The 144,179-nt window shown below is 42.0% G+C and overlaps 1 protein-coding gene and 1 long non-coding RNA gene across 2 annotated transcripts; both read right to left on the reverse strand.

Moving 5' to 3' along the window:
• Nucleotides 1–21,846: 21,846 nt before the first annotated feature.
• NRIP1 (nuclear receptor interacting protein 1) lies at nucleotides 21,847–26,046 on the reverse strand (the record flags this gene model as incomplete). The annotated part of the gene is made up of 1 exon (XM_084263268.1): nucleotides 21,847–26,046. One exon carries the CDS (start codon nucleotides 26,044–26,046, stop codon nucleotides 22,558–22,560), a length of 3,489 nt encoding a protein of 1,162 aa, XP_084119394.1. The 3' UTR covers nucleotides 21,847–22,557.
• A 335-nt stretch (nucleotides 26,047–26,381) lies between these two features.
• On the reverse strand, nucleotides 26,382–87,700 carry LOC311196076. Its single transcript, XR_014617553.1, has 3 exons — nucleotides 87,631–87,700; nucleotides 41,579–41,627; nucleotides 26,382–26,413 (listed from the first exon to the last, which is right to left on the reverse strand). It is a non-coding gene; the product is annotated as an uncharacterized lncRNA (long non-coding RNA).
• Between the last annotated feature and the right edge of the window lie 56,479 nt (nucleotides 87,701–144,179).

Raw genomic sequence — 144,179 nt, forward strand, 5'->3', positions numbered from 1 at the left:
CAGTAATTGGCCAATGCTACTGCTCTCTCCCAGTAACAAGTTAACATTAACTCTATTTTTACTACTAGCATTGGACCCGTGTGAGGAACCAGTGATCCTGCTGCATGCTTTTCTAATGGCGCTCCTGATAGCACTGTCCCAGCCTGACGCATTTCTGGGTGCTTGGCTGGCATCTCAGAGAGCCATTGCCTCCGTGGTACCAACCTATGTTGCCCACGGAAAGTCAAAAACTTGCTACCTTTTCTTCTCCACACTCTTAACACTGAATCAACCTTGCCACGTGCAGAGAGGTTTTTCCGTAGCCCCAGCTGTAGGTAGGCTCTGCCCTTGCATGTAGCTGCTGGTGGCAGGTAGGACTGAGCCAGAGGGAAGTATTGCAGCACCACACAAACCCCAAGGCGAGGTGTAATGGTATGGGTATGACTCAAAAGGCCAATGCCAAGCTTCACTCCTTGCTTGCTCTCACAGAGATGTATTCATACCCCTGCTCCTAATAAGCTCATATGAGAAGTAGGGCGTATGTCAGCTGAAGCTTAACCCTTTCAAATTTTTTCCCTGACTGAACACTTCTTAAAAGAGGATGATGATTTAGTCTCATTTTCCATGTTATTGCAGCATTGAAAGGTCTTGGATCAGACTTTTGGATGTTCAGTCGACTTCTGGATCTGCTGCAAAGCAATGGCTTTAGGCAGTGCCTATGTTTTGAAAAATATGCAGATAGTTTCTGTGAGTTATTCAAACTGCAGTGCTAGGTCTAAACTTGCTGACCTACTTTAACTTGCTTTTTGAGTGGCTGAGTTTCAGACTTATCTTCATTTTATCTGAATGTTAAATATTGCTTGGTTTTCAGAATTATTGTGCATTGCTCTGTCTGTAGTCAATCTATTTGGGTAGGTGGTTTCCTGTCCTAAATTTCCATTACTAATTGTAGTAATTCCTAACGCACACAAAAAGCACCGTCCCAGGCTACAATATCACCAATGCATGATCTCATCCCCAAGAGGCTTTCAGACATCTGGGGCATTATGCAGTTAAGTACTTCTACATCTGAATGTATTAAGACAAGCACATGCAAAAAAAAGAATAATTGCAAAGCGTTTGTTTCCTTAAAATCCAAACAGTTGGCAGGCTATCAGAGCACCCAGTCAGTTTGCAGCACGGGAAACCAAATGGATGGGGAAATTTTAGCCATCAGGAGTATTACACATGATTGGGCTGTCAAATTGCAGGAGGAGAGATGCAAATCTTTGAACGCTCCACATTCAAAGGCAGCTGCCCAACTCTGTCAGTTCGTCTCAGTTGTTGGAAAACGTGGCCCCACCGTTTCGTTCCTGGTGGGCAGATGTTCATATTCTCATGCGGTGCTCCCATTCACATCCTGAGAGCTGTCTGTCGGCAGCTCTGCTCTGCGAAGCACGCCAACTGTTAGCACAAGCTTTTTCTTGCAAGGAATCTTCACGCTTCTCTGCAGACGTAGTTGTGCAGACTTGAGTTTCACCAACGTGAAAAAAAGAACAGCGGCTTCAGACACAGGAACTTCCCCTCCCTTCACTGGGTGCATTTCAGTTTCGGTTACTCGCTTGGTTTGTGGAGTGGCTGAGATTCCACCTCAGCTGGTGACACCAATGACTGGGTCTATTGCTGTTTCTCTATACACAGTGGATCTTGCTCTTGGAGAGAAAAGTGCTGTGAAACCTTTGGTCAGGAGGCCCATATCAGCTTGGGCCCTGCCTCCCATATTCTGCTAAGGTCTTACTCCAAATTTCTCCATGACAGCTGTAACGGTCACATGTCCTCAGACTACCTCAACTCTGTTAAATAGCTTGTAGACCTGGGCACAGAGACATGTCATACTAGCTGCAGTGTTCGACTTTGCCCTAGCAAGACTTTAAGCCCTACCCCTCCTTTCTGAGCAATCCCCAAGTGCCCCTCTGACTTGTGCTTCCCCAAAGCCCACTCTTATGGGGTGGCACAATGAACCTCTCTCTTGCTCCCAGGACATGAGGCCTTGGGAGGAAACATAGGCTGCAGGACATTCCCACGCCAGGCACCTGTTGAGTTTTATGTCTGCATCATACCTGACCTGGTCAGAGCAGTACAGCAGTACATTTGGTGCCAGGATAAGAGGGTGCGAACGGGTTTGACATGATCCAGACGAGCCCAAAATAATCTCAGCTCTTGGCAGAGCTGACAATTTGTATCAGGAGACTTCAGGCTAGTCAGTACTCGTCATAAGACAAAATAGATCTGCTGCATTTTTTTAAAAAAGCATTTGAAGAAAGGTTTAAAAAGATCCTTTTCTTCATCTTGGGGTTGTTGTTCCCCACCCCCCACCCCATTGGAAATTTACAAGAGAAAGTCAGTGGATGGTGCATGTCTTGTAAGAAAATCCTATATATCTCCCAGCATTCTCAGATAGCACCACCAGATGCATTGCCTGGGCCCCTGCCCTGGGCTCCTTCCGAACAGGGGAAAGTGTCTCACCTGATAGTTCAGTGGACCTGTTTCCCTGCTCCCGCCATGGCATAGGGCTGCTGGGGACATGGTCTGGGCCACCTGCTGAGGCAGGGAATGGCAAGGGCTCCATAGACAAGCCCACCCCACAGCCTCTGCAGGGAACAGGGGTGGCTCGGAGGCAACCCCTACCTCTATGGCTGCTGTGGGGTGGGACAAGCCCGGCCATGGGGTAGACGGGCAGTGACAGGCCCGCCATGGTGCTGGCACCTGCAGCCTAACCCAGCAGGGTTGGTATAGTGGGGCTGGCAGGGCTCTGCTCCTGGGAAGTGGCCATGCATATCAGAAATGGTTTCTCACATTTATATGTATTTTTGTAAATGAACAACTTCCCAGAAGAAAATACTGGAAATTTAGTGTCAGCAGGAACTCATCGAGGTGTATAACCTGATGTTCAAGACAAATCGTACAGAACAACAGAGGCAGCTCCTGTGCTTCAAGCTACACCCATGTGCTTGCAGATGTAGGAGTTAATATGTTTTCTTCACTTAAAAACCTCCTCTTGGTAAAATGCTTGTCAGCTCTGGTGTGTCAGCCACCAAAAGCCCCTTACACCATCACAAGTTGCAAACCTTTCCTGCACAGCTCCCCTGATTTATTTAGTTATTTTAAATAGGAGCATAAACAGAAGTTTCTTAATCAAACTGCAAGGTTTTGAAAATATGCATGTTAGAAATATTTGCCCACTGCTGCCTCAGACAGCTGGTTTCCCAAAAGGGCTGCACAGGGCATGGGGCTGGCTGGCTGCGAGCTCTCCCCCACAAGGAGACAGACCCCAGTGTTGTTCCTGCCTCTAGGTCTTGCCTCCTGCACTGGAACCAATTGCTTGCCTGTAAAAAAAGATGATGGTCTGGTAAAATGCAAGTGTTGTTCAGATTTGGAGTAAAGATTGGCGTATGTCCCATGTGTCAGCTTAATTGTAACCTCAGAGGGTGAGTTTCTCTCCTGTAGTAGATACCCAGAGGAGAGGATAAGAGTATTTGTACTGGAATTAACTCACACTGCTGGGTGGGGAAAAAAAAATTAAAATCAATTGTTTAAAATTTGTGATAGCATCTCTAAATCACATTGACAAGAAATGTAAAACTATAAAAAGAAATATTACCCCTGCTTCACAATGCTTGCACGCTCTCTACGTTCCCCAGTGCAGATGCTCTAAACATTGCTTTAAAATAATCTTCTCCCAAATGGTATATGACGCAGATCTGTTGGAAACGTACCGGATTTAGATATGCAGATTCAAAAGCCCACAGTTTCTTTTGCAAGAGACCTCTGTGTCTCACTGGAATGGAGACGTGGGCTCAGGCAGCTGCCCAGGCAAAGCCACACACAAGCGCCAGGAGCTACTCACAAGCATGCCTGATCTAAATTCATCTAAATTTCATAGACTTCATACTGGCAGCACAGTTGCATGCCTGACATCTTTTAAGTTGCTAAGAATCAATAACAATAGAGTTTAAACTGAACGAGGGTAGAGTTAGGTTAGACATCAGGAAGAAATTCTTCCCTGTGAGGATGGCGAGGTGCTGGCACAGGCTGCCCAGAGAGGCTGTGGCTGCCCCCTCCCTGGCAGTGTTCAAGGCCAGGCTGGATGGGGCTTTGGGCAATCTGGGCCAGTGAGGGTGTCCCTGCCCATGGCAGGGGGGTTGGGTGGAAGTACATGGTCTTTGATGCCCCTTCCAACCCAAACCTTCCTATGATTCTATGATTATCAAATAATTTCTTGTTTACAGAGGCATAATTTACTTAGGTATAAAATTGTGAGATCCAAAAGTGTTTGCAAGTTGAAAGCTAAGTGTGCTTTCCTCTGTTTAAGTTGGGGCAGTAGCAACTTGCATTAAAATCTGTAGAAGCAACTCAGGCTGTCACTGTACCATTAAAAAAACAAACCAAACCAACCAACCAAAAAATAAACCCAAACCAAAACCAAACCACTGAAATTATAAAAGATGGGGCTGGCTCTAGGGGTTGAGATTTTGAACAATGGTGAATGGCAGTACCATTGGATCACACTCTGGAAAGCAGTGGTTTTGCCTGCGTGCAAATTGAGCAAAACCTTGGAACAGGCTGTTCTGTACCTTTAAGGAACTCCACATTCACTCTGATCTAGCAGTCTGGATTCAAAGTTTAAAATGTGGTGAGATTTTGGCTAAATTGTTGATTTTCTGCAAGCTAGGCTGGGCTCCATGCTGCTGTGGTTATTATAGAGTTGCAACTCTGCAACTTGACACCTCAGCTCTTCTCACAGTGTTGGCCCTCACATGATGCTGAAGAAACATGCAGCTTGCTTAGGCAACAGTACCTTGTCCATGTCAATAACAGAAACCAGCAAAGTCCCTGTCTGTAATCCATGCTTTTATTACTGTCAGCCTCCTTGTGCTCTGCTTGGAACCACGTGCACCGATAATCTATCACCACCTTGTTAAACTTATTTTGCAAAATTTTCCTGAATATGCTGGCTAAGGTTTGCTCCCTTTATTGCTACGCTCCTACTAATAGTGTGCAGCCAAGTGTAAAAGATCTTCTGTCTTCTCAATTAACAGACTATTAAGCTTTCCCCTAAGAGTAATAAACTCCTGTAATCTGGCAGGGGCAGCAGTCCAGAGATATGTTTCCGCCCCCCTCCCCTCCCAAATGCGGGTTTGTGTTTCCAGATCTGAGCTGGTTGTTCTAAACAGATTTTGCTGAGAAGATGCACAGAACGTATAGTCACATTAACTAACATGCTAAATAGGTGAAAAGTCATCCGGCATACAATTAAATCTAAATTATTTCAAATTATTTAATGTCATTGACTATTCCTGCCTCTTTTACTCATCATAAATGAATAATCTTCAGAAACTATTTCTCAACAGCATTTTTCTACTTAGGGCCACAGGGACTCTGAGCATCCCCGGAAAATATCTAAGAAGCCTATAAAGGACAGCTGGAAAAAGCAGAATTTCTTTTGTTGGGATGGTTGAATTACTGACTTAAAAATGTCTGCACTATTATGAAATAAATGCAGGAGCCCATGAATTCCAGAATCCCTGCTCCTAATCAAGGAGTTGAGGAATATAGAAACTGAACGTAATGGCAAATCCCCCATAATGCATGGTGGGTGGTTATCTGGGGAACAACATGCAGATTACCCAAATTGTATCTACGCACTGTTGTTTAGGTCTCAGTGTTTTCCATAAGAAAGGTAAGTAAGGTCAGTCTGCAGAGGTGAGGTGTTACCAACACTCATTAAGTTACATCATTAAGTTACACCAAAGGGGAGCCAAAGATCACACCCAAAAGAAACAAGCCTGCTTTGTTTTCACAGTGGAAAAGCAAAAGCTCGGCATTCATAGTTTCGCAGATCCGAGGCCAGAAGATGTTCTCTAGTAATTTAAAAAAAAAAAAAAAAGAATTCCTTCCTGAAATTTATGATCTGAAGACACGAAGAAAGACTACGTGTCCCCTTCTCTCTGCAGTTTGCTGTAGAGAACAACCAGGCTCATCTGTTACCTGCAGCTGCTTGGCTGCACTGGATGTGTGCGGTCCCAGCGACCACGAAATATTATTATGGCACAAGAGAAGGGGTGGGTAGGCGCTTCTACAATTTATAGAGTAGGTACGATCATCTACTTCATCAAACTGTATAAAAGCGTGGCTGGTTTGAAACCCTCCCAGTGGTGCTACATCAGCTGTGGTTTATTATTTCCCTCTCCCTTGAAACCAGAAATCAGGAAAATTCCCTAAAATTAACTGCTAGGAAGTCCCACTACATTTTTTTTCAGCTTGCGGTGATAAGATGGTGTTGTCAGCGCTAACCTTTGACTAAGCAAAGGCTAGCCTTGGGTTGCAGTGCAGGGACCACCCACACACCAGATTGCACTTCAGTGCCAGTCAAAAGCAACTAGGTATAAACAAAGGGAGCACCAGGGACTTGGAGCCAGCTCTCTCCTCGTAGCACTTCCTGGTTTTACCCCACTACTGCTCATTTTTCAGATCCGGATGACACTTCACTTCTCTGCTGAAATCCCAAGGCCGGTCTCATGCCTGCATAGCCCAGCTCTGCTCTGGCGCTGCGGCTGTGCAGACAGGACATACCCACACGAGCTGTGAATGAGCTGGCGTGGGCACCAGCAGCATTTCCAAGAACATCAGAGCTTTTAGCCAAACATATCAATGCATATTTTAGATTTCTTACTGCGTTAAGCAAGGGGGTTTTTTTTTCTCTCTCTCTCTCTAGGCAGTTTAGTAAGTAACTCCTTTCTCATCCCAGTTTTGATCTGCATGTTTTTCCCCATAATGATTTCTGTATTCATAGAGCTTTTTTTAAGCAATCGCTGGGGAAACCCACAGTGACAGGTCCCTTTTCTGATCACCTCTGTGACACAATCCATAGATAATCATTTGCGTTTCAAGTTAAGAGACAGCACACTTCCCCACCCCCAAATACGGAATACCAATGCCAAGGTAGTAAATGTATCAGTTAAGTATATCTTTATTCTCCTTTACTCATGCTTTATTTACCATTTTTCTAAATTTTGTAAGATATTGAATGCTCTGGCTTGACTCAACATCTGACAATCAGCTCAGTACCACTGGTAACCAACATTCCTTGACTAGCTCCAAATAAAGCCGAGTTGTTATTTTGTAGTTGCATACATCCAAATTCTTCCCTCTTTACCTTCCTGCTCTCATCTTCCCCTCGTTGCCTTCAAAAGGTGCCCTCAAGTCCCACCATAAAACCTTTCGCTCCAGTTCAACCTGCTTCCCTTTTCTCCTCCCCTCCCCGATGGCCTCTTCAAATGGGAAGTCATCTTTCCCCAGCGTCAAGGATAAAATCCACCCCACGCAGAGGAGCCGGTGCCAGGTCCACTTAAGTCTTCCAAAGAATTTCACCTCAGATGACTTTCCCCTCTCCTCCTCCTCCAGACTTATTCTTTTCACAATACTTTTCAACAATGACCTCAGCCAGATTCCTTCACCACTGCTAACTTGTACCAGCACTTAATGTACTTTATGTGCCTGCAGTGTTTTTTCTGAGTTTGTAATAGGCTGCAAATTCCTTGAAGCATGTCTCATTATATTTTTGTATAGCTCCACTCACTCTGTCTCTACTTAATAAATAATGGCTACTCTACAAGAATGCTCACTGTACACCCCTACTGTTTAAAATACCAGCCCTTGCATTGTCAGCTTTCTTAATTTTTCTTTTGTCTGCATGAGTCGTTGCACCCATCTTCTGCACGCGCTTGTGTACACACGCTCGTTGACATTTTCCTCCACAGATAAAAAAGGCTGAAATAACCCCCCTCACCACATTTTCCTATTATTTTGCACATAAATCCCAACATTCTGGATTAGCTGGAGACACGGGCAGCTTTAAAGATTTTCCACTTTCTTATTCTTCGTAGAGAAGCCCCCCATCCTTACCTCCCTCCAAAAAACCTAATCAGGGAGTGTAAAAGCCCTGTTTGTGCTGTTTTTCAACAAAAGCTATTTTAAACATGAGCCCCACATCTAGCTTGCCCTGCTGTCGATGCAAGAAATATATGGCAGATGATAAACAAGCAACAAGCTAAAAATACACCGAAATCTTGAACACTGGAACTAAGCCCAAGTGAAAGAGCTTTATGTTGAGCAAAACACAGCGAGGTGTAGCCTGCCTGAGAAAAAAGCCATTGTCATCAGGCTCCCTCAAGTCTAGTCGCAGTAGGGCACTTTCACTGCTGCAAGGTCTTATTTACTTGTCCGAGACTATTAGGGGTTAGACCTGCTATACAGTCACAAGCCTGGGGTCAGCTTTCACAGGTTTTAGGTATAAATCATAGCCAATGCCCTACTTCTAGTTAGGTTACTCTCTGGCTTTAGACACCTTTCTTCCATTGTCTTTACCCTCACTGCCTTTTTATTCATTTAATGCATTGAAATTCAGTTGTATTTCCAAACTATTTCTCTTGCTGGTACGTTTTAACCTAGCTTTACTCAAAGGTTCCAGGTGAGATGACCAAAGCAGGGGCAGGGTTACTGAATGTGATTTAAATAATCAATGCAGATAGGAAGCAAAAAAGACTAGAGGTGCGGAGTTTACCTTCTACTTTGTGGTCTGTCACTTGCAGAGACATTTCTGACTGACAGGTTTCTGGATCGTAGCAGTCCCATCATCTCCAGGAATTTTCCACTCTGATTGGAATCTTCTCATTTAAGTGCTCTAAATAGGAAGGCCAAACCATGCTATGGCTTAAAAACTGATACAGGGTTGTCTATCTCAGGTGCATGAAGAGTTGATATTCTACTAGCATTGAAGCCTCCCTTGAACAAGGAGAAGCTTTTTTTTGTCTAATTAACACAGAAATCCTAACACATGGTATGGCCATATGCCCCTGCTGAAATGTCACGAAACCCCAGAGTCAACCACAGTGCAAATCTGGGGTTTCTCAGTTATAATTTGGGGGCAATCCCTCTTCTGGTGAGGATAGTCATTGGAAATACAACCAGTCATGACAGGCTGGAGGCACCACCTGATCTTACATCTGCTGTGTATTTCCAAATCCTGTGGCAGGAGCAATCCTTGCTCATGGCAGGAAGACTGCAGGGATTGCTGCTGAACCTGAGTCAACAGTGATGTTGCAGCAGCTGTGACTTCTGCTATGGAAAAACAGCAAACAGGGACTTCTTCTTTTACAGGACCCTTATCATTTTGATCTGTAATGTGACCATGTTGTCTCAGATGCTAAAGCAAGGCATCCTAGTACGACAATACTCCTCCTGAGGTCCTTTTCTGCATATCCCTCTTATGCTGAACTCTTTCAGCAAGCCCAACCCAGTTGTCATTCCCTCCAGGCTAAGGATGCCACCATCTGCCCAGCTGGCCACTGTGCATCCCCCACCCCAGTGAGCAGCAGAAGCAGCTGTGGCCAGCAGGGACCCTTTCTGGTGCCTCTTTTAATCCATGCCAGGTCCCAGATAATGCCAGGGATTTGCATACAAGAAAGAAAAGACATAGGACATCTTTCTAAGAACTCCTCCTTTGACCAATCCACCTCTCTAACTGTCTCCTGGCCTTGATACCTTTCTGGACGGAGGTCTCTGTGCTTTACTGCTTTCTGGTCTGATTCCGCACTCTATGGACTGGATTTAGCCCTGAGTGCTGTCATCTTTCATCTAACTCTTCCCCTTCTGTTTCCTGGACCAGAAAAATAGGTGCAACAGTGCATCAAGCAGACTAGGGGAACAAACTCCAAGCATCTAGCATGACTCCTCAGAGAAAAAAGCCCCAAAAAACCCAAGCACTACCCCAACCTACAGGTGTTTCTACAGTTGTCAAGAACTGAATCCTCTATCTTTCCACAAAGCACACGCCTCCACGCCACAGGCAGCCACATTTCACATCAAAACCCCCTCAGCGCCAGTATAACCATGTCTGCTTTAGGCCAACTGGGCACACGTTCAAAGGGTGACAGGGGCGCAGCTGCACCATTGATGTAGGGCAGCAGCAACAGAGTAGATGCCTGGAAACTGGCTGCTACTTCTGCAGCCCATGCTCTAAGTACTGCCAAAAGTATCCGTACCCCCTTGATCCAAACGGGGAGACACAAAAAAACTGAACTGGGCAGACATTGGTGCACTGCTCAGTATCTCATGCAGGCAATGTTACCATGTTCCGCTCCAGGCAGCCTAGCAGGGAGGCACAACAGCTTGGCCGGGGTCAGAGGAGACTTCTGTTCCACGCAGGAGGTTCCCGGGGCTGTCAGGAGACGTTTCGCAGGCGGGATCGCACTGTGTCACAGGCACAGTTGCGAAATCCAGGAAGGGATAGCAAGCCATATTTCTCTGGTGGAGGCACAACACAAATGTTTGTGTAAAAGGAGAGAAAGTTGACAGGAAAACTGGAATAGCACCTCTCTTATTGAAGTGCACCAAGCTTTCAAGTGCTAAGCAGATGTGGGGAGACAATGAAAAAAGATCTGTTGAAGCCACCGAATATTAAAAAAAGTCATGGTTTTATGTAACTAGCTTTGTCCTTGGACCTTCTGTGTAAGTTTTAAGGAGTGGGATGCATTCAGTACAATAGCTGCTGTCTGTTTCTAGACAATTATTCCTTTTAGTCCTTCCGCTTCTAAATTAATAACTGCAAATCTACGCCACTCAAAAATATGGGATGATTCTTCAGGCTGTTAACATTTTTCAGCGGTGCATTTCAGCGCCTTCTCTTCCTCTATCAGCAGCTGCCACTGTTTTGTTAGCAGTGGGAGCAGTCACCACCAGCTCCCAGTTCTCTGCGTCAGATCTCATGCAAATGGCAGCAAATTTATCCCCCTGGGAAGCAACCACTGCCTGCACTGCCGTTGTGTGTTCCCTCTGGGAAACAGGTGGTGGGACAGAATGAGAGCAGGCAACAGGCTGCCAGCTGGACCACGCTGAGGATGCTTTAAAATGAAAAATAAAAAAAATCATTTTCCTTCTCTTACTCTGTCCTTGGACTTGCACCTTCTATTCTATTCTATTTTAAAAAACTCTTAAATAGCATTTCTTTTCGGGGGGGGGCGGGGGGGGAGGTGACATACCCTTTCCTTCTTTCTGCAACAGTAAGCAGCATTCTAAAATAGATACTGGGGGTAGGTGCTGTTAGAGGTCATCACCCCTCTCCTCAGTATGCAGGCACTATACCTGGTGTGAATACTTTAAGGAGGAGACCAAGATAGAGCATCCAATACAGTCAACACATAATGTTGTACCTTAGGCAAATCCTTCTTTCAAAGAAGGGGTTTTTTGTCTAAAAATACATACTTTCTTTTGGCTCTTCTGTCCATCGTGGGTGATGTGTTTAGAAAGGAGACAAAAAGGCTCCAAATAATAGGGAAGAGGAAGGGGGGAAATGGTACAAGAGTTACCAGTTGCTCGCATGAGAGATAGGCACATCACTAACATGCAAGGATTAGCTAAACTAATTCCTTTCAGATTTTCAAGCACATTTACAGGCGGACAAACCAGCTATCAGTACTTCTGTGTAATGAAATATAAGTCTTCTTTTGATTTTGGGCTAGGAAGCAAGTAAACTTGCATCAGTAGTATTCTGAGATAAAAGCAGAGTGATACTTAACTATGGTGAGTTAGTACATTATCTATGGCACAAACAGCTGCACAAGGTTTTTGTTTCCTGGATGTCTCTGACCCTTGCTCTAGACGTTAATGAAGACTTCCTCCCCCTGCCCATGTTGACAGAGGAAAATGAGGTGGAATTAGAAAGTAAAAGGCACTGGAGAATAACATCTTTCTAGCTTGCTACCCTAAAATTGTTCTTCACTCGCCTTCCTCCTCCTCCTCTTAAATTCATAGCCGCCCAAGAGGTGAGTAACATCCCCGAGACATTGGTTTGCCACAGCAGACACACAGGGCGGGCACACAGATACACACAAGCATGGGGGCAGCACGTAGCAACTGAAGAAACCCAGCTTCCTGCATGGCCAAAGGCAAGTCACAGGCCAAACCACGGGTACAGCATGTGACAGTCACACTGGTTTCTTTAAAAAACAAACAAACAAGGGTTTCTTTCAGAGCCAAATGTGAATGACACATTTTAAAAAAAAATAAATCTGTAGAGTCGTAACAGCTAACATATAGCCTGCTTTGGCAGGGGGCTTGGACCTGATGATCTCTTGAGGTCCCTTCCAACCCCTATGATTCTATGATTCTATGATATAGATGGCCTTGTGACTGGGGGTTGGACTCGACCATGGACACGGTTGCAGAGGTTACGCACGAATGTGAAACATGGTACAAACAAGCCCAAGCGGTTAACGCCCCTGTGGTATGGAGTCTGATGGCTGAAATATGGGGAGGCCTGGCAGAATGACTACCTCACACTCCCACAAACCCGCCAAGGCAAGTGCTGTGTGCTTATAGTGGTGGATGCCACCACCAGATAACTGGAAACATATCCTGTGTCCCATGCCACTGCCCAGAATACTATCCTAGGCCCTGAAAAACAAGTCATGTGGTGACATGGCACCTCAGAAAGCACTGAGTCAGACAATAGGCCTCATTTAAAAACATATCATAGCCACCTGGGCCAGAGAGCATGGCATCGAGAGGGTGTGTCACATCCCCATCATGCACCAGCCTCTGGGAAAACTGAAGGATATAATGGACTGCTAAAGACTACACTGAGAGCAATGGGTGGTGGGACCTTCAAACGTTGGGATATGCATTTAGCAAAGGCCACCTGGTTAATTAACTTCAGAGGGTCTACCAGTCAAGCTGGCCCTGCCCAGTCAAAACTCCTATGTACTGTACAAGGGGCTAAAGGGCCTGCAGTGCATACAAAGAATATGTTAGGGAAGACAGTCTGGGTTATTCCTGCTTCAGGCAAGGTAAACCCACCCAGGGGACTGCTTTTGCTCAAGGACCTGGGTGCACTTGGTGGGCAATGTGGAAGGATGGGGAAGCTTAATGTATCCCCCAAGGGGATCTGGTTTTGAGTGAAAATAGCCAGTTATTTTAATTTTATGCTGTTAATTGCTGCATAATATTGTATGTCATCACTACTGTGATTGCTATATACCATATTAAAAGTGTCACCCAGATTAATGAAGAGTGAATTTTGATGAAATTGAGCTAAGTGCACAATAGAACCAGACAAGCAGTGATGGATCCAGAACTGGCTTCTGCTTGGAACAATCCAACACCACTCACCATCTCTCTTGCCCTGAAGGACTGTAATGGGAGATGGAGCCCAAAGCCATGGACTAAACGAAGTCAGAGAACATTTTATAGGGATGACCCATAGACTAAGGGAATTATATCTGTGTGTGTATGTCAAAAAGCAGGAAAAGAGATGGTGATTATTTGGAATGTACTGGGAAGTGTGGGACCTGGGTATGACGTAAATGGCATGGAATAAGGGGCGGAATCTGTCCGGGTTTTGCCCGGGATAGTTAATTTTCTTCCTAGCAGTTGGTATAGTGCTGTGCTCTGTATTTAGTATGAGAATGATGTTGATAACTCCCTGATGTTTTAGTTGTTGCTAAACAGTGCTTACACTAAGTCAAGGACTTTTCAGCTTCTCCTGCGCTAGCAGGCTGGGAGAGCACAAGAAGCTGGGAGGGGCCACAGCCAGGACAGCTGACCCAAACTGGCCGAAGGGATATTCCATACCATATGACGTCATGCTCAGTATATAAACTAGGAGACTCGGCTAGGGGGGTGGGGTGGGGAAAGACTGCTCAAGAACTGGTTTAGCATCAGTTGATGGGTGGTGAGCAACTGCATTGTGCATTATTTGTTTTGTATACTCTATTATACTATTATCCCTTTCTCTGCTGTTAAACTGCCTTTACCTTAACCCGTGAGCTTTCTGTTTTTTCCCCTGATCTCTTCCTCACCTCACCGTGGGTGGGGGTGTGAGCAATTGGCTTTATGGCCTTTAGCTACTTGCCAGGTTACACTGCCAGACTGAGGTATTAGAGAAACTTTCTTCATCTTTGACAGAACCCCTAGTAGAGCCTTTCCCCAAGTTATGGCATTGAAGAGAGTGAGTGTCAGGGCATCCAATTGCAGAATGTGCTTGAATGCCATCTCTTGCCTAGAGAGACAGTACCAGTGGGTAAGATTTGGGCATGGGTTCTAGTCAAGCAGAACTTGGAAAACTATGACATTTGCTGGAGTTACAAAGGTGCAGGCTATTAAGAGATAACATCAACAGATCAGACGTATCTATATCCTAGTGGCTACCCACAACTCAGTTACGGAAGTCATCTTTGAGGTCTGAGCACGCAAAAGGGTGTGACTTGAAAAGTCATCTCCAGCTTCGGTAAAGACTGGTGCCAGCGAGACCCCACTCCCTCACTGAATAGCTTACTGTCTGACTGGGCGGCAAGCTATCTCCACCTCCCCAAACTAGACCGGGCAAAGAGAACCAAGATCATCTAATACTATGAAAGGAAATGGAGTTATTTCTCCATCTCTTCCCAACACACCAAGATGCACTGAAGGCACATCCTGGGTTTAACTGGGGTGGCAGGCACCAGGCTTATCTAACTGGCACAGTTGCAAGTCAATAACGTTCATTTTGCATTCAGTCAAATTCTGAGTAGTTTAATCAGAAAAGTAATCTGGAAATAGTGACAAATCTCTTTACTCATTAAGAGCAAGCAGCCCTTAAAAAAGGCAAATCAAAGTAGGCTGCTGCGAGCTTGGATCAGCGTATGCTTTCATTAGCGGCACTGGTATTTACCAGCAGAAAGGATTTTCATGCCCCAAGTTTGTGCCGTGCTCCCTTTGAGTCACTCCAGCAATCGAAAGGTAATAAAAGTGTTATCAACAATGACTACCTGCCTGTCCTGGCCATTGCTCAAGGCTCCTATCAAGCCCCTAGAGACACTCCTCTGGGTGTGTTACACATCTGATGTGTCAAGCAGCATCGTATGTCAGAGCACTGCCATCACAGTCCCTTTCAGAATCATGTTTTTCTTGACAAAGTTTACAGTCAGTGGAAAATAATTTGCTTCAATTTTCTTATGTGTGGATGGGTTTGTATTACTGCAGACTGTTTTTCTACTCTGGGAAAGGGTTCCACGATGCACAGCCCTGCCAAGGATCCATCAGAATCCACATCTGTCCTTGATGCCCACAAGGCCAGTTAAATTCATTGAGGAGCACAAGGTTGGGCTGCTGAGTGCTGTGAACACAGTTGCTGGTTTCCCCCCTCCAGCCCATCCCCCTGCCCCCATTTAGAAATCTCTGAAGCAGAAACCTTCATTTCTTTATCCAGCAGCTGTTTTGCAAAAAGTTATCAACCTCGCACGCCTCTTTCAGTTAGCGAGGAACAACTTGAAGATAGAAGATTGTACACGACCACAGGTCTGCCTGTGAAGAGTTCACTGGCAGTTTGAGGCATTTTTCAGCGTGTTTATTCTGAATCACTACGCAAATGTTGTTAATGTTCACTCAGAGTGAAATGTTTCTCAGAATATCTACACCCGCTCGACAACCTTGTCGCTCCACAGGCTGTTTGGCATACCATACGCTCAGCTCCCCAGGCCTGTTTGTTCTGGTAGACACAAAGCAAGTTCTACTCAGTGTTAACAGCACAATAAACTGAATAAATATAGCAAAGCCACAAAAGCCTGAGCTCTCCCTTGCCAGGGAATGAAATAAAAAGCCGTGATGTTCAGGTGCTCCAAGGAACTGTGCTAGGGTACCATCGCTTGAGAAATGAAGGCGTGCCATTGGTTTCGCTTGGTAGGTGGAATCAAAACCAGAGGAAATAAGTCAGTGCAGAAGCGTGAATTTCTCAGGAACTATTTCCAAGCTACACCACCATTAGAAGGCTACCCTGGCTCCTTAGGTATACTGCTTTTTCATGGGGCTGTGTTTTGGCTTAGCCATTCATGACTCAAATCATGGACAGTCCCACACACACAGAGAAGAGCCTGTGTAGAAGATGAGTCGTGGGTCTTTCCCTCTGAACTACAGCTGAGTGTCACTGACGGCATTACACACGTGCTGTAAGACAGCCACTATGCTGATCCTACTCCATTCAGGATACCAAGCAATCAAAATGCTCAGCTATGCACTTCACGAAGCCCTAGCTGAGACCTATGGAGTTGGAATTACTGTTTAAATTAACTTGAATTATGCTTTCCAGAAAGCTCCCAAAGAACTTAATGGATGCATAGTTATTGCTATAAGAGATCAAAAAACATAGGTTGATTCATGAAAATAGCTGTTACTGCTACCCAAAGGAGTCATGACCCAAGTGCTTGCTTGCAACTGTACAGCTCCAGACATGGCACGTCTATACGTCTTGGAACAAGTTATCTGGAGGAACATCACATGCACGGACGTTGCAATCCACCATTTACTGTGTCCAGCTTTGGAGCCCTCAACACAAGAAGGACATGGACCTGTTGGAGCATGTCCAGAGGAGGGCCACAAAAATGACCAAAGGGCTGGAGCACCTCACCTGTGAAGACAGGCTGAGAGAGTTAGGCTTGTTCATCTTGGAGAAGAGAAGGCTCCACCGGGACCAGTACCTGAAAGGTGCCTCTAAGAAAGCTGGGGAAGAACTGTTCATGAGGGCATGTAGCAATAGGATGAGGGTTTTAAACTAGAAAAGGGGAGATTTAGATTGGATATTAGGAAAAAAGTCTACAGTATGAGGGTGGTTGATCACTGCCACAGGTTGCCCAGAGAGGTAGTGGAGGCCCCATCCCTGGAGATATTCAAGGTCAGGCTTGATCAAGTGAAGATGACCCTGCGTACTGCAGAGGGGTTGGACTAGATGACCTCTAAAGGTCCCTTCTAACCTTATACATTCTATGATTCTATTTGCACTAATGCCGTAAGCTAACTTAAAAGCTGCAAAATAGGATGTTAAGGGCACAATTGCAACTTTGTACAGGCCTCCCGGGCAAATTGTGTTCACTCTTCTACACCTTAAGAACTTAAATTCAAATACAACTAAATACAATTGAAACGTCCTCTTTGTGATAAGAACCAAAGCAGGTTTCAGGGGGAAAACACCTTCCCTGCCCTACACAGGGGAACTGAAAAATGTTTCCATGTTTGTTTAAAGTGATTTCCAACATGAAATTCCACATTTAGAGGCTTCCAGTTTATGGCCACTGATTTAGAGCTAAAAAGCAGAAGGGCATTTAAACGAAGTGTTAATACTGTGCTTTGGAAAGCGAAGCTGCTAATCTGACGTAGATTATTTCATTTCCAGTCCCACAGCTCCCCATTTCCAGCCAGCAGCCTTGGAGGCTGTGTCCCCCTAGGTTCCTGGAGGTATTTTTATTGTCAGGAATTTGTATGAATGCCACTGCTGCAAAGAGTCCTCTGGAACTCCAACAACGGAAAGCACACAGGAAATAAAGCCGATTTAAAAGCCATCGAGACAATGCATTTTTCTCATTTATTCAAATCTTCTGCAGGAAGTAAACACTGAAAGATTTTAAAAAAACTTCACACTGCAGTATGTACAGTTTTGTGACATCACATGAGGAAATTAATTTCTAATAAAAAAAATGAGACCAGTTAGATAAATTACCGAAGACACATCACAATAAAATTGGTTGTGGTAAAATCCCGCATTCTTATGTATGGCAATGAAAATCAATATTCCTTTGCTTTACAGGGATGTAGTAGTCCTGGTACAATTATTTCAGTTATGCAAAATGGAGCCCTGAACTTACATGACCGATTCTAGATGCACGAGTACTTCATGTTTTAAAAGAAGTTTTGCGGTTTTTGTTTATATTTTTTTTCTTTTTCCCCCAGACCCTTTTGATTTGAAGCACATTCTTTCACAAAGCTAAAATACCACAGCAGAAGTCATGTCCAGAAGTGGAATACTGTTGTGTTTTGAACTGACCTGACTTGTTAAGACATTTTATTAATTTCTTTTTTTTTTTTTGCCAACGCACAGATGCACAGGGTCCCCCATGCATGTTTCATGCAGCAGGTAATCACAACTTTAAATGAAAGTATTTTTTTCTATACATTCTTCCAGACTTGCAACTGTATACATACATGCAAAAGTTTTTAAACCTATGTGATCATATTTACACTTATACATGGAATATACATAACAAAAAAAGATTAAAAGGTTGTTTTTTCTCCTTTGCATTAGAACAATACAAAATATGTATTTTTCATTAAGGAAACCACTATTTACATCACCTTTTAAAAACCAATTTCAACATATTATAGGTGTAACAAGTCAATATATTTACATTATATATAAATATATATAATATATACTTACCAGTTTACTCCTCTGTAAGATGTGGCAGAGAACAAACTGGTAATATCATGTCACTGACGTCAATGAGAGCTGTAATACTTTCACCAACATTTAACAGGGAAAATTTAAACCATTCATTTCTTTCTTTTAAAAACATTTGTAAATTAAAAATTTAAAAACATTAATAAGAGTAAATTGCTAAGAAAAGTGAAAGTTATGGCTGAATTCCCTTTTGATCTCATAACGTGTATAAGCTTCTCAAACCGAGCCACACGGCTGGGCGGTATCGGTAGAGAGAAGCCCTCCAGCAAAACACCTTTGATTCTGTGGTCATGCGTTGCCCCCCATCACTTCCTCAAACTTTGGCAGAGGAGACGCTAGAAATCTGGTTATCTCAGTTCCATACGCTTTCTTCTGGAACGAAAAAGGCATTATCTGCGTGGCAATTACAAGTCAATCCCCAAACCTAGCTAGCGCGAGCACTACACCACCACCGTGGGTGAAGCGTCGCCAGCCTGTAGACGCCCCCTCGAGCGAGGCATTGGGCACTTAGCAACGCGACTGCGGCTGCTGCAGCCGCTCCCAGTTTGGTAAGGTTAAAGTTAATTCAGGTCCGAGTCCCAAGGGGCTGCAATTACAGTTTTAAGCCTGGTAAAGACACATCCCTAACTCGCTTCCCTGCTCTGTGAGCTGGAGGCAGCTTTCTCCCAGCAGTCTCACCCAGCTTCTACTGGGATGCGTTCTCCCCTCCCTCTCTTCTGGCAGCAAGATCCAACAAGAGCGCCCATCAGTCCTGCACCTCTTTGCCTACACAGCTACTCCTGCCATTATCTGACAAGGCCCTGATTTTCTTCAAGACTATAGTCTCACAGGCCCAGCCGAAACTTCAGTCTCCTGAGTTTGTGGAGCTGTCTCTGAAGCTTCCACTCACACAGGCTGAGGAAGCATACGAGGGACAGCCAAATGCATGCCCTAGCAGTAAATGACTACTGAACTAAGGAGACGGGAATTGCTGAGAATACCAAGCATAACTCAACAGAGGACCTTGGCTTGTCATTCACCTACAGGGACCAGTGGAAATCAAGGATCTTTGAGGTGCTTGGGAACACGAGGCCAGCCGTACCAATCCTGCTGCTGGTGCAGCAAACCCAGCTCTGATAGAACAACTGAGAGGGAAAAGTCCCCAGGGAGAACAGTGGTGACTTCTTTCTATCACCCCAAGCTACACTATAAATGATGGGAAAGCCTTAGGTCCTCAGGTTTAAAGACTGTAAATGTGGATGGGGTAGATTTTAAAGACGACCTCTCTTCTCTAAGGAGAGGTGTAACATCAGTGATGCTGGAGATTTTGACATAGCAGACTGTTGCCCTGTAGCAGCTGTCTGAGAAGCTTTCAGGCAGCTCGGCATGCCCTGGCCTGTCTCGAGGGCCTCATCGTTGCGTCACGTGCTGCCTGAGACTGAAACATCTGCAAGAGGTAAGGTTCTTCCATGAACAGCATGTCCTGAACTTAGATTCCTGTCTATTACAGTTTACTGACATCTGTGTGAGTGGCAATACCCTTTCATTACCATCACTTACAAAGAAAGCTAAATGATTAAACTGGTCAAACTGTTAACATTTTAACTTAAATGTTTTATAAACCTTTAAAAACTAAATATTCAAAAGTATATATTATAGCAATAGACTACCAGAGAATAAATACACAGGTAAGCACACTGCTAGACTCCAATAGTACTTTTTGTTAGGGTTAGACTTTCCTCCCCAATTTTCATCTCAACTTTGTTTTGACTGTTTCACTTCCCTTCAAGCTGCATTTATCTGCGGAGCCCTTCAAGTAGATTATAGCCCTGTATTTACTCTGGGGACCATCTATTATTCTATATTGTATATATTTCCTAGCTATATACATGTTGTTTCAAGAAAAATAATCAATTAAGACTTTAAGAGACATTTAATGGATGGACCAAATACCATCTTTTTAATATTTCTGCTGGGTTGACTCATATAAAATGAATTCAGTTCCACTGTCAATCCAAAATATACTTTATCTCGCTAATGATTATACTATGAGACATTTGAATTGTCACCGGGCCACTTATAAATGCAATATTAAAGACCAAAAAAAATTATTTTTATATTATACTTCAGACAATGACATTTAAAATGATATTAGATTTGTGTGAAGGTTTTAAAATATAAATCTTCTTTGTACAGCCCATTAATATATTACGCTTCACCCAAATAACATAAAAATATATCTTTAAATCACTCTGATATTTCTCATATAAACCAGGGGGAATGTTTTATGTCTGGTACTGCCGAATATTTGTGTTCCCTACAAGAAGGCATCCCCCAGGGGGTAAAACTGAATAGTGGTGCATCTTCCAGCTGGCAGGCAGGAGAAGTCCTTACCAGCCGGGACTGCGCTGGAAAGAAGGGAATCCGATCCCAGGCAGAGCGCGGAGGACGCGAGGGGGATGAGAGCTGGCTCTGTCTCGGCAAGCCAGCAGTCTGGGAAAAGTGTCTCTGAAGCCAAACCAGAAAGGAAAGAGCAAAAATGCCTCATCACTCCTCTCTCCAATGCCAACATGAGGTGAACAGAAACAGCCGTTTTGTCACGTCATCAGCTCTCAGTAGTGGAAAAGGATCAAAATTAAAACAGAGTGTAGCTTTCCTTAGCTGCGCAAGCCAACTCCACGGCTGCCTGCTGATAGCACAGGGGATTATCAGTGAAATTAGAAGCCACCCAGAACTCTTTTTTTTTTTCCCCCAGGGGAGTGAAGACTTCTGCAGACCTTAGAACTGCCAATACCGTGTATAATTTAGAGGAACGAGACTTGGTCTTCCTCCTCCCTGAGAAATCAGGGCTGCAAGTGGCGTTACCGCTGACAGCGTTAACAGGCAAGCCCAGCCACACGGCTCTTCCCCAGCCGGCAGTTCTTTTAAGGTGTCGCAGCTCTGACCGCAGTTTTCAGCTGCTCCCATCTCAGGCTGACACTGCCAGATGTTACAAATCACAGCACAGGTGGGGACCGAGGAAAAGGGCAGGGGAGGATCTCAGACGAAGCCTCACTACCCATTACCGAACATGACAAAACTGTGGTTTTTATTCTCAGCGCAACTGGACAAAAATGATTCCCAAACCCGTGCTTTCTGCAGAGCAAGGGTAGCGCACCAAACCGTGCATGTGGAGAGAGCAGTGAGTACTGCCAGAATATGGATTCTTTTCCCTGGTTGTAGGGAGAGACCAACACATTTTTCATCAAAATCCTGTTCCACCTCTCAGCAGAAGCCTGACGTGCCGCTCCAGCACAGCGGGCATCCTTCTGCAGAAGAAGTGGGACGGTGCCGAACAGACCGTTGCCCTCACCCTCTTCACAGGCTTCCCACTGCTTTCCTCACCAAATGTATACACTAAGCTTTCTTAATCATACTACTCCAAGAGGCATTTCCACTTTTCCCTTTTCGGGGGGGGGGAGGGAAGTGACAGGATGTGCTGACAAAAAGGCTGGTGCAGTTCTCGCACAGCCTGTGAAACTCTGCCTTTTGTATGAAACCCTAGAAAAATCTCTTAATTGTAGCTACTAACTCATAACTATGGTGAAGGATTCTGAGGAAGGCAGTTGTTGAGAGTGGGGCAGGGAAAAAAATAGATTTTACACCACTATTCTGGCAGGACCACAAACAAGATTTAAAAATTTTGGAAGCACTAAAAAGTACATTTCAGTGCGTTTCAATTATTAACACTGACACAGGTTTTCCAATGTGACAAGCTAATACCTTGGACGGACTGCTCCATTTCTTTAAAGTTAATTCTTAGAATTTCACAAAACATATTAAACATTAAAAAAAAAGTACACTGTCTCTATGCTCAGGCTTCTAAAAAAAAAAAAAGAAAAAAGGATTATTTTACAGGGAGAGAGGGAAACGCAGCATTACCACCACCTAGGCTGTACGCTCACACTTTATGCTATACCAAAAACTTGCAGATCCAAGTAAGACTCTGATCAAAGAGTACTCATAACTTAATCTGATACATACAGAAATGTCTTGTACAAATTACCACCTTTCTAGTTTCCTTGTGACAATCTACTGTAAAGCAAATTTTATCTACATGTATTTTAAATAACATCACCAGAAAAATAAAAAGTTTATCAAATGAAAACATGTTTCAATTAGACCATGCTTTTCTAAAATCATGCTCGATTTATACAGTAGTCAAGTTCGTACTCTTTTTTTTTTTTCTTTTTTTTTCCTTTTTTTTTTAAACAAAGATTCAAAACCACTGATTGTAAACTCACTGAGGAGGCTGGAGTTTATTCTGGTTCTTTTTTGATTGTTAGCACTTTTTCCAGAAGTCCATGCACTTCTCCATTCACACCATGTTGGTGAGAGGTCTTACTCCCCATATGGCTGCTGTAAGGGCTTCTTAAGTTACTAAAAGGAGTTTTAAGCTCTGCATCAGATGTGAACTCCTCTTTGATTGTAACGTGGTTTGAGCTATCAGTAAATGAAGGTTCATTCCAGATCTCTTTGTCATGTGCTTCTTGGCCGCCAACAGAGTTGCTGCCTTTCTGTAACATGTAGTACAATATTGGATTGGTTTTGGTCAGTCTTGGGGAGTCTTTTTCATAGTCATTCTTGTCCATACCTGTGATGACCCATCTGATGGGCCCCTTCTCACTGGGCATGGGACACATGCTAAACTGGTCGGACTCGAGTCTAGACACTGTACTCCCCAAGTGTTCAGGGAAGGGGGAACTGGCAGGACTTTTTACCGCTACAGGATACTGAAATGTTCTATGATCTACACAATTGTTCTGTTGCCCAGGGCTTGCCATTAACGCACTTACTGAAGAAATGCTGAATTCAGGTTTATTAATTGTCGCACTGGCTTTGTTTCCTTTTTTCTTGCCCTCCGTTAGTATGTTATTCCTATGTTGTGACAGATCTCTCTCACAGTTTTCCGAGAGAAGCAGCTGTTTCAACACATTAAAGCCTTTACTGTCTCTAGACCAACTCCTATTTTCGCTTTCGTTACTCGAACCGTGACTTACAGCGTATTTAAATTCAGCATCGCCTCTGCTGAATTTCAGTTCTTGCTGGTTAAGCAAAGGCCCGTACAGTGCCTCTGTAGGAGAAGGGTGATTGTTTACAGCATCAGACACGTTACTTTTCATCTTCTTTAACGGGCTTTCCAAAGGCTCTGTGTGAAGCTTCCTCTTCTTCGGTACTGTGCAAAGACTCTTTGATTCGAGGTGTGTCAGCTCACTGTTTCGGTGACTTCTGTCCAGCTCATCTGCAGGGTAACCATCTTGATTCTGTCTCAGCAACCTACTTAGCAGGCCATTTTTGGAAAAAGAGAAATCTTGAGGTGAAAGAGGCTCAGACTTCAACTCCTCAGATGCTGGAGAAGCAGCTGTGTTTCTCTGCATCGAATGAACAAATCCTTGAAATTTGTTACCCTTGCACTCAATTACTTGTTGTGCATTTGAATTATAAGGAACATTTGATTCTTCAGATGGCTCAGTTTTTATTTTCACCGTCAATATTTGCTCATTCAAAGCCTTATCTGTCTGTTCTTGAGAACTTTCATCTCTTAAAAGCATCCTCTCTTTCTTCTCACTTTTACCTTTACTGGGAGTTCCCAGAAGCAGCTGAAGGACAGTGCGCCTCTCAAGGAGATTTTCTATTTCCGACCCTGGAAGTCCTTGTTCAGTGGGTGCAGGCTGACAGCCGAATATTTTGTTATTTTCTTCATGTGCACTCAATTTATTCGTAAGCAGAGGGCTGCTCAGTCTATCCATCAGGCCTACAGGTTTATCTGCGTTCCCTGCCAGCAGCTGTTTGCTCGCTCTTTGTTCTTCGCTCGACATGGACGTCTGCATGCCGCACTGAGCGAGGTTCTGCAACAGCTTGCTGGCACTGAAAGCCGAAGAGTTCTGGGGACTATCGTTCCTGCTCAGCTTGGCTCCTTGGATCTCTTTGCTCTTAGAAAGGTCTATCAGATGTTTAGATGCGGGATTCACCAGCCTGTCCGGCTGGATGCTGCAGGCATACGGTGGGGAGCTACGCTTGATGGCTAAGGACTGGTGCGAGAGATTGATAGGAGAGTCTGCTTTCATAGAAGCCAGCAGAGGCGGAGTGCTTAGCGGAGTCATTCGATTTGCACCGGGACTGTCAGTAACAGGAGTCCTTTTACCAGTCTGTACAGTGAATTTTGCCACATCAGCTGCACTGTGTGGTCCCTGAGGGTCGTTACTCTTGTCCACCTTTTCTTCGCTCTTATGCCCGAGTAAGAGCTGAAGTAGTGTTACTTTCTGATGAGGATTCAGCTTAGAAGCTTTCGGAGTGTCTTTGTCTTCCTTGTTCTCCGGACTGGAAGCTTTTGGATCCCAGTTATGAAGCAAGGACTGAGTCAGGTTGTCTAGCGATGCAGGTGGACCCACGTCTGGCTTATCTGCCCTCTGTTTAAAGGAAAGGTCTATAGGAAGACAGTTAGAATGGGAGCTCTCATCGTCACTGCTGTCATCTTCCGTAAAGCTAGGATTGTTGTCTGAATACTCATCGATCGTCGTTGGTGTGCTGCTGTCTTCAAAAATGCTGGCTCTCTCGCTCTGTTCGTGCCCTTTCACGTGTTTGGTGGTATTCTGGCTTTTCAGGAGGTGCAAGAGCAAGCTGTTGCTGGGAGCGGTTTTCAGGTTACGCCTTTCCACAGCACTTTTGTATCCCGCCGTTTTGGGAGGCGAATGCATGACTCCCACCGCACTCTGAAACGGTGCCATATTGCTTTTGCTCGATGCGGTTTTGGTTGATGATCCTGTCTGACCGTTGAGATGGCTTGTAATTCCTTTCCCTAAGCCGAACTGGCCCATGTCCTTCTGAGCACTCTCCTGTAACCTGGCCATGGCGGCAAGTCTCTCACTTGCTATCTGATTTGCATTTTGTGCTTTTAAAGCGTGTTCCCTGGAGTACTGCTGCAAGTGAGCTTCACTTGAAAGGAGCAAAGCTAGCTGGCTGCACGCTACGCTGGGCTTCGGCGAAGCCGCTGGACTGGATCGTTTCTCTACCATGCTCGCCACCGCCTGCAATCTCGCAGCACACGACAGCGGCTCGTTGATCACTTTGGGTCCGCTCTGCACAGCATGAGGAGATTCTATGAACCTCTCCTTGGGCAGGTTCTTTGTTATGTCGGGGAGGCTGTTGTCCAGCTTCTGATCTTTCGCTTTGCTCTTCTTCAGTAGAGTCTTCAGGTGACTGGATGCAACACCATAGCACCTTAAATCCTTCTCCACTTGGAGAGAATCGTGGCTAAGGGAATACCCTTGCTCCTTAAGGCTCTGCCTAATCTGCTGTGACAGAGCAACACTCTGCAGCCTAGAGCTGAATGACTGAAGCAGAGAGGCAAGTAATGTGCTATCCTGTTTGCCTTTAGGCACATTTTCAACCATGCCAGCTAACAAAGCTTCCTTTTTCCCATCTAAATCCACAATGGAATCGGACAGCCGCCTTCTCTTTGCTGCATTCCAGTCTTCAGAAGACTGCAACAGTCTCGCTTTTTTGAGGTGCAGCATGCCAGACCCCCGATATGTATTTGTGTTAAGAACTGGACCATTACTTTGACAGCTGGGAAATATATTTCCAGAAATCTTAAAGTTCTGATCCTCTCCACTATGCCCAGCAGACTTTTTGTCAACTGCAGTACCTGAGCCTCCTGCCGCTTGATGCATTAGTAATCCCTCTAAGTAAGTTAGAACAACAGAATCCTGGTGCATCTCAGAGCCAAGCTCTTCTCCATGAGTCATGTTCAATATAAGTTTCTGAAGGGGCTCTGGTTCTGTTCACTTCAAAGGCTGGTTTTGCTGTAGCTGAATTGACATGCAGTCAAAAAATAACAGGTAGGTCTCTATAGTGTTTTCTCACAGACTTTCAGAAACAATACAAAAATGTCATATTCCAAGCAGGATTCTTCCAACGGATACTGTTTGACCAGCCAGGTTTCCAATCATATCAATCCGCTGATATCTACAATATTTATGAAAGATGTCAAGGAAGAGCACTCAAAACATGGTTCCACAGTAACAAAGTTCCATCAAGTATTTGCCGCCTTCTTTCTCCAGGAAGCCAGCTTGTTTTTCATCTTTTTCCATCTCCACCAAGCATATAAAATTCCTATAACACAAGACAGAAAAAAAAATTCAGGATAATATCTAATTGCATAAGACTTTCTTTTTTAAAAAAACCAACAAAACCAGGCAAACAAAACAAAAAACATTTTCTTAGAGATTCAGGATATATAAGCAATAACTGTGTTCCAGAAGAAATTAAAAATCAAGTAATGGACAAAGTACATGGAAACTAAAAAAACTGTGTGAAAACAATTCTTGCACAGAAAATTTTATTGAAAAATTAAGCTTAACAACCACAAACGTTCATTCAACCTCTCTATCCTACACCTCAAAACATGGAATAGCAGACATGTATGGAAAATCCTAAATCACTACACATATGTTCCACAGCCCCCCTACACTGGATTTTCCTTCAAAGCTGCATCAACCTTTGTTCTTATTATGTAAATATAAAGGACATGCAGACTATGACTCTGCAGGAGGATTAATGAGAAAAGACTTGCCTGAAGTCAACATTTAGCTTCATGTTGAATATGTTTTCAAATAACAGAACAGGTAGCATTTTTGTTTGGCAGGAAAAATGATACTGCTCAAAGTAGAGACTAAGTTGTCACTTGATTGGTCCAGGGCTTTCTAGTAACGTAAAATCTAGTATGATAGACACAACAGGGAGGAAACTTGTTCCTGCCACTCCCTACAAGTCATTAGAAGAATTGTGTGATTGGGAATGGTAAAAAGGGCATTTGTGCTTCTGATATAAATCTTGGCATCAAAATCCTCCCTTCTCTGGAGGATTTCTACCTTTACATTCTTCCCATGTATTAAACATGTAACAGCAAAAAAACCTGCACGTATTCTTTGAAATCTTGTTATTTTCAAAGAGTGTAGAACATCTCTACTGAATCCTTTCTTGGATGAGGCAGCATGCTTTAAAGAGCTGTTTTAAAAATTGCTATAACCGTGCTTATGCAAGATGCTTCTCTTCAGTTTTAGTTATGTTACTGGTCAGCAACAGCATGAACAGGACAGAGTGAGACCACAGCTGCACAGTGACATGTCCACAGCACACAAGCCTACTCACCCCTTCGGTTCTAAACTGCATAAATATTCAACATGAGCAAAGATAACTGTCTTTCCACATATCTAACTCTGCAACTTGCTTTCACAGTCTAAAAGCGTATTGAAAACTTGTATTTACAAGTTTAAAAAGGATGCACGCAGACAAAATCCTTTCCTCCTTCAAGGGAATTAATATTTTATGATTGATTTCCCAGAGGCTATTTTTTTCATTCAAAACCTACAGGCAACAAGAAGTCAGAAAAATATCAGATCTGAAAAAAGTAAAGAATGAGAACAACTAAACAGCCATAATTGTTAAAAGCCCATATATCCCCCCCGTGCTAGGAAAAAAAGAAAAAGGAAAAAAAAAAAAAGAAAAAGAATTAAAATAGCAGCAACGCTCTGTAACCTGAATGTGAAGACCCATGCATCAAAACACCAATGAAAAGTCAGTAGCTACTGCTGGGGTCTTATTACTGCTCTAAGAAATACACCCCTACACTAACCAGCATTTACATAATTACTTGTGGAAGACAGGTGGTTCATTCAAATGTACAACTACAACTTAAGTGTGGATTCATCTAATTAAAAAAAACCAAACCAGTGATCATCTTACTGTTCCTTCAAAATCCTGTGCACCTCTGGGTAGACTATTTGCAGAGTTTCAACCCAAAAGAGACTAAAATAAAAAACGAGTCCTTGAAAAAAATAATCAAGGTTTCCAATGAATACATCAAACATCCAGCAACCACAACATCAATTCAGCTGGAGTTACTTCCTTGAGTTTTTGGGAATGTACTTTATCTGGAAAATAGTTTTCTAACTTCCCCAAAAGAAACTTTATCTGCAGCCACATTTTGTATTTCAGAAGGGAATAAAGCTGAGAGCATGCTGCTCTTAAGAAGGAGCAAGTCGCACTTGATACCCTGTTTTCTGCTTCAGAGAATAAAATCGAAATTTTGTCAAGATTTCTTACTATTTGATAGAAGCAAACCTCGTAGGTCACTTTTAAAAGTGATAAAACCGCAAGCAAATGCACCATTAAGCCAATATTCAGTAAAACTTTACTTATTACAGCTCTGGGTAATTAAAAAAAGACAATGCATTTATGCAAATCCCCCGAGTCCTCAAAAAGCCTGTTGCAGGATATGACAACTGAGCCAGCACAGTTTATGTACAATAATTACTCTAAGAAGCGTTTTGCCACTTTTTTTTTTTACATTACTTAGTGAGAAGGAAGCATTGGTAATTTTACAGAAACTGGGTTGATGCAAAGGAGCCTTCATTAAAGCCAACAAAATCTGAAAAGCACTTTACACGTAAAGAATGGGACATCAGCGATCCTTCTAGAGAGACTGTTCTGATCTAATGCTGCAACAGGTATTACTGTGTCATAAAACTTTATGTGACCTAATGTACAATAAACACAAATATGATGATCTGTCAAGAACTGAAAATCCTTTTTTTCCCTTTTTAAACGAAACAGCACCCGTCATGTTCAAGTACCAGAGCCAAGGAAAGAAAAAACACAAACCAAAAGAAACCCCACAAAACTAACGCAAAGAAACAAAGCAGAAGGAAAAGAAAGAAAAAGCCATCTAGCAATGCATCTTTTATTTCCCAGTAAGGCCTGAAGCAAACTCGCTGCAATTAGCCTCTAGCATCAACCTCTAATAACACAGAATCATAGAATGGTCAGGGTTGGAAGGGACCACACAGATCAAAGAGTTCCAACCCCTCTGCCACGTGCAGGGCCACCAACCTCCAGGCCTGGATATATACAAGGTTGCCCAGGACCTGTCTGACCTGGCCCTGAACACCTCCAGGGATGGGGCATCCACCTCTCTGGGCAGCCTGTTCCAGCACCTTACCACCCTCTCTGTAAAAAGCTTCCCCCTAGTATCTAATCTAAACCTTCCCTCCTTCAGCTTTAATCCATTCCCCCTCGTCCTGCCATTGTCTATCCTTTCAAAAGTTGATTCCCCTCCTGTTTATAAGCTCTCTTCAGGTACTGGAAGGCTGCAATGAGGTCCCCCCATAGCCTTCTCTTCTCTAGGCTGAACAGGCCCAGCTGTCTCAGCCTCTCTTCATCGGGGAGGTAATATCTATGAATCTCTACACCTAAAAATTCTATCTATTGTGACAAAAAGAAATGGATAACATCAATGTGCTTCCCTGACCGCGTAACTACTGCACGAGCACTCTTTGTTGTTGCTTCAACTACCATCTCCCCCATTCCCATATCCTAAAAGATCAAGAGAACACTTGCTTTGCAGAGCCTCTGGGAACATGCACCCACTTTGGCTCATTAAGCCCTATGTACCCAGACAGAACTGAAACGGTGGCAGAACCGCTGTAACCTGGGGAGACACTCCCCACGCAGAGCACACCACGGAAAAGCGGTCCCACTGCCTTCCGCAGTGCGCTGAGGGAAGAAACCATGGGCCAAACCAGGAAGGTAAGAGAGTATTAAAATGTACTCCGAGCTCCGTATATCCAGAATATTAATTCTACTTTCACAGTTGTTGGAGTTGTTCTTTGTCTGCAAGCTACAGATATACAAAGCTGTCTCGAAGGTTTGAAAGGAACGACAGATAAGTTTTAAAATCCTTTGCTTACTGTAAAATATCATTGCAGCAAAAAAGTATTTGAGAACACATCTTCTCATAGGCCAACCCACCACTACGTCTGAGCCAATGGCTTTTTGCTTCTGTATTTATTTTTAAATGCCTCAACTGTAAAACCTAACTGGAGACTCTCAACAACCAGCAGCCTCCTAATTAACCCAACAGGTATTTACCTGCGGCCATTTAAGAAATTTTAAAAAGTTCACAATTTAAACTAGCAAAAGAACATCCATAAGAACTTTTCCTAATGTCCCAGACTAGTATTTCTAGTTAAATCTCTTTGCCAAATGGAACACAGCACCACCATAAATTAACAACAGGAGACCAGCAATAGTTGAGTAGGAGGCCTACACAATCCGAGGGGCATAACTCATAAAACTGTATTATCAAGGTCTCCTCTTCTGTACTCCTACTTCAAGATCTTACGAAAAAATCTTATAGAAACTATTAAGGCATCCTTTTAGACAACTGGCAACATGAACACTATTAAAAAAGAGATAATGCAAACTCATGCACATTGTTCAAATGATTAACAGAGGTTGAGATGTGTGTGTGTATATATATATATAGACATATATACGTATATACACATCTATATATATTGGGGTGTGTATATATATATACACACACACAGATAAAACATTTTTATTAACTGTATTTCAGAGTTCTTTAATGACTAGTGAATTCCTGTAGTAATTTTATGTTCCATTTTTAAGTTGAGATGAGTCAAAACATTAAATTTGTAGATCCAGAATCAAACTGGTCTGTGAAACTAAAATCTTTAGTTATTTAATAAATTCAGTGTTCTGACAGTGTAGACACAACTGGCAGAGATGAAGTCTCTCACTAGCTCACTTCCTTCCCCTTCTCATATTCCCAACCGTAAAGGCTACAAACCCACCACATCAACCAATGGCTCAGACAGTCATTTTAATTATTACAGATTTGAGGAATGCAGTACAGTGATTACAGCGGCAGCTTGGGATCCAGGGGTCCAATTACTTGCTGTGCTGCAGACAGGCTGTCTGACTTCTGGTTTTACTTTTCTGTACCCTGTTTTCCCAGATGGAGTAATAACAGATGAAACTTCAGAAAGATAATTGAGGATAAATGTATTAAAGGCTGTGTGTTGCTCAACAGCTCCAGGAATAGAACCGAGTAAGTACCTAAACCATAGGATTTTAAATGATTCCCCATCTTTATAGCTGTCTGCCATGAAACGCTGCAGAGCACAATGAAATTAAGGTCTCCACAAAAATTCCTAGAGGCACTGGAAATTGCAGCAGAATCTTGCAGTGAACTTAAGTGAATGTGGAAATGAGACTAGCTGTCCCATAATTATTTTGCTATTAAGCTCAATTTGTGCTTCTTTGATTTCAGCCGGCAGGAAGGATGCATTCAGAGAGTGGTGGTATAAACACTTGAGTTGACTCTCTTTGCTAAGGTTAGAAGCAGCGAAGCAGGCAGGATTCAACAACCCAGGGTACCAAAATCCAGAGAGCTGCAAAAACATGCAGGTACTTCAACGGCACTTAAGCGTGTGCTTTAAGAGAATCAAGTATTTAAGTGCTCTGCCAAATCCCTGCTTTATGTTAGAAATCTATTGAGATGAATGGAGCAGCTGAGACCTCTTCACAGTTTTGCTTCAGGCTGTCAAGACATTTCCAAGGTTCCCTTTGCAAATGTGATTTAGAAAAAGCAAAAGCGATCAGATATCTGGTGGAGCAAATCTCAGCGATAAAGTTCTTCCCTGGCTGCACTCAAAAGAACTTGGGAATCAACACGCCTTTATTTATTTATTTATTCCCTAATCAATTCATTTAAAAATAAAAGTAATCATGCTCCTCTCCTACAGTCGTAGGACAGCACTTTGGGAAAGCAAAAATAGGCTTCTTCGCAGGAGCTTGGCACAGTACTCACTCCTTGGTTAGGCCTACTGACTGACTCCAGAAGACATTCTAAACATGGAAAGGATAGCCTGTCACTTTTGAGACAGCTGGGTCAGGAGAGGGCACCCAGGGAATCAGGTTGCAGCAGCAGTACCAGCAGCAGGAGCCCCGGCTGCTGCCAGGATTTCAGGAGGGGCTCCCCAAGCTCTGACCCCGCCAGGGAGTTGGCGTCCCCCATCCCGGGCAGGAAGGTTCCCTCTGGGCTGGCGTGGTCCTGCTCTCTCCTGCAGCACAGGGCAGCAGTGTTGGCTCTCGGAAACATCCCCTCCGGGTATTAGCCACGGCCTCGTGGCTACATCCTGCGCAAGGACACGAAGCGCAAAAGCCTTTTTCCCCCCCTCCTTGTTTTTGTGAAGCCGTGTGCTGCCAAACACCCTCCTGACTTCACTACGAAGAGGAGCTTCAGACAACAGAAAGGGCTTGGGTTTTGTCAGTACTGGTGGGCAAGAAGGTGCGTGGAGGGGAACAAACCCAAGCCAGCCCAATCAAACCTGCCGATGATTTTAGCCGCTTCAATGGTAAGTTTATGAGAAAGACTGAAGAAAACTGATTCCGTAACGGTTGACGCAATAGCCCGCAGAGATGCAAAGTCTACCATTTTACAAAAGCACACAAACCCCTACGTACCTGAGAAGTCCTACGTAACAAAGTTGACGCAAGCACGGAACCAATAGCACAGCAGATGGAACTAACAGGTTTTCCTGTGAGAGTTAAGGCTTGACAGACCAGTAGATTGAAATACTAGCGAACCAACAAACAGGTGGGGAAAAAAAACACCCAACAGTGCTGGGTGTAGTCTGTTTAGATTTACTTGGGCTTTTAAGAGACAGCTAAAATGTAAATGCTAATTACTGCTGCCTATAATTGTGGCCCCAGATGCATACAAGGAAGCCTGTTCCCACATATTCCCACTGAAATATGTAGGATACCTCATCTCAGTGTCCCTCTGCTCCTCAAATTTCACATGGGATTTGCCACAGTCCAGGAATCTGTGACTCATCCAGACCATGCAATACCACCTCACGGCAACGAGGAGCTTTGGGATGATACATAATATATATCAAGGAGGGAATATAATATTTCCACTGTCTGCTTAAATGAGGTGTGGAAATGTCAGAGAGATTTTCATATTTATGCAGATAGCCTTTCGGGAAGGCGGCAAGGCAGGCTGTGCGCCTTTGCACCCATGCAAGGAGAGGCACAGCAGTCAGCAGGCCTCACACTCAGCACCAAAGGGTTTTCATGTGAAAAGACCAATAGCCTGAGCAGCGCTGGCTGCATTGCAGCTGTTACCCAACCCTGGGGAAGCACACTGAAAACTAACACCCACCTAGCTCTGATGAACGGCTCTGTACCCCCCTGGAGAGGGGATAGTACAAGCACGGATGACGGCAACCCAAGAGCACCAGCGCTTGGAGAAAGAGACATGGCTGCTCTACAGACTGATGCATGTGGCAGGGAGCCAAGACAGCTCAAGTGCCACAGTAAGCCCAGCTTGGCGGCAAGGGACCCGCGGAGATTAGCCTGCCCCAAGAAGCAGAGAATTTCCACGCGACACCGCTCTGCCATGACTTGTCCAAGGCTGGCACTCAACCCATCGCAGCTACCTCTCCCAGAGAGCAGGGCACAGCTTTACACAAGGATGCTGGCAGACATTACTGCTTAAGTTACCTGCGATTCATGGTTTTGAAGCTTAGTTTGCAAAAGTAACAATAAGGAGGGGAAGGAAAAAAAAAGAAAAAACAAAAAAAAACCCACATCCAAACACCAAAAAATGCCTCGATCCAACACCGCCTCAAAAAACAAACACACCCCCAAAACTGCTCAAGGAAGCAGATGAGGAGGAGGAAATGTGGGACGGACACAAGTGCCCTGTAAGACGAGTTTGCGAAAGCCTTAGTAGCAGCAATCAAGGTTTACAAGTACACTCAAGCACTGTACACAGCTTAATCCAAGTCTGGCCCGCATGTCAAAACCTCTCACTAAGAAGTTCTGCTAAATTCAGAGACGGATTACATGTGTGGCCACTTTCCATGCTTTTGGCACTCTTCAAACAAGAGCTAATCTCAGCCTACTTTAAATTATTCTAACAAGTGAAAGATCTGAGCATCATAGAAATAATCACTCCTAGATGTGGAAGACTTCACCCTTATGATTTACCCTGTAACAGAGTAGTTGACAGAAATTTCACTTGATGCCTCAGCACAGACCCACGCACATGCAGTTGTTCGTACAGAGAACTGTTCCTCCAGCACTATTTGTAGTTCTGTAGCGGCACTGAAAAGGGCATCTTCGAGTTCATTCCTGGATCGGGATCTGCTAACACTCAGACATGAGCTCAGGAACACACTCTCTGCCAACTCTTTGCCAGTTGTACTATGAAGAGGAACAGATGTTCCAGCCTGCAGGTGCCACCCATGAAGCATCTGACATATGAAACTGCCCCAAGAGTCACTGTTCAGTGGTCTTCTTCTATTGAAGACAAAAAAGGCAGACACTAAATAAGGCAGAAAAGTTACATCCTGCCCTATTCCCCAACTCCAGTGAGGGCTGGTATCCCTAAGTAGCATGTATCACTAATTCTTAACTGACTTAGGTACTGTGTTGGTTAAAACTTAGAAGTACAGCAAGCAGAGAGACTTCTAGTTAGTTGAGTCTTCTTATTCAAGAAAACAAGAGTAAACAGGCACAAAAATAGAGAGATCTGTTTTCAGGATAGAAGGGTGAATAATGTACTGCTATATTAAACAGACCAGACAAAGGATGCACCTTCCTGATCACTGTAAGCCACTTGCCTACAAATAATAAATTCAAAGGAAACTAACAACCAGATTCCCATTCCCTCCAACACCTACAAAAACAAATCACTTATTATGCGTTTGACTCTACGTCAGCTCCCCAAGAATGAAGCTTGATTAATATGCAGAGAAGAAATCAATGTCCTCTTCTGGATAATCATGCTTTTGAGTTACGATCAATGCACGCAGATAATGCATTTCCACACAGCTCTGACCTTCCGCTTGCGGGAGGGGATGTGAAGGTGCAGGCACTTATCCAAAGCACTACAGTAAAACTGCGCATTTCTTGCATTTGTTGGAATAACTGCCCTTCTTTCAGTGATCTGTCATATGGCAAGTCACTTTATGCTTTTATAGCCAAGAGTGGGTTTCACAGAGGCCACACTGCAACAAAGCACTAAGTAGTAACGCGCAGCTCTTACTGACAGTAGTAGCTGTATTCCACCTGGGACAAAGCATTTCATACTTAGTTAGGAACAAGAGCCGCTATCTAGGCTTTTTAACAGCTTAGGCTTCAGCTAACCAAACACAAATACAGACTAATTCCATAGCAAGGTAAACTGTAGGGTCACAGTCGCAGTGTTTAATTATATGCTGCTAAAAACTCCCATATATCCATGTTAAAGACACAGATGATTTACAAGGGTTTTTTTTCAGTGAGAGAAAGGACAATAGAGTTTCTATTGTGATGGGAGGTTTATGCTTATTGTAGATGAAGTTTCTAAAGGCTGTGGACACAGAAATGGCTCACAATTTCAATTAAGTGGGAAAGGAAAAATCTGCATTAGAAAGTCTCTACTAGTTTAGCTATAATATAAAATAGGGATTTTTTATTTTTTCCTCTCCAAAGCAGCAATAAAACTAAGCTGAATTAAAGATAGGACCCAAGAACCAACTTTAGTGAAACCCTGTGAGAAGATGCTAACAACATCCTACAAAAGAGGTGTAGAAAGTGCTCACCTTACCACTGTGCCATAATTAATCTTCAAACTTTAGTAACATAAATCCCTAAGTAAAATACTAAAAACCTTTGAAGATTTATACAGAGATGATTGGTTACTTAATAATACCCTCAAACACTAGGAATAGGGCTGAAACTCAACTTTTGCCATGAGACAAATCAGAACAATTAAAATACCTGCTTAGCTAAATAACAATGAAAGCTATTCACTGCCACAAAGCCATGGTAGGAACAGTGGATGGTTGGCAAGGGTGTTTAACTACCCCCCAGCATAAGGACACACACTTTGAAGCAATTGCTCAAATTTTTTGTAGATAAAAGTGACAAGCATTTTATGAAGAAAGATAATATGCTGTCACTAAGTTGTGGAAAAGAGCTCTTACTAATACAGTTTATATGTGTCTTTCACGAGCGCTGCATAATAGAAATAAGAGACTATTTATTGTTACCGCTTGTTCCATTAATGTCAGGGAAGTTGCAACAGGTGCTCAGACCCATTTAAAAACCGTATAAAACAAAACAATGCGATGCAGACGTGTGATTGATTTCTGAAGAAAGCGTGTTATTTCCTAATCTAACAACACTACCCCAAAAATAAAAGGCCTATTAAAAATAAATCTATTACTCCATACTTACATGTAAGGATTAGCTAATTTAGGACCATCTTTCATGGCGCCTGTCAAACCAACCACGTCACTAAGCCTTTATAAAGCCATATGCCCAAAGTGTCAGTTACAGGAACAACCCGACTGCCATGTTAGCATGTGTCTAAAATTAAGCCTGTGCTCAAGAGCCCTGCTGAACGCACGCAGGGCCAGCGCATCAGGGTCTAACTGGCTGCTGGCGAGCGCCAACTTGATCTCAAGAGAAAAAGGCCATCTCTGTCACCATGGAAAACAACGCCAGTAATACACAAACTATTTCAGAAGTTGCACATTTTTGTGTATACAAACACATGGTTCCAAAAGAGTTTTTGTCTGGTTTAAGTGTAAAGCTGTGCCAAAATGCGTAGCCTTGCCCTGATGTATCACCCTACACCGACACAAACATTCCCACAGAAAGCTCCTACAAGGCAAGTCGGCCTGAGGACCTCATTGCCACCAAAAGAAACCCCAAAGATACTGCCAAGTACTTGCTTCACAGCTGTGCCTGTGGTAACTCTGACTACTAAAGCAGCACGAGGAAGGTCAAAGAACAGGGACTCTTCCTTCCAGTGCCAAACCGGAGCTACACCAAATGAAAGTGAGAAGAGCCTTGCCACCAGTGAGATTCCCCTACAGGAAACCCCAGCTCCAGGTAGAGCATTTGTGCTGAATTGAGAAGAGTTCATGGGTGAGACAAAGCTGCCTTTTTAAGAAACATATTCTAAATGGAATTAAAAATAAAAAAGTAAGAATTATCAGTGTATTCTCTAGAACCCCTTTGAAATCTGAAAGGATGACTGAATAATTGATTCAAATATTTTAATTTTTCTATTTTACTAAGGCATCCTGTGAAGCTGGAGTCTAAATCCTATTAAACTGAACTTAGTTTGTCCATCCTTAAAATAGATTTGACATACAAACACACACACAAGGTCAAGGTCACAGATCAGCAAGAAAGATTACAAAGAGGACTGATGTAAGAGCTGGCATTTGATCAAAGCTCCTGGATATATTTTTTTTTAGTACACTTACCAGAAATACCACTACATTTTCTTCACACTGGTACATGTTTTAAGTATTCCCTGCCTTTAAGAGCAGCTGCCCTCTGCTTATTTATTTTAACAGGAGATGTCAGGCAGCATATCAAGTAAACTGATGAAGAACTCTTATGTTAAATCAAAAGGAAGTGGAAGCACACTGCTTTCTGCCACCCTTTTCACCCTATTCAGCTATGTGCTGATACGTATTAAATTACAAATCCAAAAGGAGAGCCCACTCACAAATACAGGATATGACAGCAGGACCACAGCTAGAGAATCAGAACCTCTGTAACTTCACGCGGTCTGAGTTTCTATCTCAATATAGCAAGTATATGTGCACTTTCCAAGCACCACACTTGCTGATCTGTCCTAATTATCTGTGTGCACAACATGTATTTCTCAATTTAAAAAAAAAAAAAAGAACTCTTAAAACAAGGTCTGTGCAAAACACAATCAAACCAACCTCTTCGTAATCAGGACAACATTTACCTCCTAGAAAGCTGCTTTAATGCTGAACGCTGAGTAAGTCAGCAGATTAAACAGAGAAGCAACAGTTGAACGACTCATTAAAACTCAGCTGCTGAAAATAGTTAGCAATGAAAGTCATTTACTGATCTATCCATCCATCCACCCACCAATACATTCTCAAAGCTTTAAACACATGCTGAAGGATATTTAGCTTACAGGTCACGTCCACCAGACGTACCTTCTGACACTTAAGCAAGAGGAAGAAGAGGTGCCTTGGGGGTCACAGGGTCATATGACATTCAAAGGTGTACTGCTGCCACGAAGTTCAGATTCTCCTTATTATAAGTAGTAATTTAAAGAGCAGTGTGGCTTGCATTCTTACTTCTGAACCCCAACTTTCAACACCAGCACAGCTCTGATGTTAGTCTAGACATGACTGGGAGCAGTTTATATTTAGACAGAGAGCTACATCTATAAATAGGACCCTGTGTGTCGGTATAAAGCTTTTTGGAACCCATCTGGGGTGACCTGTGTAACTCACTTGTACATGGGCATCCCAGACATCGTCAGTAAAATTTTCATGCCATCATCCCCCATCCCCCCAATCTTCTTTCAGCTGTATTTCAACATTCATTTACTGCTTTTTCTCCATTTAGTTTTCATAGAGGTATTATATTTTCAGCACTCCATCTGTGTAATTGGGTTGGCTCAGCTACCAATGAAAAGGCCTTAAACGAAAAAGACAAAAAAAAATTAAAAAGGCAAGCATAAAAAGATGCCTCCTTCTTGAAAACATCCTTCATAAGAATTAGACTGTCACCCTTTTAAGCTCTCATATGGCCTGAGCTACTAAAGCCAGCTACAAATCACTCCTGAAGCCTGGGCTGTGAGCTTCCCAGCACAACTGTGTAGGTATTTTCAGTCCTGATAGCAATTCACCAGATCTTAAAACAGTCACTGGTTTACAAATTGAGTTAAGTTGTAGACCTCGGGGCAATACAATTGTGCTTTATTCCCTCCTTTCCTAAACCCTTTCAGTGAAATGGGAGAAGAGAGGTTTAGGGTTTTGGTGTGTTTGGTTTTGGTTTGTTTTCCAAGTGGAATTTCTATCCTTTCTACTTTGTGAAAAGCTGGGAAAGCTTCTTACTGCACTGAAGTGTTGGGAAGTAAATAAATAGTATCAGGAAATAATTAGGGTTCAAGATTGAAAAAAACAACAAGTTCATTCAACATCTGCAAACGAATTGGCAACTTACCAAACACACATGAAAACGTGCATGTAAGACACTTCACAACCCCAAACATTATAGGAAACACATCAGTTTATTAGCAATATAGTTACTCAGCACTTCAAACACAGAAGCAAGTATATTTGAAGTTCTACAGATTAAGTTTACTAATGCATGAAAAAGCTTTTACTTTAATGGTGCTGTATTACAGTGAGTAACTGTTGATTCAGTACCATGTTATGTCTTCTCTCATGCTTACACTATAAAAAACCCCAAAACTTTAATCATTGTAACTAAACCTTTAATAAAACAAGTTAGCAGGAAGTTGGGCTGGGTTTTTTGTGGTGCTGTATGGTGTGGGGTTTTTTTTCTCTCTGTTAAATCCAAGTACACACTCTTTATACACATAAGCTGCAGGAGGAGGGGACAGTTCTACTTTTAAATTCTGGATCCAAGTGGTGGGGATGTGGCAGGGAGCTGTTGGCAAGCAGAGGGGGTTTTGGTCTCTTTCTTACTGTGCCACCATGGAGAAAATATCCAAAGCCCAGCTCTACGCCATTCCTCTTTGAGGAGCTCAAACAGGCAGAGCCCCAGCTTTCGGCACAGAAAGCCTAACAGAAACCATTTCAAGGGTGCTGTCTCTGAAAAGGGGGCAATGGCAAGCTGCAAGAAATGACTAGGCAATATAGCAACAAAAACGAGTATGACAGCTAGCACAAAGGGAGCACTTCTGATCAATTCAGTAGTCAAGCAGGCCACAACAACAGACTATCTTGAAGCACTGGATGGCTGCCAGTACACAATGTCTAAAGGTATCTTGATTTAGTTAAAAAAACCCAACCCAATCCCCTATTGTCTGTGGTTAGATTTACATGTGTGAAACGTCAAATACAAAAGTTTTTTTAAACGTTAAAACATTATTTTCTTGACTAGTTTAATAGTCACTTCTTTAACTTTGCATTTTCTTTTTACCTATTTTTATTAATATGAGTAGATCTATGGATTTTAATAGGACAACAAAACAACAGCAAGACTATGCACACAAACAGGGCACAGCAAGTGATTTGCTTTCTAAACAAGATGTGCAAGAGCAGTTATTCTAACGTTCCTCAATTTGTTCGACACACACCAACCATAGCAGGTGATCTGTTTTCTTACATGCTACGAGTCAGATACTAATTCATCATCCAACAAAGGCTGCTACTGGTAACAATGAAAGGCAGTGGGAGGTAGGTGGTGTATTTCCCTCTGTAAAGCCTGTCTCAGCTTGGGGGGGGTGGGGGGGGAAGGGGGAGCAGAACTCACAGAAATATCTCAGGAGTTGTAATTACAGCTTTAATCCATCCACTTGATGTCAAATTACAAAAATATAGAGGAGGAAACTGTCATAAAACGTAAGACCTAAGAGTCGTGCGTCTAGCAAATGAACACATGAAACTCCAACAAAGTAGCTTAAACTACGTATCACATAGTATAAAGTTATTATCTAATAGTTATTATCCATAACCACAACTCTATTGACTCAGCTGATCAGCCTAAGTATTATTTCCAGCTTAATCTGCCATGGTAGAGATCTGAGTATGGCTGACAGGTCACAACCCATGTCCTTTGTGTTATATGAAGCCATCTTTCCTTGATGTAGCTGGAAGAGTAATTTCCCAGCTCAATATACCATCAATAAGTAACTCCAGCGTTTTCTGCATCAATACATTGTAAGGCATTCTCAATGACCTGAAGGTAAGTTTCATTGACTGCCTGTATTCTTACTAAACTGTACCTTTTTTTTTGTTAATTTCTTCTCTTTTTTAGAGCCTTTATACAAAGCCTGTCATAAAGCTGAAGAAGGTGGCTTTCATTCAGCCCCCACTGCAAAATTTCACCAGTGAATGGTACCAAAAGAACCACTAAGGACTACGTTAACATGACTTCATTCACCAGCAGTTCAGGCTCATACGTACCTGCAAAGTCTTATGGAACCACAAGACAACTCACAATTACCAAGTTAATGCAGAAGTGGAGCATACTGGACAAGGAGGTACAAACCAAACAGGGCAACAAGGGCAAAGGGAAAACAGAAAAGAAAAAAGAAATATACCCAAACCCTGAACCCACTCTTTTCAAAGCTCTAAAAAGCATACAATTTAAAATCTATCTGTTGCGAGAAGGCCAGAAGTTCTGGTGGGCAGGTGATCACGTTTCCGGCTTCCCTGGAAACTTAGCAGATTGTTAGCTTGGCACCCTAGTTAGGGATCTCAGGGGAGAGATCAAAGACTATCTGGGGATGTGAAATAAAGCACCCTCTGACTCAGAATTTTCAAAAGCGATAAGGACCAAAGCTAGTGTGAATTAGATAAGGGTTAGAGAGAGGCCAGGGATGAGAGAAAAATACAGGTTAATAAACTTCCTCCCAAGTTCAGGGTCAGAAGCTCATACCTTTCAAGCGTCAACTCTGGATCTTTGTGAATCTGGTTTTCACTCTGCCCTGCCAAAAATAAATACATTATAATCAGGTTGTAGAAACTTGTTTTGGAAAACAACTTTATTTCTACTGTAACAGAAAAGTCATTCAGTATTAGGTCACAAAAAGGAGCCTGTCTTACTTCTGAACAAGGTATAAACAGACTAAGCCAGATTTTTTCCCTGAAGTTGATTATACTTGTGGCCAGTTTGTGACAGTATCAGAGCTTGACAAGTAAAACTGAGCTGAGCAAGGTAGGAAATGTAACAGAGGGCATAGGTATCCTTGCCTAGTTAATACATCTGCTGTCAAAAAAGTAGTCATCGGGAGACTTGTCTTTATTCTGACACTCCTGCTAAACATTTACCTATGTTGACTTTTAAAAAAAAATTACAAAGAAGGAGAAAAAGCCACCATACAACACACCCTTGACTTGGCATTCTGCTTTTCTAAAACCTTACTTTTCTTGCCCATTATCCTCAAGTTAGCCTCTTCTAGTCTTTTCTCAGGTCCCTACTTCAGGTACCCACACTTCGGTAATGTTACCGACATCCAACAACCCTTGCGCACTGCACGAAACCCAGCTGCTATCGTAATCCTCCCCCTCGAGACACTCTGACCATATAACCCTCTACTTCGAGGTTTCAATTGTTTTTCTCTTGCCCTAGATTAAGTTTAAAATTTCCCATCTGAGTTCTACAGACATTAATCACTCTTTCATTTCTACCCACATCACCTAACCACTTATTGTGCCCTCCCTTCCTTACCCTTCTGTTTCCACAAACACTCATTTTTACTGTAATACTCGGGCACCTCTCACACAGGAAATGCCATTAGGCTTCTACATTACTCCCCAGGCGAAGATCATCGACACTCTGGAGGCTATTTCTTCCTCTCCTCTAACAGCAAATCACTACAGCAAAAAATTAATCCAAATCCACCAAAACACCTCTTGCAAAGCCACGAACCAAAATACAAATGACGCACGTTGCTTGCCTGTCCTCACAGACTCACACTGTAACGTTTGTTCCCCTTCCCTCATCACAGACTATATGAAGTATAAAATAAATATACTGGCACCTGTGAGACGCTGAGTACGTGCTTAATACAGGGTCAGCAGGAAAACAATTAAATGAAGCCCTGGAGTAACACTGACTGCCAGAACAAGTCTGTTTTCCTTTCCTCTTGCAAAAGAAAAAACACATTCATTGTTTCTGCAGAACAACAATGCATGTGCCTGTTGCAGGTTTCACTTGATACATTTCTTTTACTATGTACAATTGGAGGGGAAGGAGAGAGTGGCAAACACTACAAGATGAACAGAACACAAAGGTTAACGATATGGAGAAAAGGGTACAGAAGGGCTAAGACACAATCAACAAGGGTGAAGATGCAGCATGAAAGGGTTCCCCTTCTCTGGAGCTGCTGCCATTAAAGGAGTCCATTGAAAGCTCCTTTCCTCCCCTGGCTGGTACAATGACAAGATCCCTACCTCAACACAATCTATTTTCCCTTCAGAGGGCAAAGATGGAAGAAAGACCAGAATAGGAAAGGAAATGCTGCTCCTAGGAAAACTTACTTTCAGAGCAATGATGTTTATTTATTTATTTTTAATCATGACAGCAAATGGTGTGCCAAACATGACATGAACAAGGAAACTTTTGAGGAAGGCAGAGGCAGAGAAAGTACCTGTCCCAGGGACTGGTTAAACATAAACCCAAACCTTTTTCCTGTGAAACAAAGGATGCTTTCTGTTTCTCAGCTGCCTTAATGGAACAACCTTCTGAGCCCAAACAGCAGGCTTAATTCTGCAAGTTCTCCACTTTTTTTTTTTTTTTTTTGAACGTAATTTCTCCTCTTACTCCTCAAATCACAGATATTTGATTTACTGGGTTTCAAATCTGATTTCAGTTCTATTGCAAATAAAACTTAGGCATAGAATCCTTCTTTCCAAAGTATCTTCAGTATCTCTCTGCTAAACCACGTAACCCAGAGCTTGTTTGTAGCACTTCTGAAGGTGGAACAGTTTGGCTTACCAAGAATAACCTCCTGGGATGCAAAGTCTATGTGCCTTTTTATGTTCTGCCAGGTTCATGAAAGCAACTCTGTCTGTGCTTGACATCTGCTGGGAAATGCTGCATGGCACCATTACTATTGTAAAATATTTTATATTCCTGTAAATTCAGACTGCACCCCCAAAGTGCTTGCAAACTGAGCAGAAAGGAAGGGTTGTAGGGAAAAAAAGTAGGTGTAAGGAAGAGAAACATCAATGGCAGTTGAAGACAGTGGGGCTATCCAAGCTGCCTGGACACTGCCTCATAAGCATGAAATCTGAAAGAGTAAGGAAAAGAAGAGCAGAAACAAGATGATGTAGAATACTGCACACTGTAAAAGAATAAAAGCAACCCAATTCATTAAGATAGAAAGCCAGAGGGTAACATTATAGGTAGTGTGGTTCCTAAAATATCAGCTGCATTTCTCAACCACTGTAGGAAGTATTCCCACTGAACTGTAATAAACAATTCACATGGATGGGAAGTCAAAAATCTTCAGGGGCTACTTTATTCCATAGGTCAAGATCACAATCAAAATAATGGGGAGGGCTGAAAGACCTAAAACATCTTGACTCTACATCTATTGTTGAGAAAGAGGCAGAAGGGAGGGAAGGAGAAAAATCACTAAGTTACTCCCTATCCATCATCATTCAGACCAAAAGCTCTGCTTACCCTGTGGGGTGGTGGGGAAGATTCCAAAATGAAAATTAATAGACTAAACTATTCCTGTAATTCACTTCTATGTGAGAGAAGCGAAATGTGTGCTGAATGTAAATTGTTTTTGTAAGCTGCCTGATAAGACTACAGAACATGGAATAACAACAGCCTCCTTTATGGTAATACATCTGAATACAACATGTTATTGGAAGCACCTTTCTCGACTTTTCCATGAATTCTTGTATTCACCTTTTACTACCTTACTTCACAGCAACTGGATGTTTTCCAAGAGCAAGCATGAGCCATGTTCCTCACAGATATCAATCATGAGAAAGGCAATAGTATTTCTGACAGTCTTCCTAATGCATATCCAAAAACCCCAGACTATTCCACAGGGATATGCAAGCAAAATCTTTGCTGCCCTAAGTAATGCCACTAAAACCCCCTTGTTAAACCTTTCTCTTTGTTCAATTGACAAATTTGATTATGAGTTTAATTTTTGCATACTAAAGCTCATTGAGCACTTTTTAATTTCAAATTGGTTTGCACTCCATCATGACTAGCTGAATGCTACAAAAACCTTTGACACAGCGACCTCATAAACCACAGAGAACAGAAGAAACGCTCTTAGGAGCAAGGAATTCTTATCAAGAGACGTTTTCCTCCATTGACTGTGCTCTGGCAGCTGGAACTATGTACAGGAGTCCACACTTGCAAATTACAGGAAACATGCATCTGAACTATCCTTCCATGAAATTATTTTCTTTGTTAAAATGATCATCACAGGTAGAAAAGCTCAGAAGAAGAAAGTGTCTGAAGTTGACCGAGCATCCTGTTTTTCTTTGATGCAACATGCAGCCACCATTTAAAACCTCCATAATTAAAAGTCTTTATGTCAAGTCACCACCAAGCGTCAGACAGGAGACAACATTCCTAACTATACTAGGGATTTTCATAGACTATCTCTCCACTACGTGAATCCAGCAAAGAAAATCCCAAACTATTTCAGACTTGAATGAACTACAAAATTCTGTATTACTTATACATAATGTGAGGTCATAAAAAAACCCACCCACAAGCAAACTAATGACAAGTAAGAGGCATTTCAGTTACCAAAGACCTATTTCAATCTGACATCTAAATATCTGATGTTAGATGGCTGCTGCTCTTTACAGACTGATCATAGTAATTTCACTCCTCCGTTGTTCACCAGGACCTCTCATTACATGCACTGTGCAGGTCTAAGCCATGCCAGAGCCTACTGGGCACTGACAAAAGTCGCAAGAAAAAAAAGTTACTCTGTCTTTGAACAAAACAGAGCACTTTACAAATATCAATGAACACACCACAGCAGCCCTTTGGGGTATCCCCACTTTACACACGAGGAACAGCGAGCACCGGGGAAGATGAAGCAACCTGCCCACAGTCAAATGAAGTCCATATCCACAGCAAAGGAAGATTGATTTTCTAAGTCTCAGTTTGGCCCTTTAATTGCAAGATACACTGTCTGTATAGTTTGTGGGTGGTCTATTGTTCGGGGTACTGAAATGCATCTTTTCCCCACTGGTGAAATATAACAACAATTGAGTATACTAAACTTGACAATACAACGGGGACCACTAAAGGAATAGGATTTGCACACCCTGGTAAGTGTCTTTGTCTTCCAAAATACAAGAAAGTCACTGGCATGGCCACTACCCTTAGGGGAGATGTGCATCAGTAGAGTCAATACCAGTTTTCCACTATACCTGTGGAAACAACGTTCTCTCCCAAGAAAAAAAAAAAACACCAAACTGTGTCAGTACTGAACTGAAAAGATGAACGATGGCATTAGGATGAAAAACCATAATTCCACCAACTCTTCCTATTTCTCAGAGATGTGACATGCTGAAACAGTCCTAATGAGTTGGGCAAACATGATTTAGTTGACTGACGCTGGAAGGACCACTGCACAGCAAAAGCAGATAGTTTCAGAGCAGTGTTTTTTCTGATCCACTGCCCAGTTTCAATCTGTTTCCTAACCAAGAACAATAAAAGTCCCTTTTATTCTTAAAGCAAGGACTTTCATAGCAAAGTATGTATAAACATTATACACATATCGAAGCGCTTCCCTTCCAGACTGGTCTGTTTGTATTTCCTTGTTTTAGAAAGCTGACAGGATCTGGTTGTTACCCATCTAATTCAGCTGCAGTGCACTCGCAGCACTGGACTGCGCACACCACGGACGGGAAAGCAAGGGTGTGTATCCACACACACCTACAGCAGCGTATAAGCCAAAGCCCAGCAGACCATGCTAGAGGCAGAGCTGCCAAGCAAAGGTGACTGAAGCTGCAGTACCAAGCGAATTGAGGCAAGTGGCTTTTTTATGCATGTGCTGAACTGCTCTGTGATACTCAGTCTCTGGAAGCCTGATTTACACCATGCCCCACTGAGCATCCTCTGCATGTTGTACCCATAACTAGAACTGTGCCTGCAGAAGCAAATTTGCCTCCTGTTTAAACAGGGCCAAAAAGCATAGAAAGAATATTGATCTCTTAATAACCAATATTAACATTTTTCTTGGTGAGTTCTCACAAATCCGAATTCCAGCTTCAGAAGCTGGAAGTTTACAAATCAAGGAAACCCACTAAATAACTCCTGTACTTATTTGTTTGTAGGACTTGCAGATACCTGCCCAGAGGTATTCTTTGCCAGATCAAATAGATCAAGTAGCTGCCACTAGCTTTACAAAACATGTACCTTTGTGAGGAGGGGAAGTACCTCGTAACCACTACTAGTCAGTGCCACCTATGGCTGATGCTTTAGAAGCAAAGATCCAAAGAAAAGAAAATGGTGTTTGGAACTTTTAACAAGCCCCAGGTTTTATTAATGGCTTCAGGAGACTGGATTAGACAAAGATGATTAATATTCTTGTGTAGTCTAGATCATTTACTACAAGCGCAATATGCAATTGTGCTAGCACCAAAACCAGGTCCCAATTCTTTCTATTTGAGAACATCTTAAAAGCACATAAAAACTTGTAATTGCAGCTTTCCACTTTCTTATCTCACCACACTCGCCCCCTCAAGTAGACTGATCACTTTTTTATTAGTGGCTCCATTTCAATCATTCAATCCAACTCTGCAGCTACAGATGCTTTGTCCATTGCTTAGGAAAAGTAACTGGCAGTGCTTATTTCCCCAGACCTTGCAAAACCCTCCCCCATCACCCCAACAAAGTATCAGCAACACTTTTCTTTTTCAGGGGAAGTTAACCAACACAGTAGACAAAATAATTCCCTCTGGAGGTTTCGCAGCAGTCTCAGTCCATTACACAACTGCCTTCAGCATTAGGAAGAATCTGGTAGCTACAGCAGTGGTTGAGCTCCGGCTGCCTCCAGTATCTGCACAGAAGATCTATTTACTTACAGAAGTTATGCAACACCCCAACTTCCTCTTTTCTTTACTATGGTAAAGCAAGACAACAGAAGGACAGGGGGTGGAGATGGGGAACAGGCATTTCACAATCTCAAGCAGGGCACAGCTACCTTTCAAAAGCATTGTGAAACTGGAATCTGCCTCTAAAATTTGCCCAAATTGATGATATGCTCAAGCGCCAACTCTTAAAACCTGATTAGGTATTTGCAGTGGTGGTGGCATTAACCAAAGCTGGAATCAACTGCAGGTCTCCAATGTAAAGTAAGAGTTTACTTTTAAAATCTGATTGATTTTATTTGGTTGGGGTTTTGTTTGGGTGCCATCCCCCAACAGTTCACACCAGGCCAAGCTGTATTCCAAAATTCTCATCAAGATTTTGGCATTATCAGGCACACTTATTGGGTAAAGTCAGCAGTGAAAGTTTAAATTCTGCAAACATCCTTCCACTTTCCATTAAAAAACAACCAGACCACATGCTACCCAAGTTGATGTATTCCACAACATAAGTAAAACTGAGATATCAAAACCACACACATGCATCAGTTCTCTTTTAGCCGTGACTTAAAGAATCTACCTCATATCTCTACTGATACGCTAATAATTGATGAAACCAAGCCACAACTCCTGGGCTTGGCTCTACTCAAAAGAAGAATTATAAGAAGTCTCAAAGAAGTCACAGCAATCCTGACTGGTGAAATGTTTTCAAGGACTTGGATTTAATCACATGTCATTTTCTTTTCCTCTAATCATTTATTGAAAGTCACAGGTTGAATTATTTATGAATAAAAGTTAATTGCATTGAAATGCAGTATTGCCCTGTGTTTATCTAACACCTTCAGAACTCAACCACTTGGCACTAACTGGCTAGAATCTACAAAAAGCCAATATAGAATTTAAGATAAGATTTAACTGTTTCTGTAGTGTTGCTGCAGTTAACTTCCAAAATCTTGTTCCATATGGCCAAGTCCCTCGATCTCGCGATCCGCTGTGCAAACTGTGCAAGCGCTTTTACCGACTTTTGCCATGATTACATGTGTTTAGATTTCAAAAAACAAACAAACAAAAAGAAAAGAGGGGGAAGAATAGCTCACTCACAAAATATTTGCTTTGAATAAGTAAGTTTTGAGTAATTAGTTGTAATTAAAGATATCATTATCTGAGTACAAACAATCACGTCATGGAGCCTCCCTATTTGGGGTTCCTCAAAATTTTCTTAGCTGTCAAAGGATCTCAAAGATCAACGACTTGCACGCATGAGGCTGCATTCACGCTCATTGCAAGGTGTAAAACGTAAGCTCAAGGGTATGCTCCTATAAACACACTGCACATCAATAAAGTGTTAATCTTAAATCAGCAAGGCCACACGACAGAAGTAACTATTCTAGTGCCTGACTGCCCCTCAGCAGACAGCGTTTTCCAAGTCCCTTGTTTCCTTAGAGCGACTCATTTACTTGTCACCCACCAGGACAAAGAGTAGAGCGAGGATTTCGCAGATACCTCTGTGGCTTGCGCACGGTGATAACACGCCAGGAAAGATGGATTTTCATTTTCTCATCAAGTTATTAGATTAGGTTTACATGCAGATTTAAATGCCCAGGAGGAGTCTGCCACCTGTCCTAAACTTAATTAGTTCAGGAATGTCTGCATGACTAGAGCAGATACTTCAGATGTTTTGGAGTGACCACGAGCAAACATCCAAATAATCACCAACACAACTTCAGTGATGTAAGGAACGAAGCACTAAGCACAGCCCTCTCCCAAACAGTCTGAATTTTATTAATGGAGTGCTTCATGCTTCCCATCAAACACAGAACTGACATCAGCTAAGCATCTATAAAGCCAGAGAATCAACTGGGTAAAGTCTGCAAGTGAGTTAAGGAAATGAAGAGAACTAGGTTTCCCGTTAAAATATGTTTACACATTACTGGGGAGGGGTGGGGGTGGAGGGAGGGAGAGATGAAAGCTCAAATCCTGCAAGACTTTTCCTCAGCTTTTTTCCTGCTGTTTATCATCGCAGCATGCTTAAGATTTTCATATTTTTATACCTCCCTCCACCCCACGCAGGACCAGTGAAGCAGATTAAAAGCTAGGAAAAAACCCCACATTTTCATTTAAAGAGGAAAAAAGCATCCACGTTCAAGTATATTTCACGTTTAAAAGCTGATTCAAACCCCCCCTTAAAATCTTAATTAGAATTTTATCTGTGTAGGCACACAGGAACTCCTGACACAGATGTGAGTGACTGAACATAACGCAGAGAATTCAGCTATCCCTCTCCTTACGTTGCCATTGGCACACACAATAAATTCGTCTCATTAGCAGGGGCTACTTAGTTCGCTGTAGTAAACAAAGCTGCCGATAACGACAGCCTCGCATACTTTTCATTCATTCACATATTTTTCTTTACTTAGACTTCTAGCGTGTGGCACAGAAGAGCTGAATGTTAAACATTCCTGGAGTGTCACAATATGTAATACAATAAAACAGATTACAACCATACCTTTCTTTCACAGCAGTGGTGCCAAGCACAGGTACACTGTAGCAATCAATTTGTTCTGCAGACAGTAAGGCTTTCATAGAATACTAATGCAAAAAAACCTCTTTTCTTTCTCCTTCGCCTTGACTCCCCAATGCCCGGGTCCCGACCAATACAAGGAGGAGGGCGGAATGTCTTCTGCTGAGATAACCACAACTACTAATCAAGTATACGTGTACAAGGGCATGGGATTAAACCTCCACCGGGCTCGACTCGGGCACCGGGAGCAGCTAAACACATGCACGGCAAGGTCAGAATTAAACACACGCACGCACGCGCATCTACTTGGGTGAACTAATTCATCACACTTTACCACTGACGGCTTTTTACCTCGGGGGAGTAAAATTACATCCTGGTGAACTGACGAGGTTCAGACACAACAGCCTCCAACAACAAATCAGATCTCACCGGAGCGGGAGCCGTGCTCCTAGGTGAACACTCCTCCTCTCCCGGCTTTAACAGGCTGTTTCGGAAACTCGGCGCGCACCGCGCGTGTGCACGCACGTGTGCAAGGCGCGCTGTCAGCCACCGGCTCGAACGGAACCGCAGCACTCAACTTCAAAAGACAGGCATCAGCTCCCTTCCAGAGAGTTTTCTTTTTGATTGTATTTATCCTTACCTCTTAACATAATCAATCTATCAAGTCTAATTACTCCAGAAGAAAGCATTTTATTATTGTCTAACATAGCAAATGTCAAACAAGCTGTTCATTTACCTTGAAGTTTATTAGCATAGAAATGCAACATGAAGATGCTCTCAAAATATTGTCACTTGCATTCACAACGTTTTCGAAAACCCACTTAGCAGGTTCTTATTGCCTGGCATAGCTGGATACAGTATTAGTGCTTAGAACAGGCAAGGCACTACCTTAAGTGTATCACCCTTGAGGTAATACAAGACTTTTCCTTTTAAATGTTTGGTTTACATTTAACTTTTCTCTTTGGTTCTTTTCTTTTCAGGCACTTCCCCCACCTCCCGGTCGGCCACACATGTGTGGATACATGTGTTTTCCTAAAGGTTCATACACGTGCATTTCAACCAAGGGTGAAAAGTGAGAAGCTGAAATTTAAAAGCAGGGATTTCCCCCCTGCCTCCCACCTGCCCAAGTTCTGCCCCATCATGCATCCTTCCTGGCATTTTCCCTACAGCAGACACAGATATACATTTTACCAAAACCACTGAGGTAAACCCTATAAATCATCATCAGTGGGGTTTAAACAACACTGCTTTTGCATGTGATCTGTATTGATAAGAAAACACTGTACAAATACTCCCAAAAACCACCCTGAAAGTAACGTCTGGCACTCTACCTAGAGTAAATTAGCAAAATATTTTTGACATATAGGTGGCTTTGCAGAGATACCAGGAAAAAGCAGCATTAATCAATACTGATGAGTTTGTCCTTGACATACTGACCGTGTCATCGGGCTATTGTCATGTGATATCATGTCATTTCCCCACCTGGCTCATGACCTTGTCCTTTAAATGACCCAAAGCTTCCCTCAAGTAGCAGGAGGCCCCTCCCCGCTGTCTCAGCAAGGTCGAACGGGTCAGCGTGTCCTCATCTATAATCCAGCACCATTTGTCAGCAGGGAGGCTGGAGGAGGCAGGCTTGCTACAAGGGGAGAATGCCCAATTAGGCAGCTGTCACACAAAGCATAGGCTGCAAAATTATCCCCTGTCAAAAGAAAGAGCAGCTGCGGGTGCCAATTACAGCAACCTTTCAACCCTTTAGGTACTGGAAACTACACAGAAGTAAATGAAGTACAATTAGTGATAACAAATCGATGAATTAGGACAGTAAATTAGAAATTACTAGCAGGTGAGCTTAGGTCTCCCATAATATTAAGGGCACGGCACACCCCAGGCAAGGGCAGGAACGTACAGATTTCACAGAGCACATCAGTGTCGTCCTATCCATCTTCCGTGCGTGGAGCCCGTTTTCCTCCATCGCTTTCTTCCCACAAACCTCATCTGAGCCAGACAACACAGGGAAAGGGGGAAAAAAAAAAAGGCAACCCAAAGAGGAAAGAAGTTGTAGCCTGATCTTCCCTCTTTCATCCTGGCAAATGCAGTTTCCTCCTTTCCTCACAAGGAGGTCCTCAGAGCTGGCAGTATCTCTCTCTAGTAAGCGTACTCCATGCCCGACATTTGACATTTGCTGCCCCTCCTGAGGCAGCTGAGCAAGATTTACCCCGGGGGAAAAAACAAACAGCAAACAAACAAAAAAACATCCCAAACCAACAAGCAAAACAAAACCCAACAGGTGATAACCACTCAGTAAATTTTCTGTCTTTTCCCCTTGAAACTTTTAAATCAGAGTTATGCACTAGAATTTTGACTTATTTTGCCATATTCCAGGTTCTCTGATGCATCATGCAGTGGCAACCCTGAGCACAGCCCTAATATACCTGCAAGGTTTCCATTCAATGCTTTATTTTGGGGGCTTTTGTTGGCCTTTTTTCTTCCCCTCCTTGCTATGGTAAAGAGCTTCTAAATACACCCCACCCCCCCCCTCCACCACCACTATGCCACCTTCTTCAGTAGCCAAGTGTGCACACTACTGGGTGCTGGTACCAAACAGTATGGCCTGCAGACCACAGCTAGGCCACCTTCACCTGGGGGGTGAGCACCCCAGGGCACTGGCAAGAGGGTGGGCACCCAACACCTCCCAGGCAACTACAGAGCACCAGAAAAGCACCATAAAATGGCAGGCAGGGGAGACCAAAAGCGTGGATTAACAGCTCGCCACCACCCCAACCCATGGTTAGGGCGGGTGTACCAGTGCCTTCACACCCGGGTGGCTTGAGTCAAAGACACAAACAGATCCAAGGAACAAAATTCAAATTCCAAGATGCCTCCTAGAGTCAGTCTCCACAGCCAGTTTGTAGTCATTTCAAACTATGCAAAGCTGCCATTTGCATTCTCAGTTCTCTCCTCTCATTCCCCATTCCCTAATCTTAAACCCACCTTCTCTGTATTCCTATGCCCTGCACCCATGCTGGCTACTGAGGACAGCAGTCCCAATTTCTCCCAGCAGCAGTTCTGAAGTAATACCTGTATACTCACACGGGTACTTGTATGTGTGCTGTCACACACATGTCTATTTATGCTAATAAATATGCTCACCAAAACATGAAACATGGTTGAAATTAAGTCACTGATCTCCAAGAAGCAATTTCTTATTGCTCCCTTGCGATATCTAGCTAGCATTGACTATTCCACCGTTTAAAACACAATATTACTACTAATAAACTTGCTTTTGTAACTGTTGAGAGAAGGTGGAACAGAACCCTAACTATATGTAGATGTAAAAATGTTCATTTAACAACAGTTGCAATAATGCTTATCAAGTTTGACATTTTCTCTTGAGTAGCGTATGGAAACTGTAGCGTACCGAAAGAGTTAATGTGTTTAGAATTCAGTTTCCATCATACTTGGGTGACTATCTCTTTAAATAATTTAAATCCTCTCCATCAACTACAAAGCTGTTTTGAAGCCATTTAGCTTTGTTCTTTACATGTGTTCTAATTAAGAAATGACCTTGTCATCACACACACCAGAAATCCTGGATTATTTCCTGCAGCAAAAATCTACGAAGCCCAAAAAAAAAAAAAAGAAAGACGACAAAAAAGAAAAAAAAATTACATATACACTTCTTCCTTTAGTGAGGAACTGAGGAAGTTATTGGTTGGCTGAATGCTGAAGCAGTTTCGCCGCATAATTTTTTTGTGTGTGTGTGTTTTTGAATGTCACAGGGCGGGTTAGCGTGACCTTGAGCTGCATCAGCAGCACAGCAAGGGTCGAGATGCCTGCAGGCGCCCTTGTACTGGATTTGCGAGACAAAAACCTTCAAACTGGCTGAAGGACATCTTAAATCTCTTCAAAGGTTTTCCGAACTAATCTGGGCTGCTCTTAGCCGGATCTGTGCCAGTGTGAGAGGCAAAATTAAAAACAAGGTCTTTGACAGGATGTTGTCTCCTCTTAACCCTTCTGGGGCGGGAGGCAGGCATCGCAGGCTGCTGAGGGACACTTCAGCAAGCCACAGAGAGGAGCCCGGTTCCACCGGCGGCATTCTTTCATAACAAAATTACATAAGCAACCATTTACTAGGAACGGTGCTGTTATTAATAACGAGCATTCAGCCGTCTCTTCACACAGCCATCCTCACCCCTCTCTCCTCCTCCCCTCAAACTTCAAACTGTTATTTTCCCAACTGGTGCTGGGCGCCGTGTCAGAGGACGGTGTTGACATACCCTGCCCCTTTCCGGGCTCGCTCCCTCAGACCGCAGGCGAGGAGAGGGGTGCTCAGCGCCTCACGGTACCGGCCCCTCCATTAAACCTCACGGGTGAAAATCATTTTGCCGAGTGAAAAGTGGTAAGGCCTACCGTGACATGTCCTGCGTTTTGGCAAGGCGGATAGGAGGAGGAGGGTCAGGTACACGCAGAGGGTTACTCTGGCAGGCATCGGGCATGTTTTACAAGAAGAAATTAAAGTGTGTCTACTCCTAATCTAAACATCTTATTTCCTTCTCAGTCATCCTGAGCAGAGGAGGAAGTAGAGGAGAGGGTATTAATACGTGACAGGCCAAGGGAGAGTTTGAGAACATGACAGGACACACTGGGGAAACAAAAATAAATAAATCACCCTGCCCGCCTGCTCATCATCTGACGTGCGACACAGAGGCTTTCTAAAAACTTGAGCAAGTGCGCAGAGACAACCTCTAGGAAAGGCCCTAGGAACAGATGGTTACTCTATGAAACCACAAGTTTACCCAATGGACTTGGCAGTGTTATTCCAACTATCGAACACATCCAAGGGGCAGACGCCTCCATCGGAAAAATAATTGCACACAGAACCTCTAATTCCAACTTCAGTAACAAAGAGTATGCCAACGAGGAGTAGCCTTCTGTACCCTTGGTTAGAAAGTAACATGGACTCCCTCAACTGAAAGGGGAGTAAGAAACCCCACATCGCTGCCTTCTCCTTGTCTTGTTTTAGTGGTGGCGTTACTGGTCAGACTAAGCTATCAAATTTCTTCAGGGAAAAAAATAAATAGAAATGGGTTAAAATAACCTCAGCTCGATGGAGAGGAGCCCGCACAGCACTTCAGCACAGCTATTTCTAAGATATCCATCCCACAGGGATCTCTCCTTGAGGAGAAGAGGACGCAGGAGGCACTCACACCAGCAGAGGGTGGTGTGATTCTTCTCTGGTTGAGCACCGAGAGCTGCCTTTAGTCCGGTTTTGAACAGTCCTTTTTTAAGTGCTACAGTCTCTCAGACAGGAACAAAGCACATTTAAGTTTGCTGAAGAAGGACACAGCTTTGGCAGTTATGTCACAACTGTGATAACACTACCCTCCGCCTCCCACTAAAATAGATTCACTTGTCACTGCCGAGAACAGTGGCCCTTCTCACAAGATACCTCCTTGTTAGGAGGCTTTAACCATTTTAAGGGTTTGCTTTCGGTGACATCAGTGACAGTGCCTTCCGTATCGGCAGAGGAGGAAGTCTTACCACACAGAGGCTTTTCCACAGACCTACCAAGGTGTCCAAGGCATTTGTTATGCTTGGACAGAGGGTCCATGGTGTTCCCACAGCACCACAATGTCACAACAACCCCCGGGATCACTCAGAGAGGTCTTGAGGCTTGCTCTGTCCTAGGGACCTGGCCCACCTCTGCTCCCCAGCCACATGGCAGCAGGAGGTGAGAGGTGTCACGCAATCCTACATGTGCCTTCTCCACCACCTCGGGCCTCTGGCAAATGGAGATGGAGCAGACCCACACATGTGGTTCCTTGATCTTCCTGCACAAATGTGTCCTTTTTGTGGCCCATGAGTAACAGGGCGGGTGCCACACAGGCAGCTAACTGTGGTTTAAAAAAAAAAAAAAGAAAGACTGTAGTCAGCCTATTACACAACTCTTGCAGTACTGGGTCCTACACTGTGTTTCCTAGAAAACTTTGCAGTTTGCCCCAGAGTTACCAGGAAAAGGGATTAGGAGACCAGTTTAAGTAGTTCGCATGTGGCATGTTATCCTAGCAGAAAATACTAAGAAGTATTGTCACAGTATGTGCAGCTGACCAGGCAACCTCCATGGTTTCTTAAGTGTCTCCAACATGTTACAAGACAGAAATACATTATGGGTTTTCCAAACATCAAGTGTTGTGAAAACCTCCAAAACAAAAACAAAGAACTCGTGTTGCAATGTTCCAGCTGAGCAGGGTGATTTAAAGACGCAAGGAAAGCTTTCAAGCCAGGTAGTTGTTGCTGCCAAGTATGGGACACATTGTGTGGCCCTGCCAAAAACAGAAGCCAAAACCCAAAAATACAAATTAGCAGCTTTGTTCCAGGGCCACAACAGTCCAGCGAAAACTTTCCAAACCAGGCTGCCCTAAGAACATCAGACAGAAGCAGGGAGCGCAGCTACGCAGCGCCTAGCCTCGACTCAGAAGCTACCGCAGCAACCCACGCTCCCGTACGCTCGAAACACGGCCACTGCCACCGCAGCGCCTGTGAAGTCAGATGGCCATTCATTTCTAAACCATCTGATAAAACGAGGGCTGGGACGCAGGGAGAGACAACTCGCCTCCCACCCACTCTGTTCCCTCATAGGCACCTTGCAGAAGCACGTGCAAGCCCCTGTAATGGACAGGACGAGCCTTTTACAACCCACCCAAGTACAGGTGATCCACGCAACCTTAACACTGACGTTTTCTAACGTTCTTTAAGCATAAGGAAGTTATTTTGTAGGCAGCGTACCCGTGCTCAGCAGAAAAAAGGGATAAAGATGGCAGAATTTAATATAATATATTCGCTTCCCAGCTGCACTCCATCATTAAATGAAATTGTATCTGCTAAAGCAAAGATGCTGTTGATAAAACCATTCTCTTGAGAGGAAACACAGATACTCCCATCGGTACTGGTATTAAAGAACAGTTGAAAAACTGTCCTGAGACCGTGTCACCTAACGTCACTGACCTAACTTCCCAGAGGCACCCAAAGCAGCCCTTGGTGTCACACAGCATGTGAGAAATTTCTAGAGACAAGCGCTGTAAATTATGATTCTCATTATTATGCATTCTGTTACACTGTTTATGAGCTAGCCATAGTGCAAAGCGATGACAATTATTTTTTTAAGTGCAAATTAGGTGAGGAGGACTACTTATTTTATGTAGCTCAACTAAATGGAAAATTTGATAAATTGTTCTTCACAGTGATAATATACTAATATTTTAGTAGCCCTAATACAGTAAAAATAAGCATGCTTTCATTAAATGTATCACCAGATGCAAGCTAAGTACTGAAATAACAGATAAAACATTAGCACAGATAAATCTTAGCATGGTTATAAAGAAAACCATGGCTGAAAATGAAGATAGATACTCTTATGCAGTGCTGGGTGTGTCTACTTAATTGTCTATATGAGTTCTACCCATCTTAACTAGAGTCATGGGAACTGGAAGTAAAGAAACAGAAGATAGAGAAACCTTACTAATGTATTAGTTTCAAGCATACTTAATTTAACTAGCATTCTTACACTGGTATGCAGTATACCAGTTATACTAGTATAGAGGAATCACTATTGTAACTACTGCTTAAGTAGTTAAAGTTAGGTAGTTACAGTTAAAGGCAAGTAGTACTGGATAGTGCAGATTGAAGTGATCAAATACAGTGATTGTTTTGATATCCACATGGCAGGGGAGAAAAAAAGTAGTCCTAATAGCTTTTAGGACTATTATACAGTTACAAAGGAAATAATTTTATTCTGCAGAGATCAAGTAATACCCTGGCATCTTCTGCATCTTGCTAGTAACACCAGACGTTTAGTTTATGTCTCCCGACAACTCTCAAATACTCACAGCAATAATCTTCTGCAGACTTTTTTGCCAAAAGCATTGACTTCCAAGCCCAGGGACACCTCTCCACAAGGTACACAGACAGCACTAATCATTTTGTGGGCTTCCTTTCCTGCTTCACGCATCTCTGGTACCCATTTCAGGGCATTATCAAAACTTCTTATTACATGCGCTCTGAATATGGTTTAACTTAGACCCCGATCAGGAATTGCACGAGCATTCACAGAAGAAAGAGGACTGTATCCGTGTTTAAGTGTGTTTTGCTGAATCAGGGCCCTGAACCTTAATGCAGGTTTTCCTCATTGCTGTGCCAGTTTATTTTATTCAGTACAAAGCCACCAACAACCTTTGAGTTCTTCTGCTCAAGGTCATTTTTAGCATTCACAAGCACAGCTTTTTGGCTGTCCGCAGAGCAGAGAATTTTTTTTAAAGTGCATTTCAGAGCGAAGTGATGTCTGGAAACATCTTTAATGGTAAAAAAACCCATCCTTCAAAGTTGCCTTAATCAGTTGTCTGTTAATAATTCTACTTAGCTACCTTTATTACTGTACATTCTAATTTAGCCTTCAATCTCTGCAACCACCCATATCTGGAAGGTATAATGCAAAAAATGATGTAAAAGTCAGTTTCAACTCCTGCAATCTCAAAGCCTAAGATGCACCACCCACTCTCAGCCTTTGAAGGCATCCAGTACAGAATCAGGTCCTTGAGTTCTTTTCCCTGCTCTGCCAGACACAATCTTTTCTACATTTGCACTTAAAAGGGGGGTGGGGAGATGCAAATCACTGTTAAATCTGGGTATTACAAAAAAAAAAATAATCCACAAGTTTGTTTATATTATGTTTTATAAAGTTACAAGAAGATTCCCTATTCTCCAGTCCTCTTTCATCACTCCAACTAACCACCTTAGGCTTCTGTATCACTTTTTTCCTTCCTATAATTAAAGATTAAGGATTGAGGGCGTGAACTAAGCACTTATATTACACTTTTGATTGTGCTGTATCAAGTATTATTAACATTTTGTCAGCACCTGATTGCTATAGTAGTATCACAAGCCTGGGAAAACAAACAAAACCAAACCCCACCGTGTTTAGTTTTAAAAAAACAGATGTTTCTCCGTATCATCACCAAAACTTTGTATTACCCACAGTCACCTTCAAACACTGTTGTTTAAATGCTTTTCCACTGCCTTTTGAAGCCCAGCTATCGTTACAAAGCAAGCAGCAGACTGGAAGTGTCTGGCAGGCAACCACCTCTTGTACAGACGCACTTTATTTCCACGCGTGTGCGCCTACGTTAGACATGCATACTTTATCCTGGTACCCCGGGCCATTTTAGGAAGAGAGTACGAAGCTGACAAGCAGATGAGCCCAACAGAAGAATGAGTTACACTCGCACAGCTCCAGCAAGCATCATACTCTAATACCGCTGCCCTGTGCCCAGTGAAATAGCTGAAGCCAACAGCAGTCAGCAGAGATTTTTGGTTACCGAGTGTATTTGGGTGCTGGGTTGCCAAGTGTTTCTCCTGCTCCCAAATGTGCCGCATTTTGTTTTCAACAGTGCTAATTCCCAGGTCATGCAGTGACTGAAACCACTTCTCCAGCTAACTAGAGTGTAAGAAATCCATCTAGAACACATATTCTCTTACTGTTTTCCTATTTCACTTCACAACCTTCTCAGTCTAGGATTGCAGGTGCTTTGCCTTATACTCTGCCAGAGATTCCCACTTTATTGCACATAGCTAAATGTGCAATGCATTAAAGTTCCCCCTCCACTGCCTCCTGTATTTTTTTCTAAAGTTAGAAATTCAAGTGTTTATGAATCTCTAATACCTTTATAAGCTTTAGACCTCCTGACTATTTCCTACCACAGAACTCAAAAGTAGCATTAAATCTCACAATGAAATCAAGAGAAACTGTAATAGGAGCAAGTAAGATTTATCCTGTCCCCAGTCAAAGCCAATGCCCTAAGCTTAGTTATGGACTGAGTCATCAGAACTAGTGATGTTTTTAAATTAAAAAAAAAACCAACCCACAAAACAAAAAAACCCAATAAAATGGGAAAGGAAAGAAAGTTCTTTGGCAAGTATCCTGAACTGTTCCCTTTCTAAGAAACACCGTGTTGACCCTTTTAGAACTGAAGCCTCTCATTTGCCTTGTAGTAAACATAAATGCTCAAACCAAACTAAGTTGTTCTGCTTTTTCAGAATACACATTAAGTTTGAAGTTCACATTTAATGTACATAACTCCAGAATAGCAAAGTGTAAAATGTGTTGTTCAGGTTTGCCTAATTCTGAACATTTTGCCAGTAGTATTTCAACTGTCCCCACCACCACCCACAGGCCAACTGATCCACAGAATTGGAAATATGAAGTTTTGACAATTTTTAAAAATGTATCCAAAGATTTCAAAACATTTAAAAGACCTTTGTCACTTTGCAATTATTTTCATTTATTGATGACTAATATGTCCATGTGCCAAATGCAGACATAAAACACATTCTTCAAGAGGCATGGATCTACATAAAAGCATTGACTTGCTAAATTAAAATACTGTGAGAACAATTATTTCCCTCAAAACCAAGAAGCAACTTAATTTTTTCAGCTTTTCAAACTTTCATCAACATCAAAGAAATGGCTTGAGCTGTTAGAAATGTACCTAATGTCCATAATAACAAAACCCAACATTATTCCATATTTCATCTTTCCTGTTGTACAACTGGACTACTATTGAGAAACCACGGATGAGCAGACTATGCAGTACAGGGAAAAAGCAAACCGAGTACCAATTTCAAAAAGGTAAAGGAGATGGAACGTTTGGGTTACGGTTCCAAAGATAACTTGCATCCTTTATAAAACAGTTGTATACATAAATATCAGATGTTGCAACTTTCAGTGGTTAATGGATCAGCCATATTAGAGAGAGAACTGACACAAAGCCCTAAACCTTTCCTCCTTCCAGTGTTTCCTGTGGTACTATTAATACACATAGAAAAAAAAAAAAAGCATCACCATCACCAAAGTATTGGCTGCTGAAAAAATAAAAGGACCCAACTTATTTGCTCACAAGAGCAAAATTAACATTGTAATACCCCCAAAACACGAGGAGATGGCCAACAAATCAAACAGCTGTACACCTAAACAGATAGCTCGACATTGTGAATCCCAACATTACCCAAAGGACCTTCCTTGCTCATCAAGCAGCCTTCTCCTCTGAGCTGTTGCATTCACCATCATAATATAATGAACAGATGAGAAACGTCTGTGGGAAGAACATCATGGAAAATTTCCTTCCCTGAATTCTCTTCTTATGTATGAGGTTTTCCACAACAGGAGCAATTTGGCTCTGGAATATTCATGCTCACCATCACCTGACATCAAGGTTCATTTCTCTGCAAAAGAGTCTCCAAAGGATAATAAAGTAAAAGCCTGAACACCTCCAAGAAACATGTAATAATGCAGAGAAACAGTCAAGATTACTCCTGCTCTAAGCAAAGGGAATAAATAGATGATCATGGAAAAGAAACTGCTAAGATCTTCCAAAAAGCCTTTTACTTAAGAACAGAAAAAGAACCCAGTCTTTAAACGCAACAACCATCAACATCTAATGTACATGCCTTTCATGGCAAGCTGGGTCAGAAATTAATAAAAAACCTTGTTTGTATGCATGTGTAATCCAAACCAGAATTTCTCTGGCCAGCCGACGGCTCCTTGCTGTCCTCCCCAATGGCTAATTAGATATGGGAAGGAAGCAGGGAAGGCCTAGAGAAATTACTCTCAGCCAATTTCCCATTGCCATGGCTCTAAAGAACCAGTAGTCTACTCTTCTATCAAGAAACTGGGCGCAGGTTATCATGCAGTAGCAGTGGCATTCACATAACCATCACAGAGCAAAATTCACACCCACTAACGCATATATCTGTCAGAATGACCAGTCCTGTGTCAGCACGACTGCATCTTACCCATACACTTCTGTTACAATGCATACACACTCTGTCCTAATGCAGTGACCAAATACAGGTACAGACATCATCACCTACAGTCCAGATGCTACGGGCACTAGTAGCTCTCCAAACCAACAGGTTTTACACCATCCCAGGCAGCAAATGCCTTAAACTGGGGTGAGTTCCTTTTTGAACAAGCACAGCCCACTGAGGAAGGCTCTCCATGCTCACCGAGCAACATTTAGCTGCAAGTTGAGAGCGACTGCTAGCTGCCACCACAACTAGATCAGGGCATGCATGCTAATGCTCTTGGACTGCTGCCATATTATCTATATATGTTTTATTACAGCTCATCTCCTTAATGTGCAAGACATTTATCTTTTATTCTTTCAAGATGAGAAAGAGGAAAACACAACCCCAAAAACCCTGATACTGTGGAACCGGTTTTAGCACCGTTTAGACTATTTAAACAGGGTCACGATAAACTCTTGAAGCAGATGTTTCTTTCTCATCAGGTACAAGTAACACCACTGAGTTATTTTTGCTTCATTAACAAGCTTTTCTGAAACTTGAGGCTAGGATTTCTGTTAACTCTCAGGTAAGCTTCTAGCCACGGTCTCCCCATTTATCAGCACGAGGTTTCAAAATTTAAAAGACAGAAAAAGAACTTGGTCTACGCAATCTTCCTCTGTTTTACTGAACATTATAGCTAGCACATGGGATTGGTAAGTGCAAAGACAACAGTGACTGAACATGAGCAGAACAAATCTAGTCATGTGAATCAACCTACCAACTCTAACACTAGTCATGAGTGGGGGGAGAGGGAAGCAAAAGATGGACAACAGAAAGAACACAAAACTTAAAGACTTTAGTCCATAAATTCAAAAGCAGATTATAATCAAGATGATTGATAGGGTGTGGGGGGAATAATAAATCTCACAATCATCATCAAAAATACCGCAAACTTCCCAGTTCTTAGGTAGACAGTAAAACCAAGGAATGCAAATAAGAAAAAGCGTCATCCTTTCAGGAACAATAAAGGCTCACTGATACAATGTTTTTATAACAAAGCTACTGGATTGTATTCTGTTACCTACCAAGAAAACCCAATACAAATCCACAACAGCCCCTTCCCAATATGGTGGGGTTTTTGAAGATGAGCTGTACCAGACATTCTGGAAGAATATAATTTGTCCTAGAAACCTGAGTATCACTGGTGTGAAAAACACCCAAAAAACAATAGGTCCAAAATATATACTTAAATTAACTTGACTAATTACTCATAAAAATTTACCAACCCACGTTGAAACAGGATTTACTAGTGTTTCATAATGGTAAAGAACACACAGAATTTTTTTTTTACTCCACCTATCAAGAAAACAACTTTCCACTTCTTAGTTGTTTATTAGATTTATTTCCTGCTTCGCTTTAAACATAAGCAGCTTTAAAGTCACTTTCTTACAACCACTAACGTAACGTGTCAGAGTCGCACGATGTCATTCACCAACAGAAACACCGGTTATGCGCTACATGCATTATATACACCACAGTACCAAAGCCCACAAGAAAAACAACAGGAAAGGGCCAAAAACTTCTGGCTTTCTTCTGTACTTACACAGCTGAGTTCCTTCCTCAGAGCAGTTAGGGCTTCCATGTCTGTACACGTTTGCTAAAGCCACAGTACAAACCTGGACATGGATTTGAACTCTGGTGACTGGGTCTATGGCTACAATGAGCTGAGCTCTTCCTGCATTGCCAAACATGGCATTTACACGCTCCTGCCTTGTTCTCTGTTCCTGATGCCCCCCACAGTTGCCCAAAATAAAGTAGTACATAGGACAAAATAATTCCCACCTTCTTAAGTAAGGCTTATAACTTGCTGAACTTCATAATGTTCCCATAGAAGATTTTCCCCCTTTACTCAGATGTAACAAACCATAACTCTAGTTCTGTGGATGTAAACAAGACCCTCAATTAAGCAGTCTTATACTACACACTCAAAATACAACTCATTTCAGAAAAAAAAACAGTTCTCGGTACTGCATAGCTTGATGTAGGAATGATGGCTGCACCTGGAGTAAAATGGAGAAATTTATTATTTCCAACAGGGATGCTCTTTCTTTGTCCAGAATGCTCCTGTCCTCTCTCCTGTGTGATGCCTCTGACAGAGCTGGGGAGCAGAAGAGGCTGAGCACCCCTGTTCCCCAGAGAAGGGAAAGAGCTGTTACATGGAGAAGGAAGCTATGTGGGATGATGAAACTGCTTCCCACTGGGCTGGCAGATAAGAGGCAAGAGCTGGTCTCTGCCGGTCCAGCACTCCATAACAACCGCAAGAGCATGGCTGGGTACCCGGGGTTACTCATTCCCCTTGTAAGAGGCAAAGAGAAACACAGAAACCAAACCACAGGGTTACAGTTTTCCACCAAGTTCTGCCTCGTATTGCAAAAGTTTTGCAAAAGGTATCCACAGCTGTAAATCCACCAAATGTCAGAACAAACTTGGCATTTCATGCTCGAATTTTGCTTTTTTTTTTTTAGAATTTTCCAGAAAAAAAAAAATCTTCTGGGAGAAGATAGTGTAGATTATTTAAAATATACCACCTAAAAAACCTGAGGGATTGAGCCATTGCAGAAAAATGAATTGCTGGCTCTCTTTTTTGATTTGCAGGAGGATACAGATCTCAAATCAAGGCCGAAAAAATCAGACACTTGTAACGAAGAGGTTAAAGGATCCAGGTTGACTTCTCATTGGAGATGACTTAGAAGTTTTTATAGTTACATGAAGCAACTGATTGAAAATATGTGTAAATAGGTCCTGCAGAAGTATTTAATGCTAGGAGTAGTGAAATCAACTACTACAGGGAGTGACTGAGGCAGAAAAACAAAGCTGAAGTCAGCTCAAGCCAACGATGGAATGGCAGCTTCAAAAACAGTCACTTTGCTATTTGTTCATGCAAGGTAGGTCTTAATATTACATGCCATCCTTTTAGGGCATCTTTTAAGTCTTCAATATCATACACAATTTGCCTCTATTGAAAAAGTAGTTTGCACATCCATTTTATTAAAACATTACAATGATCAATCTCAAAAAGAAAAAGACGACCCCATCCCAAATGTGCAGAACTCATGCACGGATCGAAGCAGCCTTCCAAACAAAACCAAAATCCCAGCCAAACTCCCAACCATTTAATACGGATTCAGGCCACCCCAGGCCTCAGGTACAACTGAAAGGCATCCTGGCTACCCCAAGCTGAGACCTGCACACGCAACCAGGTCTGACGTCTTTCCCACCTCATTTTCCTCCCCTCGGTTACACAAGGGGAATCATTACGCAGTCCAAGGCTGTGGACTATTTCAGCTTTAATCTGTGCCTGCAACACGACCTAAATACAGACCTCTGGGGCTACGCTGAGCTTGGGCACTGTCAGAAGTTTGTACTAAACTCTCAAAACGTTTTCTCTTGTTTTCAAGACTTAAGTGGAGAGTAGACCTGTTTGGTTACGTCTTGCAAAACATACAGTGGATATATGGGAAAGTAAACAGAGCTTTGAGATGCTCTTGGGCCAAGTGGTATAAATGGAGACACATACACAAAAGGACAGATATAAAACAAAAGGTAAGGATTCAGGAAAAAAGAAAACCCCAGTCAGTCAAAAAACCATGAAGAAAGCACGTCATCCTAAACAAACAAAACAAGCCATAACAAAATGAAAGGCAGGGAAATTAAGAACTAAAAAAGTAAATCAAGATTTAATCCAAGTACTTTTAGTCAGCCGTGTTGCAACACAACTGTTGCATTATTTCCTATGTTGCGATCACCATGCATGCACCACAAATATCTGTATCTTAATCCAAAACAATTTGGTTTTGCTACACTCAGCTCTAGATTACATCCACGTCTTTCCCAGGATTGAGAGACTATTAGAGTTTGGTCCTACAGCCTGGCTCTTCGCCCTGTGTAGTTTTTGGGTCAACAGAGTCACCTTCTCTCAGACCTCTCCGAGCTCCCCAGCAGCATCTTCTTCAAATGCTTCCCAGTCAGAACCTGGGTCACTTACAGCCCCATTACAAGAGCAGTTCCTTAAAGGCTAAAGGTCAGAATGCATTCATGAGGATGGGGAGAGAACATGGAGGGGGTGGCAGGGAAGTGACCTTTATCTATGGAGTGTCGGGAAAAAAATAGAATCACCACTTTAAAAAACCACAACTTTAGGCTTTAAAATAAATCAGGTGAACAATCAGCTTGGCTAGTCTATTCAGCTATCTTTACTGTGCATGAATCCAGCTGCTAGTATTACTTGAGCTCTTCTCCACCCCCGCCCTCCCTCCAATCACAGTTTCATTGTGAAAGAATTTAATTATTATTTTCATTACCAGATGCATACATTATAAAATGAGCCTGCACAGAGACAATGAGCACTTTAAGAAAATAGGTGTAATAATGAGAATGATCTGTTTATAGTTTTTTTGCAATAAAAATGAAGACATACTCAATAAGGCTACCTTTTCAAATGTACTTTAATAAAATCATTCATAATAGTCATAACACTAGATGTGACATCCCTCCTTTTCTTAAAAAAAGGATTAGTCCAATGTCTTGAATTTTAATGCAACTTAAAATCAAATAATTAAATTTTCTAGGGAATTTTGATAAAGCAGTTAAGTTGAACCTATTTCACAGTAAGAAAATATTTAAGCTTTTTTTTTTTTTTAAACAAAACAAAAAGAAGAATCAGCTCCAGGGACATCCATCATACAAATACACAGAGAAAAAATATACTGCACCCACCATATAATATCCTATATTGCAAATAAACCATGGGAAAATTTGAGAGGAAAATATTATATGGAGCTTGGAAGTAAAATACAGGTGCATGTGTTTGTTTATTTAGGAGTTCTGTGTCTTAAACAAAAATCCCAAAGCATGTATGGATATGATAGAAGGAAGTGGGAGAATGGTAACACTGGCACAATACTTGTAGTCCAAACCAAAAAAAAAATAAAAAATAAAAATTACTGACTTACCAATAAAAAAAAAAAAACATACATTCTTGTGTTTTACGTGGCTCTATTTACCAGCACAGTGCAACACTCAAATTTCCCTCAGGAACCAGAGTCAATAAATCATTGACTTTTCATGGCCTGCCAAACATGTGCTAGGTGATTTACAGGTAAGCACCAAGCCTGTCACCAGACCCTACACTCTGCTCCCCAGTAATAGCATCCCTGTGGAGCTCGCTGTCCTGACCACTTGTCACATCCAGGCACACCTGCCTGTAAATCAATCACTGCTAGATGGGGACAATGCATCAGGCTGCTACCTTCCAGCATTTTGAAGGTGCTTCTTGCTCCAGAGCTGGGTGAACCATACATGTGATCACTTCTTGCTAGTGATGCTGCAGGACTCAGCCTCGAAGCTCAATCTACCACTGGTGTCCACATACAGAAGTGGAGCAACTTGTAATACCAGCGGTGTATTACATCACGACAGGTTTGCTCCTGCTGCCCTGAGACATCTCCCACTGGGGAATGGTGTGTGAAGAGATGGCACAGCTGTTATGCTCTTGCAATGGTTCCATACAAATTGTTAGCCCTACCCGGGCAGATCTCTGGAGGCCTTGGAATGCCAACTTCCATTCTGAAAAGGTGTTGAGTCTTTACTCAAGCAGGATGGAGGGCATCTGACACTTAACCACAAGCAATAATAACAGAGCACCCTTGTCCTTCCATTCTTAGATGTGGATGCCAAGCCAGAAATCACTTGACCAAATAAAGATGTTTACAGTGTAGGTGTCTGTATCTGAACAGGTCATGTTAGTCACCCTTTACAGCCCATGGGAAGAACTAGGCTCTTCTACTGAGCTCATTACTATAGCACAGGTCTAAAGGAGGTCAAATGAGTCACACACACCCTGTAAGCGCCTACTTGTCCCTTGACTGGCAAAGAGTTCAACTGGGTTCCTGTTCCTCTTTGCTGAAAATATACAGGGTCATTCCCCCACCCTCCACTCAGAGGTAGACACCCATAACAGGCAAGAAATCCCTTACCAGGTCCTAGCACCATCTTAATCCCCTCCATTTAAGTATCAGTAACGAAATATTGATCATGTAAATTTCCCACTCAACACAGTGGATGCCGGCAAGTGGGTAACACCAGTCCTTCACATAACTGCTTTTAAATATATTACCCCAATTATCGTGTTTATTTCAACATATTCAGCAGCTTGCACTTCTTCCTGCAGTATGTTTTCCCCTCAGATGTCACAAGAATTGCCTTACTAGGGGCAGTAACTCTTCTCATTAGCAAAGAAACTTCCTCTCTTCCTTGTCAGCCTTCAAAAAAATAACTTACCTAAACTTCTTTCCCTTTAGGTGTGACCTATTTTTTCTCCTAGTTAATTTCCTTTGTTTTCCATTTATTAAGCCTTTTTTCATTTGCTCAGCACTTAAAAGTATTATCCAAATTCTACTGAAACCAGTCAATCTTCAGTGGACTTCGAATCAAGCCACCTGTTTAGTTTTTTTATCTTACTGTTCCTTATAGAGTCCTCATTTTATCTGGACAGTCAAGAATGAATAATACAAATATTTCCAAGTTCTCTAATTCTACCCTGTTTATATTTCCCAACCTTTTTGCAACAACAAGTAACTTTTCTTTATCTCTAATCTTTCATGCTTCTTCCTTCTTCGCAACATTACGTTGTCAAAGCTCTCCAGAAGCTGGAGTGACTGGAAAAAGGCTAAACCAATTCAAATTTACCTCCCCTCTCCCTCCCTCTCATCCTTCTGTCGCCACAGTCATCTTCGTCAGCTGTTGGGCATCTGCCAATAAACGTTCAGACATCTCACAGAAGCTGTAAGAGAAGAGTTTTTCCAGGCCAACAGTTATGGCTGTATTTGTACTCCCACAGCTGACTCCAGCTTCAGTGGGCAGTTGTCATGCAGCACTCCAGAAAAAAAACCCATCTCAACATTACTTTTGTTCATGAATATTTTCTTCACTGAACTAACCAACCTCATCAGAAATGGCACGACCAGAGGAAAAATGAAAAATTAAAAAAACCAAGCACTTTCTTGTGGGGTGAAGCAGGCCTATTATTATAATCTATTCGGCTGTGAGGCTGGGGAAGGTGCTTTAAGTTTAAAGAAGTTGGCGATAGTTTTAATGGTTTGACAAATCTCCTTTCCCAGCAGGAAGGAAGCTTTCTGTGCCTGGCAGCGAAGTGCAGAGTCTTCCACAAAGCTGAAAGAAAACAGCACTTATCTAAATTTAACCTGCCATACTTTCAAACTGGTCTGTGCGAGGAAATGTCTTTTGCTTTCATTTCATGCAACACGTTCAATTAAATTCTCTCAGGGAAAAAAAGACCTTTTATGTATAAAGTCACGTATGCTATTTTTTTCTTCACAAGGTATTTCACTGGTCTTCCCACGTGGCTCAAGTGGAAAAAAAAAATAAATCTTGGTGTAGTGATTATAAACCCACATTAACCTGCCTTTCTTTGGGGGCAAAGGAGAACAGGAGAAGCACCGAACAATTCCTCATCTCCATAGGCAAAGAAATAAGATAGGCCTGGCACTGAGCCTGCTTTGCAAGCTGACTCCACCAGACCAGGTTAGGAGCAAATTCCACAGTCAAAAGTCCTTCTCAAAGAACTTCCTGCCAAAGGCTACTTGACATTAAAAACTAGGATGATCTAGGTCAAGTATCCCGGTTGACATTAATTGCTATGTTGGATCAAAAAAAAAAAAAAAAAGGCAGGCAGCCTCTCGGCCAGAGCTCGAGTCACGTTAGGTTTAAAAGCAATCAAGGCCAAAACCTTGAACTGCACCCAGAAGCCAAAAGGAAGCCAACGCAGCTGTTGAAGAACTGCCCAAGCGTGTTCTTGCCACCCATGCCCTCTCCGCAGACAGGCAGCTGCCTACTTCTCAAACTGAAGCTTCCCAGTACTTTCCAAATGCAGCCTCATGAACTGGCCAGCCTGCGGCCTCACGTGGAGGTCACCAAGCCAGAGATCACCACCATGTCATGGAAGCCCCTTAAGTATACTTCTCTGTCTCCTCATGCAGGAGACTAGGAGACTGATTGCTAGCTGCAAGGACCTCAGAATGATGGCAAATTACAAAATGGTTATATAAAAGGACAGATGAAACACTCCAGTTCCCAGTAAACTAGTAGTATCCTGCCTTTAGTCCTGCTGCTTTTATCTTCTAAGTTTAAGTGATGGGGAAGAACCAGGAGAAAGAAGAATGGTAGTCAGCATAATCAGCACTGCCAGGAGAGTCAAAGAACCATACACTGGGTTTTTGGGGGGGGGATAAATAGACACCACCCCTAACAAAGTATTCAAGCTGTCACTGTTGATGAAGTGAAGACCAGAATGGAGGATCTAAAAACTGGAAACAGGTTTTTGTTTGGTTTGTTTTTTTTTTTAAAGGGACTATGATTGATTAGAAACAGTAGTAACTTTGAGAATGCACTTTAGTAATGCAAACAACAGACAATTCCAATTCACATTTTCAATCCCAGAGTTATCACCACTGCCAATGCCAAGATTCTGGAACTGCTGCTCACATTGAAGAGTATGTCCTTCAACATATTCTTCCAATTATTTCCAAAATATTACTTTCAGCAGATCAGAATTTTAAGGTACATAATGAGTAATGTAAAGAGGCAACTCCATGAGCTCTTGCATTTAATATATTTTCCAAAGCTGGAACAGAAAAGAACCAGGGGCTCGCCTTACCTATCCACACATCTTGAATAACACAGCCTTTTATACAGCAGAGATAAAAAGAGCAGATTAATTTTTAAACAGTCAAAGATGAAAATATATAGTTGTACTCCATAACTCATTGCTGGTTTACAAATTGTAATCAATATTTTCCTTTGCATTTAAGCATTGCTCAATCTTGGTGCCTTTCAAATGTCGAAGGGCCAGAAGAAATAACCTTATTAGAGTCTAACTGTAGTTTGTGAAGTTCCTTGCAAATTCAATATGAATTAAGTTCCCACTTGTACTGTTAGAGAACTTTGCAGTGTTGTATTACAATAGCTCAAGCAACAGACCCTGAGTTAATATTTTGCATATCACTCAGAAGCTACACATAGACCCAAACACAACTAGAACATCAAAAGCCTACAGGAAGTCCAATGAGATTTGCATTATTTTATTCAAAAGTTTAAGGATACAGGTGTCAAAATACACTTTTCAAAGCAGGAACAAGATTAGGCGTAAGTAATTTATCAGTCAAGCCAACTATTTGGCAATTACAGCACGTGCAGTACTGTGGACCATCAACAGCTTGGTTAGTCGAAGGACAACACAAAAAGACTTCCCACCTCCCCCCGCCCTCCCTCCCAAAAAATAAAAAGCTCTTTAGTGGCTAAAGATACTTAACAATGTCCAAATTTTCCAAGTGACTTAAGAACAAGTTGAGGGCAAATGTTAAGTTGCATCAAGGACTGTTTTCTAAAAAACTAGCCAGTGCCATTAAAAAAAATAAAAAAGCTAGGCAAACAGGAAAAAACACCTAAACCACAGTCCCTTAAAAATACACTTTTTTTGTTCCTTAATGTTCTATACAGCACATACTGTTCCAGGTAAAGTATAAAACATTCAAATACAGCAACAATGAAAATGAGCCCTAACAGTACTTGTAATTCCATAGAAAGTACTCAGCATTTCTCAAGGTAAGCCAACAGGAATCACCACAGTCCGTCTGTATTACTGGAAGAAAGCCTGGTGTACCTCCTCGTGACTACAGGCAAGAGCAGATCTTTTCCTTACCCATTTGGACACTAGGAAAGAGGGTGGTCAGTCATTGGAACAGGCTCCCAGGAAATTAGTGCTGGCACCAAGCCTGTACGAGTTCAGAGAGTATCCGGACGATGCTCTTAGTCATACAGTTTAGTTTTAGGTAGTCCTGCCAGGAGCAGGGAGTTAGATTCAATGAAGCTTATGGGCCCCTTCCAACTCAAGATACTGTACAATCCTATATCCCTATTTGCAGTCAACAAGACATTGATAACCTATTGATACTTATCATCAAGGGGCTTCTCTGATTTGAGAATATCCAATTATGCTTTCTACTGCTCTTTCATTCATGTAAGGATAGGTCTCCTGGAGCTTCTGGGAAGCTGCATATTGAACAGGTATTACGCACACAAATTCCTCGTGCAGACGACAGCTGCACAGATTAAAGGTTGATGACAGGAACCAAGAATACCAATGAGCAAGTCCAACTTCTGCATTAAAGGAGAAAAGCCCCCCCAGAACTGCAGATCTCCGTGCCCTTTGCTCAATCCCATTACGCGTGGCAGTCAGCAACATCCCAGACATCTACAGGGAAACAGGCCAAGGTTTAATCAGGCTTTTGCAAAACCCAGAATTGCCTTTCTGCACGAAGCAGAAAACCCCTACAATAGGGGTATCCAGGGCTCCCTAAGGTGGCTAAACAGGGGAAAGGTGGAAAGGGGTCCTTCAAGGCAGTGCATTCGCACTGAACACACGACGCGATACCAAGGCCGCAGCATACACAGCTCTGCATCTGCCCGTGCGATACGCCTCTCTGGCAGGGCCCGTTTCTACTCACTGATTTATTAGTTTTAGCACAGTCTAATCCTAAAGCCCCCACCCCCATCTCCCTCCTACTGCTCTAAGTGATGCTTCTACACTATACTCACACAAAACCCCCAAGCGCATTTCAGGGACCTTTCTCTCATTTTGATTCAGGAGAAGTGTTACAGTTCATGATGCGATGGGGTTAAAAAACCCAAAGTGCTGTTTTTTCAGCAGCAGATAAGCTATTGTCTTTAAAAGAACTTTTCTATGAACGTGCTATCAGCATTTTTACACAGATGTAAGAAGTATGAAGTTAATTCCTACACAGCACACATTTTTTGAAAAACACACACAGCTTGCTTTTGCCATACCTCCCTTAGAATATTACTTAAGTTAAAACACTCTATGTTTTCTAAGTTAGCAAATTAATAAAGAAATACTTTTTCCCTAATATTAAAAGTGTAGTAATTTAAAACATAACCTATACATTTTTAAACTGAAGAGCATATTTCCATTTTTGTCGACTTAACTGTTAATTCAGTTTGGCTATTAGTTAAGAACGTTTTCATATTCGTGAGTTGGAAAAGACTCATGAACCTGAGATTACAAACAGATACCCACTTCTTATGATTAATGCTACTTACCCAAAGTATACTAGCATTTGGATGCATACCTTCTGCCTACAGCATACTTTTGGATGACTGAATGGCTCGCTGGTTAGAATGGCAATTTCCTAAGTTTGTTCCACTTTTTCATCCCGTAGGCAAATTTGTAAACAATTTAAGGCATGCTGTTACAAAACTTACAGAAAACATATGATCTTAATAAATTCAATTTATTTTCATTTGTGAGGGTGGGTTTTTTGTTGTTTAAATTAGATCATCCCGTGCATTTAGAAGTCACTGTGGCAAGATGTGGCTTTTCATACAGTAGTAGACTAGAATAGTCACTTATTACACACAGTACAGAACTGCATTTTGCTATGAAGAATGCAACACATAAATCAGAAGTCTGACTCGCTAAGATTTCCTCTAGCAAGACTAAAGTAGAATATCTCATAAGCCTAATGCAGAAAATATCCTCTAGTTAAATAGCCAATTATGGTGTCATGCTTTTTGTTTTTTCTTTTTAAAATAGTTTGGAGAAGTGCTAAAAATAAATAAATAAAATTGGAAAAAGAAGACAAAAGAAAGAGGCAAAGAAAACCAAAAAGCTTCAAGATTAATACAGCCTCTAGGAAGGAAATGTTCCTCCTCTTCAGAGAATCACCTGACATACAACTCATGTTTTTCTCAGGTGAACCTATGGGGCACAACATATGTATATGCATGAGGGTTAAACAAATCCCAACTTCCAATCCCCCACTTTGCCTCTGCGTATGCCCTCATGCAAACCCTTCCCTAGATATCACGGTCCTTCACAGCAGTTTTTCCTGATCCTGCAGTAAACTGTCTTCGGTAATGAGGACAATAGACACATCTATGTTTTTAATAGCACAAATAATTGCACCTCCTTAAACTGCTCCCAGTAGGGCAATACCACCATCTATGCCTGTACCAGTGAGGTAGCAGGACGGATGGGCCAGGAATAGGGCTTCCCTCCTTAGTGAAACCAAGCTGTAAGATCAATCTGTTTACTGGGTCTTCATATAAAGATTCACTCTTGTTACTAATTAAGGGAATTTTCCCAAAACCTCACATTATTTGATACTGGTTTAAAACTGAAATTGATGAGCAGAGGCTAAACAGCCCCCACTGATAAAAACTTTGAATCCCAACTGTATCAGCCACATATACAGGTAGGAGAGAGCATTTATCTCTATATTAAGACATCAAGTGAGACAAGTACTTCCAATTCCTTAAACTAAAGCACAGGTCAGGCTCTTCTTGCCTTCTATCCTCCAAGTCTAGAAAGAAGAGAGAAAAAGATAAAAGCCAAAATAAGAGTATTAATTTGTTCCAAGTGAAGACTATGTTGTCTTACCCAGTCTTAGCTTTATCCCTGACTAATCCAGAGGCCGGTCTAACACAGCACATTGTTTGGAAGACGTTGCTATTCTTGCTACTTTTATGGCAGCATGTTTTCTTGTATTCTACTGTTAAACAGTAGTTCCATGCAACTAGAACCAGGTGTCTTGTCAGTGCTAGACTCGATATCCATCCAGGAATGCTGGCATAAGCCTGCAGCACTCTGGGCTGAGGTATATCCTTGCCACAGACCTCACTCCTGGACGGTCGAACCATCTTAAGCCCCTGTGTTTTAGTCCCACACCTGTAATATTTTAACTGTCCCATTCTTATCCTGTTTTAGTGTGTGCATGTGGTTTTACACTCCAAAACACAGTGGAGTGCTATTTCCAGCTACAAATTCAGTGCTCCTGTATTATTACAAAACAATCATTAGCATATGAAACAAAAAAACACAGTTAGACATGGAAGGGAAAAAAAAAATATATATATACACAATCATTGCTTTTTCCTTGAATATAATCTACTCCTTCCAGCAAAAGCAAACTACAATAACCAAACCACCAACTCACAAGAAACCCTACAGTTTCACCAATTTTCATGCTGAGCTCCCTCTGGAATCACTGCACAGTATAGTTAAGGGACTGACTGTCCTCCTTGGAAAAGGCACATTTACTGCAATACAGCTCTTAAAAGGAACAACTAAAGTAAGTGCTAGCTGGCATATTAAAAATAAATAAATAAATAAAGAAGGTGTTAACTGTGGTCACAAACTCAGCCTTTACCACTAAAAAAAAGCTCACTTTCTGCAGGCAGTAGGGCTATTTCCTCTAAATGTGTGTGTGTTTTGCTTTGGTCTGATGTTCTCACACACTCAGTGCTGAAGCTTACAAGAATGGGAACCAGCAAAAGCAAGTTTCCCTCATAAAGAGAATAAATATTTCAAAGCATCACAAAGATGCAATTTGGCAGTTGGAAGAGATGCATGAGGCTATCCCTTTAAAGCCTCTTTTAGGACCTCTTTCTCACAGGTATGTGTTCACATGCTCTAAACTATATTTAGAACGTCCTTCCCAGATTAATTTTTAAACTCAGGTCTGGACACTTTTTACCCATTCTCTGGCCAGATACCCCTGTTGAGCCTGTCTGTTCCACTACTGGAAGCAGCAAGGGCACGGGAGTCAGCCTGCCAGAGGTCTGCATCCCTCCCTTTCCCACCAAGGGCAGAACACACAGAACAGGGCAAGAGTCACCCTTGTGTAGAGGAACAGGGCACAGCATTTAAAGGCCAAGACCTCTAGCTTCCTACAGCATGCATGCTATTATATGTACTTTCAGCCACAGCAGGCGACACAAAGCCATCTAGTTAACTGCTACAAAGCTGAAAAGAAGGAAAAAACTCCACAAACCAGAAAATCCACAGACCAGAAAACCAACAAACAGCCCTGCTTCCCAAGCATTACAGAAAATGGAGCACTTAAGCGTATCTGCCTCTGACAGGTGGCCAGCCCCAGCTTAGCCTTGACAGTATCTCTGTAACTGAATAAACCCTCCACAGACCATCATATAAAAAATTAACTAAACCTTCAGGTAGCTTTCTCTTTACTATAATTCAACTCCTATGGCATTAGCTATGCTTGACACAGCTCACAAATATGAGAATTTTTAACCAAAATCTGTTTATATACTTTTACACCTGAAAGACTGCATACAGCACACACCTGAAAGGAAAGGCTTCAGACAGCCAGCAGTGACAGTGGGAACGATTTAAGGAAGAAGACTGTTTTAGACTAAGCCCACTCTTCCCCCTTCCATTTGGAATCGCTGGGAGAAAATGCAACCCCAAACAAATGGCGATTTCAAGGGGGTGGAATTTAACCCGTTCACATCAGCTAGCCAATGCGCAGTATCTGCTGGCCAAACTTTAAACAGGTGCTGATGGATACTAAAGTGCCTCCCCAGAGCTGAGATGTAAGGTATGGATCTGTTCCTTCATTTTGCTGTCTACAACCACTGCAGATTTCTCTGTTGCAAAGAACCTTTGGCTGGTTTCTCTCTGGTGAGAGAGCTCATGCCGTAGACCGGCCACCAGGCTCAGAGCAGTTTCAGCACAGTACATATTAATAGCTTTAAAACTTGTAAAATAAGGTATAAATAACAGAATATTTTTTTTAAGTACAAAAAAGGGGATGCAATGCTGACATGTGTCCAGAAGACTCTGCACGCCCTATGCAATGATGGTAGCACATACAACAAGCATTTTTTTCCCCTACAGCCTTTTGCCAGATTTAACCAGCTTTGTCCCAATGGTGATCTCACATCCACAGAGCAGCACGTGCTCCCACTGGTCTCTAGCAGTCTGTAGTCTCAGGAGTCAGTGCAAATCCCACGTTCAGAAGGGCATTGGCAGAATTCATACTCCTGCCAGCTCCTCCTCTTCCTTGTGAAAACAGCCTCTGGGTGCTCAAAAAGCCTTGCTGACGGTCCTGTTCCTAAAGCATGCTTCACACAACACCTTCTCCTCTGCTACTGCTTTTCCCTTCCCCATCAGTGCTTCTTCCTCTAAAGTGTTGTAAAATTAAAGGTTATGTTAAGGTAGCCCAAATGGATAATATATAAAAGCTACCACACATCATACAGGGGAGGGGCATGCACATGTTAGTAGGTACTATCACTTAGGCACAAAAAGACTTTTTTTTTTTTTCAAATAAAACACACCTTCCAATATATTTAGAGCCTCTTATTTGGAGGCTCTAATACAACAGTATTTAAATAAAATGTCCACCTTAAACAGAGGTCCTCAAATAACTCCAAATATCTAGTCCAGATTAGTTCAGACTTAGATTACTTATGAATGTAGTCCCAAGGGGTGGGAAACAGCACTTGTAAACCGAGAGGAAGCAATGCCCACAGACCACAAGAAGTATCGAAATAATCCATGCTGGTCAAATCCAAGGCTCCTGGTTGCACCGTGGTCACTGCACAGCTCAGCCTAAGCCACTTACCCATTTCCAGAAGAGAATGTTTTACGCACGCATTACACATGAGCAGTCACCAAAGACTAAACAGGCAACCAAAGAGAGCTAATAGAAGTATACAGAAGATATTATACCTTCTTCCTTCTCCTCTGTGATCTCATTTGAGTAATTACCAGTTATTTCTACATATCTGAAGTGACTCACTTGTAAATAACAAATGCAAGAATACAGTGCTGGAAAACACCATTAGTGTGTGTTTGGGGAGTCGTAATTCAGAAAAGGCAGTTTATGAATGTGTTTGTATTTACACATTTATATAGCCTAGCAATTAAATCAAAAGAGAAAATCATTGGGATATCTGCCCCTGCCTTAACAAGTGAGGCTGTTCATGCAGGCTGAAAGGTAACCACGCCGCCATTTCTCCAACTCATTTTTATTTACTACATCTGAAGAGCACTGTGTTATTTGTACTCTTCAAATCATGAGAAGCCTCCAAAATAGCTTTTTTTTTTCAGAAATGTTTTCTTTGCAGGCAGTACATTTAGAAGTTACAGATTTGATTTGAGTAAGACCTGTTTTACCCAGAAAGAGTAAGACTCTTGCTATCAGAAAGATATGAGAGCATACAGAGTGATCACAACTTACTGCCCAGGACTTCTATCACTACATTTTCTTTCTTCCCTCCAAAAATTGCTATGCTTCATCACTACAATATCAAACACGTCATAAGGTGGCCCTCTGCCCTAATTCTTCCTAATGAGGAGTGAGGTCATTTGGTAAGAGGTTTCAAAATATGGATTCTAAATCAGAATTAAAAAACAACTAAAAAAAAAAAACACAACACCTATAAAGTTAACCCACGCTATGTGCTTCATCCCCAGGAGATCACCTTAGGTGTCTAGAAACTGAAAAATGGATGCCATCCATTACCTCCCTCCCAGTCTTAAGAGCATGTGATGTTCCTAGCATCACCAGCTCTTCTACAGCCATTGTTCACACGCCCTTCCAACAGTCTCTCCTGCTTACAAGTTTTGCTACTGAAGCACAGTAACTGCAATATTCAGGAATATTTCACTATTCTATGTTACTTCTCTGAAGTATTCAAATAACCACTGCTATTTCTACAATCCAGGGCATCTTGTCAGAATTCTCTGAATCCTACAGATCATCACATCACATGGCAATTAAGAGGATTTTTTTTTTTTTTTAAAGAATAAACAGAAAATTAAGTATTCTACAGAAGTAAGCTGTATGCTGCAGACAGAGCAGCTGCACTTCCAAGTGACTCTGCCCAACGAGGAAGGGCGGCAGGTGAGGAGGCGACACACCCTGACTTCTGCTGCCCCCACCACAGGGAAGGGACCTTCTGCAGAGGAACTAGAGCAGGTCACTAGGTTCAGTAGCACTACCACAGATAAACCTGACAAAGTCCACCTGCTACAGCACCAAGCAATAAGCTAACAAGAATTAGATCAGATAGCAGGTCTACAAGTGTTTATAGCCCATGACTCAACTTTCCCTCCTGTACAATGACCTTTAAGGAGGACGAGAAAAGAAGACGAGCATGCTTATATGTTAAATTCATACAATCCATTATCCAAGGAGTAACTGATATCTGAGGCTCTAAATCTACACAAGCAGCAGCATGGCAACAGCCTACAATAGCCCCAAAAGGCTGCAACAGAGGAAATCTGATTGTTTCGGTGCCCCGTGACATCTTATGAAGCAGGCACATTTTCCCCCCCAAAAAACCCCAAGAAAACCCAACAGAGCCACAAGGTAGGAGCTACAGAAAAAGTGTGATCATCAGCAGAAAGAGGGTATTTTAAGACCTGCTTTAATGCTTAAGTTCAGTTTTGCCAAGACAAAATACACCTGGCATTTGCCTAGACATGAAGACATGAGAGGCAGAGGAAACACACAGCATTGTAACCCAGAATACCCGGCATTACCCAAAAGTCAGAGTCCAAATCCCGCTCATCTCCCCTACTGCACATTAGAGTATTCCAAAAACAAAACCAGGGTAGGGTAATGCAGAAGTGCCATCAGCATGATAGCCTGAAGAGCACACGGAATGGACCCTTTTTTGCCATTGAGGGAATTCACAGTAGGAAATGCCTAATGGTAAAACTTGAGGTCCAGAAGATAAAGTTTGGGAAAGTGACCTTTTTATGCATCTCGGATCAAAAACCAGTTCGGTCACCTGCATGCAAAGATAGCCTCAGGCACATGGCAAACCAGCTTTAAAACAAAAAAACTTTGTGAGCAAGCACTCAAGACAGCTGCGTGGAGGAGCTATATGCAAAAAACACTATGAAACTTTCATGTTTGATATTGCAATCCAAAGACAAACAACAAGAGTTCAGTAAACAGTAAATGTGAGCCTGCACAACCTTGTTATCTTTTCATCTCAACAGTTAAACCTATGTGAGGGAGTACAAAGAGGTTACAAAATGCTATCTGCAGAGCTTAATAAGTGTTCTTTTTGCATTTATTTTGCAGCAGGAAAAAATTTAAGGTAGAAGAGAATTAAGCCCTGTTGAGAGGACCAGGACTGATTCTTGAGAAATCATCTATGACCGCTGGCAGCCCGGGGATATTCTTCTTCAAGAAATTTTGCATTCATGTGGCCGCAGTTGAGAGCGTATTTGCTCTTAGTACATTAGCTAAGCAAAAGTGAGCGGCAAAGGTGTGTAGATTCATCCCTCATTGCTCATACACAGAGCCCAAAGTAACAGAAAAAGGACATTTTTCGGCTGGTCTTCCCTTTCCTCCCCTTAATTGTAAACCTTCTCTTCATTATTCTGGAAGTTCTGTGACTTTTAACATATGATCTTGGAATTCAAGGGAAATTCTGGCCTTGATGAAGTCAACAGCTCCTTCCAATTTCAAAGGCAAAGAGTATCACACTAATCTCTAGTCTCTCTCCTCCCCACCCCTTTAACATCATTATATTCTGGTTTTGAACTTTAGCCTCTTATCTCCTTCTCACATCTCACCCAAGAGATTTTGCTTCTCTCTCCTCTGAAAGCACCCTTAGATAAAATTATTATTTTTATTATGAATTCAAGAAAAAAAAATTAAAAAGAGGCTGTTGTACTAGCTGCATGTTTAGGAAGCACAGACTAGAACCCAAAGCCTTTAGCTCTTACAAAAACAGGGGAAGGATGCTCTTGGGTATGAGTTTTATAGTCTATCTCCACAGCTAGAAACAGTCAGATATGACTGAATTAATTGGCCTTTAAAGGATATTCTCATTGTTACATAATTAATTTAGCACATAATATTCTAGTAAGGAGAAGAAAGTTAGATACCTCAACAGAGAAGAGCCCACATGCTACTCGTTAAACAAGAAATGACAGAAGCAAGTACTCTGCAAGGCAAAGCCAACAAAGCTGGCAGCCCTTGCTGCCCAAACAGTTCCAGAAAGAGCTGTGCTGGAATAGCTGTTCCCAAGTTTCACGGATCTTTGTCCTTTCCCCACCAAACTCAGCCCACCCAAGGCAGAAGACACTTGTTTGGTCACCACCACCCAACAGGGATGCCTGTTTCTCTGGCCAGGAGCTGCATTTATAGACAAATGACCACAGGAATGACATGAGAGAGGTATGGGAAAAGGTTTTTTCATTTTACATGATGCTTCTCATGCACTCACCTTTTTGATAACCACAAAAACCCCAGAGTGAGTGGAGGGAAAAAAAATAAATTTAACACATCCTCAGAACACCCAGGCAAACATATCCCCCCCCCCCCCGTAAACAATAAAGCAAAACAATTATATTCAACCAAAGTTGAGGACTACATACAAGAGGCCCTGTTCTTTCTACTGCCTGTGAAATGACAGCAGAAACCAGTAGCTTGACGTCCTTCCCTGCTGTTTTACACTGCTTTTTCACCTTATTTTGGCAGCAGTGGGAATAGAGACAAAAGAAGCACAGAAGAACAAAGCATGAATCCCATTCAAAGAGAGGGAGGGGAAACAAAAGACAGAAGTGGAAGTGGATGGGCTACTTATACCAATTATCATCAAATATTCCTGCATTTCCTTCCTTAAGGTAGCTCCTTTCCTTCACAAAGGCCTCCAAACAGTTCTGAGAGGTTCCCTTTGTAGAATATGGAGAAAGAAAAACTGTAATAAAGACTCCAAAGAAGATAAATTTTCCCAATAATGCAAGCTAGAGGAAACACATGGAGGTCAAATAAAACTATTATTTGCCTTTTCAAACACGATTTTCTTCAGCTGCTAAATAAAAACATTATGAAGCCATTTTACACAGTAAAATTTAACCTTATATTAACCTTCCATATTAAGTAAACAAACCTTTCTAGCCAATAAGCATCTCTGTGAACTCTCCAAGATGATAAGCAATACCTTAATTACATTCATTTACATGACTTTGAAATTGTTCCAGACCAAAGTCAATGACTACAAGGTCAGAGAGTATGGAAATCTAAAATAAGGAGAAATCCATGGTCGGCCAGTTCACACACACGAATAGTGCATTGTCCCCTCTACCCAGTTTGTAAGGGGTCAGGGATACCAACCAAGTGCTCGTCTTACCATTAATTACATGAAAATGGCAAATGTCTCTGAAACACCTAAGACTGAGTGCATCCTTTCTTATTTTTTGAAAGCTACTGACAGCTGAAAACAATGTTTTTAATGCTTAATGGCGAATCAAGCCACACGAATGTCTTATGCAGATATTTTATAATATTCTAACTGAAGGCCACAGAATAAAAACACAACTCAAGCTACAGCAGAATCGCTACTACAGAATATTTCATGTACTCATGTGTGTTGTATTCAGTAATGCTGAACTTAAAAGTTTTGCTGAGATTTATCCAGTGATGAAAGTGGAATGGTAGAAGTCAGCACACCGATTCCACATCACCCTTACTCATAAACCCATGAGCCACACTGACTCAAAGAGGAGCCCAAGCCTGATAAAATCCACTGCCTAGACTTCCACTCTCAAAGCTAGATATGGGTAAGAAATATCCTGTCTTCTGTTCTGAATACCATCATTATGATGCCACCCGAAAACCTTTGTTGTTTAATCTGCCCTATCCTTAGAGCAGGAAATGCTAATTACATCCAAGCAGTGATTATAAAGACTTTAAAGACTGTTGCAAGAAACTTGATGAAGTATGTTCTGCCCTGAAGCAGGAGAAAAGCAGACACAGCGCCCATCCCATTCCCCAGATATTAGATAATGGCTCAGGTATGATCAATAGCAATCAGATTAGCCAAAAATAGAGCATACATGCACTCTGCACTAATGGATTGTTTCAGGACTCCAGTTTGTGTATCATAACCATGAAAATATTACAAACATGCAGATACAAAAAACTGAAGCACAGCGTTCAGGTTTAGGCAATCCCATATCAATGCACCACAGCTGACAACATTTTCCCAGTACTAAATTAGATAAATCTCCCTCCACCATCACTTTACTAGCCAAGCACTTTTTACACAACTCTCAAGCCAACAACCTTCTGCAATTTAAGTATGATTTAGTGCAAGAGAAGCAATGAGTATTATAAAATTTATGCTTGTTCACCTTCTCTCCCCACAGAGAAGGGCAAGATGTTTTTTCATGTAAATATGTATTAGATCCAAATCATTTAAATAGATATTATTCCATAGAGAACACGATACTGCATATGCCCATTTCAGCTCCATGTTACTAAATAAACTGCAAGATAATGATGCTGCCTGGCTCATCCTAAAGGACAACGAAAATATTTCTAGACATTTCAAACACAAGTAAGATACTTTCAGAAGAACAAAAGGAAAACTAAGGTGGCTCTTATGAAGCTCATAAACCACAAATTAGTAAGTCTCTTCAGGAACAGGCCACAGCTATTAGAGCAAAAGTACAGCTCTGGTACATGGAACAGTCTTTATAGTACTAATATCAAGTCCTTGCTATCTTCCATTTTTATTTATTTGCTTTAGTTGGAGCAAGGGAAAAGAATATCAGGTTTGCAAGGAGAGAAATGAAACAAGTTTTAGACAGGTGACTAAAATTAACAGAAGCATGTTTAAGGTAAGGTGCAAAAGTTAATTTCATGCAGTTTTATTTCTCAGTTCTATTGAGCCACAGATGTGACTGCTTTGATGGAGAGAGAATAGAGAAAACTTAAACAATATCTTTTAAAAGAAGTGAGAGCTTTAATCATTTATTTTAAGTAAACATGTATCTCTCTGCTATCCACAAAACACAAAGGAAGATAATCAGTATGCCACCACAAAATACATTTATAGTTAACCATTTCATTGAAAATCATATATTTACAGCAAGGAAGATTGTCGCTGGTCTTGAAGCTACCACATACCATTTGGGCTGCAGTCAGTTATCTTACGATATGGTTTGACCTCTGCCTGATTTTAAAACAGGATAATCACCTTCAACTACATGGGAACCTGGAACATGATCAGACCCACTTTTATTGAACTGACCATTTGATGACATGAACACGGCCAAGGACTTATTGTGCTACCTATTTCATTTTAGGCTTACAGCGCAACCTCAGGATACAATCAAAGACCATCCAGAAACCTACCAGGGCAGGGGAAGACCCAAAAAAAACCAAGTAAAAAAATCCACACTTATCACAGAGAAAGAATGGAACAGGAAAGATACAACGAGCATAATAAAGTCAAGTTAAATGCTGAAACTTTTTGAACTACCAAAATTCTCCTCTAGCTGACCACGCTCAAACTGGAAGACTGTCCGGAGGCAGGCAGCCCTATGGATAAGCTCTTGAAGAGCCCCTGCTATAGAGAAAAAAAGACAGGTGCCTAATGTCAGAGTACATCAAGCTAGGCTCCTGTTCCAAGCAAAGCACTGCGAGGCGACCCAAGCCTGCAAGTCCACATTCAAAACAAACCTGAGGAAGGAGGAAGTGTTCCTCACAGACCTTTCTGGTTCAAAACACTTGCCGCAGCAGCCCTGCCATGTTCTTCACATTGTACCGTGGCTTTTATAGCTGTTAGCCCCATTACAACACAGTTGACAGTTTAAACAAAGAGCAACTAAGAAAGTACAATATTCTATAACTGGCATTTACAGCACTGGCCTTGGACTTCTAATCTTTACCAGACTGGCACACAAATCAATCTATCAGCTCATAAAGGTGTGCTTTTTTAACCTCTAAAACAGATGGGATTGGCCAGAAACGTCTGGCATGTCAAACTGCTAATCACCGCTGCCCTTTGCACAAAATAACCCACTTAAGTTGAGGCATGGTTGCACTGTAACAGACATTAGTTTGTGGGAAACCCATTTAACTGTCACATACTCCTGCCACTCCTGCTCTCCCTTAATTAAGCCTAATGCCTTATGCTTTGACCTTTTGTTCTAGCCTATTAACCCTATCTAGTACAAGTTCAAATATGTTAAACTTAAAAGTTTGCTGTAAAATATTAAATGCCAAGCTGCAGAAGGAACAAGGGAAGTTCCCCTACCCTGCAAGTTACCAGCCCCTTTACCAAATCCCCTAGGCTACCAAAATGGAAACACTACATTCAAAGACAAGACACATCCAAACTACTAAGCAGCTTCACAGCAACAAAGTAGAGTTTCTTCCACTTGCATTGCCTACCTTTTCATCTTCAGAGGAAGGGAAGAAAAAGCAAAACTTCTGCTTGTAACTTCATAACCTCGGGCTCTTGGGGTTTTATCCAACAAGAAAAGCACGTACTGTCAGCCAAGATCACAGTATACTCATTTGCAGTTCTTTAAAACCTATCATTAAAAATAAGCCTTAATTGCTTTGCAGTGACCAATTCCTCCTCAGTTAAAGGCTGCCTCTGCCAGCCTTGCTCAGACTGAGTCATCACCTTATTCTTCTGACAACAGTTACAATTACTACTAGTTGTTAGTTCTCATCGGTATCTTTCCATAAGTTACATTGTTTGAAGTTTCTCAGACTTGCATAAACTTAAGGATGTAATTTATCCTTTTTTTTTTCCTCCCCCCCCTTTGATACAAGCTTACCCTCAGACAACGCGACTACCTTCCCCAATTGTATCTCTTACTTGAGGAAGGTAACACAACATCAACAGGATCTACAGTTCGGCTTGTAAAGCAGTATTCATCCAGGGAGAGCCTACCCTGATGGTCCAGAGCTCGGACTCTAAACAAGAAATCTGAACCAAAGAACCAAATCTTTGCTAAAGACACAGGTCTGCTGCACCCCGCATTAATGCTATTTACAACAGCATGCAATGCAAGCTTGTATATCAAGACAGGTATTCTACAATTAGTGTTTATAGCCAGTGAATAAAATCTGCTCTTCGCCCCACCCCTCCCAAAAACTAAACGGAATATCCCAAATCAACCCAAAACACGGCAAGTACAACAACTACTGTTTTATAATGCTGGTTAGGAATGGAAACAGGAATGCAAACTGTGTCAGGATTACCAGCCATACATCAACAGCCACATTTTCTCAGATCTTCAGCTTAAGCACCTTACTGACAAGCTGAACACTTGGTGCAAGTATTCATATTCACAGTTTACCCTTCCGCAACTCCGACTAAACAGAACATCTTTTAAACAAAAGTCACAATCCTGAAACAAAGTTTTGAATTACTTCAATTATTTTTGAAAATGTGAAAGATTAGAAAAGGCTTGCTGCCGCAAAAGCCACTCTCTACTAAGTTCTTTTAAGGCTGTGGAAGTGACCCATTTGCTGCTGATCACAACAGTTCAAGTTTTAAATAGCTAATTAAATACTTGTGTTTTAATTCCAAAGGGCCTATCTTACAGATTGACACCAGCAAGTAACAACTGCAAATACAATTGCCCAGACAACTAAGCAGCACTACAGCAACGCTAGACTACTTTTGGGGGTTTTTTGAGGAGTCAAATAGGAAACTATGAGGCGAAAAAATTAATTAAGCCCTCACCTTGATTTCCCTTTGTTTCAAAAACACTGATTCTGGATAAATACAGATCTCCAAGTTAAAAAGCAAACAGAGTTTTCTAATGATTTCACTCTTCTATATTCTCCTGTGTTGAGTACTGCAGTTTTAGCATCTCCAGACCAATGTATATTCAAATGAAGTCAAGCAACACGTGAATTTATTTAAAAAAAAAAAAAAACAACAAAAAAACCCCAACAAACAAAAACCCCCACACATCCTTGGATCTGCAGTCTATGCCATTACAACAGATATGTTAGAAGTTTTGCAGGCTGGGATTTGGTATGACTGCCTCCAGCTTCTAGACCTTCCCTACTAATGCTCACAAAAGTTGCCACTGGAGGCAATGCAAATGAGTCCTAGGAGAGACCAGAAACAAAACAGTAACTGCTTGTCAACCATTACATGCCCAAATTGTATTCTTTATGCTCATCAGCATTCTCAAGTTCTTAGGCACGCATGTAGGCCCACCGAGTACAGTGGGGCTACTCAAGTGGATAAAATTACTCACAAACCAAAGTGCATATACATAAGCAAATCACTGGACAACACTTAGGGAATTATTCCCCGGTATCAAAGAAAAATAGGATTTAGGAAATGGGAACCAAGGGAGCAGATCCAAACAAAACGACAGTGGTGCTAAATGTCTACGAGCCATTGCAATGTAATATCTAATAATGATTTTACTGTGACAGTCCCTTGCCACAGAAGCTTATTTTGGATTTGTTTTATTTAAAAAAAAAAAAAAAAAAAAGAAATGTAACACAGTAAGTTTTACTTAATCTTCTCCTGTGCTAAAAAAAAAAAAACCAAACAAACCCACATTTAAATCAGGTTTTTCCCTACTTAGCAACTACTTCTCAAAGAAGTAGGCTAGATCTTCAGGACTTACCAGCAACTTCCATACAAAAAAAAGTTCAAAGGCTTCTATATACTTATTTCTCTTTAGTCAGCACACATTAAAAGTCTTACACTAATAGAGTGATTAACTTGAAAAAAAAAAATCACTTTAAAATATATTATAGCCCTAAAACACCTACTGTATGGCAGAACTGGCATGACAGAGATGAAACCCCAAACCAAAGAGACAAAGTAAATAACCCAAACTAATTTACCTCGAGAATAGTCCCATCAGGAAAGCTCTTCCTTCAGGAGTCCAAGGATGTGTTAATTTTCTTCCTCAACAATTCCATGCGTGATCTGAAAAGAACAGCAGAAGCCACCCAATCAAACTCGACGTTCCAATTTTTTTCCCCACCCAATATACTTCTATCCACTTTCTTATTGTTGGCTTAACAAGAAGCGATCCCCTGTTTTGGTAGGAAGAATTGCAAATAACATTTCACAAGAAAAACATAGCTCTGAACTTCAGAAATCAAGTCTTTCCATCGGTAGAACAAGTACAGCCAACTTACGCTGCCCAGGCTGTTACTGTCTACCTAACCCGACAGCACTTCTGCAAGAACAAAAATCAGCACTCAACTGTGATTCAGAGCCACCACCTTCCTCCTTCCTTCTGTTAAAAACACCCAAGCAGCTGTGACAAGAAACCCCTCCTTCCTATGTATCAGTCACTGCTTAAGGCTTCAAACTCAGACCAAGGAACATCAAAACCAAATTGTTTTAAAAAGCCACTAGTTATCTAAACATAAATATAGAAGAGCATAGTTTAACTGGTGAATGTAATGCCACATACCACAAAATTATTTAGAAAAACTTAGAACAGTAGAAGCAATAACATTTGACTCAAATATTTAGGAATTGAGTGGTATTTAATATTATAGCTAGAAGATGTTACCCATAACAAGCACCACCTTAAAAGTTCTCCTCAGCTCTTCTCTATTATTCCTAAGTGAACTTTTGCTAGAAGATGCAATTGTTATTTGTACTAACTCAGACTTGCTCTTGTGATGAGCTTCATTGTTAATAGTTATGTTAAATCTTCTGACAAGTTACCACCCAAGCAGCAAGTTTATTACACATAAAGTGTCAAACTTAACCACAATAAACCATTAAAAAACCCTCCAACATATACTTTTTTCCTTGTTTGGCTGAACCTTCCCCTCCTCATGGTTGGTTCCTCTCCTCTTTACCTCACCTTCGGTTTCTGGTTTCACAAAAAAAATATTCACAAAAGCCTTTAAAACACAGAATTTCTCCAGCACAGAGGACCCCACCAGCAGTTACAAGTGTGGAGGTGGGCATAGTGAGAAGCGTATACATTGGGGGCAGCTCATAGCATTTCCCCCCTCTGCAAAAGCACTCAGGCTAAAGCCAGCTTGGAGGAAACATCTAATACTACCAAAGCAATGGTACCTGGCAAAGAAGGGGACAAAAAAAAAATAAATAGATGTAGACATTGATAGATGGGTCATGATTCAAGAAAAGACCTATTTCAAGCTTTCAGGTATGCAGAAACTAAGAGAAGCACACCGAACTACTGGCACCATCAAGACCCAACAAAAGCAACAGACACAACTACGCCAAAAAGTAAGTAAATACCCTGAAATACTACATGCAGACACTATTTCAAATCCATCCCCCATATACACCACACAATGAGTAGTCTGTTTGCCCCACAGAACGGTAGCAATCCTCAAGGTTTGGATTCAATTGGGAGTAGGGAGAAGACAATGCTACCATTGCGGTCAAACACAGAAATTATGGGCAGAGTGACAAAGGTGGTAATAAACACAGTTCAAAGCCTTCCCAATCCCATTTTGCTGAAAGGGCAAGTAAGAGGAATGTGGAATCTTTTGCAACCAGAGAAAAAACAGGACAAGAGGTTCCTTAGAGCAGAAGGAAGCAGCACCTAAAAAAAGTGCAAAGCTTCACCTTGTCAAGCCACCTTGATTTGAGAGAAACAGTTAATTCCAGCATTTCTGTTCTATATTATACACGTAGATAAGATGATTTCAACCACTGACAAAGGGTTTTATTTAAATATTCCTGTTTCCAAGAGAGGACCGATTTCTATCTAGTAGGGGGAAAACAAGAAAACAAACAAAACCAAAAACAAACAAGCACCCCACACTGTACTGCCATCAAGGTTCAACATATAGACAGGATTTCCTTTAGGTCAAGTTTAAACAGTCTTTTCTGCACTGTTCTGAGCAACTACAGCAGGTTTATAAAAGTTCAGAAAAAGAGAACAAAAGAATTTGTTATTTCTGGGGGAAATCACTTTTTTTGTTGTTGTGTTTTAAAACGCTATTGAAGAAAAGAGCTTTCCCAGAATAACACTTTATTCCCAAACACTTCACAGCTGGATCACTTGCCTTGCACAGTTGTGTTTTTTTTAATGTCAATTTGTTTCATATTATAAACTGCTGAAAGCAGGATAGGTGATGACATGAATACCATCAGCAGGACAAGCTCCTGGGGCACGAACCATCATTTCTTTCTACCTCTGAGGCAAGCCCTGCTTTTGACATCACTGAAAAAGCCTTTTCCATTTCCTTTTCCGCTCTATTTTCAAAGTGGGATGCGGCACAGAGAAGAAGTTGAAAGCCTAGAGCCCTGAATCTTAAAGTTTGATGTGGAAAAAACAAAAAAACCAAAAAAAAATCAGCACCAGAGCAGCACTATCAGCCTAACGCCAATGAGAACAAAAATACCCTTCTTCAGTGAGCCAAGCATGCTATGAAAAACACATCTCAACACAGAAATTCATTAATTGCTTTTTGGGGCTAATTAAGTACTCCCTTGCCTGTTTTCATATAGTAGCTTTGGTCAAGACTGAAACATGTATCGCTCCACATCTCAGGACGACTCACTCCCCTGCAACTTACTTGCTCAGGAGGAGGAAGAGCAGCCCACCAGAAGTCTTCTTTAACACTAAACTGGTTTGAAACTGGTGACTAACAGTAGATCTATAGCTTCCACTTTTGATCTGGTATTGTCTATCAGTAAAACTGTTTTTCCTCAGCTGAAGACAACAGTATTTAGAAATAAGATGCATGAAAACCTAATTTCTCTCAAGACAGGCAATTAAAAAGGACCAATAACCTCCAGTACCAGTTTGGTAAGAGAAGACCGTGCCAGGAAGGGTTTGCCCCAAAACAGGATGGCTAGCAACTGCTTCTTCCCCTTTCTACACATGAATATTTACTGACATGAATCTTAGTTGCTATTCTCTTCCTTCAACCATCAAGCCAAGTGTCCTGCAACAGAGAGCCAATTACATTACCAAATTCATTCTTTCAAGTGCTAAATAGGCCTGTTCACATTTCTAAGCATTTGAAATAAATAATCCAGAAAGACTAAAACATGAGACATTCATCTTTACCAAAAAGAGTCCCCCTGCCCGCTCTTCCTGAGGCAGACCTTCCCACCAGAGAGAAGGCAAGGAAGTTCTTCTTGTGGTCACAGGCGGCCACCCAAAGTACCACCCGCCAACCGCAGCGCGGTGTTTTCTAGTTCGGTGTTTTCGATTGCAACTAGCCAAACAGCAACACCGTAGTACCCCAGAGAAATGCCACAAGCCCTTTAAATACTCTCCTCCTAACTCTCCTCGTATTTGCTACAGGCAGGCGGACACGGCTCAGATAGTCACAGTGCTTACCGTTTCGGCCTGCTGGCAGGAAGAAAGCACAAACCACAAACGGTGCTACCATTAACCTTCTTGCCTTTAGCTTCAGACTGTTTAGACAGACCTTCAAGCTTAGAGGTTTTATCTTTACTGTACATCTGTGCATATTCTCTCGCACATTTTTCCTCCAGTTCAGGCTCCATCCCCTACCTACAGTATCTTTCCACTTGCCTGTCATTAAACCCCTGCTGAGCAGTAATGATTTATACTTCAAAATTTGCACTTCTTTTCCCAAAAGGGTACTTAACTCTTTTTTTTAATCCATAGGATAGTTATCCTAATTCTCCCGCCTATTCCTCATAACCCATCCCACTGCTCCATACCCATCAGCTGGGAGGTCAGCCCTCCTAAGCCCAGCCGCCCCCATGCCCAGCAGGTCACCCACCAAAACCTCACTCACAAAGGGGTTCATGGCCCCATTGGAAACCCTGTGCTCTTCCCAGTCTGTCTTCTAGACTGCCTCTGATCCCCTGTATATCACATACTGGAGGAAAAATAATAATCATTAGGAAAAAAAAGAGATAAAACCAAAGAAACCACAAGCCATTTGTGTTTGGAGAGGTTCAGGCAAGTTCTGAAGAGTTAATTCTAAAATTAACCAATTATTACAGTCTTCTTGTCTTCTCCAATAGCCCTGCAAGGAGGTGTCAAGCGCAAGCCTTGAGCAAGACAGCTGACTGTGGGAAATGCAACTCCCTGGCTTTGCCTTGGGCAAGTTTATACATGTACTCAGCTCAACACAAACCAGAATTTATCTTTTAATATACTAATGTCCTGCACTGTCACTGGTAAAATTAACAGTGCTCTCACTGCTAACAATAATACAGCTGGTATTACAGAACACTTGTCAATGTTCAAAGCCAGAAAAATAAAGTTAGTCTTGAAAAGAAAAAAACAAGCTGTAGGCATGCAAGACTTCGGCAATTCTTTTAAACCAATCCCTTAATAAGCAAAACCTACAGGCAATTATGATCACCATAAAGTAAACTAATGTTTATGTTCTATAACCCTTACTGAAATACTTATAAAACCACCAAAAAAAAAAAAAATCAAAGTTTTCCTTGATGCCTTTTACAGAACACTCACTCCAAACAGCTATTGAACACTGCAGGTGATGCAGCCAGCATTTAAATCACTCAGTTAAGTTTACAAGATAAAAACATTAGTTTGGTTTTATTTCTTTATCAACATAGATTTATGACTATAATAAATGTTGGTTACTTTATTTTGTCCAATTTTGATTAGCCTATCTTTCACTTCACAGAAAGAAGCAAGTACTGGGAGCAGAGGGGAAGAGCACGTTTTCATCTGGTAGTTTTCTATCCCAAGACTAATAAAGAAAAAAAAAAAAAAAAGTAGTCATCCATCCAGCAGGGTTTGACATGTGACAGCATCTGTGCGTGCAGGGTCTACAAAAAGCTGAAAGCCACTGACAGCTCTCGCTCATTAGGAAACCCAGGCCAGTCTAGCAGGAGGTGAGATTTCACCCCCACCTGAAACTCTCTGTCAGTAGCTGTTGCCTCTTCCATCCCACTGAACAAAACCATACACCCTTACTCATGACAAACACCGTCTTGCTTTGGATTCAAGGCCATCAACTCCACCTCAAGAGACCGCTGATAAAACAACAAGTCATACTTCTCAACCACAACTTTGGGAGGACAACTGCCCCAGACAGCAGAAGCCTCAAACCCTCCTGAACACATTCTGAACGAGAACTTTTTCTCTCCGAGATGCCAATTCTTGCTGCCCGTATAGCAACAATTAGTCAGAAGCCATTAAATCAGATTTTAACCACAAAACACCCTCAGCTCAGAAAGCTTTCGTCACATGGCATCTCAATGTGTCACTGCCTAGTGTGTTTGGTCAGCCCTAGAAACAGTAAATCGTATTTGAATATTAAAGAAAAAGGTTGCCTGCCACTCCCTCGGGGACACGCCACCCCCTTTCCACAAGGGACTGCTTCCTCCCCGTGGGTCTCTGCAGACTGGATTCGCACCCTTCAACAAATACAGCTTTACTGTATCTCCAAACATTTATAGTGCCATGACTCAGTTAAATTCTAATCAGCCCGTGAGCTGTCAGACACTGCAGGCAGGTCCCCTCAAAATAAAACAAGGAATAAATCCAGTCTCCAGATTCCAGAGAGATGAGGCAGAAGGGAACAACTTCCACTTCAGCTTTCCCAACATCGCCCTAATCCCAGGGACAAGAAACCCCACTGGCCTTTCCAACACCTTCAACACGTGTCAAACATCTCAGCCGAACTCTCCCTTGAATCAAAAGCCTAACGAGCCACCGGAACCCCCGGTGCAGGAGCAGAAGCAGCGAGGTGCAGCGGGGACGCGAGGCTGGCTGCATGTTACAAAGCTGTCCCTTATTCTTCTTCCTGTGCCCCGGCACCACGTCTCCAGATTTTCGGTACCTTCCAACTCAATTGCCAGCTGACACTCACCCAGCACGGCCCCAAAACAACACGTTCCGTAGGGACAGAAGGAAGGGGGAAGGAGGGAAAACGAAAACCAAACAAAATTCACCTTTAAAGGGCTTCGGGGAGCACAAAAACACGTCTGGAAAAGTAACCTTTAGTCTAGAGAGGAAACAGCGACGTCCCTAAGGAGCTCGAAGCGATGAGAAGGCATCTTTGGGGGACGCAGGGAGCCGAGCCCGTACCACCCCCCAAAGAGGCGGTGGGAAAGGGACCTCGGGCACAGCCGCCCGCCTGCAGGTAGAGGTGGAGCGGGCAGTGACAAATCGTCGGGGGTGGGGGGGGGTGAAGGCGAAAAGAGGTAAGCGTGGCCTTGCCCGCAGCTGCTGTTAAAGCAGCCGGGCGGCGGGAGGCGAGCGAGGCCGCGGCCGGGTCTCCCCGCACCCCCGGGCGGCTGCCGGCGCCTCCCCGGCCGCCGCAGCCGCTGCGCACCGAGCTTGCGGCTCTTTAAATAATTCACACGCACGCCGGGAGGAGGAAGAGGAGGCTGCCCCTCCGAAACGGGGACCGAGGCTGGCAGCCAGCGCTCGGGAGAGCGCTCGCGGGTCTCCGGGGTAGCGACTAGTAACTTTTCCGCCCCTCCTGCTCCCTCAAGCCCACCCTGGCCAGGCAAACTTTCCGCTCGCACGGCGGGCGGGGGGGTGCCGGAGGGGCGGCCGCCACCGGAAACGGCCCCCGCCGCCGCGGCCGCCCCCGCGCCGGGCTCACCCCGGCATTGTTCGCCGCCGTCGCCGCTTCCCCGCCCGCCGCCCGGCAGCGCAGCCCCGGCCCGCCCCGCTCGGCCATTTCCCCCGCCAGCCAACACGGCTGCCGGAGTCGGAGCTCCGCACTCACCCCGCAGCGGGCCCGCGCAACGCCCCCCCCCTAACCCCCCCACCCGCGGCGGCTCCTCCCGGGCAGCCGGGCTGCCTGCCTGGTGCCCGCCGGCCGGCCTCACCTCGCCTGCGGGAGAGGCTCCGGCCCCGCGCAGGCAGCGGGCGCGCACGCCAGCCCGGCCCAGCGGCCACAGCAGGCGAGGGCTCCGGCTGCCAGCCCCAGCGCGGAGGTCTAAGGAGCGGCAGTTCCGAAAGCCGAGGCAGGCGGCTGGGTGCCCCGGGCGGAGGGCAGGGCAGGACGCGCCGCGCCATGTCCCCCGTCCTCCCCCCCCCCACCTTACACACACATACACTCCGCGCCCGCGCGTCTACCCCTCCCCGCCCGGCCCCGCGCACATACACAGCAAGCTCCGCTCTTCTCCGCGCCCCTCCGCGGCTCGGGGCTCTGCTGCAATGCCTGTGAGGCTGACTTTCAAAGCCTAACCCGCAGCCGCGATCCTCCCCGCCTTCCACCTCGCCCGCCGCGGCGCAGCCCGGCCCCTCCCCGCGCCGCGCCATTCATCTCTCCAGCCAAGTTTCTTAACCCTTTTCTAACCCCCGGCGAGGGGAGGGCGGCGGGGTGGGGGGGAAGAGGGCTGCGCCCCGCCGCCGCCCCCGCGCCGTTTGGGGAAGGAGGCTGCGGAGCAGGGTGCTGCTAGACGCCTCGCACGTACGCGAGTCGCGTCGCCTCCTGCCCTCTCTAATTAACCTAACCGGAGGCGCCGAGCCCCCGGGAAACAAACTTGGGAGCGATAGCACCGGAGGACCCGTATTTAATGAAAACAGTGGTGGCTTAAAAACAACACCGTGGGGTTTTCCTCTGTCTTTTTTGCCTTGCTTAGAAGACTGAGGGGGGGACACGACACACGGATACACGGCACGCTTCCAGGGGTTACCGTTTCTTGACGCTTTAGAGCGTATGTTATCAGCCTTCTCGCCGATAAAAAAAAAACTACGCGCCGGAAACTTTTTTTTTTCTTTTTCTTTCTACCGAGGAGCCCAGAACCTGCCGCCAGGGCACGGCGGCCGCCGGGGGAGGGCAGCGGGCGCCCCGGCACCTGCGGCGACTCCCGGGCGGGCCCTGCCTCCCTGCCCCGGCCCTGCCGGCCAGGCCGGCACGGCCCTCACGGTTCCCGGCACGGCTCGTTATCCCTCTGCCTCCCAGGCCGGGCGGCGCGGGGACGGTCACGGCGCCCGGGAGAGCCGGGGAGAGCGGAGCATCCCTCCCGCCTTGAGCCGGGGCGCCCGGCGGTCCCTGTACGGCGGGCCCGGGGGGGGTGGGGGCACCCCCCTCGGCTCCTAAACCGCTTCCCCCGCGGAATACGGTTCGTCAAAGCCACGCTGTTTGCCCACGTGGCGGTAAAAAAAACAATTCGGGAGAAAACCCAGCCTTGGGCACGGCTTCCAAGAAGAGTCAGCCCTCCATTTTGGGAGGTGGCATCTCTGCAACCTCTGCTGTCAGAAATTGCACTGTACGTCAAGTTGCAGGCTTCGTTCCCATGGAAGAAGGGAGCATCCCAGAGGCAGGGAGCCGAACTTGGCTGGCGGCTGGGCTGCAAAGCGCTGTGATCTTTGTCACATCTTCCATGCGCCTGTGTTTAACGAGAGCCCTGACGCTTCGCGTGTTTGCCCAACGCTTTACAGAACACTTCTTTGAGAAGTTAAAGGACTCAGAAGAGAGAAACAAAACTTGTTCACAAGTCACTTAGAAATTGTGTGATATCTGCGTTAACATATGCCCACAATTTTATTTCTAAAACTCGGGCAAAATAACCATAAGTGGTATATAGTCAAGCATATTTTTAGTAAAAAGACTAATAGCATTAAAGAACGTATGAATTCCCACTTTACAGAAAGCGAAAGGGAGTCACGCTTGTGAAAAGCCAAGTGTTTCAACCTAGAGACATCATGAATGAAAGTAGATCTGGGAATGTTAAGCAAAACCTCTTTCACTTTGGAATGTACAGATTGTGTACAGGCTTACAGCAGAGCTAGTAATGTATTACTTGACCTATTTTTTTAAGCCAATGAAAGATTTAGGTTAACTTCATCATCATGTGTTTTTTAACCACTTTCTTCCAGAAACACAGCAGCATTTTCTAAAGCTACTGCACATCACCATGTCTATACAACAGTCTTTTTCTTTGAGAGCCCAAGTATTGTAATATATCCTGATCGAACTTCCATTAAAACGATGTTTTGCTCCTCATTTCCACAGTAGGCTCATTTAGCAAATTCTGATTGTAAAGAAATGATCTTTAATTTTTTTATTTCATGAAGAATCTTTATCTCAAAAATGTTTCAATGCTAAGCAGCTGAATTATCTAGGGGAAAGGAAATTTTCTCATTACTGCAGCAATTTAGCTGCTATTTCAATCAAGGATGTCTGTAGTAGAGACCTCTTTCATTCTTAACCTTAGGGAACGTATTGCGTAGATGAGAGACCCACAAAATGAGGAATGTTGAACAACCAACACCTAAAAAAATGTGCACGTAGAAGATCTGTTAGAATTATTTTTGTTAGGTAACATATAGTTGGCTCAGGAAACTAGTTTCTGTATGGTACCATCAACTGAGATTGTATTAAACACCACAGTGTATGTATTCAGCAGATTATGTCCAGCCACTTGCTCATATTTACCAGATTAAGTCCATGCCACTTGCTCATATTTACCTAAACTATGACAATTCAAGCAACATACAAATTAAATTGTGCTCTGTACAAGTAAAGGAAAAATTTGAGCACACGGTGAATTCTGTCCCTCAAGAAGTACAGAAGTATTGATGTGCATTTGCTGGTTCTTCTGAGCAGTCTTCAACCAAATCTACACACACACTCTTACCCTCCAAGCCTAGAAGATGTGCAGCTACCGATGTACCTACCCACCTGCCACCTGTGGGCAGTGTCTGTAACTTCACTTCCTTGCAGACTTTCCAAAAGGGGACATTTTTTCACTTTTTTTTTTTCCCTTCAAGGGGAATTCCTCACTATAAGGGGCCTGTAAATAGAAGGCCAGTTATGACAGGAAGGCGTAAACTATTTTGGGGTTGGTCTTGGAAGAGAAAAACACATTTACAGAGGTTATATTCAAACTCATTCCAAGAATTACAAGCACTCAGTGGAGAGCTGTTAGTGACATACTTTGGTAATATCAGCAAACTGCTTCTTTTTATATTATATAAATAGGTAGTACGACACGCATACATACACCCCCACATACACACATACACACCCCTCCGCCCTTTGCAGTTGCTAACCAGAAATCTCAAGACAGAAGGTATTTTGGTTTTGACCTAGTAGGAATCATTTCAAAATCAAAACATAATTGCAGCTCTGACATTCCTGAAGTACAAAATTGATCTGTATGACCATTTAAAACATGAATAAAGAAATTGTTGACCTACCCCCGACGTTTTCTTTGATTGATGACTACAAGGATGCATTTAAAAATTATGAACAAAACAACAATTCCAGTAACAGAGCTATGTCTTTGTCTTCCTGAAGTAAAACTCATAGGTCTGTGCCATGCAGTAACAAGAAACATACTACTTTCAAAAAGAAAATGAAAATGAGTCCCAAATATTTTTAAGCTAAAGCTAGCCTATTTTTAAATCACATAAAGTGCTTTGAAGAGCTTGGGTGAACTCGAGTTGCTCTTATTTTGATTTTCCTCAGCCTCTCCAAAAACTAACAGCTCTGAAACTACCTTTTTCAATCAAAATAATTAAAGCCTTGCTTTATGGCATCCAATCATGATAGGAAGGGCTTAGGATGCAGTAGAGAAGATAGCAAGCTTTACAGAAATTCATTTCCAGGCTAAATCTTGCCCTAAAATAGTTTGTCAGCCTTTCATAGACAAATAATGAAATTCCATCCTTGACTCAGCCTAGTTCAATTCATGTAATATGTCAGATTACCAACTATTTGGAAGGTGCCTTCACAGAGGATTAAATCACCTAATAGTCCAGAATTTATGTAGGCAGACAAAATAAATAATTATTTATATATATTTTAACTTATTATTTGACTTCAAAGAAGGTTTGCCTAAATAAATGGTAATCACGTGACAGTGTTCATCCTTAAATCTGAAGTAGTAAGGTGGAAAAGTCTGCCTCTCCTTTGGAATACTGTCTAGGACTGGTTGAAATCAACAGGAACCCTACAAGTGTTATCAGAGGAAAAACTGGTCCAGGGCAAGGGCTTCTGCTGGGTGTACCACAGCACATACCCCGTTTTGTTCATGCAGCAACAAGTCTGCAACTGTTGGAAGTGGAGTTGAATTACACGATGACATGCAAAGGGAAGAGTATAGACTGTATCGCTGAAAGGTATCAGGGGTATGTACCGCTTGTTACTTTATCTACCTGTATTTAAAATGTTAAAGGTATGCATACCACATACCATTCCCTACTGCAGTTGTTTTCTGCTGCTTTTTTTTTTTTTTCCTAATTACATGTTTTACTCATATTTTCACAAGTACTTCGAAGCAGGTCATCTGAGAGAAGCGCATCCGTAGTGCCTCAAGGGTTTGTTTTTTTCTGCATTATTTAAAAGTAGACTGCAGATCGTGACTATTTGATCTAAGAGTAATAAGCAAAGGACCAGATGCTAGAGTCTTTTCAATTACAAAAACATTTAAAGACAGCTGTACCATATAAACTCTCATGGAGGAATCATATGCTTGCAGCATCTGGTGAGTTTTGGCCATGTCTCTAGCGCGCTGTACCTGTTCTGAGGTGGGAGGTAGGGTGAAGCTTGCTTTCCCTTACGCATTTTTGGGGTGGGGATGTGCATTTTTTCGCTGTAGACAGGAACTAACACCTTGGGTCCTGTGTTTGGTGGCTGGAAATAAACACTCCTTTCAGCCCCTGCAACACCTTTCGTGGAAGAATCAAAGGGGTGTATGCTAAGTTGATAAAACGACTTCACGTTAATTGTTAATATTCTACCAGAATAAAATACTGGTGGTTTTAGCCAGAAGAACACATTCTGTACTTGTGAATTTTCCGCAGTTCCATCCCACTCGCACAAACAAACAGGAAAATTATACTTCTGAGAACATTGTTTTGATGAGTCACGTTCCTGAGAGTGTGAAGGCATGTCCAGAAAATAAACAGCCTGGAGCTAATGCTCCCAAACTGACAGGAGAAAGTGCCAGCAGGGCAGGTATAACAGCGTGAAAACACTCTCACTACTTGTGGGTCGACGAGGATGCAGAGATTGCATGTGAGAAGGTTACGTGCATGCAGCTGTAACCTTTCAGAGCACGCATGTCCTTTCAGACTTTGTGTGATCCCCTCTTCTTTGACAGAGGTGTTCCCCACATCATCAATGGCAGGTGAAACAAGGAATGAAGTACCATGCCCTCTCTCACACCCTTCATCTAGAAGTTACGCTCGGTAACAATATTGCTTCGCAGCCCCTTTTTTCTGGCTGGCTATCATGAAATCTGGATAACCCTTTGTCATGGTTCTCATCATGACACAAGCCATGTTGTTGAAACAGCATGTTCTAAAATAAAATGAACAGTACGTACAAATTATACATACGGCGATCTGGCAGCCTGTGCCATGCTGCAAATGAATGGAGTTCTGGAAAGGACCACGAGGAAGCAGCTAAAAAAGAGAAGTTTTTTGTCCTGTGTTTGCCCTTCAATCTAATGCATTTACAATACATGAAATGCTTTAATTACATATTAAAACTTTAATAATATTCTTTAGTATAAATGGTCTTAAGTGCTCTGACTCAAGTAAATGAAACTGCTGTGTTAAGCTAAACTGTGTATCATCTCGGGTATTTTCGTTAAATATATTTACCTAGCCACATACGAGCTTATGAACAACAGGACCTTTGATGGAAAACCAACAGTATAAAATGAAACTTGCTTTAATAAACTTACGCTGTGGTTCTATCCATCCACTAACTTGGAATATTTGCTTGAGTAACATTAAGTCAAGTTTTCATTTCTTTATTCGTTTTCTCTATTTATAAGAAAAATAACAGCTCATTTTATTTAACAACAAATAAAAGGAAAACAAGTGAGTCCAGATCTATTTTACCTGGTTTCACTTACACCGAAGTGTAAAATAAAGATCAAATTTCTAATTATGGCACAGGCCCCCTTACTTTAGCCAGCTCAGTCCTCACACCTCAGAAGAATGGACCTGTTATTGGTGAAATAACACAATGCCAGTGTTTCAAATTCCCAAACAGCATCTTATCTTTTCCATTTGTCTGTAATGTGGGGTTTTATTGATAAGTTGCTGATTGTTTTCTTTCTTTTTTCCTTGTGATAGTTGGAGGGAGAGGTGAAAGAAAGAGGTTGGCCTCAGAAGATTACCAGAATTCAAAAGTATGATTTTCTTAGTTTATAATGAGAAGAAAAAAAGATTGTTTTGGAAAAACCTACACTTAACAATTTTCACCAATGCACAAAAATTCAAAGGAAAGAGAGAGAAAACCTGGACAACTTCTCAACATTTCTTAATGTCACACACGAAAGCCCGCAGAGAAGTAACAGCTAAGAAATTCTGAAAAAGATCTGGCTGCACTGGCTAGGGATATAAATGGTGACTGTTTGGGAAACATGGTCCCAGTTCTGAGGATTAAATATTCTCAAAAAAATGGGTGCTTACCTACCTAATGTCACAGATCTGCTCCCAAATGATTCCCGGTTCTGTTTGCCAACAGGCATCTAATGGGAAAATCCATTTAAACGGCGTATCAGAAAGTGTCAGGAACTCAAATCCCTGGGCCACATAAGCTTACAGAAGCGTCTGCTTGATTGTATTTATGTGATTTGTTTATCAGAATCGAATTAGCTGGGCCTTTATAATTGGTCCAAGTGTATATCTTTGCATATTTTTATTAGCATGCAAATATCTAGGTTTTATTAGGAGACATTAGCTTTAAATGTTAGCTGTATGACAAGTCCAGCTTTGATGCTGTTGATCATCATACCAGTAATTTACACGCAATATAAAGCTGGCAGAGGCACAGGAGCTCACCAAAAACCAGATAGCAGCAGTTACATTCACATAAATTACGTACCTTTGTAGGGAAATTTCTCTTGCTGCTTTTTGCATATATTTTAGAGAACAGCCTAGCCAAGATCGCTCTTGCTTTGAAAACCAATGAGTAAGTTTCCATGTATAAGCAAACAGCAAATACTATAACCTGTTTCTAAATACATATAATTCTAATTTTGAGGTAATTGCATCTCTTTTTTCTCCTCTGATATATAATTAAAAAAATATGTGAAAATGTGTTCCATGGAGAATCAAATTCATTCTGAGTTTCAATGACTTAGTGTAGAGAATGCCTGGGTTACATTCTTCATTTGGACAACATCTATTTTGATGCATTACAATGTCCAAAACCACTTTTTTTAAAGGAAAAGCTTGAGTGGAGAAAAAGACTTACATTTTTTGAATAGTCTGAACGTTTTCTTTCTTGTTTGTTTGGACTGAGAAGCAACAGTTTAATTCCTCCAATATTATTATAATTAGCGCCCACTGTACAATTAATTTGGGAAGCCAGGACCTTATTGTTGTCTTGAAAAAATACTCCAGGAAGCCTGAACTTGGAAGCCTCCCTTAGAGGGAGGAGAAGTTTGTACTCCTAGGGATTCCTCCTTCTTGCTTCCTCCCCCATCAGATGGTCAAGCAGCAGGAAAAAGAAATATTTCAAATGTTTTCATGTTGAATTTTACTGAACTTGATGCTGTGCCTGCTTTTTTGTTGTTGATGTTGTTGTTACTTTATCTAAGCTGAATATTCTTGTCTCATACAAAATACAAATGGATCCACGTTTTTCTGATACTGTTTAAAATTATTCCATTCCCTAAAATCCCTTTTTAATGTAAATGATATTGAAACTCTCGATACATCAGTTCTTTAGCACTATTGCTAAATTTTTTAATAGAAGTGTAACGTTTCACACAACTCTTTACAGGTACCTTCTAAAATATGTTATGTTCTATATCCTTAAGTAACTCTTGAATATTTTACTGGCTCTGATCATTGCCCACAGAAATGCACAAAAAACATTACTTGAAAAAATGCATTTAAAAAAATAAACAAGAATTGTGTGTGTGTGTGTGTGTGGCTTGGCTAGGGCAGCTTTAAACTCTCGAAAAGGTGACCACTATTCACAATTATTTAATGAATAATTAATAAGCAGTTACATTTTCCAAGTCGACACAATTAAATCCATAAACATTTTTTCAGCTCCCCAAAGTCACTTTATGTACTATTTATTTGCAATTTTCTGCTCATGCTCTCTGATTGATGTTGCTCATATGGATGACTAAAGAAAGCTAGCAAATGAAGCAACAATTCAGATGAATTCTTGGCTTTTTGAAACAAATAGTTTTGTGTGCTTTCCAGAATTATTCCTTCAGTTGTAAATAGATGCCGTTCATTTTCCTTTCTATAAAGAAAAAGCAAAGGAAGAAAGAATTTACTGTGCTATGACGCTCACTGTTCTGAAATTCTCTTTCCCAGTATCAGAGATCTATTGCAATCCCAGTAATAAGCTGTACTTGAATTTATGATTAAAACACAGAGTAAATCATGACATGAAGACATGTAATTCTGTTTTCTATGACTCATCAGCTTTTTCCCAGTTCCCACCTTCACATCCAAAACAAATAAGTTGTGGTTTGTTTTCCTTTAAATTGTGGAGTAGATTGCATGGTCCAAACCATGCAAAAGAGGAGGATACTCAACTTTTCCTCCTATTATAGAGCAGTTCTCTTACTTATAAGTTTTCCTTCCTTCTTTCCCCAGCTGTTCACTGAGAGTTGAAGTGCCAGTGAACATTTTCATTAACATTTTCTGATCCTGGTAGAGTGTTTCTGGCAGAAAGAAAGTATGTAAACCAGAAGATTAAAAGTAAACTGTTGATTATTTTCTCAAATTCTTAAAAATTAGGAAAAATGAAGTTTGCAGAATGTTGCACACAATTATTATTATGACTGTCTTTTTCTTGTGTCTTTTGAAGTTAAATACAAAAAAACCCAATAAACATTATTTAGTTGCTGGAATCCAAAAATAATCAAGAGATGCAATGCCATGCACAAATTCTGTTTGTTATATTGAAAAAAAGAGCCATGTCAATACACAAAACAAAGCATAAAATCCCCCCATGATTTACTATTGTATTTCACATCCCCATAATCCAGGATCACCAAAATACATAAGAGATTTGCTGTTGGCTCTGGATTTTGGGTGGGGTTTTTTACTATTTAACATTTTCAGCAACACAGCAGTGAGGTGTAGCCTTCTCCTAAAGATAGGTTCTCATTCTCCAACTACTCTCATTTTGCTAGATCTTAATGTTCTTCCTGAATGCCTGAGAGACTTTATCTTCCTGTTTGGCACAGTTCTAAATTGGCTTAAATCATATTTATCCAACAGTTACCTGCATTACATTTTCAAGGGTAATTTGTGTCCTTCTCCCACAGAATTTATTTCTTGTGCTCTGTAGGGTTCCATTTTGGCCCCGTTCTTACTCAGCAACGCAAAGCTGCTGGTGCACAGGGTTGTTCATTGGCATGATGCTGGGTTTCATTTCTGTGCCGACAAGACACAGATCTATTTGTCAACCAAACCGGCAATTTCAAACTATGCTATTACCATATTGACAAGCTGGTGACTATAAAAGCCTCTATGAGCATCAATTTTCTTCAGTTAAAATCAGACAGAACGGAGCTGTTCATGGCTGGCTCTTGCCATCAACCCAAACCCACTTGAACTTCTAACCCATCTTTAAAATTCAACCCAGGTTCATTGGTTAAAAACCTTATGTGGGTTTTGATTGCAAGCTCTTCTTTCAATACTGCAGTCAAAAGATTAAGGCTTCCTATTATTACTTGAAATAAATGTGCTTTGCTTATTGCTCATTCATGCTTTTATGTTCCCTAGACTAGATTATTTTAATGCCCAGCTTGTTGATCTGCCGATGAGACCGATTATCAAATTTCATCTTGTATAGCAAGTTCTGTTTCCAGGGCAATGTATTGTACAGACTAATGCATGTTTCATATCTGCTGTTCTCTCACGGTGGCTACTAATACACCACAAAATCTATTTAAGCTATTACTGCTCTGGCCCTACCAAGTTTTTCATGAACTCTTGAGTTATTACTAAGAAATATCCATCAGGGGGCTGATCCTACCAAGTTAAGTTAATGGAAGCTTTATCACAGACTTCGGAAAAACATGAGTTGTAAATCCTGTAGCCTCTACTTGCGTTCTTAAAGCTATTGCATGGTGTGGTGGTTCAGCCCCAGGCAGCAGCTGAGCGCCACACACTGCTCACTCACTCCTGGAGGAGAAGCAGACAGAGCCCCATGGTTTGGGATAAGGGCAGTTACTGACAAAAGCACTGTGAAAGGGGAACAATAACAACCCCTTACACCCAGTGATAGCATAGAATACCTTATCAACCCAAGGATAACACAGAGTACTGCTCAAGGGAAGACCAACACAACACCCCAGCTGCACTCAAAATACCCTAGAGACACCCCCAAAGCACCCCTCCAAAAACAGCCCCTCTTATGGGGGAGTGATGTCAGGTGGTATGGAAACAGCCCAGGCTGACTCAGCTCAATGTGCTGGGTGCTTGGGGAGTTGTACTCTGGCCTTGCCAGAACCAGGACACATGGACACTGGGTGATGGCTTTCTGCTCGTACCCTGTATATTTTTCAAAAAGAGTTGGTGTGTCCCAGCTGGGAGATACAGAAGCACTTCTGCTGGAGAGAAACACACTCATTCTTGTGGTCTTTTAGGTCTGTGCACTTAGGTATGGTTGCACTAATCAGAGGTAGCATCTAGCTTTAGCACCAACATGTTTTATTATTTAAGTCCGGTAAGTTCTTATCAGTAAAAATAAATAATAAAATAAAATAAAGTAAAATAAAATAAAATGTTAAGAGTTTTGTCCCCAGGATATGGCTTTTCAATGACCAGAAATTAAATCTATCAGAATAATGTTATTAGAACCTTCCATGAGGACAGCAAAATTAGAAGGTGAGTAATGGGGAAAGGAAGGATTTATAACTATCTACCTGCTGACAGTGAAGGTAATTTCAGGACAGACTGCAAAACTTACTTGTTTATAGAAAGTCTTTACAAGTGCAAGAGTTACTGCACAAAGGAGCGCTGCCGTTTAGGAGGAAAAGACCAGTTGTGGAACCCCTAAAATTGTAGCTAAGAATATGGTCCTACAGGGATTGTATTGAAGATTAAAATACTTTGGCTCTAGTGACTGCTGTAATGAGAATACATATAGAGATAAACTGACAGAGCTGAAAAGTATTTAATTTAGGTGACAGCCTACCAAAATTAATGTGAAAATGAGAATTGCTTAGGGGTAATAGATTGAGGGTACAAGATTCATTTTTTAAGTGTTAACCTTTTACATGACAGCGTGATACTGTAATTAAAGTGGCAACATTCTTTGTTTGAGGAATTTATTTTACATTTCTAATTGCTTTGTAGTTCCTAGGTTAGAAATTTTTTCAAGCAATTTCTGACTGACAGAAGTCAAGGATTTTTCACAGCAACACAATGGAATGAGCAAGCTTCATTGTACTGAACAAAAAGATTAAGCAGTAGCTTGTTTTAATTGTTGTAAGCGATTAAATTAAACTATTTTTGAATATTAATATTTTTTGCTGGTCCATGTTGAATATGAACATGGAAATTCAAGTAATTTATTTCTCGTCACCCCATCCTTAAGAACTTGCCACAAACTTTGAGCAGCTTTGATGTTCAAAAGTTTTGACTGAGATCAGAGACAAGAAGAAAAAAGAGCGGGGACCTCTTCACAATATTTTTACCTTTGAAGTCTCGGGTTAAAAGTACTATTACTGCTTGCTTAAACAAGCAAGAGAATGAAGGATAAGATCTGAATTATAATAACAGAGAAATGACAAATGTTTTGCATGAAGTACGTTTCCTTGTCAGGAGAGGGAACGTTCTTCTAACTGATTTCCAAAGAGATTGGCAATTTGTAGAGAGTCAGTTACAGGGAAGAAAGAGATACATATCGTCGTATTTTGGTTTTAACCACCTAAGTGTGAATAAAGAATTCATTCGGAATTTTTCCCTTTGTTTCCCTCTACATTTCATACTGGTAGTAAGAAACAACACACATTACGCAACTGACAACAAATGCCCTAGACTCAAGCCTGGAACAGTACATCCCGCATCTCCCCCGTGGAAGTCTTTCATGAAAGCTCCTCTGTCATTCAAGATCATACTATTCCCTCCTCTATTTATTGCTAAGTGTCACTCAGCTCCATTCCACCAGCTTGGAAAAACGTCAAGAACTTTTATCTTCAGAGTCAGTTGCCAGTTCTGTTTAGTGAACAAGCCAGCAGGGACCTCTGGTGCCATCAACACAGCTCAGTCGGTGCCCCTCTCTTTAGGGATGGAGTACATCATTATCCCGATGGCTGGGCAGAAAAGAGATGCATTTTCAGAATAGTTCTCGGGGAGCAGTTACTGGAAATCTCCTCCCTTGAGACAGTCTATTGGCAACAAGTTTTGCTGCTGTGACATGAGGTATTGCATCAAGGCCCAATCCTGTCACTAATAAAGTTAGTGGGAAACGTGCCACTCTTTTCAAGTGAAGTCAACAGGATTAGTGTAGCAAACGAGCTAAAAAAAGATACCTTGCCTCTACAAATGCAAATGGAAACTCATGTCACAAGCGGGAATGTCATTTTAAGTCCGTTTTCTGAATTTGGCTTCATTTCAAATCAGGATAAGCCCCTTCCCCAAAGTTAAAATTGACACTAAAGAAAACGGAAGTTTTATTTTCATAGTACAACATTTCCATTTCTTGTTTTGGAAGTGTTTGTTTAGGCTTGCGCCAAAAAAAATAAAAATAAGAGTCAAGAACAGGCTGTTTCAGTGTGACTTTTTTTACTCTCTTTTAAACTATTTTCTGTTAGAAAACAGCTTACTTTAAACTTGTCCTTAACTCTAGCAGGCCCTTTTAATTGCCAACAGCCACATCACACAAGCTGTCTTAGAAAACGGTATTTAACCTGCTCGGCCTGGATGGAGAATCTGTTGGTTTCAGCTGCCAGACTCACAGGCTCTGGACACTACTGACAGGTAACAGTTGGTCCCACTGTCTTGGCAAGTGAAATTTTCCAGCCCATACGTAACACGGTGCTGGGATATTTTTTTATTATTATTATTATTTTTTATAAGTGTTGGTTCATTTTTTTCATAGAATATTATCATACTTGGCAATACTGGGTTTAATTCCACTTAAAATGACAGAACTGAATTGTCATCATTTTTAATGGGTAAAATCTATGCAGTTTGTCAGAGGTGCTGTAAAATCTAATCAGAAATTAGACTGTAAAATTAATAGGCCTATATTCTATACAATGCTCTTTTATAAATCTGGAACTGTAGCAGATTTGGAGTTTCACATACAGTACCATTAGGTAGGGGGGGAATATTCAGTTTAAACAAATAACCGGTGCAATAACTGGTGCCCCGTGTTAAACAGTTAGTGCCTGGGATTTATGTACAGTAGTAAGATACCAAATCCATTAATTCCACACCGGGAGTTTCATTTTATAGTATTTCCATACCACAGCTCTAAGGTGTGGGATAGCTACTCACCACCACTCCAGTTCACTTTTGCCCCGCAGAGGTTAAGGGTGGCTGTAAGACACTGAGAGAGGTGAGAAGAGGGCAGTGCTGACCCATCCTCTTTATTCAGGGAAGAGTAACAGGGAAAAACAGAGAGAAGAGGCACAAGGTGAGCTGAGGAAGGAGCTGGTATACAGCTTTTCCTAAGCAGCCAGCAGCATCCCTGCACTGCCTTGCTCTGAGGGGCTGCAGGGAGGGAGGTGAGTGACAGGTGTCAGCATCTCCTCCCTCCTCAGGCTTTGGCCATGAATGCACACATACCTTCACAGAGGAACAGATCTAAGCCAGTTTCCTATGCCCAGGAAGCAGTATAGGAAAATCCTAACTGGGACTCCTCAAGATTTTCCTCCCCATCACAGCAGAAGGGGGGGGAGGGGGGAGGGGGTGTGTTTGTTGTGCCCCCATCCCTCCCCCCATCTTGCCCCTCACCCCCCCAGCCTCAGCCCCAGCAGAACAATCTGGCTAAACATATGTAACGTTATGTAATGCCACAGGAGCTGCTGCTGTGGATGGCGAAGGATGGAAAGGCGGCAATAAGCCGACAGCTAACCTTACTTCCCTGTGCTGAAATGATTCACTTCTAATGGTAATTTGCACCATTTTAACTCAGAGCACCTCCCACGTAATGATTATACAGTGTTACTATAAAACCTCAGGGTTCATCTGCAGAAACATTTCTTATGCCGGAGTTCTCTGTGGAGACATACTTGTAAAAATCGGTATGAGGGGAAGATTAAATAGATAAGAGCATAAAAACAGATTACAGAATAAATGCAGCCTTGTAGATCAGTTCAGCTGGGAAGCAGGAGCTTACACTTCCGAGTCTCCTACCGGCTTCTGCAGCACCTGATACATTTCTTCATCTCTTCATCTTAGTTTCCTGGATCTGAAAGTAGGGTAATGCCTTTTCGAACTCCTTCTCTGCCTTACCTAGGCACGCTGTAGTACAGCAGGCACACTTTCATTAGAGCCATCAGCGTTCTCCCTAGCCCACAGTTTAGTCTTCTAACTTGGGACAAATAATTACCAGCATATAAACATGATTCCTCTTGATTTTGGTTTGTATTCTCTTTTCCTGTAGATTCTGCTATTTATTCCATTTCTGTCTCCCTCCCAAGAGAAAAAAGAACAGTGTTTGCCAAGAGCAAAAGAGCAAAATCCGTAGAGAAGTATTTTTTTATCTTCTTTTTTTTTTAACAATCAGACAGAGAGTACAGCACAGTGAAAAAGAGAAATTTTTTCAAAATCTAGTTTAAAAAATCTTTAGTAGTATTTCTTTATATTATTAAAGCCATTCACTGAAGTAATCTTGCCTTACGCCATTAGGGCATGGCAAAACCAGGTGAAAACCTTTGGAAGAGTGCTTCAAAGAAGATGCCTGTAAGAAGGAATATGCTTTCTCTCTATCACAACTGCACATTTAAAAGGCCTCTGCTTTACTGGTGACAATTCAGAGTGACAGTGCTTGGCTTAATTCTGTCATCTTGAGGCTGCCATTACAGAAATTGCAGTTGTACAATTTTCAAAGTGAGCAATTTCATGAAGTTAATTGTGTAACATTGTTTATGAATTTAAACTGTGCAATTAATCTATTATTCACAGACATGCATAATGGACTCTTACTATTGAGTGATGGATTAGGGAAAAAAAATGTAACTGATTTTTGAGCTACAATGACAGATTTACGAGGTAAAATTAAAAGTGTTAAGTATGTATTGCTTGGCTACTCACCAACTAAGTGGATGGGAATATATATCTATATATAACTAACTGCAATGTATGAATATCAAGGAATCAGAGAAATTATTTAAAGCAAAGGAAGAGGATTAACCTAGAAGTAAATGGTGAAGATTTAAGAAAGGCAATTGGCAGTCAAGGGAAACTAGGCAAGAATTAGATGTTCTTGCCTATAAAAATCTTCTCTGATACAAGGTAATGGAAGCTTTATTCTTTGAAATTTTAAAGCAGCTGGATCGAACAATATCAAATTAAAAGACAGCACTCCAGTAACATCTCTCATTAATATCTTGCTTTTTAAGTGATGGTGGGACTTAAAATGAAATGCTACCTAATATGTATAATGGAAACTACCTGCTTCTAATGAAGAAAGGACCTCTGTGGTACCAAGTGATCTGAATTCTTGGTACTTACCAAGAAGTACTGGAAGTACTTTCCATTTTTAATTCATTTGGAAAAAAAAGAAAAAAGAAAAAAAAAAAAGGATGTCATTACACGTAGTGAATGTCACATGAGTTCACAGGCAGTTCTGTTAAAGAGCTTTATACCAAGTAAAAGTTCCCAGTTTACATACAAGCTACACCCTACTGTACTGCTTTAGCTTTTTATACTAACAAATTTTAACTGAACAACAAATTTAAGAAGTCAGTTAAACATATTCATTGGAAGAATTACATTAAACTTGCTTCTTCCACCATCCTCTTGGCTTATACAAGAAGAAGCGTCTCGATGACTCTCCATTAGCTGAATTCCACAAACATCCCAGTATCCCTTCTTTGAGCTAGTCAGCTGCAGAAAATAATAAATTGGTATTTCCATGGAAATTACTCCAGTCAAGGACAGTTCCTTTCATCAAAGGGCAGAAGGAGACTGGTTTAGCAAGCATGTTTTTTCAATAAAAAAGTTAATCCAAGTGTCTCCTTATTGATAGGTCTTGATTTAAGTGCTTGAGTTAGGGAAGCTTCACATCTGTATGAAACAGCAATGGGCAGCAGATTATAATTTGAATTGAGGCTAAAGCAAAATAAAAGGTATGCTTTTCCTAGATTTACAACTGTCACATTTTTTGACCTACAAGCAGGACAGTTGGACCATATATCACTTTGATTTTACATACCTAACTCCATCAAAATATTACAAAGCAAAAACTTTGCATCATGATGGGGCTTTTTAAACCTGAATTGCTGACGAGCAAAATTAAACAAAATCTATACAGATTTTGTGATTTTTATTTTCTATTGATTTTATATTTCATGTTGAGCATGTGTATATAAACATCTGTCACACAAGCTCTGTGTATAGGCAATGTAACATTGAAAGCTGGAGAGGGACTGTTCACAAGGGCGTGGAGTGACAAGACAAGGGGTAATGGCTTTAAGCTGAAGGAGGGGAGATTAAAGTTAGACATTAGGAAGAAATTAATCCCTGTGAGGGCAGTGAGGCCCTGGCACAGGCTGCCCAGAGAAGCTGTGGCTGCCCCCTCCCTGGCAGTGTTCAAGGCCGGGTTGGACGGAGCTTTGAGCAACCTGGTCTGGTGGAGGGTGTCCCTGCCCATGGCAGGGGGGGTTGAACTAGATGGGCTTTGAAGTCCCTTCCAACCCAAACTGTTCTGTGATTCTGTGATGCATAGTATATACCCCAACCATTTTATTTTCACTCAGATCCACATTAGTGCCTATTGCATTTTACTTGTAGCTGATTAAGTATTAACATACATTCATTTTCCAACTCAGCTTTGTATTTGTACTCCATTAATTCTCCTGATGAAGCAACCTAACTCTTCTTGCATCTGAACCTTAACACACATTGTAAGTTTCAGCTCTTCCTCTTTCATCTGGAAATCTTCCTTCATACATTGTTAACTTTATGCCTCATATTTTCATTGGGTTTCAGTCATGAGACTGTAACAGGTTTGAGTGACTACATTTGAAAGTATGTTTACACTCTTCTGTCATGTGTCATAGAATGATGTTATGAACTCCCAGAAGAAAAAGCAGACCATGCATCGATAATGTTTATAATTTTTTAATTATAAAATTAAATGGACGTTCATAATAATCTGACACTATTGCCTCTTCTGGTGTAATTTATTGGACTTGTAGCCACCGATCTGAAATGTGCATGTATGCTAACAGTTCTGTTCACCCACTCCACTGGCTAAGGCATGATTATGTTCTCCCCAAAACCAGAATGGCCAGTAAGCACATTATATGTAATAGATAGTAATCTAGTAAAATGCTAACAGAAGACCAGGTTACAAATAAATAGCTGCTGTTTTTATAAAAAAAAAGCCCCAAACTTATCTACATTTGTTATTGAATAGAATACAGTCTACTACCGATGACCTGGTGGCCTTCTAGGATTACAGACTAGAGCATGGGCTATTCAGCCCAAAGGTTAGGGCCAGTGTCCAGAACTGGGAAAGGAGCCAAATGTTCATGGCCAAAAATCAGGAATCAGAAAGTCAAACCAAGGGTCAGCAGTCAGTGATAGGAATAAGCATCTGCCCAGGAATCACGAGCTGAAATTAGAAACCCACAAGAAGAAATTACAATTGCAGGGCACAATGCAGACCTGGGTCTGAAAATGTACCGTACAACACACAAAAGGATGCATTGGGGTTCTGCCTCAGAGACCTGCTTCTCAGTCGCTGGCTGATGGGCTCTGGATAACCCTGTAAAAATTAGTCCAGCCTGCGGAGAACCTAATTTACTACTACAGAAGAAGGTTTTATCCCAGATTAACAATACAGAGGATAACATGAAGATAAGGCAGTTGGTATGTATCTGTGAATGGTACATGCAGTGTGTATTTGCTTACATCATGTTGCAAATAGGTCAGCATTGGCTGACAGGCATAGTTACTAGCAGGGATAATTCCTCCTACTTTCTCACAAATCCAATAGCCAGCTATAGTAGATATGTTCTTGCAGCTGGTGAGTGCATATAAAAATCTCCATCTCTCTATCACAATTGCAATTAGTCTTACAACAGATTCTGGGTTTAATGTGTTCTTCTTGGATGCTCATGGGTTTGTAAAGAGGTACTGAGGACCAAAATGCAAGAGGGGAAAGCTTAAAATCCTCTTGGCATAAGAAAAATTAATATTCACATACCTTGAACATATCAACAAGAATATTCAAACACATAGTAAAACAAGTTCCAGTTGAAGACTATTTGGTTGCATCGAGACAACTGTACGCACAAATTACATTTTTTTCCATTAAAAACATGGCCAAAAAGCCAGCCTTCTACCCTTCCAAACTGTATGGGTGTTGAGACAGATGAAAACTATTTTCTCAGTATCACACCTGTTACGTAGATTAATAGAGAGCTACCATTGCTGCAGTTGCTGACCCAGCTAGTTCCAGAGCCATTAAATTCAGACACCACTTTTAAATTCAGTATTAACAAGCAACTTCCAAATCTGTTAAAAGTGGGAACAAACAGATCAGTATTGCCCTGGTATGAATCTTTAGAGGTTTGATAAGTCTTTGACCTTCCTAAGGCTTTTTTCTTAGTATCACTGCAGAGAGTGGTGCCAAACAGTCAGGCTGGACTTCCACCTGTAGTTCTGTATGGATGAGGCAGCAGTGGAGGAAGGTTGTATGCAACAGGACTTGGCATGAAAAATACAGATCAAAAGACAAAGTGACTCCTGGCCACTTGGTATCCAATGAAAAGTGTTCTTTACCCTGCACTGATACCTTCATCCTGCCAAGTCACTGGTCTTTACTCTGCCGGAGTACTAGAAAGAGAGAGCAGCTCTCCATTCTTGTACAGTTTGCGCAAGGACTAGGAGAAATAACAGGTCCACATGCTCAAGGACACGGTAACTCACATGAGTCCTTATCAGTGCAATTGCCTCAAAGACAGCAGTGGATTATTTGTGGGGAAAATGGATTTGGAATATAAAAGCAGTTTGAAAAGGAACTATGTCTCCAGTGTGTTGGACAGCACCAGGTTCAGGGGTTCCAGATTCATACAGTTCAAGTATGGAAGTGAACTGATTGCAGGTGAAAACATAAATCTAAGGCAAGCAAAGAAGGAATTAGCTATGACTGGAATTGGAAGGGTTGGTGTGCAGGAGAATAGGTGGCACTATGGCCTGAAGGATAGCTTTTCTGAGGGCTGGCATAGTAACGAACATGAAGGATTACTGCCTGGGTGCAACAGTGTGGCTGAGGGATCAGAAACTTCGCTGCCAGGAGCAACCAGCCCAGAAGCAGAGTCATACAGGATTGGTGTGAATCCTTTAGCGCACCAAAATAGAATAGTTTGGGTTGGAAAGGACCTTTAAAGGTCATCTAGTCCACCCCCCTGCCATGGGCAGGTACATCTTCAACTAGATCAGGTTGGGCAGAGCTCCATCCAACCTGACCTTGAATACTTCCAGGGATGGGGCATCTACCACCTCTCTGGGCAACCTCTTCCAGTGTTTTACCACACCACCCTGTAAAAAATGTCCTCCTAAAATCTACCTCATTTTCTAAACATGCCCTCATTTGGTTTCAAATCATTAGCCCTTGTCCTGTCACAACAGGCCCTACTAAAAATTTTGCCCCCATCTTTCTCATAAAACCCCTTTAAGTACTGGAAGGCCGCTGTAAGGTCACTCTGGAGCCTTCTCCAAGCTGAACAATGCAAACTCTCTTAGTCTCTCTTCATAAGAGAGGTGCTCCAGCCCTCTTATCATATTACTTATGTTTGGGGCCCCAGAAAGCTGGACACAGTACTCAAGATGGGGTCTCATGACAGTGGATTAGATGGGCAGAATAACCTCCCTTGATGTGCTGATCACGCTTCTTTTAATGCAGCTCAGGATGCAGTTGGTTTTCTGGGGTGTGAGTGCACACTGACAACTCATGGCCAGATTTTCATCCACCAGTACTTCTAAATCCTTCAAGGGCTGGTCTCAACCCCTTCATCCCTCAGCCTGTATTGATACAGGAGGTGGCCTTGACCCATATGCAGGACTTTGCACTTGGCCTTGTTGAACTTCATGAGATTCACGTGGGCCTACTTCTCAAGCCTGTTTAGGTCCCTCTGGATGGCATCCCATCCCTTATGTGTGTCAGTCACACTACACAACTTGGTGTCATCTGCAAACTTCCTGAGAGTGCACTCAGTCCCACTGTCTATGTCACTGATGAAGATGTTAAACAGTACTGGTCACAGTACAGTCATAGGCCAAGGTTTAAATTCCCTCCTGCCTTGGTTCCTCAGGACTGGTGCCTCACATATCTTTAAACAGCACATCTAGCTTGTGTATGGCTGTGGGCCAAGAGTCGTCTGCACTACATTTGCATGAGTTTGGAAAGTTTGTATTGGTGATATACAGAGGCATGTTTTGGGGGGTGTGTGAGGGAACAGTGATTGACATATGTTACTGTCTCTAGTACTTGGGCATGTAGTTCTTAATGGAAGTGGCAGCTGTAAGGCACATCTCTATGAGAAGAAAGGTGGAAAAGTGGAAGGGGCCATGAGCAGTTCTCCCTGTGCACATGTACATCACTACCAAGCAAGTTTTGGAGCCACTGCTTCAGAAGTGCTGCACTTCCCTTGACTGGGGTGTTCTCCACCACAGCAGTGTGGGTCCTTACCATAACATTTCACATTAAACTCTTCTAAATGGTTCAATATAGCTTTTGTATATAAGATATCTTAGGCCCAGAGGAATTTAAATATGCAAATATTGTGCAGTGGGTCAGACCACCAACATCTTTCTCTGAAAAAAAATCATGTTGGGGATTTTACTATGACCTCACCCTATTTTTCTACATGAAAGAAAAATATTGTCTGACTTCCTTCATAGCATATTCTACATCTTATTGACAAATCACTTATGACACTAATTTATTAGCATAAAAATATTACTACACTCAAGACAGCCTGCTTTGATTTACTACATCAGGGTTTTTCATATGCCAAGGTCCTATCATCTCTGCTTGATCATTAAAAGTCCCTTGGCTTTTTTTTTTTCCTTTTTTTTTCCCCCGCAACAGAAGAGTTTTGCCCTGTTGCCTTGGCTAAAATCCCGACTATCTGAAAGGCTCTGCAGCTAAAACGAAGATCCACTGAGCTGATGCTTAAGAACTGCTGCAATTTTCAGAACCACCTTCTTTACGTTAGCTCCTTGCAACAAAAGTCAGTGGCAAAGTAGGGGAAAAAAGGGTCCGTAAATACAGAAAAGTAAAATCCAATGGCAATTAGAGACAAGATGCTTGAACTGTGACATTGTTTCATCCTCTTTATGTGAGAAATGCCTTTCTTATGTGCAAAGGGAAGGAATGAAACTAAATGCACTTACCCCTTCTCCTTACAGGGAATGTTTCAGGGGTCGGTATCTGCTTAGTTTTGTGAAAACATCAACACCCCATTATAGAAGCTAGACCCACTGGCTGTACCCAGAGGCGCCTGGTGGATTCCACACCAGACAGAGACATGAAGAAAGGTAGGAATGCAAATATTCTTGCCAGAATCCTTTTATTACAAGGAGGATGGCTGGCTGTTTTCCTAAATTGCTAATCCAGGTTTTTTCCTCTCCTCCATGGGTGTGCCCTTACCCCCCCACCCCCTAGCCTGATTTCACTATGGCAGCCGTGCACAAATGCCTGACTACTGGTAGCAGTCAAAGTAAGCAAGCCCTGCGTCACTAGTATTCCTGTCCACGCGAGTTCATTCAGAAAACATGTTCAAGGTAGAAAAGTGAGACTAAAATTAAAACTTTGTCTCTATCCTTCACATAAATCTATCAGGAATTTCGAAAACAAAATCAAAGTCTCATTCACCTAGAGCCTGTGGCTCAGATAAGATACATGAAAAAATCAATTGGTTTATATTTAATTCAAGGATCTTTTTCTGGAAAAAGAAAACCAAAAAACATCTTCAGATGTAACTGAAGATAACTAGTTATTTCATCTTGTCCCTGCTTCCTCAGTGAATAACTGTAACTAAATAAGCCAAAACAATTTCACTATTATTTAAAAATGAGCTATTGAAATGGGATATGAATTCTAGAAAGACACTTTTTTAAATCTTTCATGCATTTGCAGAGATTTTTACATACCTGTTTTAGCAAATGCTGTTTTAGCCATAGCAATAAATTCGAACACCTATTGTTTGTGCAATATGTACCTACCAATCTCTCAGCCAGACCAGATCATGCTGTTACATATTTCCAAAGAGCATGTACTTACTTTGTCTGAAAAGTAAACAATTCATCTGCTGACAAGGAAGCAAGTTTGCTTATGAATGCAGGAAATAAAAGCATAGTGATGTTATATATTCAGCATAAAAAATGGCACAGAGTTTTTAGATGTAAATAAATATATTAATATAGTATACAAGCCTAAGTTCAATTCATGTAAATAAGCCAGAGCTAATTAGCAATCATTTAAGTTGCATTATGGAACATACCCTACACTTGCAGGCACACACCTTAAAAGCTGCGAGGAGCACACTTGCTCCTTTTTGATCTTCACGCCCGCCCACCAGCACGGCTGATAACATACTGAAATGCCCTCATGTTTTCCCTTCCTTCTCCCAGCTCCAACAGATATGAAAGCACGGTATACACCCAGCTGCGTCAAACTCACATTCGGAAAGGAAATCTTTAATAGGAACTTTGTAAGCATATATATATAAATATATATGTATATATACCTCAAAAATTCAGCACATCTCATTGTCATATACGCCGTGCATTAGCTTATTCTGTCCTAGGATTGCCCAGATACTTGGCAAGACAGACGGCCAGCCTCTCTGTCTCCCTGATGGCGTCTGCACTGCTGCGGATTTGTCACGTAATTCATTGAGTTGAACTTAGCACATAAATTTTCAGTTATGACTAAAAAGTTAGAAAATTCTCCACAGACAAAAACTACATGTCTGCACTGATAGCCAAGCAGAGAGCGCTTTGGGGAACGAAAGCAGGAACAAAAGATCAATCCCAGGGTCCCCGTGTGACTTACAGAAAGGAAGAACAAGCTAAAAGAAATATTTGCATGAAATATATTCTGTGGTAACTCTTCAAGATCCTTATACTTCTATTCATTGTCCGTTGAAATATCAGTCAGTATTTGAATCATTCCCACCTTAGGTGGCAATTTATCGAGGTTCTTTTGAGAACTGACATTCCAAGAAACCAAAAGCTTCTACTGCAAACAGAACTCTGAATTTAAAGTTGGCATCTCCACAACAAACCATAGAACTCCATCCTTAGCCATAGCAAACCAGACCTCAGATCCAGACAACAGACGGGGTCAGGCAGAACCTTCCACTTAACACAGAGGAGATAGAAATCTGTGTTTGCATATGAAATCTCGTGTCAAAGACCTAAAGTAACAAGGTACCTTTGTAATAAAGGCTTGAGCCTTTCATCAATACTATGCCATAATTAACAGGTTGTAGGCAAATTATATTATTTTACTCAGGTTTTTTTTTTCTCCTAGAAAAGCAAACTTTCAGTCATTATTTTATGTAGAGAAAGTCATCATCCTACAGGACTGAAGCGCAAAAACCTGAGGTTCTTGCCAGTGAAAGATTTAACCTGGATAGAAGGAAAAAAATCATTACTGTTTGAGTGCATAAAGCACTGAGCTACCCAGAGACCTCTTCTGCTTTTAAGTTTTACCCACCATATATTTTTGCTTTATTTGAAATATGATTTTTTAAATTAATTATATCACTAAAAGCCTTATTTCACAAACAGTTTTCTTGCATATACACAACATCAAATGGTAGATATGTCAATTTGCTTTATTTGTACAAGCACCTTCTCATGGATAGAGCACAGCCCTCATCAGGAAGAAGCAAGGGGTGCTGGAGGGTTCACCTTAACTGTGCCAGCAGAATAAAGCAGTGAAATTTTAGCTGCCGACAAGAGGCCTTCAACCCCAGTGTAGACAAGACTGACTGCAGAAGACATGCAGAAAGGAAAATTCTGAAGAGCAATGCAAAACAAAAAATAATCAGAAACAAATAATACCCCAGCCCAAGGCAGCTGTTCCAACCCTATTTTGCACTACTCTTGTTTGATTTATTCCAGTGTTCCTACCAAAGGAAATTCCTCTACATTTTCTTAAGACATCTGAATTTGAATGAGGAGAGGGAAGCTGGATGGAAGGAGGGCTTTTCTGATAGCCTTACTTGAAAGGGTTCAAAAACAGGGCTGGGGAGTGCATGGACTGAGAAGAAAACAATTCCCAGGCACACACTGTTAGTGGAAAGATACTAGTTTCAAGATAAAAAAAACCCCGCGGGTCATATCTACGTGCACACACCCTCTTCCTGTGCTATTTTTCAGAGAGGGGCATACAGCAGTGATATTTCTCTCTTCTAATGGCCTCAGCCCCTTGAATAAGCTCTGAGTTTTACTTACCTGTTAGGTCTCTCTCGATACTAGGATCCCAGAGGATCTGCAGCCAACACATACCTGCACAGTCCTATTCCAGGATCTAGTTCTTGGTTCAGGTAGGCAACATGTGGGAGGATTCTCAAACTATCTGCCTGAGAAAGAAAACAAGGAATCTTAAATAAAAGCAGATACATGTAGACCAAACAAACTAACAAAAATCCCGCAAGAATATCCCCCCAAGAATTTACATGCAAGCAATTTTCCTGTTTATTTTTGTATTTCTAACTGAAGCCAGGTGACATGGGCACAGAAGTCTGTCATGAAAACAGGGCAAGGGGAAAGGAAGAGGGAGAGGTACAAACGGTCACCTATCTACTTCAGCAGATCCAACAACCAGAGTAATTGCTACCTTGCAAATCTGGTCCAAGTTCCTGTTTTGCTTGATTTGGACTATGTACCTGAACTTCAACCTACCACCCTAGCCTTGCAACCTAAATAACCAAAGGGGTGTAGGGACTCTTCTCCTTCCTCCCAATATACATTCCCCTACTACTACTACTATCACAGAATTGTAGAAGGTGGAAGGGACCTCAAGAGATCAGCGAGTCCAACCCCCAATAACTATTATTATGTCGATGCCAAGAGAAAAGAATGAAAGAAACCCACTTCACAAAGTAGGTATTAGCCTGACAGGGCCATCTTTTTGAACGAGGCAAGCCAAGGCTCAAATCTGTAGTTAGCACCCAGCAGAGCTATATCATCTGAAGGACTTCTGTCAGGGCAGTAAGCAATGTACATGTTTTATATATATTAATTTAGTCATCTTCTCACCTTCTGTACAATTTCAGTAGCCTACGGTGCTGGGGAGTTATTGGCACTAGTCAGAGTTTCTTTGGAAACAAAGATTTCAAGACCAGATATACCAAGTCTAGCAAAGAGATGCCAGAGACCTGGGTGGAACTTCTGCAATATGAGTAACTGAAATTCTGTTACAGGTGCTGCTGCGTCAGAGATTTGCATCAGTGCAGACCAAATTAACTAATTATGGATATGCACTGCCAGTGTCATTACTCATCACTAGTCTCGGTGACTTGGTCTGTTCACTACAGCAGTTGCATGGAGATAGCAAAGAGTAACAGGAAAAAACCCCAGAGTACTGCTGAGTTTCCACAGTTCAGGACATGACTGGAAACATCAGAGATTCAGTTACTGTTACTTCCCTTTCTCATGGCCTCCCAGGAATGGCTCAGCCATTATAACACATCTTTGGACTGTGCTGCCTTTTTTTTGTTTGGTTGAGTTTTGGGGGTTTTGGGGGTTTTTTTGAGCACCAAGTAGCTCATGTGCCCATTTGAACCCTTACAAGCCACAGCCTGGAATGTGTACTGAAGGGTCTCTGTTAGCTTCTCAAGTGCATTGCTCAGAAGTGGAAGGTTAGAACTGGGGTAGCAGCCAAAGCATAGGATTAACTAGTCAGAGAAAGGCTTCTCTGGTGTTTGATAGACTCATGGAAGTTTACGGGAAGGGGAGAAAAAATAATTGTGTTTAAACACATGAATCTTTTGGTGCAGATCTCATTTTTGGCTACTACAGTCCTTCCTTGCATCTTGTTTTCAATTGTGGCTCTTGATTAAATTTACAGAACACAAATAAATAGAAGGTGAGATAGAAATGGGTCAGAACCTCTAATATCTGAGAAAGTTTTCTGCACATCCATGTTCCTTGCAGTGAAGTGAGATGACAGCAGTCTGCTCAGAGCTGTTGCATGCTGTGGGCACTGAGCACTGTTGCCTTGGCTTACCACCCATGGTTTACCAACCTTTCCTTGAGAAAGGCAACAGATAGGAAACTTTTCAACAGCTACAGCACTGCCTGAAATATAAATTCCTCCAAGGGTGTTTGTACCAGCCTTTGCTCTCAGCCATCAGCCTCCATTCTCACTCAGGGTCTATGCTTGGGTACAGCAGCCTTTGATATGACCACAGCTAATCAAAAAAACTGCACAGGTGGGGTTTGCAGCCCTTTTGAATAAGAAAGTTGGGGTTAGCTTCGTAAAAAGTCTTTGAAGGAGGAGGAAAAGGAGGATTTCAAAGCAGGATATCCAGACATGTTAAGTTCTCCTCGCCCCCATGGCGTGGAACGCTGTTATCGTGACACAAAGGAACACACAGACTAGCTTTTTTCCTCTTTTTTCCTCTTTTTTTTTCTTTTTTTTTAAGAGTTCAGTTTCATCTCATTGCATATAGAGAATTAGTTCTTTTACTCCATTTTTTCTCATTTGAATAAATCTCAGGAGGAAGGAGAATGCAAAGGGGTGCTATTTCCCACATGCATCACTTTACTACTCCGTTCCTTCGGTGGGCTTTGGTTAGGTCGCTTCCTTAAAGAGCACACTATTTCTAAGCAGTTCAGTGACTGCTTCCAAAACATTCCTCCCTTAATGGCATCTGACACATCAGAAAAGAGAACGGGAAGTTTCTGTTGTTAGTACTTACAATCTTAAACCAACTATTGCTTATCCCCAACGTGTCAGATGATAGCTGGGCAGACAGAGCCAGCGAGCCTTCAGACACCGAACTCTGAACTTCGTCCGGACCTTGCCCCGGTCAGCTCTGTGACAGGAAAGCAGGCAGACTTTGAACTCAAGGGCTCTGGGGCTGCTGCAGGGCTGTGAGCAGAGAAACAGCTGCACTTTGCAACGTGAACTTTGTACTTAGACACATGCACATTTAATCTCTATAACAGAGCCTTTGTTTCATTACTTATTAACATCTCCTCCTTGAGTAAAGTTCTTTGTTAATGAGGCTTTGAAGCATGGTGTGAGGGGGGTCTTTCCACCTTCCTCTCCCAAAAAAGCAAAACCCGCCACCCAACCCCATAGGATTACATCAACTGTTAAAAAGTACCACCAGAAAAAAAAAAAAAAAGGTAAAAAAAAAGTTAGACTTTATGGACCTTCTGAATACTGTGGATATTTGTTGGGCACTCTCTTCTGAGCCACTCGGCGGTAATAACCACAGCTAATTACGGAAATCAGGCAATATCCTGGGGCCTGTTTGCAGAGATCATTTCTTGAGATGATACCCACAGTAATTCATCCTGCAGCAACGTTCAACCTTATTTAACAAATCAGATAAAATATTAAAACAGTAGGACGGTGTCAGCCCACTCATACTAAAAAGCCATGCTTCAAGAAAGCATCATGGGCTGTCTGAAAGTTTGCAGCTTTCTGCCTCAGCTTTTACTTTGGAGCAGTGTCAGTGCTTGGCTTCTGTCTGTTTCACTGTAATGTATGCTAATATGCACAGCTTAGTAAATTGGTAGGGAAGATACTCAAGGCCTACATCTGTTTGTGCCCTACTTGTTCATTAGCCCCCACTAAAATCAAACTTAGATCAGGAATAGAAACCTACCTAAACAAGGAGCAAACGAAAATTTCAAGAGTGGGGCCCCATATGATGCTTAAATCATTTCTGTACCAGAAGTAAAAGCTGAGGATGCACGTATGCATTTACTGTAAGCCTAGTAACAGAAGTGTAATGCAGATCCTATAATGGCCCACTGTGTGTGTTATAACAATAAGAGAGTGGCAGAGATGATTAAGAAAGTAAAGGGGTTTGTGAGCAATTCTTCATATGCAACTGAACGAAAATAAATGCTTGGAAGCATATTTTCTTTGTCTTCATATGCCGTCTTTTTGAAGGAAATTAACGCCAGACAGAAGGATCAAAGTTATGCTCTTCCTGTTTTCCATCACTACCACCTTTTCAACATTTATTTTTTTCCACACCTCCATAGTCAGATTTTTTATCTTTTTTTTTCCCTTACATACTGTGGGAGGATGCACACACACCCCACCCAGCTTCCCTTTCTTTCTGCTAGAAGAAGGATACAGAAAAGGACACTTTCAACTACTCTAGAAAGACAGAAGGGAAAAGAATAAATCAAGTCAGGCAGCTTCAAACCACTCCCCTGCACAAAGCTGGGCTGGCAGGACTCTGAAGTAATTGGGTGAGGATTGTCACCTCCTGAGCTTCCCTGTGAGAAGCCCATGACTTTTCGTATTTGGATCTGTTTATTTACCCACACCACCTTCAGTGCACTGCTTTGAAAGCATCATCATTCGTCTGATCCTAGAGTTTGATCTGCATTCTTTGCAGAGAGAGGACTGACAGAAAATGGCAGAATTCACTATTGTGTTACTATTTTTTGGCTATTTTGGGTAACAGCACTGTTGCCCTCCCATGACTGCAAAGCACCTGGCACAGCTAAAAGAATGCTACACCTTATTATCTTCCTTTCTATATCCAGAACACCATGATTTCGCTTCCCTGAGGTGTGCCCCCATGATAAGGCATGCATAATGCAGGGCTTATCACCTCACACCTGGAGCACCCACCTCCCATCCCACAGGTCTATCATGGTGATAGTTAAGACGTAGCTGCTGCTAAGAACAGACCATCACTTGGAATAAAACTTGCTTTATTTCTGGGTGCACTTTCTGAATGGTGTTAGACATTAAAACATTTAGGCTGGGTTGTGGATAACACCTGCCCAATCTTCCCATCAGTTCATCAAGGGCATCAGAGCTCTCTCCATGAGGGCAGGCACGGAGATGGGCACCTCTTGCTTAGCTAGGAACAGATGCGGATGTGAACATGAAGGAAGCCAAGCAAACCATAAGGTCTCTGTGAACAAAGCCAACAAGCCTCTGGGAAACTGCAATACCTTTAATTAAAATAAATAAATAAAAATGAATAAACTTGGAAAGAGTGCAGAGAAGAGCAATGAGAATGATTTAGGTTGGGGGGGGGGGAGTCTCCTTCCAATGAGACATTGAACTAAACGTGCTTTGCTTCAAAGAGAAGATTATAATCTTTAAGGGACTAGACAAGAAGATATTTCAGAAGACTCTAAATTAGTGGGCAGACACACAACAGAATCCAATATTTGCAAGTTCAATCTGGAGATAAAAAGCATGTTTTAAGTATAATTAGCTACTGAGATGAATTGTCAAAAGATGCAGTAAATTCTCCATCACTATGAAACTATTTTAATTATTGTATGCTTAGTTTACACCTAGAGCCCAGAAGTCTCGGTCAACACAGGCACACTAATCTTCAAGTTTATCTAGCTTCTAGCAGAAGCCACCCCCTCTGAAATTAGTTCCTGTTGCTAATTCCAAGTTAGATTATTTTTTCCTGTGTAATCCAAGGTGGAAGATTCATGACAAGTGGATAATTAGTGCACAGAACACCAGGCCACATAGACATTATTTATATAATACTAACATTCCTCAGTCCAGTACTTCCAGAAAAAAAATCATCTATATATAAAATACATATATCCCCTAATATATACTTATATGTATATTACACATAATATATATTAAATATTCCCTAATGTCTAATTCAGGGTAGAAAACAAGACCAACAACAATTAAAAAAACCCAAGCCAATCAACCAGCTAAAAAATAAAAAAAATATTGCTTTAGATGCAAACTTTAAAATCTACACTTTTGTGTATAGTATTGCCATGTGCTTTTATCAGATCCAGAATCTGCCACAGAGAGGAAAAGTTTCAGGCTAGCACCATCGAGCACTCTGCCAGTTCAGTCCCGGAACCCCGGGGTATTGCCCTATAAACCATGGCTAGCAGAAAAGGATTTCTCTGTTTTGGTCCTCTAGGAGTTCCCACGGATAGCTCCTATTAACGCTAATCGGAGTTAAGGGCATAAATCCCCCACGGACAGCCGTGTTGTCTGGGGATATGTCCATAATTAATATGTTCTAAGAGTCTAATTTTGAAACAAAGTAATCAGGCTTAAGACGAGTTATATTAAGACCAATAAACCTCTGACTTCATGTTTGCCTATATATATATACAGTATCCAATGTCAGACCAACGTATAGTTTACCAGACAACTTCTGATAAAACAAGCTGTACCTCAGCTGCATTTGGAAGCATGAAATATGAATATACAAGGAGAGACCACAGTGGGGGTTGTTTCCTTTTTGTTTCTCGCTCTTCTTTGCAGCACATGGCTATTATAAATGTTAATGCTCATCATTGTTCTTTTTCACATCGTAGTGCCCAGGCTCAGCAAAGCTAACATAATCCTAGCGCTTCTGATGTTACAAACTAAAATTACCATGCAGCTCCATGGGAGTATTTGTAATGTGAAAGATGTGGAATGGGGACTTTGTGACAAGTACATGGAGGAGAGAAGGGGAAGCTAGATGGCTTGAACATGAGTGGTTTTGCAAGTAAGAGATGTTGTAATGGGACAAGGGATACAAAATAAAATTACGCCAACGGAATTTTGTTTCAGCATTATTTAGGATTTCTGTCACTGAAAGAGACATTTTCAAGTCTGTGGCTGCCGATGTTCCAGCACAATTGATGCCCAAGTCATACATAATGTATTATACAACACAGTATATTAACTCAGCTTCAAAGTGTTAATATGTCATGAAACCTAATTCAGATATCACAGATTATGCAAAGGAGAGAGATGTGGAAACATGCTCTTGTTTCTCAAAGGTGTCAGCCAGACTTTGCTTTGTGTCCCCCAGCCCAGGAGGACATAGCAGCAGCTCGCCTTAAACCTCTTTCGCAAGGTGAGGGCTGGGTGGCTCTTCAGCCCAGTATTTTTGTCAAAGAGATGCCATACTGAGGGCAAACCGATCCATTCAGTAAAAAACAGAAGCCTTCCAATACAAGACAACAGCCCAGGTTTTGCAGTGCCACAGCTGCAGGTAGATTTATGCTGCAGAGGTGAAAATTGAGCAATATAAACACAGAAGAATGTGTCATTTTCTTTACCTACAATAAACCATAGTCTTAGCTTTAGTGTTATATGGGTAGAGGATCCTGCTGTACTCTCTGAATGTGCCTGAATAGATGGCAGCAATGGAGACAAACTGTTTTCTTGATTGGCAGCTGGGAATATAGACAGCAAACTTTCGACCCCATTACCTCAATTAGGAATGGAGTTGCATGGAGACTCATCTAGTGCCTCTGTCAGCTGGGAACAAAGCCCCTTACAGTCCTCAGTACTTAAAATGGAGGTAGACACTTTCTCCCATTTCCACATATGCTGGTTTTGGGAGTCTCTCACTAACTGTTCTCCCCCTGAGAACTTCCAGACTTCATACAAGCTGCTACTAAAGAACACAAGCAACTTCTACCAAAGTTGCATTGGAAGCAGCAGAGGGAAAGCATCCACAGGAAGCTCTTGATTGTGGTGTGAAGTTTCCCAAATCCCCTTTAAAGTCACTTCAGCTGAGGGAAGAGGAGTATGGTCCACTCTCTAAGCCTAAAAATGAAGTTTAGCTACTAACACCACCATTTCATTCTTGTATGACCTTGGGCACTGATGAATTTAAAAAGGGGTTTGAAGAGATAAGTCTTATCTCTGTGTGTTACTTCATCTGTAGAAAAGGGAAAACAGAGGAAAATTTTCTACCTATAGGCACAATATAGGTAGACAATATTAGGTGTTGAAATAATAAGATATTATGGAGACATATTAAATATTTAATATAGAGTTCCCACAAGAATACATTTTCTTTTGGGTTGTTGAACTTCAGCTAAACCAGCCAAGGCTTTTAAAGAATGGAATTAGAAAAAAAATTCTGCAAAATATGTAAATATTTTATTCATTAATTCTACAGGATTTGAGGCAGGAACTCAAAATATAAACAAAAGATTGTTAGACAAGTGCCTCTTTCTTTGTGATGAAAAATCTACCTATTTTTAATCAAAACACAACTCTGTCTCAGAAACCACACACACACATAAAAACCCAAACCCAGAAAAAACACCCAAACTCTTGAAACTTTGAGGAATCTACCTTCAGTTAATGAACTGTAGGGGCTTAAGCCCTCATGATTATCTAGGCTATGCTCCTTCTTTTTATTGTTTGTACTAAGCTGAGAGGGAGAAGGGATGCTTTCATTATTCAGACTTAATAAACACTCCACAAGAACAGACTCAATTTAGAATAGCTAGGCAATCCAGTGTATTTGGAGGCAAGGAAAAATAAACTAGGACAACAGATAAAGCCCAGGATTCCCTGGAAGAAGAACCAGCTACCAGGACTGATCGCAGCCCTGTACACGAGCTGAGGCAGGACATGTCCCTCCTCAGTGGCCAGCTTGGAAAGGGTGGGAAGAAATGAAACAAAGCAAAAAGATACTGTGTGCAGGAGAGAGCTTGCACGGGGAAGGCATGTGCAACAGGGTGCCCACACATTAGGGAGAATTATCACTGTTATTTAAGAATTCTGAGAGGCAATGTTGTATTGTGTATCCTTTCACAATCTACTAAAATACCCCTTCTGCAAGATCAGCATCCGATGTTACCGATCCCCCCAAAAAGCATTTCCTTGAACATATACTCAAGAGATCACCATTCATGGTGGTCAACAGGCAATCTAGGAGCCTGTTAAGCCATCCTGTTACAAATACAGACCATTAAAGTGGAGTTAAGTATTTTTTTAAAAAACAATAAAACAGTACAACACATCACCAGCTCATACTTCACCATCAGGTTCTCCCTCAGCTACTTCAGGGGGCATCCAGCTCCAGCCTGCACTCACCAACTTACTTCTGTCCCACTTCTTGGTGGTAGGAGCTCCAAGTTCTCCCCATCTCCCTTTGATCAAGTCAGAGCATCCTGAAGCCTCTTGGGTGCTCCTCACAAGGGCTCGCTTCCTACTTTCCCCTCTGATGGCAATCTCATTCTGGAGCTTCTGCCAAATATGGCTGTGAAGGTTTAGTTTTCCCATCCCCTGTTTTCTGCAATTAAACTTAGGATATAATGTAAGACTTAGGATACATAATTAAGGCTTAGGCTGTAATAAAAGGGACGCTCTCTTGTTTAAATTCTCTACTCTACTGCGGCTGCTTTAAATTTGTATTTCTATCATTCCCTAATTAGTATCTCTCTTCTGTCTTTAGGCTGGCTTTTCCTGTTTATGAGGCTGTGGTAAAACATCATAAATCATTTAACCTAGAAAAAGGGATCGTACCAAGAGTTTACAAATCTACAATGATCACTTTGCTCTCAGTATTAGCCAGAGAATAAAGATGGCAATAATTCTGGCAGAAAATGGGCATCAGAAAGGGATTTAAATTATTTAAATGATTCAAATTATTTAAACTCTTCTTCTTACACAGACAGCACAGCTTCTGGGGACTTCCTCACGGTGAAGAAAAACCTCTCTGCAAGGCCAATTAGCTCAGGTGTGGCAGCAGACCGATGAGTCTAGAAGGTGTTTCACCTGGACTCAGTTCAGGTATTCACCCACTACCAAACAATATGAACATATTTTCCCCATCTCTCACGCTCTTAACCTTGTTTCAGCAAGCATCCTGGCATACAGGAAAAGCAAAAGCACAGGAGTCAAGACAGAAGGCTCACCGGGATCAAAAGCAACATCTTAAAAATACAGAAAAGGAGGAAGAGTATAGTCATGAGGAGCACGTAGGAGTCGTTTCATTCCAGTTCCTCTAGCCCACCATTTTCTCACATCCCTTCCCTCATTCCTCTACCGACAGCTTTTCAGGTTGTAGAGTTTCCCACTTGGTTTACCCTATTGAGTGCTTGGATTACAGCTGCCTGTCAACATGTTGCTGTGTGTTTGTGCACCAAACACAAACCCAAGGAGAACCTCACTCTGTTTCTCCATCATAAAAAGCAGTGAAAGACAGCAAAGTCCCAGAAGCAGCCAGCCATCAGCTTTGCAACGGGGCACCAGAAAACACTAAAAAGCAGACATTTTCAATTCCTGTCCTCTTGTGCACCAGGGAACGTGTGGGAAGCTAACGACATGCTAAAATGCATTGTTGATTCAAAATAACCCAAAGATAGAAAGTATGCCTTGAACTTTATGATAATCCAATCGACTATGCATCAAGCACTGAGCAGCAAAACCTGTCGCAGCAGAGCTCTGATGGGCTCAGCAAACCGAAAAATGATCAGTGGCTTCTGCATCGTGATAGGACTCTCAGTTCTCTGAGACAGGCCCGTGCAGTAGCGAATCTCTTCTGCATCTCTGACCCTCCACACCAGCCTCTGCCAGCAAATCCACTTTGAGGATATTCCTAACATCCCAAGTCTTGAGAAGGTTTGGTCTGTATTAATTAATTAAAAAAGAAAAGTAAATTAAAAAGATATCTGTGTGCCTTGGAGCAATATTCAGCCTGATCTCACTGACAGCTCTCCTTATGGCTTTGAAATCCATTACCTTCTGCAAGAGTAGGAGCTTGACAGCAGCCTTCAAAAAGAAGCTTCTACCCTCAGTGCATGAACTGCAGTTGCTTCAGTGGCAGATCAAGGTCTCCATGCGGCACAGAACAGCAGTTACCCACTGAATATAACAAATATGCCAGCAAGCACGTAAGAAAAAGAGTGTATGCAAAGACAGAAAGCTCTGGTAACAGCAGGTCAAAACTCATCCCAGGCACTCTTTTCTGAGCAGCAGTTCCTGGGAGAGGCGAGAATTAAAGTAAGTCTGGCTGCACATCTTGCAGTCGCTGAAGTCTGAAGACATTTATACCAAACACAGTAATTTACTCTTAGGGGCTGAGTTCTTCACTTTGTTTTTACAACGGCTGGATGCAGGGGGAATGGAAAATTCCTGCTAAGAATTCCTTTCTCCTGGGTCAAGTGGACCTAAAAGGATTTAAGAGAAATTGGATGCCTGCTCTAGAGAAAGCCATTAGTGCAAGAGCACTATCAAAATGTAGACTTAGGAGAGCCTCGACCCCGTTTACAGATGCTAGACCAGAACATTGGATGCGGACTCCTTTGTAAACATTCTGCTAGAAAAAGGATCGCCCCTTGAGCCAGGCACAGAATCTAAACACCACACAGTCGGCAAAACAGATCCCAATGCTGTGCCAGAAATTTCCCAGAACTTTTCATTTTCAGATGATTCAGATGAGGTCCAACCTAAGTACGGCCTCCCCTCATTCAGTGCGAACACACTTACCTGTCAAGCTTTGTTTCCGCCTGAGTTGCAGTGCCTGTTGTAGGGTTTACAGCTCACAGTATGCATCTGTGCAGCAAGGATGGGTGGGTCGCTGTGGCAGCCTTCTCCCTCTGCCCATCACCCTTTCCAAAACAGAGAGCAATGGCTGTAAGGTCAGTTCTGAAAGTTGGTTGATAATTACACAGACTAATTATTAGTCTTTCATCTTAATATTAGCATTTCAAAAGAATTTTATTAATCACCCCTATGGTAGGGACCACTGTATGGATTTATATTTTTTTAAATGCTTTCAGTGTCTTTTTCATTATTACATCACTGTTGAGGTTTCCAGAGCTGCTGCTATAGAGTTTGTAATAGCGTTACACCTCCCACCCTTCTTTCAATTCTAATTCACTATCTAGGTGAGTCACTATCTTAAATGATCAGTAGACTCTCCAGGTATCACTGTCGAGAATAATCAGGCTCCTTATGCTTAACAGATACAGTAATAACATACCTAATTTTTAATTTTTATTATAGGGTCCCTCTGGGACAGAACAGAAGGGAGATTGATGTATTATTAATATTATAAATAATTAAAATGAATGTAATATACCAAAAGTGGAAAGCGTGAACCAAAGGAAGAACTAGCACAAAAGCCCTGATGCAAACTACTGGCTGTGTCTATCCAATACCAGTCATAAGCATTCTGTACTCCCTTATGCCCCTGCAAAGCGTGCTTAAAACCTTAGATCAAAATGATGCAATCCCCCAGTCATTTTCCACACATGGAAGTATCTACAGAAGGTGCAAGGCAGGGGACAGAGTGGTCAGTCAGTCGTGGTTTAATTTATAGCTATTTTTGCCTAAGCCCTGAATGGCCTGCCAATTAGGAATGGTACCAGCTGGGCTGTCAGGAGAGCAGGCTAAGAAGGACACACGGAAGAAGAAAAAAAAATATTATTAATAATTATTAATAAGAAAAATGAAAACATCGGGGTAGTAGTAGTAATAATAATAACAACAACAACAACAACAACAACAACAATAATAATAATAATAATAATAGTAGCAGTAGTAGTAGTAGTAGTAATTTATAAATAAGGAGCCGGAGGAGTTTGGAGAGGGGGAGACCTGGATGGACATTTCAGCTCTGGTGTTAAAATGCCTCACGACAGTCCTATCTTCCCCAACCCCCCAGATAAAAAGACCATCAGTACCATTATCTGGATGGAGGCTTATAACACAGTTAGAACAACATCCTAGACTTCTAGGGGCATAATACAGATACCTACCTTTACAAATTCAGACTTATGTGTGCTTAAATCAGCAGCAGAAATAAGACTTACACATGAGGAGGGGGATAAGAATCTTTTGAAGGATCTTATTTTTATTTTCAAATAAGTAATAACAACTCTCCAGGTTTTTTTTTAATTTAAGTTTAAAATTTTACTTGAGTTTAATACAAAATTTCAAATAAAAAAAAAAAGGTTTCTGTAACATGGTAGCCCTACTGTTTTTAAGAAACTCTTTCCCCAGCCCATGTCACAGGGGGAATGTAGAAAATAATTTTTCTAAACAAAACCCATTAAATGCCCATCAACAGAGTCATGTCTTTATCAGCTACTGAAGGAATGAAGAATAAACATTGGCATTAGAAGATGAAGATTTTGTTCCATCGCTGTTAGGATGCCAGTGCTGGATCCACGCTGGTGTATATATAGAAATGTTGCATTTGGCAAAGCAGTAGTTTTGGAAACTACTCCACTTGTCATGGCTACTCTTATCTGTGAAAAAAAAAAAGAGATTTACCCCACACTTTACTGTAATCTGCTTCTTTGTGGATGCAGATCAGTTTAAAAAGGAGAGGGATATTTAAGCTTCAGCATTCCCCTGTATATCAGCATCATACTAAAAATTCTACAGTAGAATCCCCTCCTCTCGTTTTTATAGCCTTGTAGGAGAGGCAAGGCAGACAAGCCAGTATGAAAAGCCATCAGGCCATAACTCTCTACTGCAGACAAGCGACAATTAATCACATTCACCAGTTAGGCAGGTAGCTCTTGTCCTTTAACAGTGAAGGAAACAAAGCTCCTCTCTCTGAGCACTGATTGTCCAGGTGATACTGCAGCTCTCAGAAGCAGCTACTGAGATACTGAGATACTTAAAAATGAGGTAACACAAAATCTAAATATTCCACTCTTCTGCTATTTTATTAATCCTCACTTTTCAAGACAGCACTGAAAACAAAATCAGCTGCTGGACCAGCATGTTTATCACCATTTTTCCCTGCAAGACTGTGAGTTGCTTCTCCTGTGCCTGGGCTTCCTTCTTGCTCTGACCACAGCACCCCTTGCTCACAGGAGAGCCTGTCCCAGCTCAAGTCTGTGGGAATGCAGTGCCAGGGACAGAGAGACACCCTCCCTCCCTCAGAACAAGGGGGAAGAGAACAAGCCATAGCACCGTCAAATACGTCTGCTATGGGACTAATAAGAAAGGGATTAATTCTTTTTTTGATTTTGCTCTCAAGCTACTAACTTTTCTGTATTGCTTCTCTCCACACATGCGTAACTCATTGATTTATTCTGACAATTACATAATGCTTTTGAAGTGCAAAGAGAGACCAAAAAGCACATCCAAAATCTGGGACACCCATAACTCATCTGTCTCTTATGGTTCCCTAGCATAGGTTTTATTTCCAAGTGAGTCAGTCACGTTTTCACTGAGTGTTAATGGAGTTATTTTTGTAACCCTTCCAAAACCCCTTTGACTAAGATATGATGATGTACTGACCCTTTGGAGGGGTAAAGGGTTGCAGATATAATTTCATGGGACCACACAGAAATGTTAAGATTATCTGTGGAATCTCTCCTTCAGTCACCCAGTGGAACTTAAGCACTCAGAAACCCACCTTTCTGAAAAAAGATATGGGTCTTATTTTAGCTGCTGAATATTATTTAACCCAGGACTGCTAAATAAAAAAACCCTCCATGTTGCAACTTGATCCCCAAGTCAAGGGAGCCCCTTGTTGGCTTTGCTACCTCAACTGAAGTCCCCCTTAAAGGAGAAAACCACAACAGGGGTGCATGTAATGAGAAGTCCTGTTTGATACGGAAGCACACTCATCTCACTTTCACACAGACTCCAGCCTCCTGTTGACCCAAAAGCTGACAAAACTAACATCTCAAGCATGTAAACTGGAAGTGTAAGCAGAAACGGGTGATGATCAGGGCATGTCAATAGTGTCACACATCTGGAATGCTGCCCGGTCCGTGGTGAACAGCTGTTCTCCAAATGACTAATCACACAGGAGGAGGTAGAACACAAAATTCTCCATTTCCAGAGAGGAATACTGCTTCTCCTGATGCCACCTCTTGTAATTGGTTTCTCCTGTTCCTTCCAGTTTCCTGTTGGAATAGTCTGGCCAGGATGTGTACAGTAACGATGTGTCTCACACATGTAAGTGTGAACTTGAAGCCTGCCAGTGTTTTGTCTTCAACAAATTGTCAGACAGCAGTTCTCTGCCCCAAATGTGGAAGCATGCAGTGCTCAGCCAATTAACTCCTGACATTCTTTGAAAACAAGAACAAATTATAAGCGTGCAAGATCGTACCTACTACCATTCAGTTACAGGCAGAACATTGGGCTATTGGGTTCTAAACCATCCAACTCAAAGTTCAGTGCTTAGTCTATTGAAATCATCACTTCAGTAAAAGACTTACAAGAGCCTAGAGCCAAAGTGGCCCCATAGTGGTAGCCATGAGGTACATCGGTTTGGTTCTACCCTGACTGTGCAGCCACAAATTCTGGCAGGAAATTAAGAACCAAAGCAAAACAAACAAACAAACAAAACCCCCAAAAAAACCCCACCAGAATAAAATGCAGGAAATTATTATTAGATTTTTGTTTTTAAAATCTGAGTCAGTCCACTTAAATGCAGTATTATTTCCCAGATGCTTTAAAGCAGGCAGGATAACATCCATAAAGCAAAACAAAACATAGCTTTCATCATCTCAGAAGTGTTTGAAAACCCAGCCCATGCCAGGACAAAATGCCTGGTATTTGCCTCTAACCATTTCAGTTGTCATATTTTTGAGGATCACAGCGATAAACAATTCCCTGAGGTATGCTGTAATTCTGCAGCACTGATGAGCCCAGTATCAATGCCTGTGTTAAGGGCAAGTTCAAAGACTACTCAGTATGTGCTTGATAAGCTTCTCAGAGAGGTCATTAACTAGGATAGATAGTTATCCTCTTCACTTAAGTTTTCTGTATTTTTTTCTTCATTGAGATCCCCATTTCAGGGGACTTTTCCCAGCTGCCCAGGTGTATCTAAAGGTACCCATAGAGCAGTAAATCGATATGCATACGCACATATGTTAGCCTGGACAGTTAAAGCGTGTTTGTGCTTAAGAAGTGTTAGCACGCGTGAGACCAGGAGGTGTTTTTAACTGTCTGAAGCATAAAGCTCTTACAGGACTGAAGAGAAAACAGGAATGCAATGGAAAACTTTTTCAAGGCTTAGGTCTTGTGAGAAAGCTATGCCAGGAGAGGCTTTGGGTAGCTCCTGGTGATACTCATCTCCTGTACTTGTGCATTACAAGTAAAAAAACCCCACCAGATGAGAACCTTGGTGGTACCTCATCCTCCAGAGTTTGCTATTGATGATTAAACCTCTAAAAGCACCTATGGCTTGGTGTTGTCTCACTGGATCTGTGTGTGGTGGGGTTGTGATGGTGACCAGCCTCAGTCCCCCAGACGCAATATTGCACAGAGCATTCATTAGAACAGCTCTGATTATCACAGTCAACTCGAGATAACTGCTCTTCAGACATCTCCTTCCAGCAAGCAGTCAATAGAGTCTAAAGTAACAGACACCTTGCGATACAGGAACACTGCTCTACCACCCCACCAGTTTCGACTTAATGGAGGAACAGGGCAGAAGCAACTTTTCTGTTTTGACCTCCACTTCCTCAGTCACCACTGTCAATGAACTGTTACCAACAAGCTGCTCCAGTAAAAAGTTTCAGCTGCATCTATGCGAAATGTCTGCTGATCAGCCCACACTAATCCCTGTCACCCTGAGCAAGACAGGCATGCTCAAGTCTGTCATGTAGACATGGCTCCTGATACAGTTTGAATTAATGGCAGCTTCACAGTGGAGTGGCTACTGTCTAATGCAGGACCCAGAGGCTCCAGTGAACATCTTTCAGCAGCTCTTAAACCCAGAATCAGAGATGCCTGAGGCCATCACTAGCATCAGACACATCACGGCAATTCTCAGAGAGTACCCTGGGTGCCTCTGAAGGGCTGTTGGCTGTTCCCCAGCCCTAAAGAGCAGACAAGAACATGCTCCAGAGGTGCCTCAAGTCAGAACAACCAGGAGAAACAGCTACTTGAGTGGATGCTCAAAATATGAGAGATGAAAATTAAACCCAGAACATTTTCAGAGCCAGTGTTCCAGTTTTATAGCAGGAATAATTCAAGCAGGAGGAAAATTCAGCTGTCAAAACCAGCAGGATAGCATTCAAGAGATATGAAGAAGAAAGCCCAGCCCCTCCAGCCGCAGCTGGCAGGCAGTAGCAGCAGGGGGTCAGAGAGGGAGCCCATGGCAGTGGGAGAAGTGGCCTCCCGCCTCATTGGTAGAAATTTCAGCTTTCAGAATTTGTCAGAGAGCATGGGGCCTGGAGGAAAAAAACCTCGTGCAAGTCCCTCCTCCTTGCTCTCCAACAGCTGTTTTTAGACTCCAAGCTTTTGTCTTAAGTGTAACTTCCAGACGGGGCAAACATAGCAGATGTCACACATAAATGCTATTTTTCATGTCAGAAGACCCCACTCGGGCAACATCACCAAGTGGCTTCAATTCTGGAAAGAAAGCTTTCCCCTCCCAGCACTTGTGCAGAGACACATAGGCGGGTAGGGGCCTGCTGGCAGTGGTCAGGACACTCACTTTCCTGGGCTGGACATTACAGTGGACATTGCCCTCCCAGTGGTGGAAGTTACTCGGGTAACACATGCCACTGCTTCGAGGATCACATTTTCCAGCCACAGGGAAGAGAAGTCCAAGGGAAAGTTGGGGGGGGATGGGTGTTAACCAATTCCTGCAGCATCAGCTCCACTTTAAAAAACTGTCTCAGTCATATCACAGAATCACAGAATCACAGAATCACAGAATCGTAGGGGTTGGAAGGGACCTCCAGAAATCATTGGGTCCAACCCCCCTGCCAAAGCAGGTTCCCTAGGACAGGTTGCACAGACAGGCATCCAGACGGGTCTTGAATATCTCCAGAGAAGGAGACTCCACACCCCCCTGGGCAGCCTGTCCCAGGGCTCTGTCACCCTCACTGTGAAAAAGTTTTTCTTCACATTGCTGCGGAATTTTCTGTGCTCCAACTTGCAGCCATTGCCCCTTGTCCTGTCTCCACAGACCACTGAAAAGCGGCTGGCTATTTCCCCTTGTGTCCCACACTTGAGATATTTATAAACATTAATAAGAACCCGCCTTAACCTTCTCTTCAAAGAGCTATTTGAAAAAACCTATGGCTACTCTGGGCAATCTGTTTAGTTTAGCTGATCATAACTATTCTAAAAGTTTAGGCTACATGTAGATGGTCATTGTTGATATAAAAGATAGTGCTGTCATTCCCTCTCATTTGTTCAAACATCCAAAATTCCTGAGAGCCTCAGACACTCCCTTCCAGGAAGAGAAATGAAAACAACGGGGTAAAAGGAGGGGAAGGGAACATGGTCCAGAATACACACTTCTTCTTAGACTTCCCAACAGATGCTCCTCAGAGCAGGGCTGACAAAGCCCAACTAATGGAACACCCCAGCACTTCTACTTATTTATACTAGATGCACACTTCCCCACCAGCATTAGAAAACACAGATCCAAAGGAACAAGGCTTCTGCCCAGGAAGGCAAAATTTTGATCACATTTTCGAGCTGAAAAGTGAGAAAATCCAACAGTATTTATATTGTGAGGTTTGAAAACAACACACTACATTTCCCATTCTAGGATGGCACTGATGATGTGAAAGTTTAACAATTCGGGAAAAAAAAGTATAGTCACTGTTGAAACATTGCATGTCAAACTCCCTGAATGTTACTGGTGGGTAGAAGAGAAGGATTAAGAGATGATACACTGATGTTTTGGTTGAGTTCCCTCCTGCTCCCAGCCTTTCAGCTAATGCTATCAAAGAAACATTTTTTTGAAAGCACCAAGACTCTTCACAAGAGAGAAGAAAGAAAAGCACAGTGAAATCCACCCCTTCCAGCTGGTACTACTGCAGAATAAAATCCATTAAGAGCCCTCCTAAAAGTAGAACAACGCTTCTGAGTTGCAGCAAATCGAATTGGGCAGTAACAGGGCTGCTCTCGCTTCTCCCCTCCCTGGCAAACAGGGGCGCGGGTTATCTGGTGCAGCACGCAGCTCAAGGAGCTTGAATGTAGCAAGTCAGGTTTTGTTATCAGCCGCCTTCCTAAGGAAGCCAGTCTGTACAGCTGCCTGTGCAGGTGTTGCTATCCATTCGTCTGTCTTAAGCACTGACTTCCAGTTTCCCAGGGCAATTTCAGTGAGGTTTTGACGGAATCATAGTGCTTATAAAAATGCTGGTTGAGTTGAATGAACGCATGGATGGTAGGGAAGAAGAAAGATAATGCTTCTGCCGAGGAAAACTCACCATGTTAATTTATTAGACACGAGAAAGACCACATCTAAAGCACAAACCTGCAGGGATTCAGACTTCATAGCTTTTACTCCTTATGGCACTACTTTTTCCCTACACTTTGGAGGTACCAAAACAGCCCAAACCCCTGGGGAAACCGAAAGATGCTACAATGAAAACACATATACCTGATGAAATCAGAGAAGGGAGCAACAACAAAATCTCTTCTTGGATTTTATAGCCTCCAGTGGTTCCATGTGTGTTTTTTATACAGGGATTTGGCTTAGAGCAATCTTTGGTGTATGTGTAGGATGTTGCAGGGAATGATTATGGAATGGATGTTAAAATGATGACAACAGTCACATTTCTGGCAGGTGTCACTTGCCATTTACCAGCATGTTTGCTTGAGCCTGTCCAAATTTTAATTCTGATTTCAATGAGTAAAATGGAAATCGTAATTTTTATTAAGTTTGTGGACTCCAAGTTAATGCTATTTTCTAGGGAAGAAACAAGGAGAAGAAAATACATTCTTAGTTTGCATTTCAACCAAAGAATCAGATTTCTCAGCAAGATTGTGAATACTGTGCTACAAATTATTAGAGAAGTTCAGATTTTATTTTTTTTCCACTGCAGGTTACTGGGTAAAGAAAAAATAGTTGATTTTTGTATTCTATCAATAATTGTATTTTGTCTGCTGAAAAGAAACATCAAACTATTTTAGCTGAAGGCAAGGTTATCCATCCATCCTTGATTTGGGGCAATCAGGCATCACAAAACAATTCCTGGGAGTAAACACTATAGTTAGACATATGCAAACAAATACTAGAATTATAAATGATAGTACCACACATGAAAGAAAAAGAAATCAAAGGGATTACTACATGAAGCAAATCTGTATTATGCCTCCTACCGAGTCGTTATATTTTCCACACATTCTGCTTTGGGGAGTTGATGTTTGTTTGTGTGTTTTTTCTGTGTTTTTTTTGTGGTTGGTTGGTTGTGTGGGTTTTCTTCTTAAGCAAAACCACATGTTCCAACAGGCTAAATCAGGTAAAGCCATTTTTTTATTTTCATTTTTGGAAATGACATACATTTCTGCATTTACCTCTCCTACATACCAGTGTAATATGTCTTTCCAGACAGAGCTCAAGAATTCTGAAGAGAATCTGGTATTAAACAAACCCCAAACAACGAAAAACAAAGTAAGTGCCACACACAATTTAAGATACTGCCAAATGGTTTAAATTCAGCTAAAAGAAAAAAGCCCCATAAAATCAAGTATAACTTTCCTATTAATTTGTGACAAATTTGCCTTTATCCAAACAGTCAATAAAAGTCTTGGGCAATTGGAAGGGGCATTAGGCTGCCACAGGCAATGAAGATACGCTGATATGCTCCAGTATTTGATTTGGCCAAATATTTGGAAGAGACGATTCCTGCTTCAGAACAGGAGGTCTATGCTAAAGGAAGGGACCCCACTGAAAAGTTACTAGCTGAGCAGTTTGTCAGTTCTAAATTTTATGCATGAATCAACCTCAGGGACAATTCACAAATATACCCTTAATTAAATATTTTTCCACTATTCCACCCCTCTAACAGTGTAAAGGGAGGGACTAATTACAGCGGGACAGATCTCAAACCCTCAAATCTACCATTAGCTGCTAGGGATGTCCTCTGTATCAAAGATTAGGCCCCAACACATAAAAATGGCATTAATGTCATCAGAGCTTAGAGCAAGTTCAGCTACTACTAAAAGTTAAAATACTTCAAATCATTCCCTGGGAAATGTGAATATGTTTGATTTTTGAAAGACGGGTGTGAATCTACGTGTAATCAATCAGCTCAGTTGCTACAACCACACTGTAAGAGTTGAGTTACAATAGAAGGGCATCGAACAAAAGTGATGGCAATGACATGTAGACACATCAGAAGCTCTGTTCCCCCACATAAGGTCTTCACCAATTAAAACTGCAATTCATGAACAACACCGATATCGAAGTAACACTCCAGAAGATTCGGCAGTGAAGTGCAGCCCTAAGCAGCTGCTGTAGACTGAAGGGCAGCAGAGAATCCCTTTGCAGCCAGGCATCATGGCCCCATAAAAGCTGCAGAGGACCAGAGACTGCATTGCTGTAATTTGCTTGTCCCCCCCTTTCTTTTTGTCCTGTCCCAGCAAAAGTGATGCTGCTGGTTATCACACGGAGCAGAGACATGCAGTGTCTGAGGTGCAAGTAGCAGTTTCAGGGTTGCGGTGATCCTGCTCCCCTCGATTTAACACTGCAGGGCCTCAGGGATGGGACCAGCTTGAGGAGAATACGTATGAAAAAAGACAGCACAGATAGGTCAGGCTATCCCTCAGTGTACCCAGACTCGCTTCCGGCCACCCAGAGTATCAGGTACTACAGTATAAATGGGTTTAAGCTACGTGTCAGGCATACATGTGAGAAATGTGTGTTTTCTGGTTATGGGATAATCTGTTTTATGATATGTTCTTGTGTTCTCCGGTTTCTTCTTCCCACATCTGTTCTTTTTGGCTCTGTGTGTACAACAGCTGCATATTTGGGGAGATTGATTTCAAACAAAGAAAAAGTATTCCTTGCTTTTATAATAATGCACTCTTAAGATGGTATATAACTCCAGAAATTCAGAGAATTAGGCCAAAATATCAACTATTTTCTCTTAACAAAACAAGTCAGCATCATTTCCCTACTGCTATTCCTTCCCTCTGCCTAGCAAATCAAGTAGGTATGGGGCCCATAAAATCCGTTTCTTTACATCTACTTTTCTCCTGAAAATTAGTGTCCAGCTTTTTACACAAACAACTCATACACTTTCATCATGCCCTGTCATTTCACCCTTCTGGACAGGAAAGAATCTGAACAAACAAACAGTGAGAATTATGGTATTTAAACAAAAGGAATACAAATATGTTGTGGTCCATAGAGAGGATCCAGGTTCCTTCCCCAAAGAAGGAGAAAGATATTGATCCCAGAGCAATTTCAGCCAGTGTGAGGCTGCTGCTTCTCCAAAAGTAATTCTGAAGCACAGGTAGTGAACATGATGGAATCACATCGCTGTCAATACAGAAAAGCTGATGGAGCATCAGCTCCTCTGAGTCCCATGCCTGTGTATTCCTCATCTGCTAAACCCTTCATTCAAGCTACGTTACTGCTCAGCTTAAAAGGTGTTACCATTAAGGAGATATGTAGCAAGGTTTTAACGATCAAGCATAATATGCAAGCACTACAGCTGCCATATCTTTAATAATTCAGTAATAGAAACCAAATAATGCATGTGTTTGCGTGGTTTTTTTGTTTAACGTTTCTATTTTTATACAGAAGTGAAGATACTGAGAAAGTGTTACACAAGAAGTTTCTCCTGCCCATTATGTGCACGAGACAGTTAAGAAATGAACCAAGGATGTGAAATTAAAAGCGATAAACCCTGTACCAAATGTTATGAATTCCATAACTTTAACACACTTTTCATAATCTTTCAAAAAAAATCACAGTACAGGTTCACACCCAGTTAATTAATTGCCCCTCTTTAGATAAACACCGGGCAGCCTTGTTTGTTTGGTTTTAGTTCCAAGTCTGACTGGGACATCTAAGGTGTTTTAATGACAGCCCTGCACACTATCTATTCTTTTTGGTCTATACAGTTTGACTTTTTAAACTTTTTTTTTTTTAAGGGGATGAATAGTCTTCTTTGAGTTTATGTGTAGCAAAACATGCCCAGTGCTCGTTAGACAAGTACAGTAGAGTATTTGATTTTAAAAGACAGTACTGACCAGAGAAATTTCTACATAAAGGAACTCCTGCTTATTGTAACTGTGTAACAGCAATACAGTGTAGCTGTACATGTCTGACATGCAGATCTTCAAACTTCATACATCAATTAGAAAGCCATGGACTGTGAGCAAGAGCTGAAACCTCATGGCTTGAGTGAAGAATATGATTTTAGGCAGCCCCTGTAGGTGTGTGCTCAGCCTAATGCTTTTCTAGTCCTGCTGTAACTTAGTGGAGACCATACTTTAGCACAAAATGCCATGCTGAAGTATCAGCAGACTCCAACTCTAAAATCCTGAAGAGCTAAAACGTGTTTGTAGTCAGGTCCGCTGGCTCCATTAAAGGCAAAGAAACTAACCAAAGAAATCCAAACCTTCTGGTACCACCAAGAAAGAACCATAGAGGTTCTTAACCAATGTCAAAATACCAACAGCCTTTGCATTGCACAAACCCCCAAAGGCAACCACAAAAGCAGCCCAATCACATTAAAAAATAAAAAAAAAAAACAAAACACACACCCCTCAAAAAAAAAATGCAACCAACAAAAAAACCCAAAACCAAACGAAAGATCCCAAAACTTTCTTGACAGTGACACTGCAGATGGGATGGAAAGTATAGAGTTTTGTAGAGTGTCATGTGCCTAACCCTCCTTCCCCTCTTGCCAACCTATGGCTTTGCCTTTCAATGTACCTAGCACAACATTTTGCAGCTGCCCAAAGAGACATTTCCTTCCCCAAATAGCACACAACCACAGTAGCTGGGAAATTCTGGGAACCAGCAGCTGGGGAGATCAGTGCTGGCGGGCGGAACTGAAATGCTGAAGCATCTCTCATCACAAGTGCTAGAGCCAGATTCCAGAGTTGTTAATCAAGCACAACTAAATGGGAGCTTTGCCCAATTAAGTAATGGAGAGTTTGGCTCATTCTAGCAAAGGATTATACCACAATGACAGAAGCCTTTCAGTACACAAGGCTGGGGTTAGGACGCTCTTCTACTGTACTGACAGACTTCCTTCCCCTATCTTCACCTCTACTAGTCCCGCTGAATAGGAGGCTTTAAAGACAGACTGTGAAGTGATGCTGAGAAAAGCAGGGATGCAGTCAAAAAGGAACAGGGAGCATTTGCTTTTTAGTTCTCTCTGTTCTACTACTTGCCCTCTTGCACTGAGAAAATCTCTTTTTCTCCCCTCTCCCCAAATAATTAGAAAATAACAGCATATACATCCATGCCGAAGCATAACCCTGAGCGTATACTCAGGTATATCTCTCCAAATCCCCTGTGTGGCCTCTCAGTCACATGCAATTTCCATCAGTTTGCATTTCCACTACTAAGATCCTTCTCTTTCCCCTCTGAGGAGGCTCTTAGTGAGGTTGGCAGCTAACCTGCTGAAGCCTGGTGTGTCTGCTCTTCCCAAAATCCCATCTCCAACTATTTGCAGGATACAGAAACTTAGTTAAAGGAGGGAAGAAATCACTTACTGAAGAAATGAAAATATTAACAAAAAACCCTCAAAATAATCACATTATCTGAGTGGTGAGGTGTTCAGAAAGCATGCCAAGTTGCAGAGGACATCATAGCAAGATATCCCAGGCAGGGAAGCATATACTGCAGAAAGACGTGCTGGCCATGACATACTTTCTTTAATCCCATAGTACCCTCTTGGATCTGCGATGACTGAAAAGATTACTCTCTCTCAAGATCCTGAAGATGTGATCCTGCAAGACAGAAAGAGGTAGTGGAATTGCTGAATGAGAAAGCAATTAATCCACACAGAAGTAAACATTTTCTTGAGGTTTCTATGACTACTCACTGAAGAGTTAATACTTAGACAACTTTATGATCAACTTTATTTTGCAGTGAAATTTACTTAAAAACAACTCCCCATAGAAGTTTTGAAATAAAGTCTGACTACAGAAGGATTTTCAAGCTCCATATTATTGAGACAATGTGGTGCTTCTACCCCATTAAATAAGAAGGCTGCATAGCCAGCTACACATTTGAATCTGTTTTCTGTTCACACTGATTTCCAGAAACAAGTCCTGCAACAATTTACACTTACTCATTGCTTGTGGTCCCACAGAAACCGGTGAAACCCAGAGTGCAGAATTAAGCCTGTGCATAAATGTGCAGGAGCTCAGCCAAAGAGCCCGCTTCATTCAGAAACAATAGAGACATAGGCTTGTGGTAACACTGTTCTCAGAAACACTAGTTCACTTCTCTTTGGGAACGTGCAGTTGCAACCCTCCCCAGGAGCACGTCGAGACGTGGGAAGCAAAACAGGAAGGAAGCGAAAGGCCTGTGCCCCTCTGCCAGCAGAGACCAGAGTTAGGTTTCATGAAGGTGTTTATCTGTGTGAAGACATGGAGGCACTTTGACATAGTTTAGGTGCATTTTTGGCTTAGTGCTCCAAACATAAACCTCTCTGGTCTCTCCTTCTGCCACATAACATTTCATCTCCCGTGGTTCTCATTGCTATGGGGCTCACATAACAGGATCTAGATAGGTTTGAGAAGCACGTGCA

Source organism: Gallinula chloropus (genome assembly GCF_964237585.1).
Source record: "Gallinula chloropus genome assembly, chromosome: 1".
Taxonomy (NCBI): Eukaryota; Metazoa; Chordata; class Aves; order Gruiformes; family Rallidae; genus Gallinula; species Gallinula chloropus.